At 42.1% G+C, this 144,179-nt stretch overlaps 3 protein-coding genes across 3 annotated transcripts in view; all 3 read left to right on the forward strand.

Moving 5' to 3' along the window:
* Nucleotides 1-12,506, forward strand: part of bgnb (biglycan b) — a 38,892-nt gene extending 26,386 nt beyond the window's left edge. The window contains exons 3-8 of the mRNA XM_084069826.1: nt 4,296-4,408; nt 6,964-7,177; nt 8,681-8,791; nt 9,589-9,682; nt 10,348-10,486; nt 11,964-12,506. Of these exons, the coding sequence (XP_083925952.1) occupies nt 4,296-4,408; nt 6,964-7,177; nt 8,681-8,791; nt 9,589-9,682; nt 10,348-10,486; nt 11,964-12,161 (869 nt within the window). The 3' untranslated portion in view covers nt 12,162-12,506. The remainder of the gene's footprint in view (nt 1-4,295; nt 4,409-6,963; nt 7,178-8,680; nt 8,792-9,588; nt 9,683-10,347; nt 10,487-11,963) is intronic.
* A 13,919-nt stretch (nt 12,507-26,425) lies between these two features.
* Nucleotides 26,426-43,237, forward strand: b4galt3 (UDP-Gal:betaGlcNAc beta 1,4- galactosyltransferase, polypeptide 3; the record flags this gene model as incomplete). Its single annotated transcript, XM_084070043.1, has 6 exons — nt 26,426-26,723; nt 30,496-30,731; nt 32,657-32,847; nt 34,380-34,502; nt 41,751-41,855; nt 42,850-43,237. The coding sequence occupies 6 exons, from the start codon at nt 26,426-26,428 to the stop codon at nt 43,235-43,237; spliced, it is 1,341 nt and encodes a 446-aa protein (XP_083926169.1).
* A 2,022-nt stretch (nt 43,238-45,259) lies between these two features.
* On the forward strand, nt 45,260-116,917 carry LOC311054165 (V-type proton ATPase subunit S1-like; the record flags this gene model as incomplete). Its single annotated transcript, XM_084070044.1, has 8 exons — nt 45,260-45,326; nt 74,033-74,303; nt 103,563-103,600; nt 105,963-106,042; nt 111,928-112,166; nt 112,629-112,679; nt 114,295-114,538; nt 116,681-116,917. The coding sequence occupies 8 exons, from the start codon at nt 45,260-45,262 to the stop codon at nt 116,915-116,917; spliced, it is 1,227 nt and encodes a 408-aa protein (XP_083926170.1).
* Nucleotides 116,918-144,179: the final 27,262 nt, after the last annotated feature.

Raw genomic sequence — 144,179 nt, forward strand, 5'->3', positions numbered from 1 at the left:
AAGGGAAGGGAAGAGGGGGGTGTTTGGGCAGTGGTGGAAAAAGTACTCTAATGTTTTACTTAAGTAAAAGTATCAATACTGCAATGTAGAAGTACTTTGTTACAAGTAAAAGTCCGGAATTAAAAATGTACTTGAGTAAAAGTACCAAAGTATTGGCATCAAAATGTACTTGAAGTACCAAAAGTAAAAGTACTAAAATGTTTGAAAATAGCAGATCTACAAGCTCACAACGCGTCGCATCGCGACGCGTTGTGAGCTTGTAGATCTGCTATTTTCAAATAGCCTATGTATAAAATAGGGCTAAAGTGGTTAATGTATGTTTCAGAATATCATAATTGATATCTGAAAAGTAACTAGTAACTAAAGTTTTCAAATAATTGTAGTGGAGTAAAAGTACAATATTTGCCTATGAGATGTAGTGGAGTAGAGGTAAAAGTATTGGAAATTGGAAATACTCAAGTAAAGTACAAATACCTCAAAATTGTACTTAAGTACAGTACTTAAGTAAATGTACTTAGTTACTTTCCACCACTGTGTTTGGGTTCAGACAGGATTCGATTCTCTGGCGGGCATTTGGTGAAAGCTTTGGTCAAAGCCTGTGGGTGTTTTAAGTGTGATGCAGGCGCACTTAATGTGAGGGTTTGTTTCTTGCATATTAAAGGCTACAGGTGTGGAATGCAAATATTTCTCACCTCAGATGAAAAACATATTTACCTCCAGGTCACTATAGCAACGTGTTGTGAATAACCCTCCTCCTTGTCGAAGCGGTATTAGTGTTTTGCATTTCTGTAAGGTAAGACTACCTTCGTTGACCAGAGTCCCCCAGGGGTCTGTACTGGGCCGCCTCCTTTTTTCCTTTACACCAAAACGTTACCCCCCAAGAATAGGGACACTAGGGCAGGGGTTCTCAAACTTTTTCATGTCAAGGACCCCCAAATTGACACTTATTAGCCCGTGGACCCCCATTTGAAAAGATCCATTTTAAGGACCCCCAGTTTGACATGCATTAGGGCTACGGACCCCCATTTAATGGCATTTCTATCTCTGGGACCCCAATTCATCTTGTAAAATCAATGTTAACTTAACTCTGAGAGTGTACAAATGGAACCAAATGGACCCTAACGGGTCCATTTGGTTCCATTTGTACACTCTCAGAGTTACAGACCCATAAGGGTCCATTTGGTGCCTAATCTATCATTTAGCTGGGGACCCCCTGGAACCCCCTCAAGTACCCCTGGGGGTCCCCGGACCCCACTTTGAGAACCAATGCTCAAGGGTTCATGTGGTTACCCAATTGTAAGACAGAACTGAATCGAAGTCCATTTGAGTCCTGATGGGGATTGAGCCTTAAGATCTCTCACCTCGTGGAAGAAAAAATGCAGGCCATTTTTACGACGTCATTTCAAAGATGACATCTTTGATGTCTGATGAAGGCTATACTGGCCACGTCTGACTATAAGTCTCCATTAGGTCCCTGTGCCACAGCACCACCAGGGACATCGGAACTGAGTCAAAGGGCGATTTGAGCCCTATAACATCAGGGAGAGGTGCTGAAGGGTTTGATCCTGCCTGATGACATGGAGGATGGAAGGGTGTGGGTCAGTGAAAGCAGAGTCATACATCTAAACATAACTCTCAGATAGACAGACAGCTCTGGCTGGAATCCTTTTTGAGTCAGACAGTGGTCGGTCGGTGGCAGAGACGTGGATCCCATGCCATGGGGCGACTAGCTGGCAGGCCAGGCTAGGGTTGAATCATGGTTGTGGTGGTCTCCACGGGGATAGGCCCTGCCCTGCCCCATGATGGGGGTTCACTTTATACCAGGCCTAGTCTGTTTCCTGGCCACATCTTTACACACAGCTCTATGATGTGGTCTTGTTAATGATCAGTGTTTTTTTTTGGTCCAGTGAGTGCGCTGCTGGTTTCATTTTTCCAGACACGTCCCCGGAACGAACGGGGCTTGAGGCAGGTGTACAGCACGCTTAAAGCAATCCCACTGGCACATCAGAGCCTTTGTGTACATTTACACCTTCAGTTGATGCATCATATCCATATGAGTAAAATCGCCAGGGTGGTGTGTTTATTTTTGGAACACGGTTCTTATATGAAGCGATCTAAGATTCCCCAATGAGGATATCAGTACAAAAAGTAAAGCCACGAACCTGCGGAAAAGCGGCCTCTACTTTAATCGCTCAAAATGTTCTTTTTTTTGTTGATATCTGACGTTCATATTGACAGAAAACTCTCCACTCTCTGTTTTCGCCATATGTTCGCCCCCAGAATAAGGACGCCAGGGTTCAAGTGGTTAATTGCATTTAGTATAAACCCCTCTTGATTTTCCCATGCATACGTAGTCCATAGCATTGATGTCATCGGTGATGTGTTAACCCCCAGATGTGTTTTATTGTGTGTTTAGTGTTAGATGTTAAAGCCTAAATGGTTGCATGGGAATAGTGACTTCACCACCTATACATTAACACACATGCACACACAGATGGTGTAACACTGTTTATAGCTCTGTTGGTCCCACGTGTGTCATGGTGTCAGGGTTCCTCCTATGCCCGCATTCTGTTTGATGTGTGATTCTGTTAATGGCGTTTAAGGGACATCGTTTTTGGGACTTCAGTCAAATCCAAACCGTCTGGGGAAACATCTGGTGTCCCCATCTGTTGTGTGAGGCAATTACATGCGTGTGAGTGTGCGTGTGCGTGTGTGCGTGTGTGTGTGTGTGTGTGTGTGTGTGTGTGTGTGCCCATGCATGTCTATGACTCATCAGTATTACCCCATACACAGGTTGGTGTATTGGACCTCCATGGTCGTGTCTTTGGCGTTTTCTATTTAAAACAACAAAGCAGGGAGGCTGAGGGTGCTTGTTTCAACGTTGCGTGTGGCAACGTGTGATTGGTTTTAATCCCTGGTTCTGATGGAGGGTTAAGAATACACAGATGTTTGTTTTCCCCGGTCAAGGAATGACTAAGATGATCCTGACAGCACAGTAACAGTCCCACTGACCCTGAATACCACGGTCGTTATGATGTCCATTCACAATGAAATATGACAGCATTTACTGTAAATAGAAGAAAACAACACAAACATCAAAACGACACAGAGTATACAAACACACAAATAGCTCATTCCCCGCATTCCTAACCCCCCCCCCCCCCCCTCCAAACACACACAAAACTAAAACCAAGGAACTGCGGGGTCACCCGATAGCAAAGTGGTCAGTGCGCATTCCACCAAAACCCCTTGATCTGCCAGTCCCTGGTTTGATTCCATGCCGGCTGGACCATTTGATGAATGTCATTCCCTACTCTCTCCACTATTGCTGTCAATAAAGGCTTAAAAATGCCCCCCCCCCCCCACCCCCTATATATAAAACCAAACACCGAAACTAAGGAACAAACAAAGCAAAACACCAAATGATCAAATACAACAATGATTTGCCAACGTGGCAAAGAAAGTCTAGTGGATGGAATAATGAGGGTTGATCACAGATTGCCCACATCCTCAAGACATACAGTACAAAAACATAACTATCAACCTCCGGGCTATGGTCGATGCTTACACCCCTGCCCGACCACTTCGGTCTGCCACCTCGGGGCGACTGATTGCCTCGTCACTCAAGGGTCCTTCTGGTCGATCGACACGGTCACGACTTTGTTCTGTTCTGGCCCCACAGTGGTGGAATGAACTTCCCACTGATGTCAGGACAGCTGAGTCACTGCCCATCTTTCGCCACAGGCTGAAAACCCACCTCTTCAGGAAACACTACCCTTCCTCTTTGCCTGGCCTACTTGTTGTTAACTAGTTGTACGAACTCTTGTTTTATTGTTGTATCGTTTTATTGGATCTTGCTTAGTCGATACACGTATTTGTTTTAGCTTGTGCTCATTTGATTTTGCTATTTTGTCTCACCTGTTTAAGAAAGTAGGTAGCTGATATATTGCACTTTTACCTTAGCGCTAGGTATACTCTTGGTTTCTTGTTTTTGCAGGAAATGCACTTAAGACTTCTGGTGATTCCCTACCTATGTTGAATGCACTTATTGTAAGTCGCTTTTGATAAAAGCGTCTGCTAAATGACTAATGTAATGTAACTGCACTCAGATCATATTGTCATTGTCACTGTCATTAGTGTAAGTAGTTTGTAAAGTCACATTTTTTTTATGAGATTGCCATGTATTTCTTTTATAAGTGTGAAGGTCTGCCTCGACTATTTTAGTTCTTTCCACCCATGGGAAATTGCTGGATACATTGTATACATTTTTATTGTCATTTTCATTTGGTTTCCAGGTCTGACTGAGGTCCCCAACAACATCCCTGCCGACACCAAGTTCCTGGACCTGCAGAACAACCGCATCACCGAGATCAAAGAGCACGACTTCAAGGGCCTTACTAACCTATACGTAAGACATCTCTCTCCTCTGCTAAAGCCTAATTTATACGTCGTTGTATGAAGAAGTATACACCAGGTTTTAACCACATATCTACCATATACTTCATTGTAAGACAAATATATACTAGAGGTTTGGGCTACAGTGTTGATTTTGACAGCAAATTTTGATTTAGTTTTAGTGACAGTCTTTTGAATAAAATTCCATTTAGTTTTAGTCATATTTTAGTCATCTGAAATGTTTAAATTTTTGTCTAGTTTTAGTCGACTAAATATCATAAGATTATAGTCGACTAAATCTACAGTTGATTTAGTCGACTAAAATGTATTTTGGCGGTACCTTAATGCCGTCGTAATGGCTGATTTTACACTTGGTTGCAATGCTGAAAATAGCCGATCTACAAGCTCACAACGCGTCGCAGCGCAAAGCGTTGTGAGCTTGTAGATCTGCTATTTTCAGAGCGCAACACCCGAGCGCAACCAAGCATAAAATTACTTGTCTTGTCTACTGGATCTCTTCTCCCTGTCTAACATTTAGTCTTTTATTTCGTTTTTATTTGTTGACGAAATTGAAATATATTTAGTCTTAGTCTTAGTTTTAGTCATCATAGCTTAGTTTTTATTTAGTTTTAGTCAGTGAAAAAAGGTAGTCGACAAACATTTTTCGTCATAGTTTTAGTCGACGAAATCAGCACTGGGCTACACGCCGCACGGCCCTCACATCTAGAGTTCGGGCCGCTATGCAGCCCTCACACCTACTGTGTACGTCGTAGGTGTGCCTCAACAACGGCCTGCGTTGTCAGGCAACTGTTTCTATTTGTGTCTGACATCAGTGTATGCTGTCGTCCACCGACCGACCGTGACATCAGTGCATGTTACGTTTGTGACGTCTGCGGTCCACCAACCGACCAGAGGCCCGGCCGTCACATGTGCAAATCTGCGTTGTTAGGGAACGGTTTCTGTTTATGTCTGACATCAGTGTATGTTTCCGCCGGGCCACCCATTAAGTAATTTTATATTTTTTTTTTTTGGATAGAATATACTATATATTAAATTATATACTTCACAGGTGAAGGAATAGTGAAAATAGCCTATATCTACGAACTTCGCAATGCAACGCGCTGAGAGCTTATAGATTGTCTATTTTCGCTATTTTTGATAACCTTCACTTTATAATGGCATGGCCCGAAATAGGGACGCCATGGGTTCAAAGTGGTTAACACCGAGCACAGACTCAGTAGCTAATAGCTATGGTGGACATGCCACATAAACAGCTCAGCCCTGCTTGTGTTGGCCCTGCAGCCAGAGTCAAACATCATTACGCCTATTTCCCGACGGCTCGAGAACTCTCCTCTTTCTGCCCTATTTAATTTATTTCTCTCCCTCTCCCTCTCTTTCTGCCACCCTTCTCTCTGAGGGCTTTAATTGTATTAAGGTCTGTGTGCCTGGAGCCAAAAAAAAAAGGGAATAAGTCAATCCCACATCCTCTCTCTCCTCTGCTCTTACCGGAAAAGGCTTTGCTCACTGCTGACCTGCATTCAAGAACACTGACCAAGAGAAATATTGAGGCTGGCGAGGGGGAAACGTTGACGTTGTACAATAGCATCTCTATTAGAGCCGTTTTACCTCCACCTACCGTCTGTCTCCTCCGCCTGTCAGCACGGCAGGTGGAGACTAATGACCACTGAGTGACGGGTCTGCCTGCTGTCTGTCGGCACTTACTGCATTGGTTCTCAAAGTGGGGTCCGGGGACCCCCAGGGGTACTTGAGGGGATACCAAACTGTCAAACTGGGGGGGTCCTTAAATTACAATGATTGAGAATCACTGCTAGAGCCGTAAGAATCCTCTCTTATGGGGGTCCCTGGCATATCTTTTTCAAATGGTGGTCCGCGGGCTAATAAGTGACAATTTGGGGGTCCTTGACATGAAAATGTTTGAGAACCACTGACTTACTGTATCTGCTCTAGAGAGAGAGAGAGAGAGAGAGAGAGAGAGAGAGAGAGAGAGAGAGAGAGAGAGAGAGAGAGGGAGATCGTGTGAGGGAGAGAGAGAGGGAGAAAGGGAGAGAGGGTATGGGAGAGACGGAGAGAAAGAGAGTGAGCTGAGAGAGAAAGAGAGAGAGAGAGATAAAAAGAGTGAAAAAGAGAGCACGCACGCACACACACGCACGCACGCACGCGCGCACGCGCACACGGACACACGCACACGCACACGCGCACGCACACGCACACGCACACATACACACACACACACACACACACACACACACACACACACACACACACACACACACACACACACACACACACACACACACACACACACACACAGCTCTCGTTGGCTGTGCATGCACATTCTTTCAGATTTTCTTTCTTCTTTTTTACTGCACTTAATTGATTTTTTCCATACTGATCCAGTAAAGTGGGGGTAGGCTCTGTCATCCTATGTCTCCATCCTGTCTCTGTGGGGTTTTTCCTACCCCCCCCCCCCCCCAACATCATTATTGACAAAAACACATATGCATAAACACACGTTTGAACATCACTTCCCCCGTTTCCCTGTTATAGGCCCTGTCACTGGTGAACAACAAGATCTCCAAAGTCCACCCCAGAGCCTTCAGCGCGATGAAGCACGTCCAGAAGTTCTACTTCTCCAGGAACCACCTGACCAGCATCCCCAAGAACCTGCCCCCCTCTCTGGTGGAGCTGAGGATCCACGAGAACAACATCAAGAAGGTGGCCGCCGGAACCTTCTCTGCACTGGGTAGCATGAACTGCATAGGTGAGCAAAAATATTGGCGACTCGAGAAAACTTCTGGTTATTGTCTTTTTTGTTGTTGTTTTGTTTTGTTGTACTCTAGCTCAGTGGTTCTCAAACTTTTTCATGTCAAGGACCCCCAAATTGACACTTATTAGCCCGCGGACCCCCATTTCAAAATATATGCCAGGGACCCCCATAAGAGAAGTTTTTTTACGGCTCTAGCAGTGATTTTCAACCATTTTAATTTCAAGGACCCCCAGTTTGACATGCATTAGGGCTACAGACCCCCATTTAATGGCATTTCTATCACTTGGACCACAATTTATATTGTAAAATCTATGTCAATTTAACTCTGAGAGTGTACAAATGGAACCAAATGGACCCGTTAGGGTCCACTTGGTTCCATTTGTACACTCTCAGAGTTACAGACCCATAAGGGTCCATTTGGTGCCTAATCTATCATTTAGCTGGGGACCCCCTGGAACTCCCTCAAGGACCCCAGTGGGGTCCCCGGACCCCACTTTGAGAACCAGTGCTCTAGCTTTTGTTACTGTATCAAACTGTGGGTGATTTCTGTATACATTAAAATGGCTGCCATTTAAATTTGTATTCTATTTCCCTCTATTTATCCCAGTTAGTCTCATTTAGGTCAAAGCCTCACTATGTAACTTGTTTTAATGAATACAATGTCATTTTGTCCAATCTGTATGGTAGAGTATGTTGATAAAATATAACTTATACAATTGGGGTGGTTGTATTTGGTCTCCCTGCTCTTCTATTGAGACATTTAGATTGTGTCAAAGGACACAGGATCTGACACGAATGTTGACCTGATGGTCAAGATTCACTTTATCCCCTGAGCAAGCAGGCATGCAGGCTCTATTAGCTCAATGGTAAAAAATGTCAGCACTTGTGCAGGAAACCGGGGTTCAAATCCGGGGTAGATGAGGAAAGTTAATAGTTAGTGCTGACATAATAAACTCATCATTTGCAAGAGTCCTGGCAAAGAAAAGCAGCACAAAATACACATAGGCCTACTGTAAATATAACATTATACATTGAATAAATACAGATTGGGCCTCTAATAGTTATATAAAGAAATGCCTCATTGAAGTCAGGGCTAGATTATTTCTAACAATATTACCACTTATGGGTCAAAAACATTTATAGACCTTCATGTCATTTTCCACCTTGGCTTTCATAGCTTGAAAATGGTTTAGTTTTTGCAATTTCATCGTTCTTTGAAGCTCATTTCAGGCCAAAGGGGCAGACTGCTGGAAAGGGTATTGTACTGCAGGGTACAATTTGAAATATAAGATAAGATCAGATCAGATAACATCAGATAAAACTATATTCATCCCTGAGAGGAAATCTGGTCATTACTGGAGCCAGGAAAATATTTTCTTTGCCACAGAACATAAATACACAATTCTCCAAAACAAACTAAACTAATACAGAAAAAAAAAAACATAAAATAGAGTAGGCAAAGTCTCAAATTAAAATGAATCCTTTATTCTCTTCCAGAGATGGGAGGAAATCCCATCACGAACAGTGGTTTTGAGCCTGGGGCCTTCAAGGGACTGAAACTCAACTACCTACGCATATCTGAGGCCAAGCTGACTGGCGTACCCAAAGGTAACTATGAACAGTGGTGGAAAGTAACTAAGTACATACTGTACTTGAGTACAATTTTGAGGTATTTGAGTATTTCCAATTTCCAATACTTTTACTTCTACTCCACTACATCTCAGAGGCAAATATTGTGCTTTTACTCCACTACAATTATTTGAAAACTTTAGTTACTTTGTAGATTTTGATTATTATTACAAAACATACATTACCCACTTCAGACCTATATACTGTACATTTTGGCCATTTGAAAATAGCCGATCTACAAGCTCACAATGCATCGCGGTGCGACGCATTGTGAGCTTGTAGATCTGCTATTTTCAAAAAGATCTTTTATACATTTTTTTACATTTGAAAACCTGTGAAATGGGACATTCTGCATAACGACTACTTTCTACTTTTGGTACTTTAAGTACATTTTGATAGCAATACTGTTGTACTTTTACTCGAGTCAATTTTGAATGCTGGACTTTTTTACTAGTATTTCTACATTGCAGTATTGATACTTTTACAAGAAATGTGAGTACTTTTTCCACCGCAAACACATGTGGAGCGGAGCCTTCACATTATCATCTGCGATGGCGTCTAATTAGAGAGCAAGTTGTTAATTACAGAGTGAGCTTCGATACCATTTTGAAGCAGTCCATTAGATGCCATTTATTTACAGCTGATTAAACAGGAAAAACAGCTTGTGTAATAAGCAGGTGAGAGAGAGAGAGAGACAATGGATTTGGGTCAGGATTGTAACCTTGTTCTCCTCGGAGCCTTACAGTCTAGTTCTGGTGTCTCTCTCTCTCTTCTAGACCTCCCAGACAGTCTCCATGAACTCCATTTGGACCACAACCAGATTCAGGCTGTGGAACTGGAGGATTTGAGTCGTTACAAACACCTGTACAGGTAATTCCACATCTCAAACCTGCACCACGCACAACTGCATTCAAACGCTCCTCCCACCCAGCCTCAGCCTGGCCCTTTAATTGCATTCCTGGAGAGAATTGCCATGTATATTTCCAGCCTACAGTGACACCTAAGGGTTATGCTAAGAACTACAACTCAGTGCCACCAAATAACAGCAGTACTCTTCTAGGCTATGCCAGAGTTTTGGGTCGGATTGATGAGTCCTAGACCACCGATTACTGATGTTTTGAGCAATATTTTGGGGAAAAGTACTACATGTAATCATTTTGAACAACTTGATTTGATTAAAGTTTCTATTTGAGAGCATTTCACTTTTACATAAAAAAATAAAATAAAAATACAATAAACACAAATAACTTTTTACTCAATCTATAATAAGTATGCCCGATATGCATAAGTATGCCCTATTCAAAAACCTTCAAAAATAGACTATCTGCAAGCTCACAACGTGTCACGTTGCAACAAAGTTGCGAGCTTGTAGATCAGCTATTTTGAACATTTTCGGAAAATACAGTTTTTTTTAAATGATGACTGATAAATCAGCCCGAACGATGTATCGGTTTGGCTCTAAAAAGTAGTAGAAATACCCTCTTTCTGTTTCCATAATGAGTCATATTTTCTCATGTTTTGTGTCTGGCTGCCAGGTTGGGTCTGGGCTTCAACCACATCCGTCACATAGAGAACGGCAGCCTGGACTACCTGCCCAGACTGAGAGAGCTGCACCTGGACAACAACCGTCTCACTCGCGTCCCCAAAGGCTTGCCAGATATGAAATACTTACAAGTGAGCTTTCAATGTGCTTTGATATTAATTCGCACCAATGCGTTTGTATAATGTTGGGGGAAAAAACGCATGTTTATAGAGTATGTGTTGTTTATAGTGTTATACACTATACTGTACATTAGGGGTCTTCAACAGGGGGTCCGGGACCCCTAGGGGGTCCTCAGAGTCACTACAGGGGGTCCGCCAAATCTTTGTGTGATATAATTTTGTTTTTTACCTTAACCACTTGAACCCTAGCATCCCTTTTCTGAGGGGAACTTTAGCCAAAAATAGCAGATCTACAAGCTCACAACGCCTCGCGCTGCGAGGCGTTGTGAGCTTGTAGATTGACTATTTTTGGCAAAGAGCCTAAGGGGTATAGTTGTAGAGGGAAAAAAGAGCAGACCAAGTAGTAAACAAAAAAAGTCTAATCTGAAACACAATTTTATACAATATAGAGGGGGTCCCTGCTCTCTCAACTAGGGGGTCCTTGGCATGAAAACGTTGAAGACCCCTGCTGTACATGATTGGCTGAGATTTTAAAGATGGTATTAAGTGAAATTTTGGATATAGAACGAAAATGTTCAATGCTATAGATCAATAACAGGGGTCTCCCCATCTCTACAGCTCTTTAATAAACAGAAAATACATTTTCAGGTGGGTTGCCAATTTCTGCCAATCAGGAGAGGGCGAGAGGCACTCATCAGTTTCAATTTGATAGTGTTCCAGTTCCAGTTCCATTTCTTTGTGTCACATCACTTAACCCCCTACCCCTCTTCTTCTCTCTCCCCAATCTTCTTTCTACGGAATTTAACGTTGCGATGGGAGTGTTGTACAAAAACGAATTTCACCCACTTTTTTACCTTGTAAACCTGTGATGTGACAATAAACCTGATTCTGATTCTGATTCTGATTCTGATCACTTCCAAATTCACTTGTTTATCCTGCATCCTGTATCTCCTGATTGGATAAAATTGGTATCCTGAACTGAAACGTTTCTGTTTAATAAAGAGCTGGAGAGACAGGGGGACTCCTGTTACTGAACAAACACTCAACAGCAATGATTACTATCAGAATAAAGAGTTATTTAACACTTTAAAGGTTTTAAAAGTTTTAACTGAAAAATCCACTCCAGTGATCCATGACAGGATTCTTTCTCTCTGATTTCTAAAGCCTTTTCAACTGCAATGAAAAAAAAAATCTTTGCCTGTGGGTGTCGCTGTTGAGGGATTTTTTAACTGTCAATCATCACCTCTTAATCGACTGTGACATCAAAGTCGAGGGGCCAATCACAGATTACTTTTCAGCCTAATTATTCAGAAAACCCCAGACCACAGAAAATCCACTGAATGTTCAAAATGTTTTTTGGGTCTAATTGAGGTCATAAAACCCCCCAAAAAACATAAAAAAAAGAAAAAGAAAATGAATGTAAATAATTACCCCCCCCCCCCCCCCCCCCCTCACTCACGTTCTGCTACACCCCTCCCGTCCCCTATAGGTGGTGTACCTCCATGCCAACAGCATCAGTCAGGTGGGCGTGGACGACTTCTGTCCCCGGGGCTTCGGGATGAAGAGGACGTTCTACAACGGCATCAGCCTCTTCTCCAACCCGGTCAAATACTGGGAGGTTCAGCCCGCCGCCTTCCGCTGCGTCAGCGACCGGCTGGCCATCCAGTTTGGAAACTACAAGAAGTAGAGGCATATAATAGGCAGGCAGAGAGACAGGGAGAGATGTGTGGGAGGTGGTGCGGCAGAACAGATGTTGAGGAGATAAGGATGGAGCTAATTAGGCTCTATGCACAGCAGCCATATTATATATTACTTCCTTCACAGGTGTTACCAATGATACTGATGAAGGCTCTGTTCCATTTAGTGTAGCCTCGATCTCCAGGCTTTTATTTTTTATTTTTGCTCAAAAATAAGAGCCTGGACCAGCCTGTTGACGTTCCTGGAATAGGAAGTGTTTCATTTCCCCAACCAACCAGAGTGCAGTGGGCGTCGCTCCAAATGTTGTGATGTCAGGGCTCTCAATGCTGCACATTTGTGGGAGGAGGAGGGGTATGGGGGCGGGATGGGGGCTGATGGACAGATCGGTGAACCAATGGGATCTTGCAGATTTTTTTCTCCGGCGATTTTGAACCCGCCCCTCTAGACCAGATCTCAGACACGCTAGGGCAGCCTACATTTAGTGTTTTTCAATTTCCACGACCCCGCAACTCTGAGAGTGTACAAATGGAACCAAATGGACCCTTACGGGTCCATTTGGTTCCATTTGTAAACTCTCAGAGTTACACACCCGTAAGGGGCCATTTGGAACCCCCTTAAGGAAACATGAGGGTCCCTGCCTGGACCCACATGTTAGACCCACTGGTGTAGCAGAGTGTTTCCAGTGAGCCAACATGCACAATATCAGCAACCTGACTCTGTTTGACCAGAATGGAACGGAGCCGTCAGTAGTATCATTGTCAACACCTGTGAATGTCTTCACAATATGGCTGCTGTGCATAGAGCCTATTGAGATGAGGAGGAGGTGGAGGTTTAAAGGTAAAAAGTAAAAAAGTTATTATAAATGAATAGACCTAATTTTATTTTAAATTTTTCAGAGAGAGGGCGAGCGATGGTGAGCGAATTAGCCACTTAAACGCCTATATACTTAGTTAGGCGAAGTCCCCCAGACAGAGCTCTATAATAGGTCCGCTCTTCTTTTCCCCACACCAAATCTCTTTGGGGAAAATAGCCGATCTATGAGGTCACAACACGGCGCGTTGTGGCGCGTCGTGAGCTTGCAGATCGGCTACTTTTGCTGAATGTTTGCCCCAGAATAGGGACTCTCGGGCTCAAGTGGTTAACGGAACGACTAAATGCAAAGAGAATTGAAAACGTATTTTTTACAGAGAACTTGAAGAGACTGGAAAGCCACGTGCCTACTTTTCACACTAAAATATAAAATGTCACCAAAATGCTAAGCAGAATTTATTTGATGTGTTTTTGCCACACTGCGGGCATAGATTGTTTGTGGAGCCTTTTTGAAAGGAATGTATTGTTGTTGTTTTTTTTCCCCCCACAGCCAAAAGTATGGAACAATAAGTATTGAAAACCTGTGAAGCGTCGTTTCATTTCATTCCTTTTTATTATTTACATGATAGCTCTTATTGTGATAATAGTCATTTTAGTTTGTATTATGATTTGGTGAAGATTACATGGTAAACAGTAGAAAATCAATTCATTACATGTTTTGTGTAGTCACATTAACGGTGCTCTTTCTATGGGATTTATTTTTTGTCTTCTGATACTGGAGTCACATTCTGACTTCTTTCTTTTACTCTTGTTTCTTGCTGGTCTGAAGCCATTTGGAGGTTACATTGTGTTATCAAAGTGTACTGTATGTCCATTATGGGTCATTTTCACGCCATGTACAGTCATAGCACAAAATAAAGTTAAAGCCACATACAATTCCAGTGCATCAGTCCAACACGTTTTGTAACTGAATGTCAGAGGAACAAACGGAATAAACACTAATTTATACTCCGTCGTCGACAACGTCTAAATCAGCCTTAAAATGACAAATATCTGTAAAGGTGATGTGATATTTTTGGGTTAAATCAAAAAAGTGTTTTGTTAAAACGTTAAAGTAATAATTGCTATAGTACTTGTTCAGTAACAGGTGTCTCCCCGTCTCTCAACCCCTTTAGGAAGCAGAAAAATATATTTTCGGCTGGGTCACTAATTTCATCCAATCGGGAGAGAGAACCTATTTATCAGATTCAATTTGATAGTGTTCCAGTTCCAATGTTTGTCTGCTCATTGTTTGGTTTCATCACTGCCAATTTTCACTTGTTTTCCCCTGTTTTCCCGTATGAGTTCAGTCTCCTGATAGGATGAAATTGCTATCCCAACCTGAAAATGTATTTTCTGTTTTACGGAAGAGCTGGAGACAGACGGGGGGAGACCGCTATTACTGAACAAACACTCAACACATAGCAATGATTACTATGGGAACATCAACACGTATGTGAATAAAACAATATCACTTACTCCACCTTAAATATTACAAAATGTCTGTCTTTAACCCATTAAGCAACCCATTAAGACCTGGAACTGTGTCATTTTTAGATTTGAGCTAAAAAGCATTATTTTACACTTTGGGCTATTCAAAAATTGCAGATCTACAAGCTCATAGCGCGGCACCGAGTGCCGCGCTACGAGCTTGTAGATCTGCTATTTTTGAAAATTCGTGAAAATGTGTGCAAATCTTTGAATATATATATTTTTAAAGCGAACATTTTTAACTGAAATCTTTGCTACTGGGGGGGTCCCTGGAACAACATATTTTGATGGGGGTCCGCGGCCAAATACATATAATTTTGGGGGTCCTTGACATGAAAAAGATTGAGCACCACTGATATAGAAACATACGTTTTTCAGAAAACTGTTGGGATTTAGGAGACATGTAGAAACGGCTTCAGGTCTCAATGGGTTAACTGTAGGAGACTCTTTTAACGCTATATACCAATCAGAGCCAATACATAATAGCCTCATATTTCCCACCGTTGTCCAGCGTTAAGAGAACAACCAAACCTGTCTGTATTGTGTACAGTAGTGTATGAATATCCTGTGCCTGTATACACTAACTATTATGCTTGTCTGTATTATAATTTAGTAGAGCATCCCTTGAGGGGATACTGGTGTAAAGGTAAGGGGGGAGGGCTTGTCCCATATTATAGAGAACACACACAATAGCTTTGGCCTGAACCACTGAGAGTGCTGTGTGCCCTAAAGTAGGGCCCCAAACAATCCCAGTGTCTGATGCATTTGTTTTGCACAGCTTTTTTTCTTTTATGCTTTATTTGCCTGCAGGGTGGGGGTCAAATGGGAGAGTTAGCCTGTGGTTTACGTTGGTCTCTACGGTATATATGGCCCCTATTACTTTAGCCATGCGTATTCTGCCTTTTATAATGTCCTTGTAATCTGACAAGCTACTTTGCTGCATGTGAATAAAAGACATTTTTAGCCTGCCTACTGCCGCATCGAGACAAGGGGGAGAGAGAGAAAGAGATGTCCTTGGCTTGCAATGTTGTGTGTGTGTGTGTGTGTGTGTGTGTGTGTGTGTGTGTGTGTGTGTGTGTGCGAAATAAAGGAGACGTTCAATTCAAACAGTGAAAACATTTGATGAGTGAATGTCGTGACGCAAACAAAGCAGGATGAGCGGAGGAACGTGGAGAGAAAACATACACACACACACACACACACACACTATTGGAGGTATAGGGGGCATTTCGTGCAAATTTGCATTTGCAATTTTGAAGACCAATCCCATTTTTAGTTGTTTAACCCTATCTTCTACCCTGAGCCAGCCTAGGCTGGCAAAATGAGTCGGAGAAAGGTGGGTCATGGGAGTACCAAGAGGTGCAAGCATAGTCAAAAAGGGGCTGAATCAGGGCCCCTGAGTCCTGAGAGGGTCCTGAGGGCATTCTTGTTGACAAAAGAGGAAACTCTGCCCATAAATCTGGTTCTCTGTCTCTGGTTTACTCTTTTGACCACCTTTGTTGCCATGCTTTCACCTGTCAGGTATTTGTCAAGAATATACAGCCCAAATAGGTCATCTCTTCTTTGCTAGAGATGATTGTGTCATCAACTTTGACCTTGAAATCATTTACATTCATCTTACTGAGGGAATGTTTGGTCCCAAAGAGAATGGATTCAGTTTTCCCAAGGTGTAGTGACAGTTTGTTATCGGTAAGCCAAGTACGGATTTTGGAGAGTTCAGAGCTGAGAGCTTCCTCAACTTGCAACTTGTCCTCACCCGAGATCAGGAGTGCCGAGTCATGACATGCCTTGACATGAAAACCTATGAGAACCACTGCTGTATAGATAGATAGATAGATAGATAGATAGATAGATAGATAGATAGATAGATAGATAGATTATAAGGTAGGCAGAAGAGTAGTCAGGTCAGAGCTAATTTGCTCTGCAGACCATCAAGCATCAAGCTCTCAATGCCCCCTCCCCTCTTATAGGCTGGCCTTTTTTTTTTTTTACAACTTTATTTATGGTATTTTCAATTATTAGGACATATACCCCACTCTCCCCGGTTCCCTCACAGAAAATAAAATTACAACAATAAAACAACATTTATAAATGGGGGAAAATTAAATAAAATACGAGAGCAGTAAATAATTGAAGTTGGAATTGAAAATAAAATGGACAAAAAATAAATGAAATAAAAAAATAAAAATGAGAAAGCCTTAATAAGCTTAAGAACGTTTAGCGCATCCAGACCAGACAATTAGCAATTAACCTGGTAAATATAGGGTACCACACATCCACGTACAGTCAGAAGAAGAGTGACCAGTATTTCTAGAAACCACAACAAACAGGAACAAAATGAAAACAAAAGGACGCCATGATAGGAAAAACACCCATTGAGTCAAAACACAGCATCACTTCCAGACAGTAGCCATAGGAAAGGATAGAGAAAGGGTGAATTCAATAAAAGGGGACCAGGCCTTTATACATTTTCGGCGCGACTTGCATCTGTTGTACCTGACCTTTTCTAATGGTAAGGACAGCACATCCCTGACCCAACTCGTGAACGTTGGTGGTTTATCTGATTTCCAATTGCGGAGAATAAGCCTCCGGGCTATAAGTGAAGCAAATGCTATGAAGTTAGCCTGAGGAGAGGTAATTGGTACATCATCAATGGGAACTCCAAATATAGCTGTTATTGGATTGGGCTCAATTGTTATATGACAAATGGTTGCAAAGGCATTAAAAATATTATTCCAAAACTGAGTCAAGGACGTGCATCCCCAAAACATATGGCCAACAGTGGCTGGCTCCAGATTGCATCTAATACAGGTAGAATATATATCAGGATACATTTTGGACAGTTTTTCTCTCGAGAAATGCAAACGATGGAGTATTTTAAATTGGATCAAGCATGTCTGAGACACAAGGAGGTGGTACTAATACGTCTCAAAGAGCGCTCCCACTCCCAGATATCCTCCTCCAGCTCAATACTGTTCCCAGGCTAGTTTTGTTCTGTCCAAGAGAGGCGGTTTAATCTCCTGTATAGCCTTATATATATTAGATACGCTTCCTTTGGTGTATGGGTCCCAGTCTAGTATGGTGTCTAGTATACTCTTATCTGGCATGGTTGGAAATGGAAAATGTTCCCTAGCAAAACTACGTACTTGGAAGTATCTAAAAAAAGTGAGATTTTGGTAACTCATGGTCCTGTTGAAGGGTTTCGAAAGAGGCAAATGTACCATCTACAAATAAATCACAAAAGAATATCAAGCCATTGGAGTGCCATGTCTTAAAAGCTGTGTCCGTCCGGAAGGGAGGAAAAAGATGATTGTTAGTCAGAGGCATATGGCATAGGCTGGCTTTTTAATGCTGTATTATGTCAACCAATAAGGCTACAGCTGGTCTAGTATAATCTTTCAAGCACACACACACACGCACACGCACACGCACACACACACACACACGCACGCACGCACGCACGCACACACACGCACACACACACGTTTTAGTTTTTTTTACTTTAATTAAAAGATATTATTAAAAATAGTGACACTTGGTGTGTTAAGGGTTAAACTTGACCCATATACCATAGAAGGTAAACATTTATTTTTCATGAACTCAAACTTTATTTTACTCCTGATAGTAAATTGCTAGTTGAGGACAATTAAGTTTCTCTCACTCTCAAACATACATGTAAACATTGAATATTGACAATTTGGGCCACACTTTTCTGCTGGGTCAAATTTGACCCTTAACACAATGGAAGGATTATAAGTAAAAAATGTGAATACTTTCCCCACCACTGGTGTGCACTGTAGTGTGCACTGGCTATTCATTCAATTTGCCCCGCTCCTCACTGCCAGCGCGTCATGACCGTGCCCCCCGCCCCTCTCTCTCTCCCTCTCTCTCTCTCTCTCTCTCTCTCTCTCTCCTCACACCACCATGTCCGTCTCCCAGCACCACCACTGGTCCATGTTGACATCCGATCGGATGGAAACACTGTAGCCGCTGATGGATCAAACACTGCAGCGATGATGGAAACACTGTAGCGAATACGATGCTCTTGCGTGTCAAATCGTCCAGTTCTGCAGCCGCAGCAGAAGCAGCAGCAGCAGAAGAAGCGGTGGTGGTGTTGGTGGTCTCTACTACTGTCTCTTAACGTGGGGATTTCTGCTCGGATGACAGATTAATAGAACGAGGAGAGAGGAGCTACTGTAGAGAGGCTGCAGCCCCCCAAAGCAGCAGCAGCATCAGAAACAAGTGCGTCTGTCTGTCTTATATTCCGAACCATCGAATGTTATTTATTTTTGTGGCAGCTATAACGGCCCAAACCGAAGCCCCGGAGTCTGGATGTGAAAATGTCGCAGAGACTGAGGGACAACATGCTGCCTGTGCTGCTGGTGGTGGTGTTGGTGGTGAGTGAGTGAGTGAGTGGATAGGCTGCTGGTGGCCGTTTTAGAGATCACATTTTGCCCCAGAAAACCTGTCAGCCTGAGCCAAGAGTCCAGGACACGACCATTCTAAGAGAGAAACCAGAGAAGGTCGTCAGCTGAGACGTCCGTTTAGGGAGAGATAATGACACACACACACACACACACACACACACACACACACACACACACACACACACACACACACACACACACACACACACACACACACACACACACACACACACACACACACTTATGCTGCTTCATGTCATTTTGCAGCAGCAATAGCAAGCAACAGCATTTGGAGGGGGCTGATTGTTTATTTCTTACAGCTGTGTTTCTCAAATATGTTCATCATGTCCCCTAGTGGCATGATGAACATGTTCATGTTCCTGCCACTAGGGGCAGATCTTGTTAGATTAAATACATCATTCTGTATTTATAACTGTCTCTGTACTGTAGTGGGGAAAGAGAGAGCGAGAAACCTTATACAGAGCATTCTCTCATTGGACATTCATACATTCCCTATTCTAGGGGTCTTCTTTTCAGGCCAAGGACCCCTTTGCTGAGAGAGAGATGAAGCAAGGAAACAGGGACCCCCACTACATATTGTATAAAATTGATGGGCAGATTTAACATTTTCATAGATTTCTAAGATAGCTTCACAGACTTTGACAGCACTGTCATCAGTGTATGTTGGATTAATGTGTATTTTCAGACATTAATTTTAACCACTTGAACTCTGCTCTTTTTTCCCCTCTACACCAAACCTCTTTGCCCAAAATAGCCGATCTACAAGCTCACAATGCCTCGCAGTGTGAGCTTGTAGATCGGCTATTTTTGGCTAATGTTCCACTCAGAATAGTGATGCTAGGGTTCAAGTGGTTAATGTAAAAAACATGATCCTATCACACAAAGATTTGGCGGACCCCCTGTAGTAACTCTGAGGACCCCCCAGGGGTCCTGATCTGGACCCCCTGTTGAAGACCCCTGCCCTATTCTGTTCCATTCCATGTCATAGGGCTAAAACATTTCACAAATTGTGAAAAATTAGCAGATTTACAAGCTCCGTGAGCTTGATTCAGAAATAGGGCTTAAGTGCTTAAACTGTTCCTAATTTGGCTTGGGAGTTGGGGACCCCCCCCCGGAACCCCCTCAAGGACACCTGTGGGGTCCCTGGACCCTCACGTTGAGAACCAGTGGCCTACACAGTGCCTTGTTGTTAGACATAACGACGCAATTTACAGTAACTTGACCAATAAGGCTATAATGTGAGTTTTTTTGTGATATAAATGCAACTCCATACTGCTGATGTTATGTTATTGAAGGAATCGGTCTTATTACAGTTGCTCTAGCACGGCTGGGGTCCGGGCCAGGGGCCACCAGCCGGGGGTCCAAATGGACCTTTTATGGCAGGGGTCTTCAACGTTTTCAAGGCCAAGGACCCCCTAGCTGAGAGATAGAAATGAAGCAGGGACCCCCTCTATATTGTATAACATTGTGTTTCAGATTCAACTTTTTTTGTTTACTTGGTTTGCTCTTTTTTCCCTCTACAACACCCAACACCTCTTTGCCAAAAATTGCAGATCTACAAGCTCACAACGCCTCGCAGCGCGAGGCGTTGTGAGCTTGTAGATCGGCTATTTTTGGCTAAAGTTCTCCTCATAAAAGGGATGCTAGGGTTCAAGTGGGATGCTGGGATCCAGTGTACAAATGGAACCAAAGGGTACAAGTTGTACCCTCTCAGTTATCTTTATTCATTTTATGTTATTTTTATTTATTTTGACATGGACATCACAATCACATTGGACCAGATGCATTGCTTAAAGTGTATATATAGCACAAGAGAAGTTAAATTAACACTGAGGATTTTCACAGTGTAGAATAGATTGGGTTCTCAGAGATAAAAAATATTAATATCAAATGGGGGGGTCCCGGGCCGTGACCCTAATGCATCAAATTGGTGGTCCTTGAAATTTAAAAAATGTTGAGAATCATGTGCTCTTAGCCCATTAAAACCGGGAAAGCAGGGTGCAGTACGTTAGTCCGACAGCGCATTCCTCCGACAGCGCAGCGCTCCGACGTTTCAATACTAAACCCGAACCAAACCCGCGGTTAGGGTTACTAACCGCACGCGGATGCCACATAGTCGGAGAAAAGGTCTGTCGGATTATCGCATGCCTCCCGGGAAAGCATCTGTGTCATTTTAGATTTTTTGCATTGGCTATTCACAAATAGCAGATATACAAGCTCACAGCGCGTACATGCGTGCTATTTTTGAACATTTGTAGAAAAATGAAAGTGTGAGAACTACTGATTTTAGAATGCATTTGTATAATCGTCCTCTGGTCTTAAAGGGATAGTCCACCCCCAACATGACATTTCAATCAGAAACACTCACGTCAAAGTAGATTTAACCATTTATTGCCACAAATGGAATACACTTAAGCTTGGCGTTAAAGCTCCGCTCTTGGGAGAATATTCACTGAATTTTGTCGAAGCAGCCTGCTAAGCATACATATTCAGGGAATGCTTAAGCAAATCCCCCATAGGGATACAATGTCAACAATAAGCAGTACAGATATATTAGTTTGAATTAACAGATAATGCATGCATAATACCAAGTATTTGAGCCTATGCCAGACTCTAACAAAGCAGATATACATGATAATCACGAGTATTTGAGCCTATGCCAGACTCTCATCAAAAGGTGGAGGCTGGGGTGGAGGAGGAGCTAGCAAAATGCATTGGTTCAGCAACCAAGAAAGACCTAGAGAATTCAAATCGTATTCAAAGGAACCTCTTTGCTAATGCGTGAGCTGTGATTGGATAATGAGTGTGTGACGTAATGACCAGCAGTGCTGTGAATGGGGAATGGTAAGCTGATGTTCACATCAGCTGACTGACAGCTAGTTACAGCTTTGGCGTGCAAGACTTCTGTGTCCTGCATGAACTAACGCTAAGCTTCATTTCCTATCGATTACAATACACACCCCATGGAGCCTTGAATTCATGGAGATTTTTTGGTTTTGATGACCAACGAAGTCTCCGGTAGGAGACTCAAAGAGTCTCCATTGAGTCTCTGTCTGGTCATCACATTATTGCCTCAGCAATGTGACAAAAACAAAAACATATCCATGAATTCAAGGCTTCATGGGGTGTGTAATTGATAGAAAATACGTTATTTCCTGGGTGAACTATCCCTTTAATGGGCTAGCATGGGAGCCCATTACCCAGTAGGTGAGATGGAAAGCAAAGCAAGTCGCACAAAGCTCAGCAGCAGCACCATGGCATGATGGAAATCATAATGTAGGACAGGCAGGAAATGAGAGATGTTGGATTAATTTGATCCGCTAGGCATCTTCGTGGAAAAAATGCCACCGTAGAAAATCAGTCGCGGCACTAAAAATAGAAACAAACAACAACAGCATGACATTTGTGTGTGCGCTGTGTGTCTGTCAGTCTAGTGTAGCGTTATTGACAGGTGTTTAGCCGCCGCTCAGCAGGCAGGCAGCAGCTGGACGGGTTTGTTCAGAGACAAATGGTGCAGTGTTATTCAATCATGTATGTTTTGTTGCAGAGAGCGTGATGCCAGGCAGAGGAAGAGAGATGAAGAACTGTCCATTCCTGCTGGTCCAGGACCTGCTTTAAATCCAACAGCCCCCAGGTACAGTGTTTGTCAAGCTATACGCACGCACGCACGCACGCACGCACGCACGCACGCACGCACGCACGCACGCACGCACGCACGCACACAGTGATGGAAGAAGAGGTACTGACAGGTTTTACTTGAAGGAGTAGTTCACCACAAACATTACTTATTTTCTATCGATTACACACCCCATGAAGTTTTGAATTCATGGAGATTTTTTAGTTTTAGTCGCATTCCTAAGCCAATAATTTGATGACCGGCGGAAAGATGTTAATGTATCGGTAGGAGACTCAAAGGAGTCTCTTTGAGCAGGGGCGCCGATTTATGTCCGCGCTTTTGGGTGCGCAACGCACGCGAAAATGTGCGGTTATTTTGTTTACTTTAATGCGGTTAATTCGCTTAATTTGGTACAAAAAATGTACTCCATGAAGTGAAGATGTCGGAGGTTTTTCTTTTTCTTTTTTTGTGATGAGTTTGTGATGGGTGCTCGTCATTTCCCGCGGGTGCTTTAGCCCCGAGGCACCCACAGTATCGCCGCCCTTGTCTTTGAGTCACCTACCGGAAATACCCGGTCATCAAATTATTGGCTCAGGATGAATGCGTCAAAAACTAAAACATCTCCATGAATTCAAGGCTTCATGGGGTGTGTAATTGATTGAAAATAAGATTTTTTTGGGGTGAACTATTCCTTTAAGTAAAAGTGTCAATACTGCAATGTAGATATACGCTGTTGCGAGTAGAAGTCCCGTATTCAAAATGTACTTGAGTAAAAGTACAAAAGCATCGGCATCAAAATGTACTTGAAGTACCACAAGTAAAAGTAGTCATTGTGCAGAATGTCCTATTTCATTTAACAAGTTCAAAACGTATAGAACATCTTTTGAAAATAGCCGATCTACAAGCTCACAGGTAGATCTGCTATTTTCAAATGGCCAAAATATATATATATATATATATATATATATAGTGCTGAAGTGGTTAGTGTATGTTTTGTAATAATAATCAAAATCTACAAAGTAACTGCTAACTAAAGCTGTCAAATAATTGCAGAGGAGTAAAAGTACAACATTTTCCTCTGAGATGTGGAGTAGAAGTAAAAGTATTGAAAATTGGAAATACTCTACTAAAGTAAGAATACCTAAAAAGTTTACTTAGGTACAGTAATTGTACTTTGTTACTTTCCACCACCACACACACACACACACACACACACACACACACACACACACACACACACACACACACACACACACACACACACACACACACAAAGAGAATGAGCAACAAGCAATAAGCAAGGAGGTTTAAAAAAATAAGCAAGGAGGTTTAAAAAAAGAAGAAAAAACTAAAAAATGTTTTGAATAGCCATTTCTTTGGCTATTCAAAAATAGCAGATCTACAAGCTCATAGCGCGGCACCGAGTGCCGCGCTATGAGCTTGTAGATCTGCTATTTTTGTTAAATCAGTTTCAAAAAACTGTTAGGATTTAGAAAACATTTTTTGAATCGGCCTCAGGTCTTAATGCTTAAATAGTCCGCCCCCAATAAGAAGAAGTGTGCATGTAACTTATCACTTATCATAATGAAGTATAGCTCTGCAGGCTTGGCATCATATATTTTGTATAGGTGTTTGCTTTTAGTTTTTCATACATATTATTGTTGTTCATCACTGTTTACCTGCTGCAGTGCCAGAGGAGGCGAACAGAAACAAGTTTTACTCCGTACCTGTACTCAAGACATACATAACAATAAAGACCCCCAAATTGATATGTTGAAAATAATTGTCAGGGACCCCCATAAGAGAAGATCTTTGTTGTTAGATTAGATATTAGTACAGTATTCCACAACTGTAGGCGAGGAGATATGTGAAGAGAGTGAAAACTATGATTCATTCTAATACATTCTCTTATTGGGCTAACTTTGAGACGGGGAAATAATAGTCAAATTAAACTGATACCCCCTGGAACCCCCTCAAGGACCCCTGGGGGACCCCAGACCCCACTTTGAGAACCACTGCTATACGCAGCAAGACCAAAGTTACCGATATCATTTTCGCCAAAATGTACTGCTTCTACAATTTATTGACGATGCATATAATAAAAAAGATATATATATATGTATTATAGAATAATAGACTCCCAACTAGTTATGACATCCATGCAGAAACCTTGGTCATTTGTTTTCATGTTTTGTTTCTTAGGTCTTGACCACAATGTACAACTTTAGGTAGCAGGTTATTTAGAAAGATTCTAGGTACATTTTTTTACCTGGTATCCTATAGTTTCAATGCACACATTATTATTTTAATAGTAAATGTTTAGACTGCTAGGTGCTTGGTTTACTCGTCGTGATCCTAGTTCATTGAGGCACTACACCAGTGGTTCTCAAACTTTTTCATGTCAAGGACCCCCAAATGGACACTTATTAGCCTGCGGACCCCCATTTGAAAAGATAAGCCAGGGACGTTTTTTACGGCTCTAGCAGTGATTTTCCACCATTTTAATTTCAAGGACCCCACGTTTGACATGCTTTTAGGCTACGGACCCCCATTTACTGGCATTTCTATCTATGGGACCCCAATTTATATTGTAAAATCAATGTTATTTAACTCTGAGAGTGTACAAATGGAACCAAATGGACCCGTTAGGGTCCATTTGGTTCCATTTGTACACTCAGAGTTACAGACCCATAAGGGTCCATTTGGTGCCTAATCTATCATTTAGCTGGGGACCCCTGGGGGTCCCCGGACCCCACTTTGAGAACCAATGCACTACACTGTCTCTGTATTTGATGTATGTGTTTGTTGCAACCTTGCATATTGTAAGTGACTCTGGTTAACTTCTTATATGCCAAAACTGTAGGTCTTTATGCTGTTCGTTCACAGTGTCTCGTGTGTGTGTGTGTGTGTGTGTGTGTGTGTGTGTGTGTGTGTGTGTGTGTGTGTGTGTGTGTGTGTGTGTGTGTGTGTGTGTGTGTGTGTGTGTGTGTGTGTGTGTGTGTGTGTGTGTGTGTGTGTGTGTGTGTGTGTGTGTGTGTGTGTGTGTTTAGGAAGTGATGGCAGTGCTGACCGAGCTACATCACTACTACTTCCCATTCCAACAGATGAACGGGCCCGTCCTCCTCCTCCTCCTCCACCACCCCTGAACCTCCACACAGCACCACCACCACCTTCCCCACCCCCCACCCACCCACCAGTGGTGTAAAGTAACTAAGTACATTTACTTAAGTAACATTTTGAGGTGTTTTTTACTTTACTGGAGTATTTCCAATTGTCTATACTTTTACTTCTACTCCACTACATCTCAGAGGCAAATATTGTACTTTTAGTCCACTACAATTATTTGAAAACTTTAGTCACTTTGTAGATCTAGATATATTACATTATAAAACACACATTAACAACCTTAGCCCTATTTTATACCTAGGCTATTTGAAAACAGCACCTCTACAAGCTCACAACGCGTCGCATCGCGACGCGTTGTGAGCTTGTAGATCTGCTATTTTCAAACATTTTTGTACTTTTACTTTTGGTACTTTAAGTACATTTTGACACCAATACTTTTGTACTTTTTACTAAATTTTGAATTCCAGAGTTTCACTTGTAACAAGAGTTCTTCTACATTGCAGTATTGATACTTTTACTCAAGTAAAAACATCTGATTACTTTTTCCACCACTGACCCCCCACCCCTCCTTCTGCCCTTCCTCCACAGCACCCCCCCCACCCCCCCCCCCCACCCCGGTCTCTCCATCCTTCCAGACCTCTCTCTCTCTCTCTCTCTCTCTCTCCCGCTCTTCTTTTCATCCGTCTCTTCTTGTCTCCGCCCCCCCCTGGCCCCTCCCCCCTCATGGCGTTGAACCTGTGCGGGCGTTCGCTAGACTCTCCCTGCACGCTGGCGCTGCTGGTGGGCTTCCAGTTCGCCTTCGTGCTCTACTTCTCCCTGGGGGGCTTCCGGGGCCTGGTGTCCGTGCTGGTCCACAGCGCCGAGCCCGAGGTGGACTACACGCGGCCCCACGACGTCTACACCAACCTCAGCCGCGTGGGGGCGCTGATGCTGGCTCCGCCTCCGCGCGACGCCGGCGGCACCGGACCGCCCGGCAGCGGACCCCCGCTGAGGCTCTGCCCGATGCCCTCCCCACTGCTGGGTCAGTGTAAGAGAGACAGGGTTCCCACTAGAGATGCGCGAATAGGGTTTATCGTCACCCGAATCCGCATATACAGATGTGCCATTTCAAAACTTCAAATGTCCTGCCATCGGCAAGACAGTAAATTTTCAGGGGATTCCCAGGGCAATAAGAGGGACAAAGAAGGGCATTTAAAATGCTGAATTGTTTTGATGATCACTGCTTTTATGATGCTAATTAATTTGAGCAACTGGTCAAGGACCTCTTCAAATCACCTTTCGCCTCATAATGAGTCTGACACCTTCTTCAACACACATTCTTTTGTTCTCATGTATATGGATGTCTGTTGAAGGGAAAAACGGGGGTGTGTAGTGACAACTTCTTTTCAGGGGCAAAACAGTGCATTTTTAAGGGCAGAAAAGGGAGGAGAAAAAAAGCATTTTCAGGGCATTTTCAGGGAAAGAACAGTAACGTGTGAAGTTTTGAAGTGGCACATCTGTACATGTTCATTATCCACCCGCCATCCAACCGCGGTTGATTATACCACCCTATTTCTAGATCCGCACCAACCACATCAAATTATTATTATTGTCCTCACGTTAGTTTTCAACAATGTTACTCACCACTGTCTGTCGCGATGTAGTGACTGTATACAATCCATATCTATGGTAACAACAAGACGGAGCAAATGAAGCTTCGTTTATTTTACTTTCGCTTTTAACTTGGCAACAAAGCGAAACTTATAACATTTGTTGCAGAGAGCGTGATGCCAGGCAGAGGAAGAGAGATGAAGAACTGTCCATATACCTTATACCATGTCTGCATTTTATAAGCGACTTTTGGGGTAATTTGGCACTTGTTTTGGGCTTGTTTTCATAGACCTTGCTGCTTATTTCTCTCGCAAAATATGGCAACACTGGCTGGAGCCGGTGCAAAGACCCCTTAACGTGCAGTAGGCGGCTAATTTGTGCCTGATGTAAAATTACGTAATATTAAAATACTACAAACGCAAGCACGGCAAGATTTCGTGCTTTTTAAAAGCTATAATAGGCCTATAGATTGATATCATTAATGTAATTCCCACATTTGTTCACCCGTGGTTTATCCAATATTAATCCATTATTATATTTGATTGACCCAAATCCACCTAAACTGCGATTAACTGCGGCAACCGCGGCTAAAACCGCGACCCGCGCATCTCTAGTTCCCACGGTCATGAAATTCCTGGAAATATTTTGAAATTATAAAAACTTTTTTTTCCAGGACTGGAAAAGATTTGAAATGAATCAAATGTTTTGAAAATCTTTGGCTATCGTGTCTGTCGGGTGGAAACCTCATATGTCCAGGATTCAAATTCTAAAATGGCAAAAGTAGCAGATCTACAAGCTGTGTGTATAGTATATAGTGCAGGGGTCTTCATCAAGGGGTCTGGGACCCCTAAGGGGTCCTCAGAGTTACTACAGGGGGGGCCGCCAAATCTGTGTGTGATAGGATTTTTATTTTTTTTACATTGACCACTTGAACCCTGGCATCCCTTTTCTGAGGAGAACCTTAGCCAAAAATAGCAGATCTACAAGCGCGAGGCGTTGGGGGGTGCAAGTGGGAAGCAGATCAAACAAGAGAACAACAAAAAGGCCAAACAAGTTATCTACATATTTACACTAGTACCTGAGATAAGAAATATGACGAAGGTGCCTGAGCATAGCAGCAATACATACTGTGCATGATATACTTATGGATGTTAAGGTGCTTAGAGAGAAAAAAAATCACACCCTGTGTGAAGGTAGCGGCGCCTTTGATACATTTTGTCATCGATATGTGTTTATAATGTGTTTATAGCCATGTGTCACGTGAAGCTTGACCAATCACTTTGTTGACGGGTCTGACCAATCAGAGCGTTGACGGGTCTGACCAGTCAGAGCGTTGACGGGTCTGACCAATCAGAGCGTTGACGGGTCTGACCAATCAGAGCATTGACGGGTCTGACCAATCAGAGCGTTGACGGGTCTGACCAATCAGAGCGTTGACGGGTCTGACCAATCAGAACGTTGACGGGTCTGACCAATCAGAGCGTTGACGGGTCTGACCAATCAGAACGTTGACGGACCTGACCAATCAGAACCTTGGCGGGCCTGACCAATCAGAACGTTGACGGACCTGACCAATCAGAACCTTGGCGAGCCTGACCAATCAGAACGTTGACGCAAAAGCCAGGTATAGAGGGCTAATATCCGCTCTATACCTAAAGGTATAGAGCGGCTAGCGCCGCTAAAAAGAGAAAAGCACAATAAAAAATCAATGCGTTATACATGGGATTAAGGTGCAAAAAGTCAGTGCGTGTCAACCTTATAATCCACATAAGGTGGACTGACCCTGGTATAATCCGCAAGTAGTTCCATGAGGGAGAGCACAAAAAGAAAGTCACTTGTACCTGGTGTAATCCACAGGTGTGTTGCCATGCAAATGAATTGCCATGCAAATGAATAGAAGGTACCGAGGTACGTGTCGCAGTATCTGCGTTGTTTTGAACTGATTTGTAAAACCGTGCACATACACACACAGGACGGAAAGGAGCGCTTCTCTTACCTTGCCATATTAAAAAACTAAATTGCAAACGGTAATACATCCATGGAACGGTACAGTGAATATTGTAAATACAACATTGCCGGCAGTGATACTGATACATGCGGTCCTAGGTGTGTGTTTATCGAGTATTTTACCATGGGACTCAGCCAATCAGAATCAAGGACTGGAACTATCCGTCTTAGAAATACTGTATACAGAAAAGGGCAGAGTGAGTGATTGTATAACTGGGTGTATGTATCGTATACCCCACTGCTGTTGGCCTGACACAGGCCAGATGAATGATTTAGATCAGTGGTTCTCAACCTGTGGCCACATGATTTTGGGGGGGTCCCCAGGTGACAGTGAAGTGACAATTTAAGGACTTTTAAGACCTTTTTAAAACCTGAAAAGAAAAGAAAAGAAAAAAGACCATTACTGCATCAAAAGTAATCAACAAACTATACTAAAAAACTGGTCAAACATTGGCCAAATTGTCAAATTATATAAGAAAGCAAAAAGGTGTTACATACATTTTCACCCCTTTATCCGTATTGTATATGTTGGCTATTCAAAAATAGCAGATATACAAGCTCACAGTGCGGCACAAAAGCTTGTATATCTGCTATTTTTGAACATTTTCGAAACATCTTGAAAGTGTTAGAAGAATTTTGTAGAATTTTTCATTTTTTAACACTTCTCTTCTGGGGGTCCCTGGCACAAAATATTTTCAGATAGGGGGTCCGCAACCAAATGTATATCAATTTAGGGCTCCATGGCATGAAAACCACTGATATAGATGATTCCCTTTCCTTTTCTTAACCCACTAAGACCTGGACATTTTTAGACTTGAGCTAAAAAGCATTATTTTACACTTTGGGCTGTTCAAAAATAGCAGATATACAAGCTCATAGCGCGGCACCGAGTGCCGCGCTATGAGCTTGTAGATCTGCTATTTTTGAAAAAAAGTGAAAATGTGTGCAAATCTTGAATATATATATTTTTAAAGCAAACATTTTTAACTCAAATCGTTGCTTCTGGGGGTCCCTGGAACAAAATATTTTGATGGGGTTCCGCGGCCAAATACATATAATTTTGGGGGTCCTTGACATGAAAAAGATTGAGCACCACTAATATAGAAACATTCGTTTTTCAGAATACTGAGATTTAGGAGACATGTAGAATCGGCTTCAGGTCTCAATGGGTTAACACTCTCCTGTCTCTCCTCCAGTCGGTCCCGTGTCCGTCCACCTCAACTCTCCTCTGTCCCTGGAGGAGATCAGACAGAGGAACCCCCTGGTGTCTCTGGGGGGTCACTACAGCCCGCCGGACTGTGAGCCCCGCCACCACACGGCCATCGTGGTGCCCTACCGCAACCGCTCCACGCACCTCCGCGCCCTCCTCTACCACCTCCACCCCTTCCTGCAGAGACAGCAGATCCACTACAGCATCTACATCGTACAGCAGGTCTCGCTGTGTGTGTGTGTGTGTGTGTGTGTGTGTGTTGATTTCGTCGACTAAAACTATGACGAAAAATGTGGGTCGACTACCTTTTTTCACTGACGAAAACTAAATAAAAACCATAGACTGTATGAATGAGATGGACAAAGCCACTCCCCTGCTTTCTACAGACCGAAAATGAAGCCGATTGTTCCAAGACGCCTGATTATGGATTCCACCAACGCTCCAGGATTTAGACCCGCCTTACCTGTCTGATTGGCTCCCTGGCAGGCATAGTTTTACTGAGGTTAGGGTTAGGGTTAGGGTTAGGTTTAGGCATAGTCTTACTGAGGTTAGGGTTAGGGTTAGGGTTAGGTTTAGGCATAGTCTTACTGAGGTTAGGGTTAGGGTTAGGGTTAGGTTTAGGCATAGTTTTACTGAGGTTAGGGTTAGGGTTAAGGTTAGGTATAGGCATAGTAGCAAAAACGAGAACTGTCAATCACAGCGACTACTGACCAATCACAGCGGGTTTGCCAGGACGCGGCGTGGGTTTCATAATAACGCTTCCAAGACTGTAGGTCCGCCATCTTTCAATATCGCGTCATATCCTGCAGAATGAGACCAGACCATTATTGGTTGTGTAGCTTGTCAATCAAGAGCGGGGGCGGGGAATGAATGCTATTGGTTGTGTAGCTTGTCAATCAAATCATCCCGCCCCTCCTAGAGAATAGCCTACTTTATCGTCAATTTTAAAATAAATGGGACCATAATTTAGCAAAACGCACATCATGATGATTGAAAGGAGACTTTAAACTAGCGACTGGAAGCATATAGAATTTATGACAATTTTTATTACGGTAAGAAAATCTAGTCTAAAGTTTGTCAAAAAAACCATTCACTTGCGTTAAAATAAATTCTTTCTGATACCGCAGGTCGGCGCAGGGTAAAACAGCGCCACTCTGGCCATTCATAAGCTTCTGTGTTGGGCTCATTGTAAATATCCAAGACTTGCACCTTGATAAAAACAAATAAAAACTAAGCTACAGTATGATGACTAAACATATTGACAACTTTTACTTTGACAACTAAAAGACAAGTCATTTTATGTTTGGTTGCGCTCGGGTGTTGCGCTCTGAAAAAAGCAGATCTACAAGCTCACAACGCGTCGCGCTGCGACGCGTTGTGAGCTTGTAGATCGGCTATTTTCAACACGCAACCAGGTGTAAAATCAGCCATTACGAAAAACACATTTTAGTCGACTAAATAAACTGTGGATTTAGTCGACTAAAACTAGACACAAACTAAAACATTAAAGATGACTAAAATATGACTAAAACTAAACAGAATTGTATTCAAAAGACTATGACTAAAACTAAATCTAAATTTGCTGTCAACATCAACACTGGTGTGTGTGTGTGTGTGTGTGTACTGTATGTGTTCTGCATTGTCTGCCTTTATCCGATCGGAACTGGTGTCCGTTTTAGTTTTTTTCATTGTCTTTTTTTTCCATTTTCTCCCAATATACAGTAGTTAAGCCATTAAGATATTAACCCATTAAACCCGGGAACTCCGTGTCATTTTAGATTTCTTTGGCTTTTCAAAAATCTTGAACATTTTTGCAAATCTTTGAATATATATTTTTTAAAGTGAACATTTGTAACTCAAATCTTTGCTTCTGGTGGGGGTCCCTGGAACAAAATATTTTTTTTGAAATTTTATTTTGAAACTGACATTTGTAGAATCCCCAGAAGCAAAGATTTGAGTTAAAAATGTTCGCTTTAAAAATATATACTGTATATATTCAAAGACTTGCAAAAATGTCCAAGATTATTCAAAAGAAATAGCAGATGTACAAGCTCGTAGCGCGGCTATGTGTGGCCACCATGGCCACCTATGCAACTCTTCCATGGTGCGGCGATGTGTAAACCACCTCCCTCTGGCTCTTCTTGCAGTGGGGCAACAGTACTTTCAACCGGGCCAAGCTGCTGAACGTTGGGGTGCGAGAAGCCCTGAGAGACGAGGACTGGAGCTGTATCTTTCTGCATGACGTGGACCTGCTACCAGAGAACGACCACAACACCTACACCTGCCACAAGCAGTTCCCCACACACCTGTCTGTGGCCATGGACAAGTTCAGATACAGGTTAGAGAGAGGTGTGGTGTGTGTGTGTGTGTGTGTGTGTGTGTGTGTGTGTGTGCAGGGACGTGCACAGATAGACTCTAGGTGGTGCTAGAGCACCTGCCCTTTGCCCTCTTGACCAGAAGGGCCCTTTTTTCCCAGTTTACAGCAGGGGTCTTCAACAGGGGGTCCGGGACCCCTAGGGGGTCCTCAGAGTTACTACAGGGGGTCCGCCAAATCTTTATGTAATATGATTTTTCTTTTTACCATAACCACTAGAAACCTAGCATCCCTTTTCTGAGGAGAACTTTAGCCTAAAATAGCAGATCTACAAGCCCACAACGCCTCGCGCTGCGAGGCGTTGTGGGCTTGTAGATCGGCTATTTTTCGGCTATAAGAGGTATAGGTGTAGAGGGAAAAAAGAGCAGACCAAGTAAACAAACTTGAGCACCTGCCCCTCAAAATGTCTGCACGCCTGTGTGTGTGTGTGTGTGTGTGTGTGTGTGTCTGGACGAATGTGGGTTTATTTTCTTAGCTAATATTCTGTTTATTACTTTCTCAATTTAAAGGTAGGGTAAGTGATTTTCTTTGGCTAAAATAAGAGTTAATTAAATAGCTCTAAATTCTGATAGTACTCATTGCTACTGGAGTGTTTGTTCAGTAACAGGTGTCTCTGGGTCTCATCAGCTCTTTATCAAACAGAAAACGCATTTTCAATTCGGGATACCAATTTTATCCAATCAGGATAGAGAACTCAGTCAGGTTACAGTTTAAACAAGTGAAATTGGAAGTGATGACACGAATAAATGAGCACTGAGCAGCACTGAGCTCTATAGCAATGATTCCGGATTCCGAATATAGAGCTTTAACCTTTTAACATAAAGCTTTTTGTTTAAATCAAAAAATATCACTTACCCTACCTTTAATCAAATAATTCTTTGTTTTTTGTTTTCAATTAATCAAAACCAAAAATATAATCAACAAAATCGATTAGTCTTATTAAAGGAGGAGTTCACCCAAAAAATGATTTATTTTCTATCAATTGCACACCCCATGAAGCCTTGAATACATGGATTTATTTTGTTTTTTGTCGCATTCCTAAGCCAATAATTTGATGACCGGCTGTATTTCCGGTAGGAGACCCAAATAATCTACTTTGTGTATCCTATCGGATACATTGGCCGGTAGGAGACAGGAATCAAATTATTAGCTTAGGAATGCGACAAAAACACAAATAAATCCATGGATTCAAGGCTTCATGGGGTGTGCAATTGATAGAAAATAAGTCATTTTTTGGGTGAACTACTCCTTTAACCAATTAAGCCCTATTTTATACTTTGTCGTACAAGGGTGAAGTGCAGCTATAGATCGGCAATATTTGCTTTGTATTTTTTTTAAGGATTTTTTTAATATATGTTTTTTTGATTAAAATTGTTACATTTTTATAATGGAATGTTTAAATTGATTACTTAGTAGATGAACTGTTGCAGCCCTACGTGGGGGGAGCAGGTACAGCAGCCAGGTAGTCATGTGTGCGCTCTTGTGGGTCGTTCCAGGTTGCCGTACCCGCAGTATTTCGGGGGCGTGTCTGCAGTGACCCCAGAGCAGTACATGAAGATGAACGGCTTTCCCAACCACTACTGGGGCTGGGGCGGCGAGGACGATGACATCGCCGCGCGGTAAGGGGGGAAGCCAGGGACCGGGCTGGGGGGCCAGGGGGGCCGCAGGGGGGCCGCCACCCTGTGCATGACCATACTGCATCATGCATGAGTGCGGCTGCAGGCAGGAGGCAGTGTGAGAACTACTCACTGCAGTTCACACTGTGGCAGTCGGTGTCTTGGTTCTTGTTTTATTATAGTAGTACTCAGTGGTGGAAAAAACATTTATTTACTTAAGTAAAAGTATCAATACTGCAATGTAGAAACACAGTAAAAGTCTGGTAATCAAAATTTACTTGATTAAAAGTACAAAAGTATTGGCATCAAAATATACTCATTATGCAGAATGTCCCCGTTTCAAAAGGTATCATTATGTATAAAATGTATTTGAAAATAGCAGATATACAAGCTTGTAAATCGTCTATTTTGAAATAGCCAAAGTTTAAATGAAGTGGTTAATGTATGTTTTGTAATAATAATTCCAATCTACAAACTAACTAACTATAGTAACTAAAGTTTTCAAATAATTGTAGTGGAGTAAAAGTACAATATTTGCCTCTTAGATGTAGTGGAGTAAAAGCATTGAACATTGGAAATGTACTTTGAGTACAGTACTTGAGTAAATGTACTTAGTTACTTCACACTGGTAGTACTGACCGGCTACAGCCCACAGGAAGGCGGAGTTGGACAGTTCAGCCCCGCCCACACCTAGATCGTCACCCAAGAGTTCCGACAGAGATCCTTGATATTGATAAGATAGATAATGACACGCCTCACCAATAGTACAAAATGTCCTACGATTGATCAGTGTTGCCAAATCTTGCACTAGTGTGCTGCTGTCACAGTCACAGGTCTCAAACAAAGATAATTTGAGAATCTGATTTGTCTGGATTTTTTTTCTATTTTGGTGTCAGAATGTTTGGCACATACGTATGTGGCTTGTGAAGAATGAGTCCATTATGTACTTCAGGGACCATGGGGGCAAAGAACTGAGTTAGGGTTAGCCTGTGTTATTGTTCGGCCCCTCAGCCAAAAGTACACCTTGCGTATGTCACTGATCACATGACCTCAATCAATTATCCAGTTCTAGGCATCATAGAAGGGGGGGCTTTCTTCTTATTTCCACACAGCAGCTATAAGGTGTATTAAAGACATAGTTCAATGTTGAAAATGAGTGGTATTCCCCTCCAAGCGAGTTTTGTGTTGAGGGACTATCATTTTTGTTGTTGGAAACTAGTGCTGCAGACCGTCTCCTCGGGCTATGGGATGGACATTACGCTGTCTGGGAGATGGGGTCCAGAAGCTGTGCCCTGTTCTTCAAAGGGATGATTTAGGGCAGACAAAGCGTTTGATCTGCAACCACAACGCAGTGGTCTGAGAGTGAAAGTGTCCCACTTGATTAAACTGGAAGAGATGCTGAAGTGCATTTATATCTGAATGACATTGATCAAAGCTTCTGAAGCAACAAATGAAATAATGGTTTGATCTTTTTTTTTTTTTTTTACACAATCATGCTGTTGTTTGTTTTGCATGGGTGTGGAAGAAGAATGCTTGTGAAACAGCTCTATTCATAAGCATATACGAGAGGAATGCAGCGTACAATATACAACAATGACATCTGCAGGACAGAGGAAGTGAGGAGGCAGAAACTTTAGCCATTGGAATGTGTATTGGAATCAGTCCAACGGATCTAATCCTTGCGTCCTCGCTCTGTTTTGGAATGTGGATTTGGTTTCTCCCATCGTCTCGTGACCTCAGCGTGTGCTGCTTCGTTGTGGTACTATAGGGTGAAGTTGCCTTTAGGGAGCGACATGGAGGCTGAGTTCAAATCAGAATCCCATCTTTTGAATATGATTTTTTTTTTTTTTTTTTTACTCGTAACACACTTTGTGCTACTACTCCTACAGACTTTGTCCAAAACTCACAGAAATCGGTGCACATTATCTCTGGGGTCATGTGATCAAGATGTATATGTTTGATTCCAAATGGCTATGAGCACAGTTTCCCAGGTTTTTTCGGTGGACTATTACTATACCCCTTATTTTACACTTTGGCTATTCAAAAATAGCAGATATACAAGCTCATAGCGCGGCAGCGAGTGCCGCGCTATGAGCTTGTAGATCTGCTATTTTTGAAAAATCGTGAAAAACATTTGTAACTGTCAAATGTAAACAGATTTTGTATTTTCAAAATTGTGCGTTTTTTGGGCGGATTTTGTTAGTTTTTTTTCCGTGTTTTGGTTACTTTATTTTGGTTTTAGGGTTAGAGTTAGGTTATTTAATTCTTATTTTTGCCTGATTTTACCGATTTATTATCAAAAAAAATGTTTTTATTTTTTTTAGAAGTGGGGGGTATGAAATCACGGATCTGTGTGAGTGAGGGTGTCGCGTCGTACGCACAGTGAATGGCCGTGACGCCCCTGCAGTTTCCGGGCCCTGGCTAGGGCAACCCGGTCTGGCGGAAGACCCGTGCTCCTCGGAGCACACTTTTCTATAGTTTAACCTCATTCACCCAGGGGAGGTTCGCTGAGCACGGATGCTCTTTTTTCAGCAGCTTATCTCGAAATAGATCCTTTTTTCAAAGCGACCACGTTGGCATGAAATAGTAGTGTAATGTTACTTCCTTCCTTCACAGGTGTATCCAAGTGGTTGCTAGTTACGGCTCTCTTCCATTCAGGTCAAACAGAGTCAAGGTGCTGCTAATGTGCATGTTGGCTCACTGGAAACGAAAGTCTCTGCTACATTAATCCATTGAGACCTGAAGCCGATTCTCCTAAATCTCAACAGTATTCTGAAAAACGTATGTTCAGTGGTGCTCAATCTTTTTCATGTCAAGGATCCCCAAAATGATATGTATTTGGCCGCTGACCCCAATCAAAATATGTTGTTCCAGGGACCCCCCAGAAGCAAAGATGTGAGTTAAAAATGTTTGCTTTAAAATAATATATATTCAAAGATTTGCACACATTTTCACGATTTTTGAATAGCTAAAGTGTAAAATAATTATTTTTAGCTCAAATGAAAAAGTGACTTAATGGGTTAATCCATCAAGACCGGGAACGCATCTGTGTGTCATTTTTTGTATTTCTTTGGCTATAAAAAAAAATAGCAGATATACAAGCTCATAGGAGCTCGTATATCGCTACGAGCTTGTAGATCTGGAATTTCTTTTTTGAAGAATCGTGAAAATGTGTGCAAATCTTTGAATATAATAACTTTTTTTTAACTCATATCTTTGCTTCTGGGGATTCGACAAATGTCTTCTAAATACTAACCTCTCTTTTTTTAAACTTATGTATAATATCAGTACCCCCAAAATGATATGTATTTGTCCGCGGACCCCCCCCCATCTCAAACTATTTTGTTCCAGGGACCCCTGGAACAAAAGCAAAGATTTGAGCTAAAATGTATAAGGTATATATATATATTCAAAGATTTGCACACATTTACACGATTTGTTTAAACAATAGCAGATCTACAAGCTCATAGCGCGGCACTCGTGCAGCACTATGAGCTTGTATATCTGCTATTTTTGAATAGTCGAAGAAATCTAAAAATGGCACAGATGCGTTCCCGGTCTAAATGGGTTAATGTGGAACAAAGACTTCATCAGTGTCATTGATACTGTAGCACCTGTGAAGCGCGTAACAGTACACTGCTGTATCATGCCAGTATGGCAACTGGGGAAAGTGTCAGTTGCACATGTGGGGTGTCATAGCCTCATCTTTGTGCAGCCTGGCAGGCTGACGAGTATACACGTGTCAGCGTCTAAAGCAGGGGTCTTCAACGTTTTTAGCCCAAGGACCCCCTAGCTGAGAGAGAGATGAAGCAGGGACCCCCCACTATATTGTATAAAATTGTGTTTCAGATTCAACTTTTTTTGTTTACTTGGTCTGCTCTTTTTCCCCCTCTACACCGATAGCTCTTTGCCAAAAATAGCCGATCTACAAGCTCACAACGCCTCGCAGCGCGAGGCGTTGTGAGCTTGTAGATCGGCTATTTTTGGCTAAAGTTCTCCTCAGAAAAGGGATGCTAGGGTTCAAGTGGTTAAGGAAAAAAAAAAAAACATCACACAAAGATTTGGCGGACCCCCTGTAGTAACTCTGAGGACCCCCTAGGGGTCCCGGACCCCTGTTGAAGACCCCTGGTCTAAAGCAGTGGTTCTCAACCTGTGGGTCGGGGGTCCCCAGATGACAGTCTGAAGTGACAATTTAAGGCCTTTTAAGACCTTTTTAATACTAAGAAAGAAAAGGATAAAAAAAGGCTGCATCGAAAGTACTCAACAAACTATACTATAAAAACTCATCAAACATTGGCTAAATTATATAAGAAAGAGGCAGAAATTGTGAAAAATGTAGATCTGCTATTTTCAAAAGATTTGTTTACATTTGAAAACTTGTGAAAATGGGACATTTACTTTTGGTACTTTAAATACATTTTGATACCAATACTTTTTGTACTTTCACTCAAGTAAATTTTGAATTCCGGACTTTTACTTGTAACAGATTGTTTCTACTGTATATAGCAGTATTGATACTTTTACTTAAGTAAAAAAAAATGAGTACATTTTCCACCACTGATCATACTGTAATATCCCATTTCCCATTTCAGCTTTTCATTTTTCCCCTTGATACATACTTTTCTGTTCTCAACTTAGTTGTGCTTGTTTGTTTGCTTTTGGTGTCATAACCTCATCATCTTTCATGCCATCTCCCTTTCCACTGTCATGGGCTCTGTCTTCTGAAGAGGGCTCAGTGAGTAACGACAATGTACTGTTCTGTTAGGGCTGGGCAATATATGGACAACATCAGATATCACTATATTGTGACGATAATATAAGAAGGCGTGAGTGATTAAAACCAGGCAAAGAACACCTTTGCCATGTCATGATCCCAGGCAATATCTAGTCTCATATCACAATATCCATATATCGATATATTGCTCAGCCCTACTGTTTGTATGTACATGTACTGTATGTAGGTAGGTAGGTAGGTAGGTAGGTAGCAGTGTTGATTTTGACAGCAAATATTGATTTCGTTTTAGTCGTAGTCTTTTAAATAAAATTCCATTTAGTTTTATTCATCTGAAATATTTTAGTTTTTGTCTAGTTTTAGTCGACTAAATATCATCAGATTATAGTCGACTAAATCTACAGTTGATTAAGTCGACTATAATGTATTTTGGCGGTGCCTTGATGGCGTCGTAATGGCAGATTTTACACTTGGTTGCATGCTGAAAATAGCAGATCTACAAGCTCACAACACGTCGACGCGTTGTGAGCTTGTAGATCTGCTATTTTCTGAGTGCAACACCCGAGCGCAACCAACCATAAAATGACTTGTCTTTTAGTTCTACTGGATCTCTTCTCCACTAGTCCCTCACTAACATTTTAGTCTAGTTTTTATTTGTTGACGAAATCGTCAATACAGTATATTTAGTCATAATTTTAGTCATCATAGCTTAGTTTTTATTTATTTTTTATTTCGTTTTCGTCAGTGAAAAAAGGTAGTCGACGAACATCTTTTGTCATAGTTTTAATCGACGAAATCAACACTGGTATGTAGGTATGCAAGTATGCACAGTATACTGTACAGCTATGTAGATATGTATTTATGTATTTGTATGTACAGTATGTATGTATATGTACTGTATGTACTATATATACTGTATGTAGGTAAGTATGTATTTATGTATGTACTGTACGCATGTAGGTATGTAATATACCTACGTACTATGTAGCTATGTATGTATGTATGTATGTAGTAGGCTACTAACACTGCAGAGACTGGGCTGGGCTGCCTATGGTTGGAACGTAATGTCCTGTCTGTGCTCTGGTTCCCTCTCTCTCCACTCTCCTGCAGTGTATAAATGCAGGTCTGGTGTGAGAAACCCACCGGACGCAGTACAAACACACACATTTTAACCACACACAGCCTGGCCTCCCTGTTGTGGGCGTGGCAGTATAGGCAAAGATTTCCCCCAAATTCCCAAAAATATTGAAAATAGCAGATCTACAAGTTCGCAACATGTTCATGAGGTGCCGTGAGCTTGTACATTCGCCATTTTTCGCAATTCATCTTACAACGAAGTATATAGGGCGCAGCACATGTAATCAGGTGAAGCAGCACATCCTGTTACGCGAACAGCGTTTTCCTATCGCCTCGCAGTAGTGGGGGGGGCAGGGGCGCCACGGCCATTCACTGTGCGTACGACGCGACACCCTCACTCTCACAGATCTGTGATTTCATACCCCCCACTTTTTGAAAAAATGAAAAATAAAAACATTTTTTTTTATTATAAATCGGTAAAATCAGGCAAAAATAAGAATTAAATAACCTAACCCTAACACCGAAATAAAGTAACCAAAACACGAAAAAAAAAACTAACAAAATCCGCCCAAAAAACACAAAAATTTGAAAATACAACATTTGTTTACATTTGACAGTTACAAATGTTTATCACGATTTTTCAAAAATAGCAGATCTACAAGCTCATAGCGCGGCACTCGGTGCCGCGCTATGAGCTTGTATATCTGCTATTTTTGAAAGTGTAAAATAAGGGGTATAGTAATAGTCCACCGAAAGTCCATCCCTCCCACCTTCTGAGAGCCTGTGACGTCCCTGCGGACAACGGAATGCACGCTTATGAGAAACAACACAAATAAAACCTGGCGAAACAGTTGCGTGCATTAGCGCAAGATGAGGATAAAGGAAACATTCAGTCTAAATGTCCAGTTTGCTAATTCACAACTGGTAACTACTTCTACTACTACTTTTGTATTTGAAACTTTACATTTCTCTAAATATTATGAACTTTCACGACAGCCTAAGTACAAATATCATTTATGAAAAGGCTACTATAGGCTACAGTGAAGTCGGACTGAATGACTGAAACGGCTTTAGTCCTTGGGAAACCACAAACCTACGTAGGCCTACATCTAAATGAGTTGCCATATTTACTTACAAATTCCTTACATTACAAATCCTTATAAGCTATATATTTCTGGGATGCATAGTAGCTGAAACTCCACAAGATATTCCTCTACATTTTCGCTCCTGTTACTATGGCTAGCCCACTCTTTTTGCGCACAGTATTTACGACTTATAATATCTAATATACAAGCATAATTGGTGACATGTTCTGATGTACTGATGATGATGATGACGGGAGTATTTCATTGACTTCCTATTGAGCCAGAGTCCAGATTGTTTCTACTGTTATGGATTGGTTCCCAATAATAACTGATTTAACTGTTCTCTGTGTTGCTCAGAGTGCGTCTGTCTGGCATGAAGATAGTGCGCCCCCCTGTGGCCATTGGGCATTATAAAATGATCAAACATAAAGGAGACCGAGGCAATGAGCAGAACCCACACAGGTAAACACACACGCACGCACGCACGCACGCACGCACGCACGCACGCACGCACGCACGCACGCACACGTGCGCTGGTATTACTATAGTTGTGAGGTCATTGAATGTTTAGGACGGCAATTTTAAAAATGCCATTTGCCTTTTTTTTGGGGCCCGAGTTATACTTTAGTTATGTGTCGCACACCTTAAAAAGCTCACATTGTGTCACAGCGTTGTGAGCTTGCAGATCTGCTATTTTCTCTGTGTAAAAATAGAAATCATTTATCATTAAACAACAATTTATGTTCTAAGCACCAGAAAAAGTGTCCTCACAATGTCTATTTCTCAAATTCTATGTGTGGGGACATTTAGTACACACACACACACACACACACACACACACACACACACACACACACACACACACACACACACACACACACACACACACACACACACACACACACACACACACACACACACACACACACACACACACAACCCCTCTCTTTAACCTGTTAAAAACGGGAAAGTATATGTCATTTTAGATTTTTGTGTCGGCTATTCAAAGACAGCAGATATACAAGCTCACTTTTTTTTTGATCTCCTCATTTAGAAGGCATTTGTAGAATGGACCTCAGGTCTTAATGGGTTTTAACCCATTGAGACCTGAAGCCGATTCTACATGTCTCCTAAATCTCAACAGTATTCTGAAAAACGTATGTTTCTATATCAGTGGTGCTCAATCTTTTTCATGTCAAGGACCCCCAAAATTATATGCATTTGGCCGCGGACCCCCATCAAAATATCTTGTTTCCAGGGACCCCCAGAAGCAAATATTTGAGTTAAAACTGTTCGCTTTAAAAATATATATATTCAAAGATTTGCACACATTTTCACAATTTTTGAATAGCCCAAAGTGTAAAATAATGCTTTTTAGCTCAAATCAAAAAATGACACAGTTCCAGGTCTTAATGGGTTAAAACGTATAATAATATCCCTCCGTTCCGTTGTGAAGGTTCGACCTCCTGAAGAGGACGCGGCTCAACTGGCGTTCGGACGGCTTCAACTCGCTGACGTACGAGCTGCTGTCCAAGGAGCTGCAGCCGCTCTACACCAACCTGACCGTGGACATCGGAGACGACCCCCACCTGCCCCAGAGGAAGCTGCACCCGCTTCACAACAAAGCCCCCCCCTCCTCCCCCACTGCTCCCCCCAAACAGAAGGCGGGGGGGGGAGGAGGAGTTAAGGAAACGCGAGAGAACAAAGCGTCCGTGGCGGCAAACAACGTGAGTATGGTCAGCTCGCCGGTCCGCGGTGAAACAAACGACGTCCTCCGACATCCCGCCACGTCTAGGAGATCGAATCAGACGGCGGTGGAGAAGCCGGGGGGCGTGGTCAAGTAGGGGATGAGACGACGTTATAAAAAAAAACGATGAACAAGCTTTGCGTCTCGTTCCGGGTGCAACTAGTGGCTTTTTCTCTCTGTTCGGCACAGATCTGAAATTCAAAATGGCGGACAGTGGTGTGTATAGCGCAGGAGAATCTTGAGCTTTTTTAATTTTAATGGCCCGCCGGGTTTGATATTCATGAGGCCACGTCGGACCCCCGTTTGATATCTTTTTATTTATTTTTTATCTATGGGACCCCAAACTACACTGTAAAATCCTCAGTGCTTAATTTAACTCTGAGAGTGTACCAAGTGGAACCAAATGGAACCCGTGTTGTACACTCTCAGAGTTAACAGACCCCCGTAAGGGTCCAAGTGGACCTCTGGTGGTGTCCCCGGTGGACCTCATGTTGAGAACCAAGCGGTATAACGGATTCCTGCTGCTTTGCTAACGTAGAGCAGTGCTATAAAGGTTTATGTAGGTTAAGGACAAAACGGTCAAAGAGGGAAGGCCCACTTTTAGCCCACAAAGAATGCCATCTAATCCACGAACACCTTCTGATATAAACTGCTCCTGGAGTCGTGGTCGATCCGCTGATCACGTCACCGTCGCTGTGACGTCGTCACTGTATTTGGACCAGTATACGGTGACACAGACTGGGTCATTATCCCTGTACCGTTCCGGGAACAAACTGAGTAAATAAAACTCTCAAGGGTCGAGTACAGTACAGTACATGAATCTGTCCTGTTTTCCAGACATCGTGTCAAGTCGTACAGTTCTGTCTGGTGTGCCCCCAGACGATCACAGATCTCCCGCTTACTGATAACGTTGTCCGGTTACTATAGGGGCTCTCACGATTTATGACATTTTACACGACGATTAATTGTCACACAAATAATTGCAATTATCGATTTGGATTTTCGTTTTTGTCGTTGAACACTGTTGAGCATATGAGTGAAAATTACTTTTCTGTTTGGCCTTTTTTAGGCTTTGAAGTTGCACAGGTGCAGATATGACAAAGATATGCTAAATAATATGACAAAATATACAAAGAAATGACATGCCATATTTAATAACTTTATACCCCATTAATAGTGGAAATAGCAGATCTACAAGCTCACAACGCATCGCGATGCGATGCGTTGTGAGCTTGTAGATCTGCTATTTCCACAACTTTTTGATTTTTTTTCTTAACTATATGAACATTTTTCAACACGATTTTGACGTTAATGCGAAAAGTAATTGCATTCATCTCAAATAATTGCGATCAGACGATTATGTAATAAATGCGACAGGCCTAACTGGTGACTTTTTAATTCCAGTGAATGGACACGGGGCGGAAAATAACAGCTTCATATGGGATGGTGTCAGGATTGTAGTTTTCAAAGTCGTAGGTTTGTTTGAGCTGATTTGTCTCTGCCGTCAAGTCCCAAGTAGGCCTGTCCCCGACTAAGGATTTGTTTAGTCTAATCTAATTGGCGACTAATTGGCAATAGTCGACTGGCAGTCGACTAATGCAAAAAACAAAACGAAAAAAAAAAAGAAGCTTTTTTTTCTTTCTTTTTTTTGTCCAAAGGGCCAAGTCTACACAGTTTGTTTTGTGTCTCCAGCAGAGTTTCTAGTGTCTCTATCTCTCTCTGGAAGAGGTTGCACATGAACTCTGCAGCCGCACTGAGGCGCTCCAATAAACAATACCAATACAAAGACGAGGAATAAGAAGAATAAAGTGGAAGTTACGTGTGGTTGCAGGTGTAGACTTGGCCAAAAAACTATAAAAACATTTTTGGCCCTTTTTCTTGACTAGATTCGACTAAGAGACACGCAGTCGACTTGGACCCCCCGCGACTAATTAGTCGACTATTCGACTAGTCGAGGTCAGGCCTAGTCCCAAGCCGAATTTTCAATTTCCCGACTTACAGTACGGTATCAGTAGTCCGGAGATCTTCTGGTCGGTCATCTGTCGACGCCCACAGACTTAACTGTGTACAGTACGCAACCAATCAGCTACCAGCCCTCCGCTGCCCTCAGCCAACGCAGATGTGCAGGATTCAAGCCCCGATCCACTCCCAGATACTACTGCTGCTGCTGTCCCGTCCACCGCACCGTGTGGTGGGCGTGTCATCCCTGTGCCTTCTCTCTTATAACGTGCGTTTTATAGACTTGCGACGGTTGCTTTTTAGATGCAGATCTGGGATTAGTTTTGCTTGGTACGTGTGAGGTAGTGTAAGTGATATTTTTGTTTAAAAGAAAAGTGTTTTTTATTTTTGGTTCAAAAGTTTAAAAGCTCTACTCTGATAGGAATCATTACTAGAGAGTATTTTGTTCAGTAACAGGCGTCTCCCCATCTCTCCAGATCTTTAATAAACTGATTTGTTTTTCTTTCGGGTTGGCAATTTACTCCAATCAGGAGAGAGTACCCTCTCTGTGTGGAGTTTGCATGTTCTCCCCGTGTCTCCTAGGGTAGTTAATACCCTCACAAAAACATGTAGTAATCCTGGTCTCTATACCGCCTCCCACATGACAGCCGGGGCGCCTGATGGAGGGGAAGGGAACTGGTTGGAATAACGTGTTCGTGTTAACGTTCCATGCGCTACGTCCAACAGGGGAAACTCCCCCCCTGTCAGGTGACAAGAAGGTCAGTTGGCTCTCATGCGTTGAAGGAGGCATGAGCTCGGCCCTGGGCTCCCTCGGCTGTGGGGGGGAGTGTAGCGCCCAGGATCACTTAGAAAATTGGCAAGGAGAGAGTACCCATTGTTGTGATTATGTTTGCGCATTTCTTTGTGTCATCACTTCTAATTTCACGTGTTTATCGGTTAAACAAAAATAAACTTTATCCAGTCTCCTGGAGTAATGAGTTCTCTCTCCGAATCCGAAATATAGAGCGATTTAACGTGTAAGAAAAAAATGATCACTTACTGCACCTTTTTTATGTTGAAACAAAGAGAAACCAAAGCCGATCCCACATTGGAACAAACGAAAATGATTTGTCCTCGGACTGCCGTTCTATATTTGCGCGCAATCGATCAGCGTCGAACCAACTCCACACGTATGGGACATTTCTAGAGTTTATATTTCTATAGACAAGATTGATTTTATTTGTTTTACCGGTTTCGTTTGAACCGGTCCTTTCATTCCATGTCCTGTGCCTCTCTCTCTCTCTCTTTTTCTGACTTTTAATTTCTAGACAATCAAACCATATGAGAACTGAACTGTGTTTCCAAACAAACCGTGTGCATGTGTGTGTGCGAGTGTGTGTGTGTGAGTGTGCATACACTTGTATTACAATACTTATGACGGCCAAATCTGCCTACGAGTAGTAGAAATTGGAGGAACAGACAAAGTGAGGACTAATAGTTGTCCCAGCCCTCACAAGAGAAATTGTTGTTTTATCGTAACATATTTGGGGAGTTACGCTTATAATTAGTCAAATATTCAGGTTACGGTTAGGCTTAGGCATTTTAGAAGTTAGGTTTAGGGGTTGGGATTGTAATTATGCTTGATTTGTACTCAGTAAAATAGCCGATCTACAAGCTCACAACGCGTTGCTTTGCGTTGTGCGCTTGTAGAGGTAGATCGGCTATTACCTGAGATTAACTCGGGCTTTATGCCGCGTTCGCACTGGCGGCTACAAAAGATACGAAGCTACAACAACGCGACGCGCCATATCCGTCGCAGAGTTGCTGTTGAAGCCAACATGTCTTCTATTGAAGCATGTCGCGCATCTGTCGTTTTAAACCATTAATACCTGGAACGCATCTGTGTCACTTTAGATTTCTTTGGCTATTCAAAAATAGCAGATATACAAGCTCATAGCGCGGCACCGAGTGCCGCGCTATGAGCTTGTAGATCTGCTATTTTTGAAAAATCGTGGAAAAAAAATGTTTTGATTTATTTTCCAAAAACTGTTAGTATTTCGATTTTTTTAAAGAATTGCCTCATGTCTTAATGGGTTAAGATTAAATTGTCTTTGAACTGATCAAACTAGCAATGGAATACATGTTTAGAAGCATCTTCCATAAGCATAAATGAATGGTCTCAGAAATGTCATAAAAGCCAAGGTTAATGCCTCAAATCTGTGATTTCTTCAACTTGCTGGCTGTATTTGGAACAGCAGCGACATTATTGTTCAAGTTTAGAACGATAATACCTAAACGTCGTCATTAAACTTCCAGACATGAGATTGTATTTTGCTTTATTCCATTTAAACAACGTTTTTGCACCTTTTTGTAGCTGCAGTTGAAGCCAGCTCAACTTGCACTGTAGCTTTGTCGCTGGATTCCATTGAAAACGAATGGGTAGCCTGCTGTAGCTTTGTCGCTGCCAGTGTGAACACCGCATTTCTGTGCCATTAACTCATTAAGACCTGAGGCCATTCTTAAAAAAAATCTAAATCCTAAGAGTTTTTTGAAAAAAAAAAGAAAAAAAAGAAAATGTTTTCAAGATTTTTCAAAAATAGCAGATCTACAAGCTCATAGCGCGGCACTCGGTGCCGCGCTATGAGCTTGTAGATCTGCTATTTTTGAATAGCCAAATAAATCTAAAGTGACACAGATGCGTACCAGGTCTTTAATGGGTTAAAATGGCACAAAAACGAGGTAGAAAATGGATTTTTAAAAATTGCAGTCCTAAAATGTTGACGTCCTCACAAGTATACTGTAGTAATACGAACGTGTGTGTATGTGTGTGTGTGTGTGTGGGGGGTTATCATGACTTATCTTTGTCTTTGGCATGATAATAATATGTTGTCTAGTTTGAATATACACTCGTTTCATGAATAGATGTGTTTCTGCTATTATTACTGGTGACGTTTGAGTTTTTAGAAAGACAATATTGCAGACTATTTGCCATTTTGTGTATGAGTGTGTGTTGAAAGTGGCCGTGGTTATGAATTATGATAACACACTGTGTATGGCTGTCATACATGTAATGCAGCTTTTTAACCGCAGGGCCCAGATCTCTCACAAAAGATGGCCTCTTCATGCTGTGTTTTCTCCTTCATTAGTCCGAAACTCTAAGGGTGCAACAGTTCATTGAACTAATCGATTTATTTAATTGAATATAAAAATTTCAGATTTGAATAAAAATCTATTTTCATAAATGGCAATAATGGACATATTACAAGCTCACAACGCATCCTATTGCGACATGTTGTGAGAGTTGTGGAATGGCTATTTTTTCTATTTTCGTGTGACGATTCGTTTGATATATAAAACGAATTTTCTTTTGCAGAAAAATACGTTTCTCAGTTAATCAAAAAAGTAATTGATAGAATAATTGCTGAGAACATAGTAGCAGTGGTGGAAAACGTACTCACTCACATTTTGTACGTAAGTAAAAGTATCAATACTGCAATGTAGAAATACTCTGTTACGTAGAAGTCCAGAACTCAAAATTTACTTTAGTAAAAGTTGAAAAGTATTGGTATCTAAATATACTTCAAGTACCAAAAGTAAAAGTAGTCATTTTGCAAAATGTCCCATTTCACAAGTTCCCAAAATGTTTAAAAAATCTTTTGAAAATAGCAGATCTACAAGCTCACAATGCGTCGCATCGTGACACATTGTGAGCTTGTAGATCTGCTATATTCAAATGACCGAAATGTAGTCTATATAGGGGCTGAAGTGGTTAATGTATGTTTTGTAATAATAATCAAAATCTACAAAGTAACAAAGTAACTAAAGTGTTCAAATAATTGTAGTGGAGTAAAAGTACAACATTTGCCTCTGAGATGTAGTGGAGTAGAAGTAAAAGTATTGAGAATAGGAAATACTACAGTAAAAGTACCTAAAATGTTGACTTAAGTACAGTACTTGAGTAAATGTACTTAGTTACTTTCCACCACTGCATGCATAGTAGATATTTGTAGCCCTACTGAACTCATCTGTCGATGAAGGAAACGCGCAGGCAGGAAGCAAGCAGTTTTGTGAGACTTAATAATCAGATTATTTTGGAATGCTTTTGTATAAGGACATGCATCATCATGGATAAATATGTGTAGATAGAAAGAACGTCATCTCTGTATGTTGATCTGACAGGCACCTGGAGGTCCCCAGTGGTGGTAGAAGTACTCAGAATTGCTGTTAAGTAAAAATAGCAAAAGTACAAAGGTATTGGCATCAAATGATCAAAATATACTTTAAAGTACCAACAAAAGTTTTCAAAATTAGTAGATCTGTGAGCTTGTGGATCGGCTATTTTTCGAATAGACTTAAGTATGTAATAAGCCTTAATTGGTCAATGTATGTTCCGTAATAATGATCTAAAATATACAAGGTAACTACAGTTCTTAAATAATTGTAGTGGAGTAAAATGTAGTAGTGCAATATTTGCCTCTGAGATGCAGTGGAGAAGAAGAATAGTAAGTGTTGAAAAATCAATGAAATCGACTGAAGTAAGGGTACCTCAAAATATTACTTAAGCAGTCATACCTATACGCTTGAGTAAATGAACTTGCTGTAGTTTACTTTCCCACCACTGGAGGTCACTGCAGGTTTAATCTTTCACATATCAACCCAATGTGGAATGTAGTGTTGCGTTGACTCATCATATTAATTATGTTAACATTTTCAGAGCAAATATTTTTTACGGAAGGGAAACGTTTTATTGGGTTTTAGTTTAGGTGGTCGATTCCTGTAGGGATCTCATTCTCAACATAATACTAATAGGCCACGGAATTTGCTGCTGCTATTTGATGAAGTAGTTGATTTTATAACTAAAATGCTTGAAAAAAAAATGAAAAAAACGACAAAAAGACATTGTAATGTTGATTTTGTGTGGTGGTGGGATCATGTGTTATTAGAGTTTATGGATTATAACTAGCAAGTAATGTGTTACATGCTAACTTGAATGTAATTGTATTTATTTAAATTATTTGATGATTCTAGAGGTAAACGAGTCATTGTTTTTTGGGGGTGATTTTTGCAATGCATATTTGAAACCCATTAAGACCTGGAACGCATCTGTGTCATTTTTTTTTATTTGAGCTAAAAAAAAAAGCATTATTTTACACTTTTGCTATTCAAAAATAGCAGATCTACAAGCTCATAGTGCGGCACCGAGTGCCGCGCTACGAGCTTGTAGATCTGCTATTTTTTGAAAAATCAAGAAAATGTGTGCAAATTAATATATTTATATTCTTTTCAAGCGAACATTTTAACTCAAATCTTTGCTTCTGGGGGGTCCCTGGAACAACATATTTTGACATGGGGGGTCGGCGGGCCAAATACATATCATTTTGGGGGGTCCTTGACATGAAAAAGGTTTGAGAACCACTGATGTAGAAGCTTTAGAAGACATGAGTAAGAATCGGCCTCAGGTCTTAATGGGTTAATGTTCTGGGGGCTTCTCTCCGCACTGTAGAATGGATCGTTCTTATCTTGTATACCATTATCGTCTCTGTCGGGTGGCAACCTCATATGTCCGAAAATAAATAAAAATATATAGCAAAAATAGATCTACAGGCTCAAAATGATTCGCGATGTGACACGTTTTGAGCTTGTAGATCTTTTTTTTTTGTGCTACTTTTGTGTGACAATGTAGTATGAAGAATTAGGCCATTAATTTACGAACAAACAAACACTACCCATTTGGTAGCACTTGCTATGCATTCCAGGTGTATAATGCATTATAGACATACTTATAAGGCACTGTAATGCTGATTATTATATTTAAAAAAAAAAAAGTGTTACCAGTTTGGCAGCAATTATGAAGTATTATAACACTTCATACTTATAAGTCATTTTAAAATACCTTATAACAGGGGTCTTTAACGTTTTCAGCCCCCTATTTTATATAAAATTGTGTTTCAGATTTTTTTTTTTCGTTTACTTGATCTGCTCTTTTTTTCGCTCTACACCAAACCTCTTTGCCCAAAAATAGCCGATCTACAAGCTCACAACGCCTCGCAGCACGAGGCGTTGTGAGCTTGTAGATCTGCTATTTTTTGGCTAAAGTTTTCCTCAGAAAAAGGGATGCTAGGGTTCAAGTGGTTAAGGTAAAAACAAGCAATCTTATCACACAAAGATTTGGCGGACCCCCTGTAGTAATTCTGAGGACCCCCTAGGGGTCCCGGACCCCCTGTTGAAGACCCCTGCCTTATAATATGTTATGGTTATGGTTATAAAGCATTATGAGTATTTTTGAGCTCTTATAAATCTGATTATACAGGGTTATGAGCAGATTATAATGCCTTATAAGTATGTCCATGATGCGTTATACACATAGGATGCTGTGTTGTTGTTTGGTTTTATGGAGATGCAAGGTTTCTGCCCGACGACAGTATCCATAACCCTTACGTCAGACATTGTGCCTCAGTCGTGACATAATCCTGTTGTTTAGACTAGAAGCTCGCCCCCGCTACGCGGGGGCTCGCGTCTAGCCCGCGGCCACGCCCACGTAGCGCCCGCGGCCACTTGGCAACTCATATAAGTGTCGTAGCGTCATGAGGGTCAGTGGGGCCGTGGCTCGGTCAGTGAAGACCCTGTAGTGCGGATGATATGTGGCATAGAGGGGCAGATTGTAAATCCCCAGAGGAAACATCCGTGGGCTACCATTGGTGCAGCGATGTGTGCGGTCGCCCTGCGGCCCCCCCTCCTCCACCAATGTGCAGTATTGAGAGCCCTGACGTCACAACAATTGGAGCGATGGGCACTGCACTGTGGTTGGTTAGGGTACACCTAGGGCCCAGGTAGAACCCAGTTAAAGCCTGCATGGGCAAACCCAGGTAGGACCCGCCTTGGTCCCACATAAACATGGGTAGTTGGGGCCCACCTAAGGGCCAGGTAGAAGCTACTTATAGCCTGCATGGGCATGGCAGTTGGGACTGAAGTGGATGCCGCTGACATTGCTGACATGGGGTCCATATGGTTTAGCCCACCTTGAAACCATATGGGAACTACGCTGGCATGCTGGCTGTAATGCAAACGCTGCATCATACCTGCAGTGTGTAGTTTGATGTTGTGTGTGTAGCAGATATACCTGCAGTGTGTAGATCAATGTCCATATGAAAGTCAATGCCCAGCAGTGTTTTTTTTCCCCAGCAGAGTTTCTAGTGTCTCTGTCTCTCTCTGGAAGAGGTTGCACATGAACTCTGCAGCCGCACTGAGGCGCTCCAACACAAACACTCTGACATTAAGCTGCTTCACACAACAAACATCAGCACGACGCTGCTGTTTGTCCAAAAGACACAATATCTCCTCTCCCACCGACGTCATGTGTTCATTTATGGACAGCCGTACAGACTCCTTTTGACACATTTTACCTCGTTTATCCAGCTGTCACTGACTCATCGGGCTGTTCTTTTGCTGCGATCAAGTCAACGATGTGAGAGATTAGCTATCACAGACGGACGGACAGGGGGTGAAACATAGTCTTGCGCCATGCCTTTCGGCCTGGCGGAGACAATAAAAAAAGGAAAGTAAAGGAAATGAGCATTTCTGCAACAAAAGTAGTCAACAAACTATACTATGAAAACATGGGCCACATTGTCAAAGAATGTAAGAAAGAGGCAATCATGTGGAAAATAGCCGATCTACAAGCTTACAAAGCCTCTCAACGTGAGGCGTTTTGAGCTTGTAGATCGGCTATTTTCACAATATGTACTTGTGGAACGGAGTCAAACAGAATGGGGGGGGGGTCCCCAGATCAAGTACGTTTATTTGGGGGGGGGGGGGGGCGGCGGCGTGAAAGGGTTGATAAGCACTGCTGTAATCGGAGCGAAATTATCTGAAATTACTACATGACCATAATGCAGCCTAACATGCGTAGCACGGGGCGGTCCTGCCATTACGTTAGTTACTGTAGTTGCTGTGGAGCTACATAGTTCTGCAGAAGACACACACAAACATACACCATCTACAATGGACAAACTGAGCAGCAATATTGACATTCACCACACGAACGTGCATTGTTGACAAAGTGATTGCACAGCCGCTGCAGGCATGACAACCACGTTAGCGTTAGCGACATGGCAGCTATCACAGCTCCCTGTCCGTCGTCGCTGGGACTGACTGTCATGGCTACAGCAGTAACAGCAAGCTGTCTGCGATGCCATTGTCTGGAGACTGCTCTTAGCGTGACACGACCAATGAGAGTGAGCGCTGTAGTTGTTGCTAAGATACGGTGGCGTCTCTGCCCCATAGCTTGTAGATCTCTCACGCATGATTGGCGTAGGCTGCGTTGCCAGGTGGGACTGTTTATATAAGCGATTTTGGGCTTATTTGGGTGCACTTTTGGGCTCGTTTCCATAGACCACGGCAGCGCTTATTTCTTTCCCGTGACCGATGTGGCAAAAAAAGTGCAAAACGAACCATCCGGAAGTAAATTGCGAGATGAAATATATAGCACTTTTTGATTATTAGAGAAGGAGACACATGTGAAGGTTGAAAATGAAAGGTAGTAGATTATATAGTTTTTCATGAGGGATTTTTGTAGCAAGTTGTGAGAGAATTGGGCCACTCCTGTGGGCGGGGGGCTGATTAGAACCATTGGGGTTTGAAAGGAGACGCTCTCTGTTTGAGTGGAAAGATAGGAAATGCAGGTACAAATTGTAAATTCTACGTCGGTGCCCTCAAGTGGTGAAATAGGGTATAGCACCAGCCACGTAGCTCTATAAGGAGTGAATGAAAACATGTTGGTTGTGTGTCCTGAATGCTAATGGTCATCACAGTCATTCACCGGCTTCCTCAGCCAATCACATCCTGACCCTGTTCTCTGTGAAGGATTCATCAATTTGCATAAACACCCAGGGGTGGAAGAAGTAGGCCTTCTCTGATTTATTTGTTTGTTTTTGTTTTACTTAATAAAAGTAGCAATACCAACATTGTAGAAATACTCTGTTTCAAGTAAAAGCCCTGCATCCTTTTGGTTTTTACTTGAGTAAAAGTAGAAAGGTATTCAAGATATACTTCAAGTGACAAAAGTAAAAGTATTGTCTTCAGTTTAATGTTTCCTTTTTTCAAAAGTGTTCAAAAAATGTGAGCTTGTTGATCTGCTATTTTCGAATAGACAAAGGACAAATGAGGGCTTCTCAAAACTGTACTTACTGTAAGTACATACAGTTGAGTAAATCTACTTAGTTAAAGCCAATACTGCTTCTGATGCCGTTTGGGTTCGGGAAGGCTTTCTGAACTATAGTTCAGAACAGGGGTCTCCAACGTTTCCAGGCCAAGGACCCCCTAGCTGAGAGAGAGATGAAGCAGGGACCCCCACTATATTGTATGAAATTGTGTTTCAGATAAAACTTTTTTTGTTTACTTGGTCTGCTCTTGTTTCCCTCTACACCAAACACCTCTTTGCCAAAAATAGCAGATCTACAAGCTCACAACACTTGTAGAGCGGCTCCTCAGAATAGGGATGCTGGGTTTCAAGTGGTTAAGGTTAGAAAAATGTAAATATCACACAAAGATTTGGCGGACCCCCTGTAGTAACTCTGAGGACCCCCTAGGGGTCCCGGACCCCCTGTTGAAGACCCCTATTTCAGAGAGTCAGGAGAATCCGGAGGTGCACGAGTTCCCATTCAGGAAGATTTCTGAAACCAGTTTTTAAGGAGGTCGACGGATTAATCAAATAGCGAGCGATCTATGTGCTTATACCTGGAGAGTGTTCTACATTTAGACCACTGCCAATCACGAGTATAACCGTGATTGGAAAAATACCCCGTTATCTGCCAGTCACGAGTATAACCGTGAATGAAAAAATGTTCAATTTATCCACACAGAACCAGAGATATAGCCATCCAAAGATTTCTAGCTCCATTCACTCCTTGGTTAACTTATTACTTTAAAATCCTGTATCTCGGCTCCTGTGTTTTTTTGTTTTTAACATTGGCAGTGGGGGAAGTAAAAAAAAAAAAAAAACCTCTGGCAGGGAATTGTTAATAGGCTGGTTTTATATGACTTATGACAGTGGTTCTCAAACTTTTTCATGTCAAGGACCCCCAAATTGACACTTATTAGCCCGCGGACCCCCATTTGAAAAGATAAGCCAGGGACCCCCATAAGAGAAGATTTTTACGGCTCTAGCAGTGATTCTCAACCATTTTAATTTCAAGGACCCCCAGTTTGACATGCATTAGGGCTGCGGACCCCATTTAATGGCATTTCTATCTCTGGTACCCCAATTTTTATTGTAAAATCAATGTTAATATAACTCTGAGAGTGTACAAATGGAACCAAATGGACCCGTTAGGGTCCATTTGGTTCCATTTGTACACTTTCAGAGTTACAGACCCATAGGGGTCCATTTGGTTCCTATCCATCATTTAGCTGGGGACCCCCTGGAACCCCCTCAAGTACCCCTGGGGGTCCCCGGACCCCACTTTGAGAACCAATGACTTATGACATTAAATGTGGGGGATATATTCTACATATCGTTGCTGTCGGGCAGAAACCTCTTATCCATATTTTTTACTTTTGGTGTTTTTTCGTAAATTAACGCCCTACTCGATCATATTACAGCGTCACACAAAAGCAGATCTACAAGCTCCAAACGCAGCGCGAAGCCACGCGTTTTGAGCTTCTAGATCGGGACATAGAGTATGAGGTTTCCACCCGACAGAGACAATACTCTTAAGTCTAAGAACGCAAGTGCTGTCGACAGAATTTTGACATTTTTGACCACATGCTTTTGTTTTAATAGACATTTATGAAGTTGTTAACATAATATTCTGAGGCATAGTGACGATTGCTACTGTATTAAGGGCCTTTGCTTTTTCTATGGTTATCCACCATTATGATCAGAGAGAGAGAGAGAACATGATATAGTGCAGGGGTCTTCAACGTTTTCAGGCCAAGGACCCCCTAGCTGAGAGAGAGATGAAGCAGGGACCCCTACTCTATATTGTATAAAATTGTGTTTCAGATTAAAGTTTTTTTTTTTACTTAGTCTGCTCTTTTTTCCCTCTACACCTATAGCCTCTTTGCCAAAAATAGCCGATCTGCGCTGCGAGGCGTTGAGAGCTTGTAGATCTGCTATTTTCGGCTAATGTTCCCCTCAGAAAAGGGATGCTAGGGTTCAAGTGGTTAATGTAGAAAAAAAAACGAAATCCTATCACACAAAGATTTGGCGGACCCCCTGTAGTAGCTCTGAGGACCCCCTAGGGGTCCCAGACCCCCTGTTGAAGACCCCTGATATAGTGCGATGGTGGTCTCCTCCTCAGCCTTTTCTGGATCAGGGCCCACTTGAGATTGTCAAAGGCATTCTTGTGCCCCCCCCCCCCCCCCCCCCCCATCTGGACCACTTAACCCATTGAGACCTGAAGCCGATTCTACATGTCTCCTAAATCTCAACAGTTTTCTGAAAAACGTATGTTTCTATATCAGTGGTGCTCAATCTTTTTCATGTCAAGGACCCCCAAAATTATATGTATTTGGCCACGGACCCCCATCAAAATATTTTGTTCCAGGGACCCCCGGAAGCAAAGATTTGAGTTAAAAGTTTCACGATTTTTCAAAAATAGCAGATCTACAAGCTCATAGCGCGGCACTCGGTGCCGCGCTATGAGCTTGTATATCTGCTATTTTTGAATAGCCCAAAGTGTAAAATAATGCTTTTTAGCTCAAATCTAAAAATGACACAGTTCCAGGTCTTAATGGGTTAAAATGGTGTTTTGCCAATTAGTTGGGGGCCCATACACTTGCAAATACCCACTGGTGGTCCCCCAAGGCTTGAGAATGGTTGATGTAGTCCAGTGGCTCTCGAAGTCAAACCTTTTCATGTCAAGGACCCCCCCATCTCAAAAATAGTTTGTGCCAGGGACCTCCAGAAACAAAGATTTGAGTAAAAAATGATTTGCCATTAAAAAACATATATATTACGCTCTCCGCTGACAGGTGCACGCCTCCAGCCATATACGTGCAGTGACAATTGTCACCCTCCCCGTCCGGCTTCCCTCACCTGAACGCGGCGCCAATTGTGTGTTCGCAGACCATCGAAAAAAGCCGGGTGCACCGTGGTGGAATCGAACCCCCAGCCTCCGCGGTGGTGGTGGGCAGCTACTTTTCCACTGCACCACCTGAGCGCATAGTGTTCTCACCATGATACTGATAAATACAAAGTACTTATTATACTTAGTAGTATATAGTTACTGCGTTGGTTCAAGCCGGAACACATTCCATTGATTGATTGATCGCTAAAATAAACATGCTCTGAAAATGTGGCCCACCCATGCGTCTGACCACTTAAAGGAGAGTGCCGGTCATTTTAGGTTGTATGTTTGATGTGTCGCTAATCACTCACCAACAGACAAAGGAACGTTGAATATTTCCAGATCTGCCCCTGTTGTCCATTCTGCAGACCCCTTGCAGCGGCATAATGGCGTGTGCCAGATTTTGTGAGAGAAACAAGCAACAAGCGTCATGTCGTTCTGAACGAACGGTAGCTCATGCGGGACATTCGGCGCATGTTTGAGTATCATGAGACTCCACGATGAGTAGTAGTAGAAAAAACAACAACTTTGCATGGGTTAAAATAGACGATTTTCACTCTCACACACGTCTCCCATTATGCCGCTGCAAGGGGTCTGCAGAATGGACAACAGGGGCAGATCTGGAAGTATTCAACGTTCCTTTGTATGCTGGTGAGTGATTAGCGACACATTAAACATACAACCTAAAATGACTGGCACTCTCCTTTAACACGGTAGCCGAATGGGCGGCTGGGTGGCCCATCAATGCTTTCGAGATTTTTTCCAAGTGGGTCCTGGTCCAGAAAAGAGTTGTGAACCACTGGTTTAGTGCAGTGGTTCTCAAACTTTTTCACGTCAAGGACCCCCAAAACGTATTTGGCCGCGGACCCCCATCTCAAATATTTTTGTTCCAGGGACCCCCCCCCAAGAAGCAAAGATTTGAGTTACAAATGTTCGCTTAAAAATATATATACAAATACATATTCAAAGATTTGCACAAAATGTTCACGATTTTTCTAAAATAGCAGATCTACAAGCTCATAGCGCGGCACTCGGTGCCGCGCTATGAGCTTGTATATCTGCTATTTTTGAATAGCCAAAGTATAAAAGCTTAAAATTATTGTGATGCTATATTAACACATTTTGCTGGGACCCCCTGGAACCCCCCCCCAGGACCCCTGGGGGACCCCACTTTGAGAACCAAAGTGCGACTGTGACCCACAGTAGTTTTGTGACAGAGATCAGATTATGTATACCAGAATAAAAAAACGCATTAACCAAAGATATGTCTTTCTGTATCGTTTTTGAATGTCAAAACATGTCAGAGTATATAGGCAGACATTCAGCAAAAACAGAAGATCTACAAGCGCACATACTGTACATGCATACATACTATATACACATTATGAGCTTGTAGATCTGCTATTTTCGACATCTATCTGGTGTAGAGGGGGGGTGGGGGGGAAGGAGGGGACCAAGTATAGACCCCTGGGGAACCCCGGTCAACATATTAGTTTGTGGGTCAAGGACCCCCAGACTAATATGTATTTGGCCAGGGACCCCCATCTGAAAACACTCTGTGCCAGGGACCCCTGTATAAGATTTATGATGTTAAAGGACGACTTCACCGATGTTCAACCTATCTTCATATAATAGGTCCTCACTAATACTCATGATAAAATGGTACAATGTTTTTCTACTCGGTCTGTGTCTCAGAGGAGGGCTGTGGACAGTTCAGAGTCCCGTCTACCAATGACATCATCAATGGGGGATCCAAGCTAATAGAAACTGCAGCCTTTCTATTCCTGGAAAGTTGCAATGCAATAAAAGAAGCCATTGTTCTCGTGTTAATACAAATCTAAATAAAAAATGTGAAATCTTGTTCGAAAAAAAAATCATGCATACCGATGATGTCACTGGTAGACGGGTTTCTGGACTGTCCACAGCCCTCCTATGAGACACAGACCAAGTAGAAAAAAATGGTACCATTTTATCATGAGTATTAGTGAGGACCAATTACATGAAGATAGGTTGAAAATCGGTGAAGTCGTCCTTTAAAATGTTTTAAAAATGTTTAGAAAATAGTGAGTACATTTTTTCAGATGCCGTACATAGCGTCTAAGTGGTTAAACTGACTTTGATGCTAGATTATTTTGCTGGGGACCCCCTAGAACCCCCCCCCCCACCCCCCCCCCCCCCCCCCCTGCCCAACAACATGGTATATAATATCTGCTGGGTTAATGTATACATTATGGTGATTAATCCTACTGCTCCCAACCAAAGTTTAAGTGTTTGTATGCAGAGGTCCGAGCAAATGTTAGATGGTAGATTAGCAGTCATATGTCCCCATTAACACATTAAGACCGGGAACGCATCTGAGTCACTTTAGATTTCTTTGGCTATACAAAAATAGCAGATATACAAGCTTGTAGATCTGCATTATTTTTTAAATCTTGAACATCTGTGCAAATATTTGAATATATATATATGTATATTTTTTTTAAGCGAACATTTTTAACTCAAATCTTTGCTTTTGGGGGGTTCCTGCCTGGAACAACATATTTTGAGATGGGGGTCCGCGGCCAAATACATATCATTTTGGGGGTCCTTGACATGAAAAAGTTTGAAAACCACTCATATAGAAACATACGTTTTTCAGAAAAACTGTTAGGATTTAGAAGACATTTTGTAGAATCCCTCAGAAGCAAATATTTGAGTTACAAATGTTTGCCTTAAAAATATATATCTTCAAAGATTTGCAAAAATGTTCACGATAAAAAAAAAAAATAGCAGATCTACAAGCTCATGAGCTTGTAGATCTGCTATTTTTTTAATAGCTCAAAGAAATCTTCAAATGACACACCGATGCGTTCCCGCTCTTAAAGGGTTAACGCACTATAATCTGCATATCGTCGACGTCGCATAGAAACCCTGTATCTTCATGTTTCAGCTTTTTATGTATTTTTTTTTGTAAATGAATGCCCCTATTTCATCACACAAAAGTAGTGAAAATAGCAGATCTACAAGCTCGCTTGTGCAGGCTCACTTGTGAGCTTGTGGATCGGCTAGTTTCCACTGTTTTAAAATGTTTTTAAAATGATAATAAAAGAGGCAACGGGTTTTGCACATACAAGGTTTTTCCACTTCGACAGTGACAATATTCTGCACTAGCTACCATTACGTCACCCTGTTTGGAATTGCAATCCTAATGTCCTACATGGGCCTAAAGAACAGGATTATGAGCACGCTGACATACTTATGAACAGACAGCGGAGCGAGCCCCGGCTTCCTCCACACACATACAGTACATATACGTGTTCACTCTGTTTCATAATCACGAACGAGTATGAGTCACCAACAGAATGCCAATGACACAGATTCACATTCATAGTCAATACCATGTTATGTAACTGAGAGTCCCTCAACAAGGATCACAGATGAATCGATGCTTAACACATAAGCTGCCATGGACGCAGATTAAATAAAACCGTGGACTGCCAGAATATGTCAGAAGAACGCAGATATGCGTCCTATTGTTTAATTTGGTTAATAGACGATCACGCTGTTTTATTTACATTCCGAGATCAGTTTAGTTTTCCACTCACCTCCGCTTCACCCCGGAAGCAATTTCAGCGATTTCCGTTTTCCGGTTTCCGGTTTTAGCTTGAAAAATGCGCTCTTTAGGCCAAAACACGTTTTTTCACACAGTATAAAAAACGAACGGAGAGCTCCACTTCTATTTTCTTTAGTCTGGGTGACGAACAGTCATCGTCGTCGTGTATCACAACGGTCTGAAGCCCGATCGGTGATTGTCGAAAACGTCACATCCGGTTATGACGTATGGACTGTTTGAGGGGTGTCGAGCGAGTCAGCGAGTGATCGAGGTGTCAATTTGCTGCTCTCTGCTGGTCGATCTGTCGTATCTGTTTAAAACCGCAGCCAGACAAACTTAAATGAATTTAAATAACAAAATAACAACAACAACAAAAAACACGCAAATCGCTGGCAAGGGGGTGAGCACATTATGAATAAACTCTGGCAGTCAATGTGTTAAAAACACTTCAACCCTGGCTGTTCTGGGCGTCAGTGTTGATTTTGACGGCAAATTTTGATTTCGTTTTAGTCATAGTCTTTTGAATAAAATTCCATTTAGTTTTAGTCATATTTTAGTCACCTGAAATGTTTTAGTTTTTGTCTAGTTTCAGTCGACAAAATATAAGATTATAGTCGACTAAATCTACAGTTGATTTAGTCGACTAAAATGTATGTTGGCGGTGCCTTGATGGCGTCGTAATGGCTGATTATACACTTGGTTGCATGCTGAAAATAGCCGATCTACAAGCTCACAACGCGTCGCGCTGCGACGCGTTGTGAGCTTGTAGATCGGCTATTTTCAGAGCGCAACACCCGAACACAACCAAACATAAAATGACTTGTCTTTTAGTTCTATTGGGTCTCTTCTCCACTAGTCCCTCACTAAAATTTTAGTCTAGTTTTTATTTGTTGACGAAATTGGCAATATATTTAGTCTTTGTTTCAGTCATCATAGCTTAGCTTTTATTTAGTTTTCGTCAGTAAAAAAAAAGTAGTCGACGAACATTTTTCGTCATTGTTTTAGTCAACGAAATCAACACTGCTGGTCGTGAACATTTGGCAAAAATAGCAGATTTGCAAAGTGTTCCAAGCTTATGGATTGGCAATTTCCGGCGATGATATTTCGAGGGAAAACAGTAGGGAGCCTAGTGTAGAGCCTAAACCTAACTTTATTCCTAAACTTAACCTCGGTAAAACTATGCCTAAACCAAAACATATTCCTAACCTTAACCTCAGTAAAACGAGTACAAGAATACCGAACCGCTGGGCCGAGTGACCCGTGAAATAAATGGGGGCGTAGAGCAGAACGTTTTTCAGGCCAAGGACCCCTTAGCTGCTGATAGAGAGATGAACAGGGACCCCCACTACATACTGTATAAAATTGTTTTTGCACATTAAACTTTTCCATAGATTTCATTGATAGATTCATAGACTCGTTGGACAGCACTGCCATCAGTGTATTTTCAGACATTTACTCAGTACTTAGTAAACTTGACTTCCAGGACCTGGAAACTATAGGATTCCAGGTCAACAAATGAACCTAGCATCTGTCTAAATAACATGCTATCTAAACTAAATGACATTTTAACCTTTGCACAAGACAGTGTTGATTTTGTCGACTAAAACTGTGACGAAAAATGTTCGTCGACTACCTTTTTTCACTGACGAAAACGAAATAAAAACTCAATGAAAGCTACGATGACTGAAAATATTTTGACAATTTCGTCAACAAATAAAAACTAGACTAAAATGTTAGTGAGGGACTAGTGGAGAAGAGATCCAGTAGAACTAAAAGACAAGTCATTTTATGTTTGGTTGCGCTCGGGTGTTGCGCTCTGAAAATAGCAGATCTACAATTTTCAGTAGATCGGCTATTTTCAGCATGCAACAAAAAGTGTAAAAGGCCCGGCGAAATACATTTTAGTTGACTAAATCAACTGTAGATTTAGTCGACTAGAATCTTATGATATTTAGTCGACGAACCTAGACTATACAGTAAAACATTTCAGATGACTAAAATATGACTGAAACTAAAAGCAATTTGATTCAAAAAGACTATGAGAAAAACTGAATAAAGATTTGCTGTCAAAATCAACACTAGCATAAGACTGCATGGTCGTCAAGGCTATAGGTCAAGTGCTACGGGCTAAGATGGAGTCTTCAGATCACGGCGGAAAAATTGGGTGTGAGTCTGCCGTTCTAACATTAGATTATGTCTCCAAAGAGCACCTGGCTGGGGGTCTTGCTCTGGGGGGGTCTGTGTGATCCTGTCATCTTTATGACAGCGGTGGCGGCATGTAGCCTCCAGTGGACTTACACTCTGGCCTGATGAAATGACAGCCTCCAGTCACCTCTGCTTACTGTACTGTACTGTACTGTACTGTACTGTACTGTACTGTACTGTACTGTACTGTACCTTACTGTACTGCCTGGGACAGATAACTGAGCCCTTCCTCCCTCCCTACCGCTGGCTTTGGTGGACAAAATATTATACTCAAGTAAATACTCAAGTATTCAAAAGAAAAAAAATGATGAAGCACGTTTTCTTTTTAATGTCAATGCATTGCCGTGTTGACATTTTGAACACCCACCCCCGAATAAAAGAACAGAACAACAAAACAAAATAAAAGTTTTCAATAATAGTGAAAATAGCCCGCGTATAGCGACGCACTGTGAGCTTGTAATTTCTTATTATGTTTTAAATAGGGCTTAAGTCGTTAATTGTCTCCGCCAGAGGTGGAGAGTATGTTTTCGTTCTTGTCCTTCCGTGTGTCTGTCCATCTCAGCCAAGCTAACATTGGTCAAGCTTCACGTGACACGTGACAATATGTTGTCACCAATGCTTTTGATTGGCTAGCGAGACGCATGACGAAATAGAAACCTATAAATAGGTGTGTCACTTCAAAAAATCATTTATATTTTTTGAAGTGAGCTTCCATCAGCCAAGCTAACATTGGTCAAGTGACACGTGACAATATGTAATATAAATAGGTAAGACAGGATTAATCAGGAACAGTACTGGCGGAGACCTGTGCTCCGAGGAGCACATTTTCTAGTTGGTAATATATTTTTGTAATAAGTTTGTGCCCAACGAGTCCCTTCCTGGCAATGTGGTGGAGTCAAAAGATTGAAATGTAGCTGCAGTGAAAGTCATGTGCTTGCAAAAAAAAAACTCCAAAATTGCTAGAAGGCTATAGTACTTAAGTACAGTGCTCAAGTAAATGTACTTTTTACTGTTACTGTCCACCAGTGACCCCTGGCAATGCTTCAATGCGGTACACATGCGAGGGGTCATTTACATGTGGATGGTAAGTACACACATACTGTAAGCACAGAATGCAAGTAGCTTTCACACAAAGTCAAGCTTACTGCGGTTTATGAAATATAAACACAGATGGAGAGTGCAACCAAAGGTCAACAGAGTGGACGTGCTGTATTGTGTTGGTGGTGTGGTACAGTATAGTAGTGTCATGTCTCTCTCACACAATGCTGCATTAACTTCTCTACTGCCTATGGCAACTGAGTTAACCCTTTAAGACCGGGAACGCATCCGTGTGTCATTTTTAGATTTAAGTGGCTATTCAAAAATAGCAGATATACAAGCTCATAGTGTGGCACCGAGTGCCACACTATGCAGCATTTTTTCATAACAACTTACCGTGGGTGCCAGCATTCTCCCCATTGACTGCGCTTTGCTGTTTAAAGTTTCCGCGTGCGTTACAAGCAAATCCACGCAAAAAAAAGCATCGATTCATGTTCTGCCATGAGTCTGGCTACAGCCTGGAACCATAACATTCCCCTCGCGGGTTACAACGGGGGGTGGATCGCGCATCGCGCATGACCGGTTTTCCCCACAGGAAACAGATTCGGAGATATAGGCGTTTCAAAGTAGGAAATAGACAGGAAGCGGATGGGGGGAAAAAATGTGTTTCCGGTGAGCGATCTGGCACTTCCTTCGCAGGATTACAATGGATGCTCCCAAAGCTGCTCTAGCCCCGCCCGCGCGGAGAAAAACGAAAAAAACAAAAAGACTGAAATCACGGTTCAGACAGTGTTCGGCACCGAAGCTTCGGAACCGCCACTATGTAAACACACGGTTCAGACCGTGTTTGGCACCCGATGTGTTAAAAACTGTTGGGTTTTTAGATTTTTTTTAAGATAGATTTTTCAAAAAAAAGATTTTTCAAAAATAGCAGATATACAAGCTCATAGCAGATATACAAGCTCATAGCAGATATACAAGCTCATAGCAGATATACAAGCTCATAGCAGATATACAAGCTCATAGCGCGGCAAAAAATATGTTTTATTTTTTTTTTCCTCAAAAAACGTAAGTTTTTTTTAAAGAATCGCCTCAGGTCTTAATGGGTTAAACCCCACAGGATCTGTCTGTCTGTCTGTCTGTCTGTCTGTCTGTCTGTCTGTCTGCTTATCAACATGACAAAAACGATTGAGTTAAACCCCACAGGACCTGTCTGTCTGCCTGTCTATCAACATGAAAAAAACAACAACAATTGAGTTAAAGTGGGGCCTCAGTTTCTTCCAAGTCATGTCGGCATGTTCAACCAATATAACTTTATTGTCAAACAGATGAAAATATGAAGAGGAAAAAAATAATATATGGCCTATTGTGTGAGCTCTCAACATTGCACTTAAAGAAAGAGTTAAAACAGGGAAAAGAGAATAAGAATACAGAGGAAGGCAAGAACACATAGAAAATTCACAAAAATAGCAGCAGGTATATAAAATCACATTCTCGTGCATCATGGATATAAAATGTCACGGATAAATAATTTATACACAAGAGAGCATCAGCAGCACGAACACCAGCCCTGTGTCTTTGTACACGATGAGTGTTTCTGTACATTATGAGAGAGGCCACCAAGATTGAGCAAGGCTCTAGAATTACGTTGCAGTCGGGCAGAAACCATCTCCATATTCTAACTTTTTGTTTTTTCGGAAATAAATGTCCAACTTGAGCATACTACAGTGTCAAACTAAAGTAGCAGAAGCGACGCGTTTTGAGCTGGTAGATCTTCTACTTTTGCTAATTTTTTAATTAAGGTCATTACACCAGGGACGTCACGGGCTCTCAGAAGGTGGGGGGGATGGACTTTCGGTGGACTATGCCCCTGACTTTACACTTTGGCTATTCAAAAATAGCAGATATACAAGCTCATAGCGCGGCACCGAGTGCCGCGCTATGAGCTTGTAGATCTGCTTTATTTTTGAAAGATCGTGAAAAAAACATTTGTAACTGTCAAACACATTTTGTATTTTCAAAATGTTGCGTTTTTTTTGGGCGGATTTTGTTAGTTTTTTTTCGTGTTTTGGTTACTTTATTTCGGTTTTAGGGTTAGGGTTAGGTTATTTAATTCGTATTATTGCCTGATTTTACCGATTTTTTATTTTTTTTTATAAAAAAAAAAAAGTGGGGGGTATGAAATCATGGATCTGTGAGAGTGAGGGTGTCGCGTCGTACGCACAGTGAATGGCCGTGACGTCCCTGCATTACACACCGGCGAATATACGCAAAATTCGGACTCGGTCCGAATAAATAAAAGATGTTTTTTCGCTCCGCAAAACTGATGTGGAAGCTTGCATTGACTTTGTAAGGTTTAAAAAAAAAACGTATTATTTGCATGAAAAAATCTCCCCCGGTGTGTAAGGACCTTACGAATCCTGAAAAGTAACAGTTTTGGATATATGAGGTTTCCATCCGACACAGACGATAAGCAAGTATAGAATCGGAATGGAGTATGAGAAATGTGACAGATTATGTCTTGATCACATGACTACAGAGATAATGTATACCGATTGTCACTCCTGCCGACTTTTGAAGCCAATCTTAGCCAATCACGATGGAATATGAAATATCGGACAGATCCGTCTTGATTACATGACTATAATAATGTGTTCCGATGTGTGTGATATTTGGACATTCTATCATTCTCTCGCAGTCAAGGGATCACTCATAGGTTAGAGAAGAGCGCCCTCTAGCGTATTATTATTAATTTTTTTAGATCGACGTCAATGGCGGTCAACGGTTGCATTTGAAATGACGTAGATCTACGTCAATGGCAGGGAATGTGTTAACACATCGGGTGCCGAACACGGTCTGGACCGTGTTTTCACATAGTAGCGCTCTGGTGCCGAACATGGTCCGAACCGTGTTTGGTGTCTTTTTGTTTTTTTTGTTTTTTCCCATACGGGAGGGGCTGGAGCAGCTTTGGGATCACCCACGGTGAATCTGAGAAGGATGGGCCAGATGCATCATCGTGTCAAAAAACATGGCGCACATCCGCTTCCGCTCTATTTCCTTCTCTAAAACCCCTATAACTCCGAAACTTTTCACTCTGGGGAAAACGACTAATTTTGTGTGCACGATCGCTCCGCCATTGTGACTCGCGTGAGCGATGTTATCGTTCCAGGCGTTAGCCAGTACCATCGGGCAAAATGGAGGCATGCTTTTTTTTCTCATGGAATGCACGTCGTGGAGTCTACAGCTTAAACAGCGCTGCGCAGCTCAACGGTGAGATTTCGGGCACCGAACGTAATCTGTTATTATAAAATGCTGGCACCCGATGTGTTAAATGTGATTTCAGCTTGTGTTGTGAGCATAATGTTACGCGTTAATGCTTCTTTAAAATGTACAGGGACTCAGGGAGTGAGAATTGCAGTTGGTTTTGCAAATAAGGGGTGATCCCATTATGATTCAATCTCACCTGTGTTAGCTTCCTGTTTTTTCTCAGTAGCAGGAAGGTGCATGCAGGGTCCCGCCTAGCTGTGGTCCATAGCGTTAGAAGGAGTTCTCCTTAACGCTATATGTGACTTTTTGGGCATTGCCCACATACCCCCGGGCCCGGTAGCGCAGCTGCAGCCTATTTTCTTTTCTGGCCAAAAAGTGTATTTTACACAGAAGGTGGGGGGCTGAGAGTCTTTCCACTAAGGAGAGTATAGGGTTCCAACACATTAAAACACATTTAGACTCACGTACATGTTTTGGTGAGTAGCGAAAGCGTATTCTTTATTTTTTTTACTAAAGTCGAGAGGCTACCAGGGGTATGTAGCCTGGTAAAGCCCCTCCCTCCGGAAAATCTCATTTCCATTTGATTTCAGGAAGGAGTCTGGCATGAAGGCTTGTATGGGCGTTTCTGTACATTACCAAAAAACCGAGCCTATCAGCGTCGTCGCTCATCGTTCTGTGATTGACAGCGAAAGTTGGCCAATCAGGTGGCGAGTTCGAGTGAGCCCGAATGGGACCGAGTGCAGCCGACAAAAATGGAACGAGCCGCCATTGTTTTCTGTGGGCAGTTAAACTTTTTACTTACTTTACTCTATTTAAAAATAAAAAATTAGAGAACCGGCAGGGGCGGGCAGTGACACGCATGTATCCGAATAAGGCAACCTATTTTGGGCATGGCCGTCTCAAAAGTCCCGTTGCGTCACACGTAGTCTGGAGGTGGTAAAAATGCACTGGCTGAAGTGGGACACTGCTGATTGGCTGAAGGGGTTGTCAGTCAACGGTATTACTCCCGCCCAATTCCAGCCCACAGCCAAAATTGCAGAATGGGCGATCATGCCAGACTCACTCCTGAAATAAATTACAAATGAGATTTCCGGAGGGAGGGTTTACCAGGCTAAGGGGTATGTGGGCAAAGGCCGAAAATTCACATAGCGTTAAGGACAACTCCTTCTAACGCCATGGTCCAGAGCTAGGTCCGGCCTAGGAATATCAGCTAGAACAAAGAAAAGCTACAGTAGGCCCTTTGTGTCCAGAAAGTCGAGGAAAGTCTAAAGGTTAGTACCTAGCAAGGGGATTGTATAAAATGGATGCTTACTCAGCCTTCTGGTCACATGCGTGGTCCATAGTTAACACAGGACGAGTTTCTGGGAGCCTCTGTCACAGTATATAGTTTGGGATTATTTTTGGAGGGATTTGGATATCTTTAATGGATTTAACTTTTAGTTTTACTTCCTATTCATTAACTAAAATATTTTTGCATTGGATATTTCTTTTTAGGATACAGCTAACTGAACTGTTGTGCCTGACTATATTACTCAGATTTCTAGGACACCATTTGTGTCCCAAAAAGTGGTTTGGAATTGGGGAGTTGTTGGGGGTTTTGCGTGAAAATGCATGGCTGTTGTTGAGTCCAGGGCCTGGCTTAACGTTAATACACATTCTGTGAATAGTGCAAGCAGAAGCAGTGAGAATATAAGCTACTTGTTATTATCTAACATGACATACTGTATATCACTATATTAGCATGACGCAGATACGTTGGCTATATAGATCACAGCATTTCCCTGCTTCTTGGGGCAGTAAATGAAAAATGTACCCACCCATGTACAGTCAATCCACTGATGCGTGTTAGACACAAACGCAGAGTGAGAGAGACTGGAGTGTGATTGTGTGTGGGTCCACACAACACTGGGTTACATAAAGCACAACAACTTAATGTTATGCTCAGAGCACCATGTATACAGCACATGCCATCATCAACATGCACATCATAGACATGGGATGGATTAGCCCATTAAGACCTCGAAAGCATCTGTGTAATTTTCGATTTCTATGGCTATACAAAAAATAGCAGATATACAAGCTTGTAGATCTGCTATTTTTTGCAAATTTGTGCAAATCTTTGAATGAATATATATTTTAAAGACAACATTTGGAACTCAAATCTTTGCTTGTGGGGATTCTACAAATGTCTTCTAAATCCTAACAGCTTTTTTTTAGAAAAAAATGTTGCTATAATATCAGTGGTTCTCAAACTTTTTCCATGTCAAGGACCCCCGACATTATATGTATTTGGCCGCGGACCCCCATCTCAAAATATGTTGTTCCATCGACCCCCCCAGAAGCACAGATCGGAGTTACAAATGTTCGCTTTGAAACATATATACTCAAAGATTTGCACAAATCTTCACGATTTCTCAAAAATAGCAGATCTACAAGCTATGAGCTTGTATATCTGCTATTTTTGAATAGCCAAAGAAATCTAAAAACAACACAGATTATTTCCCGGTCTAAATGGGTTAAGCAGAGTTGGAAGAAGTACTCTGATTTTGGACTAAAAGTAGGGTAAAAAGTAGCAGTATCACAGTGCACACAATATCCTACTTAAGATCCTACTTAGTAAAAGTACAAAAGTATTAGCATCAAAATATACTTAAAGTAGCTAAAGTGAAACTACTCATGCAGAATTCCCATTTCAGAATCTGTATACGCTCACAATAGATCTGCTATTTTCAAAAAAAGGTTAGAGATTTTTTTATGAAAAAAAAAGATAAATTGTTAATAATCAAAATTGCCATTCCCACCGGGCACGATAACTATAAAGATAACTATATCGTATATACAGCCTTTGTATTTTGTTATAGTTGGTGTGAACACTGCCATCCACTTGACTTAGAATGATTTTTGAAACTATACTTTTATAGTTAAAGTTATAGTGCTCACTCAGTGTGATTGACCCTTTAATCTACAAAGTAACTAGTAAATAAAGCAGTCAAATAATTGTAGTGCAGTCAAAAAAGTACGACATTTACCTCTGAGAAGTAGTGGAGTACAACTTATAACATTATCAGAATATGCAAACGCTCAAGTAAACTAAAAAGTACCTCAGAATTGTATTGTTGTACAGTAACTTGAATAAAAGGTACTTAGCTACCTTCCACCACTGAATAATATCAAAGATATTCGATCGTCTCTGTCGCTTGGCAACCTCATTATGTACGAAAACTGTTACTTTTCAGGATTAAAATTCAAAAGTAGCAGATCTACAAGCTCAAAGTGCGGCACTTCGCACCGTGTTTTGAGCTTGTGATCAATAATGGAATTAATTTTACAAAAAAATAACACAAAAACGGGACCTGGACCGCTATCGGACAGCACGTCGTGGTTTCGAGTCCCGATCCCGACGGCCTTTGCTGCATGTCGCTCCCCATCTCTCTCCATATTTCCTGTCAGACTACTATCCTATCAATAAAGGCATAAAAGCCACAAAAAAGAAAACACAAAGGACCGACAGCAACGATATATTGAAATGTCAGTTCTCGCCCTGATGAAGACCGTAACAGGTCGAAACACGTTGGCATTTGTTATTGAATACAATTTGTTTTAACTTTACTTCCACTCCGCCACATTTTTTGAGTGCTCGGATCTTCTCTTCCTTTTTTAGTCTACATTCCCGCTCATCCTAGAAGCACCTTCAATACACTTTTAAGACATTTTTATCTACTGTGAGCACCCGGTTCGGTGCGGCCTCGATATATTGATTTAGGGATGTCTGATATTATCCCCCCCCCCCGATATTGTCGGCAGAAAATAGCATAAAAAAACAATCTACTGCAGAAGAATCAGCTTGTTTGTTTTACCGTCTGTTGCGCATCTGTGAGGTCTGAACTGATTTAATATGTTATATTACACGGCTTGGTTGAATGCTCGATTCTGATTGGTCAGTCATCGGTCATTATTTCTGGATGATGACCGATGAGCTCTATAACGGACCGCTGTGTAATCAGAGACTCAGAGCACAACCTGCGCTGCTTGGTTTTATGCTTTATCCAACATGACAGCCATGTAAACAAACAACCAATGTCATTTACAACTAAACGTTGCTCTTGAAGTGAGAAATAGATGATGCAATAACCGAAAAGTGATTCTATTTGATCCACTGCACTTGTTTATCGTGGCACAACAACGGGGGAATACCAAAGCGCTCGCCCCAAAACACAGTCGCCCCGGGGCCAGGGCCGCATTAAGACCCCTCTGGGCCGTGGAACACCACAAAATCAAAGGCCCCCCCACTGGCGTAATTTCACGCACATGCACAAAAGTTTTCGGGTCTAATTCGGTTCTATTTTCTTTAAATGCACAAAAATTAAATACACAATTCTCACAGGGCCCTGCAGGCTGCGGGCCGTGGAACACAAGTTCCACTAACTTCCACGGTTAATGCGGCCCTGCCTGGGGCAAATACGGCGGTATTACAGGCAAATCGGCGGTATATAGAATGGGGGGCGAGTGTGTTTTGGGGGCGAGTTTTCCGGTTACCTTATGGAATACTGTCATTTGTTTTCCGAGGCGAACTTGTCCGCCCAGCCCAATACTTATGGAATACTTTCATTGCTGTAAGCAAGGAAATACTTCGTTTTGTTGTTACTTTATGTATTTATTAAGTAGCCATGTAATAAGCGGGATAATGCATGGGGAGGTGGTCATTATTGACATTTAAAGCCCTTCAGGGTGGTTATGCACCGAGGCGGATAATCACCCTGTCGGGCTTCAAATTTCAATAATGACCACCTCCCCATTATCCCTTGCATATTTCGCTAAGCATCGTGTACACATACAACCACTTCCACTTCACTAACAATATCACTGTATTATATTAGATATTATACTGATATTATAGCTATTTTATTTTATTAGATATGTGATGATGTTACCTGACAATTAGTTTACTTTTGGTTTAACCCATTAAGACCTGGAACGCATCTGTGTCACTTTAGATTTCTTTGGCTATTCAAAAATAGCAGATCTACAAGCTCATAGCGCGGCCCCGAGTGCCGCGCTATGAGCTTGTAGATCTGCTATTTTTGAAAAATCTTTAAAACATTTTTTAAAGATTTTTTCCCCAAAAACGGAAAATAAGAGTCAAAGCCTAATTGAAATGTATTTAGATCCGGAGACAGACCCCTCCTGGCGGACGTGCATGGGGGCCAAACACTGAGGAGGAGGAGGAGGAGGAGGAGGAGATGGGATCAGCTGTCGGGTCATCATCAGCGCGCGGACAGACCCTGGCTCCCATCTCCAGCCTCCTCATCTGCCTCCTGTCATCAGTATTATATTTGCAGCCTCGGTGGACAATTTCCTCGGCCGGAGGCCCTTTTCAGCGTTCAGCAACAACACACATAGATCAAGTGAATTAATTCTGCTATTCTGGCGACGTAACTGGATGGAGATCTAGGTCACGCTGTCATGGCTCTGTTTTTCCTGTTTGTTTTTTTGGTTTGTTTTTACCTACCTACACACACACACACACACACACACACACACACACACACACTTGACGGCCCCTGTATGAAATAACATCATTCTCAACCTTTTTTTGTATTACTTCAAGGACCCCTCCCCCGCGGTTTCATATGCATTAGGCCGCCGACCCCCATTTGATGGACCCCCATTTGATGACATGTTTTAATCTCTGGATGGGTCCCCGATTGACACTGTAAAATCCTCAGGGTTTATTGAACTCTGCAGAGTGTACAAACGGAACCAAATGGATCCATTTGGTTCCATTTGTGTACACTCTCAGAGTTATACAGACCCGTAAAGGGGTCCATTATTTGTACACCCTGATGGTCCCCGGACCCAACGTTGAGAAACAAGAGATCTAGGTCACGCAGTCACGGCTCTCTCCCCCCCCCCCCCCCCCCACACACACACCCTGCCCCACCCCCCATCCCAACCCCCACACACACACACACACACACACACTCTTGCCGGTCGTGTATAAAATAATGTCAACATCTTCACTGAATCTGACCTTGACATTCGCAGGTGATTTTCCACAGAGGTTTGTGTGTGCGTGTGTGTGTGCGCGCGTGCGTGTGTGTACTCGCACGCACGTCCGCTATATGTGTGTCAGCACGCACGCGCGTCTGCGTGTGAGATGAGTGTGCGTGCATGCATGCGGTGGTGGTGTTGGTGTTGGTGTTGGTGTTGGTGTTGATGGTGGTGTTTGGAGGGCTACGTAATGATGTGAAAAAAAAAAAAGAATGGGCCGCTGTCTATACTTAGGGTTTGCCTGCAGCTATGTGTGTGTGAAAGAGAGAGAGAGAGAGAGAGAGAGAGAGAGAGAGAGAGAGAGAGAGAGAGAGAGAGAGAGAGAGAGAGAGAGAGAGAGAGAGAGAGAGAGAGAGAGAGAGAGAGAGAGAGAGAGAGAGAGAGAGAGAGAGAGAGAGAGAGAGAGAGAGAGAGAGAGAGAGAGAGAGGGAGAGAGAGAGGGAGAGAGATAAAGAGAGAGCGAGGGAGAGAGAGATGGAAGATAGAGAGCACAGGAGTGTATATGTGGGAGGGCGAGCATTGAGAGAGAAAGGAGGGAGGGGGAGAGATAGAGAGAGAGATAGAGGAAGATGGAGGGAGGGAGCGAGAGAGAGAGGGAGAGGGAGGGAGGTGCAGTGTGTGTGACGCACGCTGATCCGCTCTGCGGCTCCGTGATTGGCCGACGGCCGCCGCCACTCAACGGGGACCACTGGGAGCCTGGGAGTGTGTTTTTTTTTTCTCCTCTGGCTGCTAGCAGAAGCAGATTATGAAGCGCAGCCCCAGCAGCAGCAGTCTCCTCTCATTGTCTCCATGGCCGCACACGCATTCCTCCTCTGCTCCCTCCTAGCCCTGCTGTCCGCTCTCAGCCGGCCCGGACTCTCCCTCTCCTCCACCACCTCCACCTTCACCTCCTCCTCCTCTTCCTCCCTCTCCATCTCCTCCTCCTCGGCCGAAGAAGACGAGGAAGGGCTGCCCGGACTCACCTATGATGACGAATACGAAGTGCCTGAGATTATAAGCAGAAGGTATGAGGAACAACGCATATCTCTCTTTTTTTCTCTCTCTCTCTCTCCTCTTCTTCTATATGCCTGTGAAACAGAGGAGGGGGGGGGCGGGGGGGGTGATGGGGAGGGGATGCAAAGAGGGTGGGGGGGTGGGGGGTGTCAGAAGCACGCAGGGATGCTGATGTGCTCCACCGGCTGGCTGGCTGGCTCTGTCTGTCGTTGGTTTCGTTCGTTGGTTCGTTCTCTCTCTCCTCCCTCTCTCTCTCCTTTTTTTTTGGGGTGTATTCTTTTGTCTACCCCGGCTGGCTCTACCTATTTACTCCTATATGGGTGGATCGCAAAGCCGCAGACACAGACACACACACACACACACACACACACACGCGCACACACACACACACACACACACACACACACACACACACACACACACACACACACACACACACACACACACACACACACACACACACACACACACCCCCAGCAGCAGCAGCAGCAGCAGAACAACACAGTGTTGGCGTAGCAGAAAAAAAAAGAAGAAAAAAAAAAAGCTGCCGCTGCCTGCAAAGCCTAGTGTTTGTGTCTCAGCCCCTCGTAAGCCTGCATCAGACGCTCTGGGCGCTCATCGATCACGCATTGGGGCTTGTTTTGTCTCTGTGTTGTACGGTACAGCGTTGGTCTGGCAGACAGACAGACAGACAGACAGACAGACAGACAGGCAGGAGGGGAGCTACATAAGGCTGGGGACACTGGAGGCCTGTATGGGAGAGGGGAAGGAGACACTGGCAGTGTTAACTCTGTCGACTAAAACTATGACTATTAAATACCTTTTTTCCACTGTCGAAAACTAAATACAAACTAAGCCACGGTGACTAAATGTATTGACAATTTCGTCAACACTTGACTAAATTGTTAGGGAGGGACGAGTGGAGGTAGAGATCCAGCAGAACTAGAAGACAAGTCATTTTTATGTTTGGTTTGCGCTCGGGGTGTTGCGCTCTGAAAGCAGCAGATCTACAAGCTCACGACTGCGATGCGTTTGTGAGCTTGAATGCTGAAAATCTGCTATTTTCAGCATTCAACGCAACGTGTAAAATCAGCCATTATTACGACGACATCAAGGCCCGCCAAAACACATTTTTTTTGTCGACAAAATCTACCGTAGATTTATTAGACTAGAATCGTATGATATTTTTGTCGAACCAAAACTAGACCTGAAACTAAAACATTTCAGATGACTAAAATATGACTTTGTTCAAACGGCTTTATGACTAAAACTGAATCGAAATCAACACAGAAAAGAGGGGAGCAGCAGCAGCAACAATGGGAGGAGGTAAACAAGGATGGGACATGCAGAGAGGAGAAGAGGGGAGATCAGGGGAAGAGAGCAGGAGGAGGAGGAGGAGGAGAAGAGAGGATGCATCAGGGATGGTCTACTGGGGTCTGTTTACTGATGCAGTCAGAGAGAGAGAGAGAGGGGTAGAGAGAGAGAGAGGTAGGAGAAGGGAATTCTACCCGGCCATGTCTGCATAATGCACATGCAGTCTCCTGCAGGTCAAATCTGGATGAAATATTCAGCGCCCCAAAAAACCCAGGGGCACACACACACACACACACATACACACACACACACACACACACACACACACACGCACACACACACACACACACACCACTGTCGGAGGGGAGGGAGAGAGAGAGATAAGCAGCCAGCAAGGCCCCTCTTTGTGTTGAGGGGGCTAATGCCTGCTTGGCTGCGGACACAGACACCGATATTACATGTGGTGCCAAAACAATGAGAGAGAGAGAGAGGCACGGGACACAGCAGCAGCACTGTGAGAGAGAGAGAGGGAACAATCTGTGACATTTCAACAGCATAAACGCCATTTAACCCATTAAGACCTGGAACTGTGACATTTTTAGATTTGAGCTAAAAAGCTTTATTTTACACTTTGGGCTATTCAAAAATAGCAGATATACAAGCTCGTAGCGCGGCACCGAGTGCCGCGCTACGAGCTTGTAGATCTGCCATTTTTGAAAAATCGTGAAAGTGTGTGCAAATCTTTGAATATATATGTTTTTAAAGCGAACATTTTTAACTCAAAACAATTGCTTCTGGGGGGTCCCTGGAACAAAATATTTTGATGGGGGTCCGCAGCCAAATACATATGATTTTGGGGGTCCTTGACATGAAAAAGATTGAGCACCACTGATATAGAAACATAGGTTTTTCAGAAAACTGTTGGGATTTAGGAGACATGTAGAATCGGCTTCAGGTCTTAAAGGGTTAAATGCTACAGTATATTACAGTATATACAGTGTGCCTCATGACCACCATTATAATGCTGGTGTACATTATTTTCCTTGCCAGTAGACGTTGATGTGAAAACCTCCATTTTTTAGGGGTTTGGTTGCTGAAAGACAGGTGATGAAACATCTGCACCTTTTGTGAGATTGTGGTGCCGCGATTTTTTTGGACTTGAAACGGCGAAGATACACTCGGCGATGTTGAAATCTTCTTTAACCCATTGAAACCGGGAGAAGCAGCATCTGTGTCATTTTTAGATTTTTTAGCTAAAATGCATTATTTTACACTTTGGCTATTCATAGCGTGCCACAGCGTATGAGCTTTTTCTGCAAATCTTTGCAAATCTCTGCAAATCTTTGAATACAGATGTGCCACTTCAAAACTTCACATGTCCTGCCATCGCCAAGACAGTACATTTTCAGGGGATTCCCAGGGCAATAAGAGGGACAAAGAAGGGCATTTAAAATGGTGAATTATTTTGATGATCACTGCTTTTATGATGCTAATTAATTTGAGCAACTGGTCAAATCACCTTTTGCCTCATAATGAGTCTGACACCACCTTCAACACACATTCTTTTGTTCTCATGTATATGGATGTCTGTTGAAGGGAAAAATGGGGGGGTGTAGTGACAACTTCTTTTCAGGGGCAAAACAGTGCATTTTAAGGGCAGAAAAGGGAGGGAAAAAAATGCATTTTCAGGGCACTATCAGGGAAAGAACAGTAACGTGTGAAGTTTTGAAGTGGCACATCTGTACATGTTTTTGTAAGTTTGTAACATTTGCTTCTGGGGGTCCCCGGAACAAAATATTTTGAGGTGGGGGTCCGCGGCCAAATACATTTTGGGGTCCTTGACATGAAAAAGTTTGAGAACCACTGGCATAGTAACATACGTTTTTTCTAAAAACTGTTGGGATTTAGAGGACATTTTGGAGAATCTGCCTCGGATCTTAACAGCTTTTAAACCCTAGCTGGCCGATCTATACAAGCTCGACTGAGCTTTTTTTTCAGCAAAGTATATTTGGTATACAGCGGGGAAAAAGGAGGGTGCCTATAGTATACTGTACATCCCTGGGGGGACTCCAGTCAACTAAGTCATATAGGGCTTAACGTGGTTAATGATGGGAAAGACAAAATCACAGATGTCTTACTTGTTTGCATGACAAGAGCATCTTTATCAGCCTGTACACATTTTCGAGAGTTGACGTGAATACTTTGGATGGAATCTGCCACCGTTCCTTATCCAAAACTCTCGTAGGGTGTCGTTCTTTCATTTCCAGCTCGATCTGGTGTGCAGAACGCTGATAGATCTATCTGATCTTCCTCTCTGCTAACATTTCATCATGACCGCCAGTGCAGCAGGGAAGCTACACACTGATGCCTTCGGAGGATTTTCAGTGGTGTAACCCCTTAAAACCCAATATACTTAGGGGTCCCGCAGGGCTCTATGCTCGGTTCCGCTAATCCCCCCCCTCCTCTACACCAAGGGCCATATTTTCGCCGGTGTCGTACCCATCATCCCTAAACTTCTTTGCCATTTTTTAAATATTTTTAAAAACATTTTCAAATAGTTCAACTAGCCGATCTAAATCGACACGTTGTGAGCTTGTAGATTGGCTAATTGAACTATTTGAAAATGTTTTTAAAAATAGTAAAAAACAGAAAGAACTTTAGGGATTATGGGTGAGTCACTGGCGAAAATAGGGCCCCATATCTCTTTGCCGGAAATAGCCGATCTGCAAGCTCACGACGCAGCTTGTAGATCGGCTATTTTCGCTGAATGTTCGCCACCCACCCCAGAACAGGGACGGACGCTATATAGGCTTTGTGTGGTTTAACCCATTAATACCTGGAACGCATCTGTGTCACTTTAGGTTTCTTTGGCTATTCAAAAATAGCAGATCTACAAGCTCATAGCGCGGCACCGAGTGCCGCGCTATGAACTTGTAGATCTGCTATTTTTGAAAAATCGTGAAAATATTTTTTTATATATTTTTCCGAAAAACTGTTAGGATTTAGAAAATGTTTAGAAGCGGCCTCAGGTCTTAATGGGTTAAATATTGGTCTTAGTTCCCTTGATCAAACTCTGCCACGTAACTCCGTGCGTAACAGTTTCCGGTCCCCAGGGGTCCACACTGATCCAGTCTCAGTTCTGACACTCTCTCTCCCCCCCCCCCCCCCCCCCCCCCCCCTCTCTCTCTCTCTCTCTCTCTGAAGATACGGTTATGTAAGCGCTTGTCTTTCATTTCGAGAGCCTTTTCATTCCAGATTCCTGGTACCGTGTGGAGTGCTCTGTCACGTCAGATAGAAACACAAAGGAGAAAGGTGCCATTAGATAGACGCCACTGCCTGCCTGCCTGCCCACAGCGAGGAGAGTGTTTTTTTTAGCTATATAGTGTAGCAAAGGTATTGAGTCACAACATATAGTACTACAGTATCTGTGACAAATATCTGGTCAGAGATTGCATGCGTGCCCCTTTCCTCTGCGTCCTCAGGACCAATAAGGCTATAAGCCAGAAACCCACACACATCAAATCCAATAATACTAATTTGATAGGGCCACGGCGCTGTGCTACGCATTCCGTTTCTCCTTGGCTGAACGACCCCGTTGATCAGAAATACCTTTGATAAGAAATTGACCTAAAAATAAGATTTTAAAATAGTTATGCCTTCCTAATGGAGGGTGACCGCTATAAGAAAGGCCTCGGATGTAAAGATGCGTTCGTAATTTAAAAAAACCTTTGATACGAAATTGACCTAAAAATAAGATTTTGAAATAGTTATGCCTTTCTAATAGAAGGTGACCGCTATAAGAAAGAACCTTGGATTTAAAGATACGTTTATTTAAAAAAAGAAACACGTCATGTTTACTCAGTAAAATTGTAGTGAAGCGCGGTAAAAATCCTCAATGTCAATTTTATCAATTGTTCCATGATTGATAGTTGATGGACACTTACAGGCCTATAACTCATGTGAGCGTACAAATTAACTCTCTTAGTTGCTATTGAGTTGAAGAATACCCTATAATATACTGTTCTCTGCTGTACTTCTTCTTTGTAAGGACACGTTATTGTAGAATGTAAAAAAATTCTAACACTTTCCTGTGGAAAATCACCATACTGACCCATTTATAGAAACATTTTAGGTCAAAACTAGATTTTTTTTTTTTATTATTGTACTTATTAGGACCACGCAATCAACATGTCTATAGCTCAAATAAAGACAGATCAAATTAGGAAATGATGTTGGCATTGACCTGACCTATAGTCATACAGTCAGCTGCCCCCATACACAGATTAAGACCTGGTTAAGTACCGGATATATAGAATATATATATATTGAAAGATTTGCACAAATTGTCAAGATTTTTCCAAAAATAGCAGATCTACAAGCTCGTAGCGCGGCACTCGGTGCCGCGCTACGAGCTTGTAGATCTGCTATTTTTTAATAGCCTAAGAAATCTTAAGATGCTTTCAGATTACGGGGGATAGTCCAGACGTTCCAGGAATATGACCGCTGGCCTAAAGACCTGGTTAAGCTGGTTGTTAATTTTAGACGTCTTTAAGGGGCTTGAAGACATTTGGTTTGTATTCGCTAAAGCTGCACACTGTTGGAAATTCTTGTTTTTACACTTTATATCAACATGTTCCTTGGCAGTAACTTGAGCAGTGATGAAATGTACAACAAAAATTGACTGGATTTTCTGTAAGCCTAAGTATATATATATATACTCCATCGTGCGGTAAGTTAACAGCTTGTATTGTAGGCTCACGGCGGGGGTCGCATCCACAACGCTTTGTGAGCTTGGAGATTTATTGGGAGATTTTTTTTGTTTTGTTTAAACGAATAAGTATAATATCTCCATTGACTTCCAGTGTAGAATTCTACTTTTAAAATGTTAAAGGTAGGGTAAGTGATTTTGTTTGGTTAAAATAAGTTGTTGTTAAGTAGCTCTATATTCTGATAGTACTCATTGCTATAGAGTGTTTGTTCAGTAAAAGGAGTCTCATTTCAAATTTTATCCAATCAGGATAGAAAACTCAATCAGGATATAGATTAAACAAGTGAAATTGGAAGTGATGACACTAAGAAATGAGCAGACAAAATTGGAACTGGAACACTATAAAAATGAAGCTTAAAAATGTGTACTTTCTCCTGATTGGCTGAGACTTTGACACCGACCAGAAAATGTATTTTCTGTTTATTAAAGAGCTGGAGAGACGGGGAGACTCCTGTTACTGAACAAACACTCTATAGCAATGATTACTATCAGAACATAGTGATTTAACCTTTTAACAAAATACTTTTTGTTTTAACCAAAAGATATCACTTACCCTACCTTTAAATGTTACAAAAAGTATAAAACACTTGACCTGCAGCCCATGACTTGCACGCACACACACACACAGTTTATCAAATGTAGGGAGTTGATTGTTTTCCTCAAATTGGATTAGAAGCAGCATTTCTGAAACCCAGAGGTTTTGACAAACAGAACTGGGATGGTAAAGAGCACATCGCTATGCAGGGTCAGTACACAAACTACAGTACTGTATATACTGTATGCTGACATAATGCAGATAGCCATTCATTCCCCCACACTGTGGATTCATTATACTGTTGCTGGAATCAGGCCTGATGCTGCTGCTGGGGGGGGGGTCATATACAGTAAGTGGTAGATTATGTTGGTAAAGAGCAGCACAGATACTTGATCCATGCAGGGACACTCTGGCTTCTGACCTCATGGTCAAATTGAACATGGTGTTGCCATTGACCTGACCTATAGTCATACAGTCAGCTGCCCCATACACAGATTAAGACCTGGTTAAGTACCGGATGTATAAAATATATATATATTCAAAGATTTGCACAAATTGTCAAGATTTTTCAAAAATAGCAGATATACACGCTCATAGCGCGGCACCGAGTGCCACGCTACAAGCTTGTGGATATGCTATTTTTTTTTAAATCTTAAGATGCTATATATTTTAGATTTTTTGGGAAAATCTTTGATTATATATTCTTTTAAAGCGAACATTTTTAACTCAAACCTTTGCTTCTGGCAAACACCTTTTCAGATGGGGGTATTTTCAACTTTTTAATGTTCTTTTCATAAAGTAACGCCCTACTTCACCATCATACAAGAGTGTTGCACAAAAGTAGTGAAAATAAGCAGACCTACAAGCTCACAACGCGTCGCAGCTTGTAGATCTACCATTTTCACTGTTTGTAAACATTTAAAGGATTCTTTTTTTACATTAACCACTTGAACCCTAGCTTCCCTATTCTGAGGGGAACATTAGCCGAAAATAGCAGATCTACAAGCTGTTGTGAGCTTGTAGATCTACTATTTTCAGCAAAGATGTTTTTGAGTGGTGCTAACCACTCCTATATCAAAAGCACCAAATCAAAGGCACCACTCTCTTCACACAGGGTGTGATTTTTTTTTGGGGGGGGGGGGGGGGGGGGGTTAAGTGATTAACTGTCTGAAAATACATAATGAATCCAACACAACACTACACAACGATAATGTTGTCAAACAAGTCTATGAAATCTATGAAGCGTTTTAATCAGCAACACAATTGTATGCAATATTTAGTGGGGAGGGGGTCCCTGCTTCATCTCTTTCTCAGCTAAGGGGGGTCCTTGGTCCTGAAAAACCTTGCAGACCCCCTGATCTAATAATAAGCTATAACACCTGCGGTGTGGGACTGTTTTTTTCTAGTTTTTTTTACTGCTGAGCTGTGGGAAAACCGCTCCGAAACTACATTTACCAGATCACTAACTCTTTCACCGTGAAAGACCCCTAAATTACATTTTTAGCTATGGCCGTAAAAAAGAAGAAAGTAATGCAGATTGTTAAACTAACTCTCTACTTTGAGATAGTAGTTCATAACCGCATCCCACGACGACGACGACTCTGTGAAATATTATCTGCAGCTATGGCTTCTGGAATTTAATATGGGGCTATGATGCAAAGAGAAATATCGCATCACTATTGCGAGGCTGGATATTAATGGCCCTCTGTGGTCCACGGTTGTAGGCCCCCCCCTGCAACTTATCTGGTGGGCGAGAGATGTGGGCGGACATGTAAACATGGATAAATGTGTCGCCCGGATCGCTGTTGATATTAAAGCACTAAATCATTGATTATCAGACTTTTTTTTTTTCTTTTTTCAAGGACCGCGCGGCTCGGTTTGAGACGTTTAGACCGGGAACGCATCTGTGTGTCACTTTAGATTTCTTTGGGCTATTCAAAAATAGCAGATCTACAAGCTCGTAGCGCGGCACGCGCTACGAGCTTGTAGATCTGCTATTTTAGGTGTGCAAATCTTTGAATATATGTATTTCTAAAGGGAACATTTTTGACTCAAATCTTTGCTTCTGGGGGATCCCTGGAACAAAATATTTTCAGATGGCGGTCCGCAGCCAAATACGTGTAATTTTGGGGGTCCTTGACATGAAAAGGTTTGAGAACCACAAACATACGTTTTTCAGAAAACTGTTAAGATTTAGAAGACATTTGTAGATGCGTTCCCCGGATTGAATGAGTTCATATGCAGTCCCCAATCTACACTGTAAAATCCTCAGTGTGCCATTTAACTCTGAGAGTTTACAAATGGAACCAAATGGACCCGTAACACGCTCAGAGTTAAGACTCCCATTCCACTCCCATTTCCCTTTACAAGGGGGGGGAACCACAACTTTCCAGGAACCCCGAAGCTATTTTGTGGGTTCTGGAAAGTTCTGGTTCCCCCCTTTTGTAGTGGAAAAGGGGCTTTTTCCTAATTATCCATAATTTAGCTGGGGACCCCCTCCAAGGACCCCTGGGGGTCTACAAGCTCTACAAGCCCTGGGGATCTACAAGCTCACAACGCATCGCACTGCAACGCGTTGTGAGCTTGTAGATCTGCTATTTTCACTATAAAAAGCATGATGATAATCCGTAATCAAGGCAAAAGGCTTGAGGTCATATTGCCCAGCCCCAGATGAGAGCATAGTGGGCCGGCAGAGGCAGAGAAGAAGACCTTGTTTACAAGTTAGGAGAGAGCAGACAGCCACGCCTTCTTCTCTCTGCACAGCAAAACCCTCAGCCAACCACGCCTTCTTCTCTCTGCACAGCAAAACCCTCAGACAACCACGCCTTCTTCTCTCTGCACAGCAAAACCCTCAGACAACCACGCCTTCTTCTCTCTGCACAGCAAAACCCTCAGACCAACCACGCCTTCTTCTCTCTGCACAGCAGAACCCTCAGTGTTCATTTGATTCCGAGAGAGAGTGTAGAAAATGAAAGGGTGCATTCTCACTGGGCGAGAGTCTAATCAACACCGAGGACTGTGCTGTGTGCTCAGCATCACACTGCACAGAGAGAGAGAGAGAGAGAGAGAGAGAGAGAGAGAGAGAGAGAGAGAGAGACACACACACACAGAGAGAGAGACAGATAGAGACAGAGAGAGAGAGAGGAACATTTATGTATAGGTACATTAATTCATAGGTAAATTTCCATCCGATATCAATTATAAATGTTATTATACGTATAATAACATATAATGTGGAAGCTTCAATATTTCATTTTTGTGTGCAACATTCTTTGCGTTTTGACTTCACACCTGTGTGTGTGTGTGTGTGTGTGTGTGTGTGTGTGTGTGTGTGTGTGTGTGTGTGTGTGTGTGTGTGTGTGTGTGTGTGTGTGTGTGTGTGTGTGTGTGTGTGTGTGTGTGTGTGTAAAGTATGTATGTATGTACGTGCATGTTTCCGTGCACGTTTTTTCATCATTTGTGCATAACACCCACTTGTGTTGGTGCTCATGTGATGTGCACACCTGTGTGTGTGTGTGTGTGTGTGTGTGTGTGTGTGTGTGTGTGTGTGTGTGTGTGTGTGTGTGTGTGTGTGTGTGTGTGTGTGTGTGTGTGTGTGTGTGTGTGTGTGTGTGTGTGTGTGTGTGTGTGTGTGCGTGCGTGCGTGCGTGTACTTGTATTAATATACTTGTGAGGACCAAATGTCCGCACCAGTATAGTCAAATTTGAGAAATAGACATTGTGAGGAAAATCCTATTAGAAAAAGATTCAGGTTGGGAATAGGATTAGGCATTTATAGGTTTAGGTGTTAGGATTATAGTTTTCCCTATTTCAAACTTTGTTTAATGGCAATGTCATCTACAGGCTTTTAGATCTCCTATTTTCAATTTTATGCCCTAAAATGTTTATGTCCTCGCAAGTACAGTAATGCACAATCTGTGCATGGCTTGGGTTATATAACCCAGTAAGACCTGAGGTTCTCATTCTATAAAACGTCTTCTAAATCCTTTTTCTGTTACTCTAACAGTGGTTTGGACCACCCAAAAGTATATGAATGATTTGGCCGCGGACCCCCATCTCAAAATATTTTGTCCCAGGGACCCCCTCAGAAGCAAAGATTTTAGTTAAAAATGTTAAAAATATATATATTCAAAAATGTGCACACATATTCACGATTTTTCAAAAATAGCAGATCTACAAGCTCATAGCGCGGCACTCGGTGCCGTGCTATGAGCTTGTATATCTGCTATTTTTGCCCCAAGTATAAAATAAGGGTTTACACAGATGCGTTCCCGGTTCGAGTGGGATAAAGGGTCTGGTTCAGCACCCAGGCAACCGTGTGACAGGCTGCTCAGCCAATGGCGGGACGGGGAGCGCAGCGGGGCCTGGGTTGCTGACCTCGCTGAAACTGGCACAGGAACAAACGACGGGCCGGGGCTGGGCTGTAGTTAGTGCTCACACGCGCGCGCAGCCGCACACACACACACACACGCGCACACACACACACACACACACACACACACACACACACACACACACACACACACACACACACACACACACACACACACACACACACACACGCACACGCACACACACACGCGTAGTCTTATACACAAGCCATGGTCTCAGCTGGCCTCTTTCAGCCAGCTGAGACCTGGGTATACTGTAGGTGCAGAGGAGGGGAGAGATGCTGTATGCATGAGAGACATGTGTGGATTATGGAACAAACATACATGAACATTATAGTGACCTTTGGGGATATTACTGGCTGATATTGGATGTTGTTATTTAACCAGTTAAAACCTAGATACTATAGTTTCTTCTTTGCTTTTGACCCCCTTTTTTCCCCAATTAACCTATTAAGACCTGGAACTGTGTCATTTTTTAATTTGAGCTAAAAAGCATTATTTTACACTTTGGCTATTCAAAAATAGCAGATCTACAAGCTCATAGCGCGGCACCGAGTGCCGCGCTACGAGCTTGTAGATCTGCTATTTTTGAAAAATCGTGAAAATGTGTGCAAATCTTTGAATATATATTTTTTTAAAGCGAACATTTTTAACTCAAATCTTTGCTTCTGGGGGGTCCCTGGAACAACATATTTTGATGGGGGTCCGCAGCCAAATACATATCATTTTGGGGGTCCTTGACATGAAAAAGATTGAGCACCACTGATATAGAAACATACTTTTTTCAGAAAACAGTTGAGATTTAGGAGACATGTAGAATCGGCTTCAGGTCTCAATGGGTTAATGCGGGCCCACACACATTTCTGAGTGTTGTTGTCACTGCTGTCATATCCTACTGGTTCATCTGCCAGTGAGGAGGCCCCACCGGGAGGACATAGAGCATTCGTCTTTACTCCTCCCGCTCAACACTCCTTGCTGAGGAGGAGTACGTGTCGTGCGGTGACACATATCGCCCCCCACGCCCAGCTATCCCTCCCCCCAAACACGAGCCATCAACCGCGGTGGATTCGAACCCCGCCTAGACTCCGCCACGGTGGTGAGCTGGTACTTTACCACAGCTGCGCCACCCATGCACACCGCAAACCCTACGGAGTCCCCCAGGGTTCTATCCTAGAGCCCCTACCTTTTTTTGCCACTCTACACGAAATCTTTTCGCTGAATGTTCACCCCCGAATAAGGACCCCAGCAGAGTTCATGTGATCAAGTTAGTTTAACATCCAGACTGGGTTGCATTTTGACCACTTTCAACCTGGTATCCCTATTTTTGGCATGTCATTATGGGTGAAAATTAGGGATGTCCGATATTATCGCCCTGCCGATATTATCGGCAGATAACAGCTTTAAGTACATTTTGATACCAATACTTTTGGTACATTTACTCCAATAAATTTTGTATTCCGGACTTTTACTTGCAACACACAGTACATCTACATTGCAGTATTGATACTTTTACTTAAGTAAAAAATGTGAGTACTTTTTCCACCATTGAAAACTAATGGCCAGAGGGGTGAGGTTTCAAAAGCAGAGGCATTGAGTCTATTGAGCTAAACCCAACGCTGCATGATGGTGTGTCACAGACCGCTGTACGATAGTATAATTAATCGTAAGCTACGGGGCTACTTCACAGGAAATCAAATTAATGTGAATTAACGCTCAGTCGACTAAACACGGGAGAGGCTAATTAAAGAGATAATGACGGCTAGATGACGATGTCTGGGGACGCTTGTTCCTAGACGTGCCAACGCCAGTGTGTCGAGTGATACAGACGGCGCACGGCCCTAAAGTACATGAAGGTGCTTTAACCTATGAGCCAGCCAGTGTGTGTGTGTGTGTGTCTGTACTTGTACTACTATACGTCTGAGGGCCAAAATGTCCCCACAAGTATAGTAGAATTTGAAAACTAGACATTGTGAGGGCCATTTTCCTGGAGAAAGATGTTAGGGTTAGGCATTTAGGGCTGTGTTTGATTTGAGTTATTTAATTAGATTTATTTGATTTGCACAACAGGATTACCTATACATAGTATACTACTTCTTTCATAGAAAAGATGAAAGATAGGTTGTGATAGATATTGTTGTGCCGGTGGTGAGGTAATTAAGAAACCCTAGGGGGGGGCTTATAAGAGAACCTCACTGTTTACATGAAATACAATTTGAATGTATTAGTATTTAAAAACGAAAAATCGAAAAAAAAAACAGCCTTCAAAACGGGTCTGTATTAACCAATGGCGTCGCTTTGTCCATTCATTTTTACGGTCTATGGCAGGGGTCTTCAACGGGGGGACCCCGGGACCCCTTGGGGGGGCCCTCGGAGATACTGCAGGGGGGCCTACATTTGGGGGCCATTACATTTTTGGGGGCCATTACATTTTTTATGTAAAAAACAGGGGGGCTGTTTTTTACATTAATCACTCGAACCCTAGCATCCAGCAGCATGAGAACTTTAGCCAAAAATAGCAGATCTACAAGCTCACAACGCCTCGCGCTGCGAGGCGCGAGGCGTTGTTAGCAGATCTACAAGCTCACAACGCCTCGCGCTGCGAGGCGTTGTGAGCTTGTAGATCTGCTATTTTTGGCAAAGAGGTTTAAGTGCAGAGGGAAAAAAGCAAACCAAAAAAATAGAAAAAAGTTTAATCTGAAACACAATTTTATACAATAAAGAGGGGGGTCCCTGCTTCGTCTCTCTCTCAGCTATAGGGGGTCCTTGGCCTGGAAAACGTTGAGGACCCCTGGTCTATATGGTTATAGCACAGACGTGTCCAGCATGCGTGTGTGTGACTGAGTCAGCGTGACAGAGACGCAGCGGTGCCTTTGGCAGCTGGCAGTTATGACTGAGACATCACCGGTGTGACAGCCAGTCTGTCAGTTAGCGCCTTATGACCACTTAACACATTAAAGTACCAAAAGTAGACAGTACTCATCCATTTCACAGGTTTTCAAAATGTATGAAAATCTTTTGAAAATAGCAGATCTACAAGCTCACAATGCGTCGCATCGATGTATATAGGGCTGAAGTGGGTAGTGTATGTTTTGTAATAATAATCAAAATCTACAAAGTAACTAGTAACTAAAGTTTTCAAATAATTGCAGTGGAGTAAACGTATAATATTTGCCTCTGAGATGTAGTGGAGTAGAAGTAAAAGTACTGAAAATTGGAAATAGCCTACTCCATTAAAGTAAGTAAGTAAGTTTCCATTGAGGTCCTATGTATTACATTCATAAAAAACTAAATAATACATGTCATCATCAAACATAAACACTATATGCACAAAGGAGAAAAAAGGAAAAACGACGGGAGTGAATGACACCTTCTTTCGATACTTTGTCGTATAACAACAAAGTATACAGGGGTTTAACCCTTTGAGACCGGGAACGCATCTGTGTCATTTTAAGATTTCTTTGGCTATATAAAAATAGCAGATATACAAGCTCATAGCGCGGCACGTTAAGTGATAAAGAAAATGTCCCCCTCCTCTATTCTTCTTAACAAATTGAACCCGGCCGATGAAATATAAAGTAGGCCCTTCCTCCAGGGCAGGGGCGTCACGGCCATTCACTGTGCGTATAGTCTCGCGTGGCCAGACTGTTGCCTCCCACAATTTACAAATGTTTCCGACATACAGTCTGGGACTCGGAAGCTCTGATCATGTGTAAGGGGAAAGCGGATGCCCCTCCCCTACCCACATCCGTTTCAGCATTGTGCAGTGGCGCAAAGGAGTCCGACTGGAATCAACGAATCTCATAAATATCGTTTATGTCTACTAGTGTCTTCTTTCACAGTTTTTTCGGCGTTAATTCCATGATACCTTTCTCAGTTTTCTGTGATAAACAATCCTCGCACAAATAACATGAATCTACCGCTCCTATGACTATGCTTCCGCCTCGGTTCTGTTTCCACTAGGACTACAGGTCCGCGGGCACCGCGTCGTGATTGGTCGAATGTCTTTCCGGTCTGAACAGCTTCCGTTACACAGCTTTCGGGAAGTGGAGTTCCAGACTCTATATAGCATTCAGAGATTGTGGAATAGTAGTCTGGTGACGCGAGACTACTGTGCGTACGACGCGACACCCTCACTCTCACAGATCCGTGATTTCATACCCCCCACTTTTTGAAAAAATAAAAACATTTTTTTTGATAATAAATCGGTAAAAACTGGCAAAAATAAGAATTAAATAACCTAACCCTAACCCTAAAACCGAAATAAAGTAACCAAAACACAAAAAAAAAAAAAACTAACAAAATCCGCCCAAAAAACGCAAAATTTTGAAAATACAAAATTTGTTTACATTTGACAGTTACAAATGTTTTTCACGATTTTTCAAAAAATAGCAGATCTACAAGCTCATAGCGCGGCACTCGGTGCCGCGCTATGAGCTTGTATATCTGCTATTTTTGAATAGCCAAAGTGTAAAATAAGGGGTATATAGTAATAGTCCATCGAAAGTCCATCCCCCCCACCTTCTGAGAGCCCGTGACGTCCCTGCTCCAGGCCCCCCCCCCCCCGCCTGTCTAGGTGATCTGAGGGTCTGAGCCACTGTCAAAGTCAAAGTCAAAGCCTGAGCTGGTATTGACATTGAATGACTGGATCCTTGATGAGAAATTAATGAACTCCACTGTTGCTATGATGGATTAGAGCAACATGGAGCTTGGCTGTCCCTTTACACAATCTATGGAATGTGGGATACATTAAGATCTGGTCGCTGTGAGAACATGTTATTTCCTATTGACTTTAAAGATATAGCGCAAAGGGATATTTTTTTGGTTAAAACAAAATGGATTTTTAGGGATAGTTCATCCAATCTATTGATTAGTCATCCCATGGAGACTTGAATTCATGGATCTTTTTGTTGTTTTTGTCGCATTCCTAAGCCAATAATTTCATGACCAGCGGACTGGTATAGGCAGCGGTTCCGGTAGGGGTAGGGGCCCAATTCCGGTAGGAATTGGGCCCCTTCCTTTCGTTCTTCACAGGTGTTACCAATGATTCTAATTAAGGCTCTGTTCCATTTAGTGTGGCATAGTGGTTGTCTTATTTTCAAGGACCCCCATAACTCTGAGAGTGTACAAATGGAACCAAATGGACCCTTACGGGTCCATTTGGTTCCATTTGTACACTCTCAGAGTTACACACCCACCATAAGGGGCCATTTGGGAACCAAAATGGAGTGTTTCTAGTGAGCCAACATGCACGATATCAGCACCCTGACCAGAATGGAACAGAGCCTTCATTAGTATCATTGGTAACACCTGTGAAGGAAGTAGGAAGAGGCCCAATTTCTTTCCAATATGGCTGCTGTGCATAGAGCCTATTATTGGCTTAGGAATGCAACAAAAACAAAAAAAATATCCATGAATTCAAGTCTCCATGGGGAGAATAATCGATAGAAAAAAAGTCACCCTTTACCCTTTAAGCTCAATATTCTGATAGTAATCATGGCTATCAGGCTCTATAGCGTTTGTATATTGGTGTGTGCCAATAACATGGAAATGTGAGTACTTTGTCCTCCATTTATTTGAAATTTTGGATGTGTTGCCGGGATTTTTTTCAATTCCTAATTTTTGATATGTAAACTGGATTTTGGGTCTAGCACTCCACTGAGAAAACCCATTGTTGACGTGCAACCCCTTTTTCTCATTTAATCATTGATATAGAGTGTTTGTTCAGGAACAGCGGTCTCCCTGTCTCTCCAGCTCTTTAGTATAGAGAAAATACATTTTCAGTTGAGGCTGCACAATATTAGGAAAGTGATATGCGAATACGTTGTTGAATATTGCCATGACGACATGATAAGTAAACAGTTATTGAAGTACACAATTTGAACGTCTTTCTGCCTTTGGTTTGCTGCTAACATAGAACCAGTGATGGATGAAGAACAAAAGTTTCTGCATCAGAATATACTTAAAGTAACAAAAGCAAAATTAGTCATTGTGCAGAATGTCCCATTTCACAAGTTCAAAATGTATAAAAGATCTTTTGAATATAGTCGATCTACAAGCTCACAATGCGTCGCATCACAACACATTGTGAGCTTGTAGATCTGCCCATTTTCAAATGGCATATATATACACACGGCTGAAGTGGTTAGTGTGTTTTGTAATGATAATCAAAATCTACAAAGTAACTAGTAACTAAAGTTTTCAAGTTTTCATTGTAAAAATACAATATTTGCCCCTGAGATGTATTGGAGTAGAAGTTAAAAGTATTGAAAATTGGAAATACTCAAGTAAAGTAAAAAGAAAAACTCAAAATTGTATTTAAGTACAGTACTTGAGTACATGTACAGTACTTAGATACTTTACACCACTGCATAGAACCACACACTAAAAAAGAAGAAGAAATCAATGGATTACTGTTTATTTCCATTCCAGCAACATGGTTTTACTCTAAACATTGCACCATTGCTATTGACAATGAATATGCACACACCACCAACTTAGCAATAAAGTTTTTCCACTGTTCCCCTTAAAACATTTTATTCTAATCCAAACAAAAACATCCTTTATACCTAGATTGTTGAAATGCTACACTATATGTGTATCACTTTTACAATATGTATTGTGCATGTTGATATTGCGATGATGAACAATTTTCGATATATTGTGCATCATCAACTTCAATTTTATAGTGTTCCAGTTCCATTTTCTTTTTTGCTCATTTCTTTGTGTCATCACTTCCAATTTCACTTGTTTTTCCTATCCTGTATGAGTTGTCACTCTTGATTGGATAAAATTGGAGTATTTTGTGTTTACTACAGAGCTGCAGAGACAGGGAGACACCTGTTACTGAACAATCACTCAATAATTAGCGATTCTTACTATCAGAATATAGAGCAATTTAACACTCATTTTAACAAATAAGTAATAATAACTAATAATCTACGCCTATTTTGGGTATTTCATCATTAAAAAGTTTCTAAAACTTTCAAAAGCCTAGCAGTAGCTAAGGTGTTTGATTGGTCATACTTTTGGTATGTTGGGTGTACGGTTGGGATTTTAACAATTCCGATTCCTTAACGGTTCCCTGTATCGATTCATATAGGGGGTTTCAAAACAACTGGTCTTACAGGTCCATTTGGTTCCATTCGCACACTCTCAGTGCTGGACCTTGAAATAAAACAATTTTGAGAACCACCGGTATTGTAATTGTAATAGCAGACATGAACTCCACACATACCAGCTCTGACAGTGTGATAAACGGGTTCTGGAAACGGGTTCTAAATGTGATGGAACCGATTCTGGTTCCTCAATGTTGGATCTGGTTCCTCAGTTTCCGCATTCCGAACCCTAGTCGTGTGTGTGTGATGATTTGAGAATGCGAACGCAGCAGTAAGATTTGTGAACCGTTATTGATAAAACTGTGATAAAAAAACACCCTAAGGACTACTAACCATTGAGTGTCCCGAGTAGACCTCTAGACCTACTGTATTGCACAGAGCTGCTACAGTACCTTTAAATGCTTTTTCAATGCGTAAAGGCTTTTTTTTGTAAACTATTTAAATAGTTTTGAGAAAAATGTCCTAAAGTGACTGCAAAAGAATTGCTGCTATTTGTCTCAAAAAGCTTTGTATACCTGTACATAAAACATGTATATAACGATGCAATGTGACATAGCTCTGTTTAACCCATTAAGACCTGGAACTGTGTCCTTTTTTGATTTGAGCTAAAAAGCATTATTTTACACTTTGGGCTATTCAAAAATAGCAGATATACAAGCTCATAGCGCGGCACCGAGTGCCGCACTACGAGCTTGTAGATCTGCTATTTTTGAAAAATCGTGAAAATTGCTTCTGGGGGTCCCTGGAACAAAATATTTTGATGGGGGTCCGTGGCCAAATACATATAATGTTGGGGGTCCTTGACATGAAAAAGATTGAGCACCACTGATATAGAAACATAGGTTTTTCAGAATACTGTTGACATTTAGGTGACATGTAGAATCGGCTTCAGGTCTCAATGGGTTAACACAATGCTGTACCAATGCTGTATATGCTTCCCCCATTTCCTTAAACTGTTTTAATTATATTTTGACACTTGCTTTGGCAATGTAAACGTACGTTTTCTCATGCCAATAAAGCTCCATTGAGTTGAATTGACAGGCAGGGACGGGGACGCGGGGGGAGACAGATACGGCAGGGGGGAGGGGCAGGGGCCGGGCCACTTGTTTTGAAACACAAATGGCATGTAATCATAATTGCCCTTGTTTATCAGTGCAGGCCATGGCCCATCGCCGTGTATCACACAGTGAAGCTTTAACCTTGAAGCACTACATTTGATTAATTGGTCAATTGCATGAAAAAAAAATGGATTAGAAACTAGTGTACAATGCACTGCGGGTCGCATTAACCCATTAAGACCGGGAACGCATCTGTGTCATTTTTAAGATTTCTTTGGCTATTCAAAAATAGCAGATCTACAAGCTCATAGCGCGGCACCGAGTGCCGCGCTACGAGCTTGTAGATCTGCTATTTATTTTAAATCGTTAAAATGTGTGCAAATCTTATAGTATATATATATATTTTAAAGCGAACATTTGTAACTCCAATCTTTGCTTCTGGGGGTCCCTTGAACATGGGTACAAATCCCTGGTACAAATGTTCTCTTTAAAAAAATAGATATTCAAACATTTCCACAAATGTTGACGATTTAAAAAGAAAATAGTGGATCCACAAGCTCATAGCGCGGCACTTGGTGCCGCGCTATGAGCTTGTATATCTGCTATTTTTGAATAGCCAAAGAAATCTAGAAAATGACAGATATGCGTTACCGGTCTTAAAGGGTTAAACAAGACCTTAGAACGGCAACCGTTAATTGAACTGATCAATTTAGTTGATTATAATACAAAAAAAAAATCAATCATTTAATTTTAATTTAAAAACTAGGCCAGTGCCCTTACTCAGGAACGATGCAAGTTGGATATCGCCTCTGTTGGGGGGGAAAACCTCATTATGTCCAAAACATTACAGGATTCAAATTCAGAAATAGCAAAAGTATAGATCTACAAGCTTGCAGATCTGCTACTTTTGATGCTTTTGTGTGACGCTGTAGTATGATCAGGTAGGGCGTTAATTTACAAAAAAAACAGAAAAAGTTAGAATATGGAGATTCTGCCCGACAACAACGATATGCAAGCCCCACCCATTTATGCAATACCCGTTGTACTTCAATGTCAGAGTATCCGTTGTACCTTTATCAGATTACCCAGTGCAGCACCCACTACCATACGACTGCTCGACTAAATATGGATCCATGGGATCTACAAGCTCACGACAATGCTTGTAGTTTGCCTATTTGTACTATGTTTAGCATGACACCACTGTGTGCAACAAACAGTTTTAAACGTATGTTGTTATATCAGTGGTTCTCAAACGTTTTCATGTAAAGGGACCCCCCAAAGTTATGTTTTTGGCCGCCGATCCCCATCAAAATATGTTGTTCCAGGGACCCCCAGAAGCAAAAATTTGAGTTAAAATGTTGTTTAAAAGAATTATATGTATTCAAAGATTTGCACAAAATATTCAAGATTTTTCAAAAAAAAAATCTACAAGCTCATAGAGCGGCATTCTGTGCTTGTAGATCTGCTATTTTTGAACATCCAAAGCATGAAATAATGGTTACAGCTCAAAACAAAGTAATCAATAGAGCAATAATTGAGTATGCAGCAGCCCCTATACTGACGATTTTGTGTCCGATGACGTCAACCCTAATATTTAGCCTTCCAGTGACTTCTCAGGAGCTCCTTGAGATCGTGTGGCACCATCATGACATCATGACTTAACCCATTAAGACCTGGAACTGTGTCATTTTTTGATTTGAGCTAAAAAGCATTATTTTACACTTTGGACTATTCAAAAATAGCAGATATACAAGCTCATAGCGCGGCACCGAGTGCCGCGCTATGAGCTTGTAGATCTGCTATTTTTGAAAATTTGTGAAAATGTGTGAAAATCTTTGAATATATATATTTTTAAAGCGAACATTTTTACTCAAATCTTTGCCTCTGGGGTCCCTGGAACAAAATATCTTGATGGGGGTCCGCGGCCAAATACATATAATTTTGGGGGTCCTTGACATGAAAAAGATGGAACACCACTGATGCAGAAACATACGTTTTTCAGAATACTGTTGAGATTTAGGAGACATGTAGAATCGGCTTCAGGTCTCTATCGGTTAAGCTCTTCATCTCATTCTGGACGCGCGCGTCTCTTGGTCGCCCCACTGCCCTCCACCTGGCAGCCTCCCCTCCCCCACTAATCCCAATCCATCTGCCAAGTTGGCTGGCACTGAACTGCACAACATGGCCCAGGTGCACACTGTACTGTGTATACAGCACCAGACTGGTACATGATAGAACTGCTCCAGACTGCTGCTGGCACTCTGTATGTTATATCTGGCGATTTATTTGACACTTTGGCTATTCAAAAATAGCAGATCTACAAGCTCATAGCGCGGCACTCGAGCTTGTAGATCTGCTATTTTTTGCAAATCTTTAAATATATATTGTTTTAAAGCGAACATTTTTTAACTCAAATCTTTGCTTCTGGGGGGTCCCTGGAACAAAATATTTTGAGATGGGGGTCCGCGGCCAAATACATATAAGTTTGGGGGTCCTTCACATGAAAAAGTTTGAGCACCACTGATATAGAAACATACGTTTTTTTCAGAAAACTGTTAGGATTTAGAAGACATTAGTAAGAATCGGCCTCAGGTCTTAATGGGTTAACCCCCAAAAATTGTAATTAGTATTGCTGCCTACCAGAACCGTTTGCTGCTGATTCCATACTCATAATACTATTTTGTTGCTGTCGGGCAGAAACCTCTTATATCCATATTTTATTCGTTTTTTTGTAAATTAATGCCCTATTTGATCGTACTACAGCAGTAGTTTTCAACCTTTTTCATCCCAATGACCCCGAAATGTATATACATTTGGCTACGGACCCCCATATGAAAATGTTTTGTGCCAGGGACCCCCATTTCATTTTAGAAATGCAAACTTCGAAAAAAAATCTTCATACAGTTTCAAGATTTTTCGAAAAATGTTCAAAAATAGCAGATCTACAAGCTCTGCACGAAATGACGCGCAGCAGAGCTTGTATATCTGCTATTTTTGAATAGACAAATTATACAATATGGATAAAGGGGTGAAAATGTATTAACACCTTTTGCTTGGGGGACCCCCTGGAACCCCTTCAAGGTGGTCCCCGCGGACCACTGGTTGAGAACCACTGTACCACAGCATCACACAAAAGCATCAAAATTCGCAGATCTGCAAGCTTGATCTGAGCTTGTCGATCTGCTATTTTCGCTATTTTTGAATTTGAATCCTGAAAAGTATAATAATAACAGTATAATTGGACATTCTATGAGGTTTCCAGTCGACGGAGACGATATAATATCAGCAAATACATTTGTGTCCTGACAGGTGGCTGTGTGGGAGAGGTTGGTTTGTAAGTCAAACATAATAGAAGTCTGCACACACTGTTACTTTGCAAAAAGCTCCCAGTCAAGGCTTTATTTGTAATTATAATCTACAAATATTTTTTTATCTTTTTATCCACTGTTGGTCCTGCACCTGCCGTCCATAGCGGATGTGCCAGTCTTTTTTTCTTTTTCTATGGTTTGTAAGTAAGCCTTGCCGAGCCATGAAGCCCATAGGGCAGGAGCCTATCTCCGGTATCTAAGACTAAATATATTGACAATTTCGTCAACTAATACAAGCTAGACTAAAATGTTGGAGAGAGTATGGGCTAGAGAGACTAGTGGAGAAGAGATCCAGTAGAACTAAAAGACAAGTCATTTTATGTTTGGTTGCGCTCGGGTGCTGCACTCTGAAAATAGCAGATCTACAAGCTCACAACGTGTCGCGCTGCGACACGTTGTGGGCTTGTAGATCTGCTATTTTCAGCATGCAACCAAATGTAAAATCAGCCATTACGACGCCATCAAGGCACCCCCAAAATACATTTTAGTCTTCTAAATCAACTGTAGATTTAGTCGACTATAATCTTATGATATTTGGTCGACTAAAACTAGACAAAAACTAAAACATTTCAGATGACTAAAATATGACTAAAACTAAATGGAATTTTATTCAAAAGACTATGACTAAAACTACATCAAGATTTGCTGTCAAAATCAACACTGCATTGAGGTCCAATTATTATGGTCTTTGGTATATGACCCGGGCGACCTCCCAATCTCAGGGCGGACACTCTGACCACATGGCCACTGAGACGTTGATTTGACACCAGACTAGTTTTGTTGTATGAACATTTTAACTCATACTTAAGGTTAGTTAACATTGGGGAGTGTTGTACATTGCACATGCATATTGTATGATAAGCTTTAGTGGTTATACCTGTCACAGTTATCGGTAGTGCAGTGTGTTATTCGTGTTTATTTTATTTTTATTTTTTTGTTTCACGTATCAGTTAAAAGTTTTTCAAATTGATTAGAAATATTTGAACTTTTTGACCAAATATAGGTCAAAACATCTGTAATCAATGATCTAGGATCCTCCCAAATCAGTATCAGCAAAAGACCAAAACATCTGACATCATCGGTCGGACTAGATGACTATTTCTAAGCATTCGATGTATTAGGTGCATTACCATGTTTTACCTTGTGTCCTTGCTTATTGTAAGTCGCTCTGGATTAAGAGCGTGGAGCTAAATGCCTAAACTGTAAACTGTAAACTAGTGATGGACCAACAACACCCATTTCTTACCTTGTTGTTCCCACACCCACCGCCCGGTCCCACAGGTCTTAGTTTTGTTCAGCCCTGTCCTACTCTATAAGCTTATTATAACAGGCTGCGGTGGTCAAACCAACCCAGATCTCCAAGGACGCGAGACACGCCCCCCTCCCCCCCCTCCTCCCCTCCCCCCTGCCGTAGAGCAAATGCTGAACCATCACAACAAGGAAGACGGGCCGGTATAGCTCCGCTCACTAAGCCCATTGGCAGAGATTTACGTCTGTGATTAGACAGTTAAATGGATGGGGCTAGGATTAGCCACCAGGAGTCCAAGGCCACTCAGGGTTTAGTCAGGATGAGAACAGGACGAAGGACAGACACATGATGGAAGAGAATGGGCAGCGGGTCCTCCAATTCCTGGTGCATGTCGGTCACCCCCCCGCTATCAAGGCCTTTGGCCTGGCCTGGCCTGGCCTGGCCTTGTCAGGCAAGGCAAGGCAAGACACTGCACAGTAGAGCAGAGCATGGCACAGAAAGGTACAGAAAGGCACGGGAAAACGTTCTAGTTTGTACAGCACATTTCACACACAAAGGCAAATCAAAGTGCTTTACATAAGGCATACTGTGAATAATTTTTGCATGATCTGTCCACTACTGTTGTAGATTCTGTACGTAATCTTTTTAAGGTGATGAAAGTAATTAAGTATAAAAGGGAAACCATTTCTTGAAATATTTAATTTTCATTCTCATTTTTTTCACAAAAGTACACACACAACACCCCCCAGATCCCTCCCCCCTCCCTACATACAGACCCACATACATTAAGGACAGCACAGACAAAACATAATCACAAAAGAAAAGAAAAGGAACAACAAGAAGAGACAAATCTACTGTACAGACATTAAGTAGCTTCAAGAAATAATAGATCTAGAGTGAGATAGCTGTAGATAACAACCTATAACGTCTCTGATACAGGTAGGGACAACGTTTCCATATCATCCAAAATACTTACTTACTTATCCTCTTCGTCCCGGTTGGGGCATAAGGCCGCAATCGTACACTGTCTGCCACTTAACCCTGTCTCGTGCTTTGGCCTGCCCTTTGTCCCAGGAAAGACACATCTCCATCATCACTGTTCTTTGGTCTGCCCCTTTCATTGGGCATCCTCAATACATGACCGAGCCACCCATTAAGACCTGAGGCGATTCTTTAAAAAAATCTAAATTCTAACAGTTTTTCAAAAAAAAAAAAAAAAAAAATGTTTTTCAAAATGTTTCAAAAATAGCAGATCTACAAGTTCATAGTGCGGCACTCGGTGCCGCGCTATGAGCTTGTAGATCTGCTATTTTTGAATATCCAAATAAATCTAAAGGGACACAGATGCGTTCCAGGTCTTGATGGTTAACCTGCGTCTCTTTATCTCAAGGGACATACATATGCAAGCTGCCTGTCTTCTTGCAAGGTTCCTCATTTGAGATTTTTTTCGGCCAAAAGATGTTGCAGATTCTACGTAAGGAGAGCTATTGTGGAAGACGTCAACCTATCTCATATCCTGTTTTGTTACTCTCCAGCACTCAGAGCCATAGTATAGCAGGACAGCCTTAACAGTGCTCTTGTAGAGCCATGAGCTTTGTTATGAGGCTATACTGTTTGGACTTCCAGATGTTGCGAAGTTGGCTGAAAGCACCTCTCGCTTTGTTGAGACGCGTCTTGATGTCTTTTTGCGTCCCACTTTCACTGCTTATATGAGGCTTCCAAGGTATGTCAAATCTTCAACACATTCCAGCGCCTCTCCATCGATGGTGATTGGAGGTGCTGTTGAAGTATTGATGCAGATCACCTTGGGTGTTTTTCTGGTTGACGTACAGACCAGTTCGCTTTGCATAATTGGTTTGGCCGGTCAGACTTTCCCTGGAGGTGGCTATACGAGTGGATGACATATGTCTGCCCAGGTCATCTGCAAAGTCAAGGTCAAAGTCATCTGCAAAGTCAAACCTATTTTCTCAGAAGAGTAATCTTCTCAAGAGGATCACAACTGTTCACTTCTGAGAACCATCTCGCAATGACGAGGGCGGGAATCAAGACGTCCACGTTCTTTGCGATACATCTCCCAGCAACTCTAGGGAAACCATTTCTGATCCGCTTTACTGCATTAGCATATAGTTTGTGGGTTTGGTATTTTACGGGGTAGACGAGATTAAAACCTGATTTAGACGAAAGTCGTACACGAAGGTATACATGAAAATAGCTGATCTACAAGCGTGACACCGTCATAGGACAACGATAATCTAGCATGACAGTCCCTATGCTGTGAAACCCAAATTGTACATTCTGTCCCTATCGAAACGTGCTGCAAACAAAAGTATGCCTGTGCTGCTGCTCTTCTACTGTACAGGGTACCTGTACTCAAAGTACCAAAAGTACTAAAATGTTTGAAAATAGCAGATCCACAAGCACACAACGCGTCGCGGTGCGACACGTTGCATGCTTGTAGATCGGCTATTTTCAAATCGCCTCGTTATAAAATAGGGCCAAAGGGGTTCATGTGTAATTTATATCTGCAAAGTAACTAGTAACTAAAGTTTTAGAATAATTGTAGTGGAGTAAAAATGCAATATTTGCCCCAGAGATGTAGTGTAGTGGAGTAGAAGTATAAGTAGTGAAAATGGGAAATAATTTTACTTAAGTACAGTCATCGAGTGCATGTACTTAGTTACTTTACACCACGGCTGTACATACTGCAGACAATGAACCTCAGAGAATATGCGCTAGACATTCCATTTACGGTGCGCAGCAGTTTTTAAAGAACCTGTTCAGTGCTTCTCTGCAGCCTGTGAGTGCCAGTCCTCAGCGTGCCATGCAGGCTTGTCACAATTGGTTGCTGTCGTGTCGGGTAGAAACCTCATATGTCCAAAACAAGGGGCTAGCATTCGGCTTGTAAATTGAGGCTATATACAGTAGGAAGTGTGACAGTTCATATGAATGGCCTGTTGTTTCGCCGCTGTTTCACCCCTGCTGGTTGCGGAAGCAATTAGGCTCTATTCAAGTGGATGGGTTTTTGGCCAAACTTTACACTTGATTTTATTACCTTAATTGTCATAAATAGTATGCTTGCAGTCGCTAGTTTAAAGTCTTTTTTCAATCACCATGATATGCGTTTTGGTCAACTATGGTCCCATTTATATTAAAATGAATGATAAAGTAGGGTATGTTTCTACGGCCCGCCCTCGCTTCGTTTCAGCCAATAGCATTCATTTCCGTTTGCATTTCGGCCCGGGTATCAACCGGATATAGAAAGATAGGGGAATTGAAATTGCTGCAAAATAGGCTTAGTTTACGATCTGTAGAAACCAATGGCCTCAGGTCTTAATGGTCCATATTTTTTAAATGGTCTATGGCAGGGGTCTTCAACGTTTTCAGGCCAAGGACCCCCTAGCTGAGAGAGAGATGAAGCAGGGACCCCCTACTCTATATTGTATAAAATTGTGTTTCAGATGAATGTTTTTTTTTACTTGGTCTGCTCTTTTTTCCCTCTACACCTATAGCCTCTTTGCCAAAAATAGCAGATCTAAAAGCTCTCTCTGAGAGCTTGTAGATCTGGGCACCCGACCCGCGCGCGTGCGCAGGTTAGGGTTGTGTTATTTAATTCTTATTTTTGCCTGATTTTATCGATTTATTATCAAAAAATATATAATAAAAAAATAAAAAATAAAATATTTCCAAAACTTTTTTTTTTTTTGCAAAATCGATTGGGTGGGCCAGCTTTCTATGTGGGTGGGCCGCCCACGGCCCACCCAGGCCCACGGCCCACCCAGGCCCACCCATGGCTGCACCCCTGCCGTCATACGACAGATAATCTAGCATGACAGTCCCTATAACCATGCTGTGAGACCCAAATTGTACACTCTGTCCCTATCGAAACGTGCTGCAAAAAAAAATATGACTGTGACTGTGCTGCTGCTCTTCTACTGTACATCTGGTGGTGGAAGAAGTACTCAGATATTTTACTTAAGTAAAAGTAGCAATACCAACTTATAAAAGATACTCTGTTACTTGTAAAAGGTCTGTGTATTTCCACAATTATTATTTTCAATGTAGTATATTAAATATAGCCTGTTTTGGCCATAGTACATTATTTATTTGATTATTGGTACAAGTCATTGTCAGTCATTTAAGTTATTTGTCATATTATCTGCCCTGTGCATTTTTTGTTTAACAGGCCTAAAAGGCTAACAGAAATGTAATTTATATATATATAAAAAAAAACGTTTTTACTGTATTTATCCTTTTTCAAAATGCTACAGCAGCAATCTGTAACTTTCCTCTTCTACCCCGGATTTGAACTTGGTTTCCTGCGCAAGCGCTGACATTTTTACCATCATTGAGCTAATAGAGCCTGCCTGCTTGCTCAGGGGATCAATTGAATCTTGACCATCAGGTTAAAAGTCGTGTCAGATGTGTCTAGGTGAGACACGATCTAAATCAGGGGTCTTCAACGTTTTCAGGCCAAGGACCCCCTAGCTGAGAGAGAGATGAAGCAGGGACCCCCTACTCTATATTGTATAAAATTGTGTTTTAGATTAAAGTTGTTTTTTTTTACTTAGTCTGCTATTTTTCCCCTCTACACCTATAGCCTCTTTACCAAAAATAGCCGATCTACAAGCTCTCAACGCCTCGCAGAGCGAGGCGTTGAGAGCTTGTAGATCTGCTATTTTTGGCTAATGTTCCCCTTAGAAAAGGAATTCTAGGGTTCAAGTGGTTAATGTAAAAAAACTAAATCATATCACACAAAGATTTGGCGGACCCCCTATAGTAGCTCTGAGGACCCCCTAGGGGTCCTGGACCCCCTGTTGAAGCAGGGCAGGGAGACACAATACAAACCACTCCAGTTGTATAAGTTATATTGTATTAACATACTCGTACAGATTGGACCAAATAACGTTTTTATTCATAAAAGATAGCTACATAGTGCTGCTGTAAGGACTTACAAACATGTCATTTCTTATCTATATCACTGGTTCTCAAAGTGGGGTCCGAGGACCCCCAGGGGTACTTGAGGGGGTTCCAGGGGGTCCCCAGCTAAATGATGGACAGGGACCAAATGGACCCTTATGGGTCTGTAACTCTGAGAGTGTACAAATGGAACCAAATGGACCCTAACGGGTCCATTTGGTTCCATTTGTACACTCTCAGAGTTACATTAACATTGATTTTACAATATGAATTGGGGTCCCAGAGACATACATGCCATTAAATGGGGGTCCGTAGCCCTAATGCATGTCAAACTGGGGGTCCTTGAAATTAAAATGGTTGAAATCACTGCTAGAGAGCTGTAAAAATCTTCTCTTATGGGGGTCCCTGGCTTATCTTTTCAAATGGGGGTCCGCGGTCTAATAAGTGTCTATTTGGGGGTCCTTGGCACGAAAAAGTTTGAGATCGTAATTATTTTGTACGACAGTTAATCAATTCAACTAAAATAAGTGTGTCTTTGTGTTTTTGTTTCCACAGCAAAGAGAACCCCAGACGGGCGACGAGAATCACAGCAAGTAAGTGGCAACACGTTTCAGATGATTCGCTGTGACGCAAGTAGAGGCCTGATTCAATCAAACCTGCCATGATAATTGCAATGCTGGCCCGCTCGCCTTGACAGCTTTGACAAACGCATCTCATTGTTATTATGCTCCACACGTAGGCTAAGCCACCATTTATACGTCGTCGTAGGACGGAGTCGCGCGTGCCGAAAATAGCCCAGCTTGTAGATCTGCTACATTTTCGCTGTGTGCTTCTTTATTTGTTTGTTTAGACGGGACATATTAAAGAACAATACATATCAATGTAATGTACATGTACACTAGATTTAGCAAAGCTAATTTACATCCACGGTCCCCACAAGAAAACACATAAAAACAGGCAGACGATAGAGTACATGATTACATTACATTACACAGGTAAAACAAAGCAAAATACATACATACAAAAAAAGAGGTACGAAACAGGTACAAAAGGTGCAAAGTATATCTATTTGAGGCTAAGACTAAAACACATTTTTACTTGGCTCATAAATTATTGCGCTAAGAAAATAGCAGCGTTTTAGAGCGAAATATATATTTGTATACTTAAGTAAATTGTGTATAAAGCAGTGGTGGAAAAAGTGCTCACATTTTTTACTTAAGTAAAAGTATCAATACTGCAATGTAAAAAATACTCTGTAGCAGATCTACAAGTTCACAACGCGTCTCTTTGCGACTCGTTGTGAGCTTGTAGATCTGCTATTTTCAAATAGCCAAAGTATATACTGTATATTGTATATAAGTGGTTTTGTAATAATTCTATTATCTACATGATCTATAATCTACAAAGTAACTAGTAACTAAAGTTATCAATTAATTGTAGTGGAGTAAAAGTACAATATTTGCCTCTGAGATGTAGTGGAGTAGAAGTAAAATTCTGAAAATGGGAAATACTCCAGTAAAGTAAAAAAAAATCCTCAAAAGTTTACTTAAGTAAATGTACTTAGTTACTTTACACCCCTGGTATAAAGTGCAGTATTACTTTCAAGTTGTACGGGATACGTTGTCAAATAAAGTGCAGGACTGTCGTCCTCGATGTCAGCCAATGCTCTGCTACTTTGTAATACAAGCAGGAAGTAAACTATGTTGTCTCTGAGATCCCAATTATCTCAGAGACATTTCTTAACCCTTTAAGGCCGGGAAGGGAACGCATGTGTGTCATTTTAAGATTTCTCTGGCTATTAAAAAATAGCAGATATACAAGCTCATAGCGCAGCACCGAGTGCCGCGCTATGAGCTTGTATATCTGCTATTTTTTGGAAAAGTCGTGAAAATGTGTGCAAATCTTTAGTTTGAATATATAAATACTTTTTTAAAGCGAAAGTTTTTAACTCCAATCTTTGCTTCTGGGGATTTTACAAATGTCTTCTAAATCTAAAAGTACTTTTTTCCTAAAAAAAATGTTTGATTTTTTTTTTTTACTTATGTTGCTATATTATCAGTGGTTTTCAAAATGTTTTCATGTCAAGGACCCTCAGAAAATAATATTTATTTGACCGCGGACCCCCTCCCATCTAAAAATATTTTGTTGTTCCAGGGACCCCCAGGAGCAAAGATTTGAGTTAATAATGTATATAAAAGATTTGCACACATTTTCAGGATTTTTCTGAAAATAGCAGATCTACAAGCTCATAGCGCGGCACTCGGCGCCGCGCGATGAGCTTGTAGATCTGCTATTTTTATATAGCCAAAGAAATCTTAAAATGACACAGATGCGTTCCCGGTCTTAAAGGGTTAACTTTTTGTCACAACAATTTTGTCACAACAATATTAATTTTGATTCCCCCCAAAAAAAGGCTGATATGATTTAATTATACAGTAAATCCCTTGTTGCTATAATATGATAATGACAGTATGTCTCATACCTAAAATTAAAGTGCTGATGAGTCATTGGGGTGACGCAAAACTACAGAAATAGAGAAGAGGCTCTGTTGTGTTATATGCAGGTGTTTGTGGCCTGTTTTTGTCTTTGCGTGTGCGCGTGCGTGCGTGCGTGCGTGCGTGCGTACGTGCGTGCGTGTGTGTGTGTGTGTGTGTGTGTGAATATATTAGCGCCAGAGAGCACTGCAGCAGTGTGTTTACGTACGATGTGTGTTCACAGATATAGGCTAAGCTATCACGGTGCATTGTCTCTCTCTGTGTGTGTGTGTGTGTGTGTGTGTGTGTGTGTGTGTGTGTGTGTGTGTGTGTGTGTGTGTGTGTGTGTGTGTGTGTGTGTGTGTGTGTGTGTGTGTGTGTGTGTGTGTGTGTGTGTGTGTGTGTGTGTGTGTGTGTGTGTGTGTGTGTGTGTGTGTGTGTGTGTGTGTGTGTGTGTGTGCGTGCGTGCGTGTGTTTTCAGCTCGAGATGGGGTGGGTTTAGAAACTGAAGAGGTTATTTTGACGCCTGAAGATGAAAACCCACTCAGGAGAATACTGCAGGTAGACTATCGCTCTCTTTTCCCCATCTTCTTACCCCTTTCTCCCCCCTCCCTCCCCCAACACACACACACACACACACACACACACACACACAGGGGCGTCACGGCCATTCACTGTGCGTACGACGCGACACCCTCACTCTCACAGATTTCATACCCCCCACTTAAAAAAAACATTTTTTTTTATAATAAATCGGTAAAATCAGGCAAAAATAAGAATTAAATAACCTAACCCTAACCCTAAAACCAAAATAAAGTAACCAAAACACGGGAAAAAAAACTAACAAAATCCGCCCAAAAAAAAAAAAAAAAGAAAATACAAAATTTGTTTACATTTGACAGTTGCAAATGTTTTTCACGATTTTTCAAAAATAGCAGATCTACAAGCTCATAGCGCGGCACTCGGTGCCGCGCTATGAGCTTGTATATCTGCTATTTTTGAATAGCCAAAGTGTAAAATAAGGGGTATAGTAATAGTCCACCGAAAGTCCATCCCCCCCACCTTCTGAGAGCCCGTGACGTCCCTGCACACACACACACACACACGCGCGCGTGCGTGCTCGCGCACCACGGGATACAAACTCAGCCATTCCATGACCTTGTACATGGGCATATTGTAGGGTTCACACACTGAACAGAGGTAAAACTTCTTGCCACACATACACATGTAGGTCCATTGTTATTGAAGAGTCATTGGAACCATATGTTACCAGCTCCTATAATTACCGTGGGCCCAGTGGTGGAGTTTTTTCTTTTTTTTTTTTACTTTGACTACACAATTTAGAAATAGGCTATACTCCATGGGTCTTCAACAGGGGGTCTGGGACCCCTAGGGGGTCCTCGGAGTTACTACGATGGGGCCCGACACATCTTTGTGTGATACATCTATCATACAAGCTGCGACGCGTTGTTTATGCTTATTTTTATGTTCATTAAAGAATCCCCATTAGAGACACATGAATGATTATCTAGTCTTCCTGGGGTCCTGAACAAAGCAAATACAGTACAAAAATGTACAACTAAGAATACAAAATAAAGTAAAAAAACAAACAATAAAATTAGAATTAAAATGAATACAAAAAGACAAATCAACATTATAAAATCAAACCCAACAGTCCAGTCAAATTAAACAAATACACTAGTAACAGTTACATACTTGGCTATAGATATCTCTTGATATGTTTTTTTAAAGTAATTTTGTTATGGATTGTAGATAAGATGTTTTTGGGCAGAGAATTCCAGAGTTCTATTGACCTATATATATATATCAGTGAGTTCGAGAAAATTCGTTTTTGGTGCTGTTTTTATTTCTATGTTACCAGAAGCAGCTCCTCTGGTGTTGGTCTTGTTGTGGGCTTGTAGATCTGCTATTTTCGGCAAAGAGGTTTGGTGTAGAGGGGGAAAAAAAGAACAGACCAAGTACAGAGCCAAAGGTCAATTTGGACATTGACATGTTAGCTACAGTAGATCAGATTCATGGTTTATGATTATTTATGAACCATTTGCTTGAATCATTGCTACTGTCCTACCACAGTACCTGTGATGTAGTCATAGTCAGTTTATATACCTTGTGTATAAATATTGCTGTACTAAGTTATCCCTAATAGACTCATAACAGCAGTCCCGGTTCAGTTTCCCATAGCTTTGTTTTATATAGTGCAGCGGCTAACTGCAGAATATAGCAAGAATCGTTCACTTTGTGATGCAAGCATGAAATTTGGTACATTTACTCTTCAAACCCCACTCTTTTCAAAAATACCGCTGGCCACGCAAAATTCCAAAATGGCGGCCCACAAATCCAAGATGTCCGTCCAAAAGTTAGGGTTTTCCTTTATAACTCGAAATGTATTGATTTTAAGCACCATAAATGTATTAAAGGTGAATATAAATGTGGGCATTGCGGATATTTTGGTACCAAGTACATGTATGTATCTATTACGGTTCTTGAGATACAGCATATAGGTACTTTTACAGACTCGGGAGAGCAATACATTTGTAACACTGATTGTTGTTAAGTGAATATGGCAAAATGAAAATGTTATTTTCATAACCTGTTTTCAGTAGGGCTGTAACATAAAATTCTAAATCAAAAACTAAAACAACTTAACAACTCTTAACAACTATGAAACTTTCTTTTTGGCGTGCACATGTTTTTGGTCTATGCGTTCAAATGGGGCCATTGCAGTACAGAATTTAGACATTGATAAAATCTTACAAATGCAATAGAGTGAATGTCAGCACACAACCAGGGCACACTGGTGACTGCTGTGTAACTCAGCATGGGGTTCAGTGTCGGCTGATCTAGATATACTAATGTTTTATTAGCCTTGTAGTTGTAGTATAGTTTAGTTTAGTGTCCCAAATGCTGTCTGACTGCCCCATATCCATTAGCTAGTAAACCATAGTTGGTAGTTAGTAGATATAGTTAGATAGCCGCACCTGATTCGACAGGGTGTGCCAGCGCGGGAGAGCCGAGCCAAAGGTAACGGGGCTTAAGTTACCCGGATGGTGTACAGATCACACAGGACTTAAATGGCATTGGATGAATGATCGGGCTAGGTGTAGGTTCACCGATAATAACTGAACCTAGTTGTAAGGCACTGGAAGACAATCCATCCTTCTTCTATGAGCCAATCAAGAAAAACAAAGCTGACTTCTTCAGACAGGATTCCTCTTCTGCTGAACCCTCAAAGCAGAAGCTTCTCAAGGAGGACTGTCAGCTGTTCTCAAAGCTTTTCATTTCCTGTCAGAGCCGAGAGTGTGACCTGCAGGAGTTCTTTCAGCATGAGAACCAGTCCTTTCCTGCTGCGTTGAGCAAGGGTGGAAGACTGTACTCTTGCCAGAAGTCTCAGCTGACCTCTATCCTTGAGACTTATGTCCCACCAGTTGACAAAGAACCTGAGGCAGATGTTCTCATTGTATATGGGTCAGCTTTGGTCCATGCCCTGCCACCAAAAAGATCCAAGACATTTGAGGACTATGCAGCTCTTGACTTCCTACCAGTGATATACATGTACAGCAGCAAGTACACAATGACACATCTGGTCTTTGATGTGTACAGCCCATCGAGTCTTAAAGCTGAAACCAGGTCCAAACGTGGCCATGGAGGAAGACGCAAGGTGACAAATAAGAACACTATGCCATCTAACTGGCATAACTTCCTGAGGCACAAGTTGTATCACTTTCTTGCCGACAAGGTTGCACAAATGTTCGTTCCAAATATTGTGATTGTCACAAAGGGACCTGCTGTCCTCAGCACGCATGAAACTGGTCTTGATGGACTAGATAAATGCTCTCATGAGGAAGCTGATAGCTGCATCTTTGTGCACGCCAAACATGCTGCAGAACATGGTAGCCAATCCATCCTGATCAAGGCAAATGACACAGATGTTCTCATCTTAGCACTAAGTGTCTTCGCTGCTCTTCAAGAGGCTGGACTACAGCAGATGTGGGTTGCATTTGGACAAGGTCAGAGCCTGCGCTGGATCAGTGTGCATGACTTATTATTTCATTTTGTTGGCCAGGAGAAGGTCAAAGGCATGCTATTCTTTCATGCCTTTACAGGATGTGACACCGTGTCAGCCTTCCGCAACAAAGGCAAGAAAACTGCTTGGCAGACATGGGACATATGCCCAGAGGTCTCGCCTGTATTCTCCAAACTGGGTATTTACCCTCCCACAGTGGAGGATTGTGACCTTCAGATTCTGGAGAGGTTTGTCATCCTAATGTATGACAGATCCAGCACAGCTGCTACTGTGGATGAGGCCAGGTTTGACATGTTTGCCAGAAAGCAGAGGCCTTATGAGTCAATCCCACCAACCAGAGCAGCTTTGCTCCAACACACCAGGCGTGCTGCCTACCAGGCTGGTTGTGTGTGGGCCCAGGCAACCCAGTGTCAGCCAGGAGCAGAGGACCCTGCAGACTGGGGATGGCAGAAGGTTGGTGAGGAATGGCAGGTCTTCTGGACAGCCAACTCTCCAATAGCCAAGACGTGCGAACAGCTTACCAAATGTGGCTGTAAATGTGGCTGTCGTGGCAGGTACAAGTGCTATAAACTGCGTCTCATGTGTACAGCTCTGTGCAGTTGCAACTGTGAGGTGTAACTCAAACCTCTTTTTTATGCTCTCCCGATTCCGTAAAAGAACCTATAAGCTGTATCTCAAGAACCGCAATAATATAGACATGCACTAGGTACAAAAATATCCACTTTTATCAACGTCTAAATTCTGTACTGCAATGGCCCCATTGGATTCATAGACCAAAAAACATGCACGCCAAAAAAAAAGTATCATAGTTGCTAAGATATGATTACTTCAAGTTAACGGCAGCCATCTTGGACGCGGATGAAAATAACACCAAATATCACCATATTCACTTATTAACAATCAATGTTACACATTTCTTACTCTCCTGAGTCTGTAAAAGTACCTATATGCTGTATCTCAAGAACCGTAATAGATACAGACATGTACCTGGTACCAAAATATCCGCAATGCCCAAATCTATATTCAACTTTAATACATTTATGGTGCTTAAAACCAATACATTTCGAGTTATAAAGGAAAACCCTAACTTTTGGACAGACATCTTGGATTTGTGGGCCGCCATTTTGGAATTTTGCGTGGCCAGCGGTATTTTTGAAAAGAGTGGGGTTTGAAGAGTAAATGTACCAAATTTCATGCTTGCATCACAAAGTGAACGATTTTTCTCTTAGCAGCTCCACTAATAGGCTCAGCAGCAGATTTGAACACTAAAGGTGTTATATGTTGTTTCCAGTTCAAATCTGCCGTCAAGCCAATAAAACAAAGCTATATGGGAAACTATATGGGTATACAGTATATACCACCTTCTGGAAAACCAGTAGGACTACTGTTATGCACAGAGCCTATTCTCTTTAAAGTAAATCTATGATCGCCCTCTAGAGGACACTCAGAGAATGTCACACAGCTGCTCTTTATGCTGCTGTCTGTACCAGGCATCAGCAGTGTTGTCATGTCTGCTTATTATAAGCGACTTTGGGTGTTTTATTTTCTGCAAAGTTGCTTGTAAATATTGGTAGTTGCTGTTTTTTTGGGCCTGTTACTAAAGTGTAGTTGCTTGTTTTGTATTTGGCCATGGACCCGGAAAAAAGAAGATAGATATACTGTAGATCATTTATTTTCAAATAGCCTATAGGGTGAAAGTGGTTAAACTGATTTTTATGCATTTGTTTTACTCATTTCACTGGGGATCCGCTGGAACCCCCCCTCAAAGGACCCCCGGGGGTCCCCGGACCCCACTTTGAGAACCGCTGTTCTAAAGACATTAACGCTATGGGCTTCTGATTTCCAACTGAATCCTATGCCTGGGTCAATGAATACAAAGTGTGAAACAAGGTTAAGCCAGTGGTTTTCAACCAGTGGTCCGGGGACCACCAGTGGTCCTTGAGGGAGTACCAGGGGGTCCCCAGCAAAATGTGTTAATAGCGTCACAATCATTTTTAACCACTTAGCTTTGGCTGTTCAAAAATAGCAGATCTACAAGCTTGTAGATCTGCTATTTTTGAAAAACCTTGAAAAAGTGTGCATATATCTTTGAATATTTATATTTTTTAAAGCGAAAAGTAACTGATATCTTTGCTTCTGGAGGGGTCCCTGGCACAAAACATTTTCAAATGGGGGTCCGCGGCCAAACGTATATCAGTTTAGGGGTCCAATTGGTATGAAAAAGGTTGAAAACCACTGGGTAAAGCTATAGCCTGGGCTTGCTGTATAGTAGCCTATAGGGTTCGCTTTAGCCCAGAGCTTAGAAATACAAGTGTGCAAAAGCCCCTCTTGAGAGCTTTTTTCTTGTATTCTGGTGAGGTTTCACTGTTGTACTCAATCCTCTGTACATCTCTCTCTGCAGCCGTTTGGTTGGCACCAGACCAGCATGCCCCACAGCAAGAGGAAGCTGCTCCAGTCGTTGATGGGGCCCTACGGCCCGCTCAGCGTATCCTACAATGGGAAGACCTGCATTCTGTTCAAGGCCAAGCGCCTGGCTATCCGCTACAGAAACCACACCTTCATCGACCTGACCGAGAGGGTCTTCAGCCCCAATTCCCCCGTGGACACCAAGGGCTCCATCTGCACCAAGGAGAAAGCTACGTGAGTCCGTCCGAGTTTGTTTTTTTGATTGAATGCTTTTTATTGACGCATGCAACAAAAAACTACTACACAACAATATAGAAAATATACAAATTCATCTCAATTAAAAGCAAAGGAGCTTTTTATTGGCATGAGAAAACATTGCCAAAGCAAGTGCTAATTTTAAAAATAAACTGGGTAAAGTATGTACAGTTGGAGGTGGTACAGCATCGTGTAAACAGCTATGTCACAGAGTGTACAAATGGAACCAAATGGACCCGTTAGCGTCCATTTGGTTCCGTTTGTACACTCTCAGAGTTACAGACGCACAAGGGTCAATTTGGTTCCTAACTGTTAATTTGTCAGGGGACCCCCTGGAACCCCCTCAAGGACCACTGGTTGAGAACCACTGGGTTAAAGGCATTACTCACTTAAATATAATAATAACACATTTGACTATAATGTTGTTTTGTCGTTTCACAGGCTTTCTTTAATGTTTGGCGATGTTGAAGATTTGCGAGGACTAGTCATCAGGTACAAACATCTGTCTTATCATCTCTGTAATCCACACACACCATCATATCTATCAGACCTCTTTCGACGTCACACACCGAAAACAGCAGATCTACAAGCTCACAACGCATCACATCCATGATGCATTGTAGAGCTTGTAGATCAGCTATTTTCAAAGTATAAGTTGTGCTTTTGGGGGGGGTGCTGATGGCCAAGTGGTTAAGGCGCCCACCACATAGGCTTTGGTGCCTGACAGCACGTTCCCGGGTTCAATTCCCGATTTGGCTGCATGTCATTCCCTGTCTCTCTCCCTGTTTCCTGTCTCTATACAGCCTGATCTCACAGAATTTAGTATACATTGCACAGACCCAGTGCACCTCATTCCGTGCATAGCCGCCTAGAAAACCCAGAAAATCCATGCATATGTACGCCGAGTCCCACGGTGCGCGTAAGCAGTTGCAACCCGGAAAAAAGCGGAAGCAGAGCAGTCCCCACAAGAACATTTACGATTCTGTGCCTATCGGTACATAACTCAAATGGCGCTGAGTAGTCTCAAGGGAACGTCGCAACGTTCGGGACGGCAACTCGCTCGCTTGGTCCCTTACGTGGCTCCAGTTCCCTTGAGACTGCGTGCCTCCGAAATGCTTTAGTCACAATGGGGGAGATGTGAGGCGGCTATGCACGGATTTTCCAGTTGTCTATGCACGGAATGACACCTCCATGCAATGTATACTAAGATGTGTGAGATCGGGTTGCTCTCTAATAAAGGCAGAGGCAGAAAAGTCCCCAAAAATATGTTATATAAAAACTGGCCTAAAATGTTTTAATCTCGTCGAAAAATCAGTTGTCTGAACTACTGTAGGCTTAAAGGGATAGTTCACCCCCAAAATTACTTTTTTCCACCCCATGGAGACTTGAATTCATGGATTTTTCTTTGTTTTTGTCGCATTCTAAAGCCAATAATTTGATGCCCGGCAGCGGTTCCGAAATTATTGGCTTAGGAATGCGACAAAAAAAACCCAAAAATATCCATGAATTCAAGTGTCCATGGGGTGACTAATCGATAGAAAAAAAGTTGAAGTTTTAGGTGAACTATCCCTTTAACTCTATATCCTCTGTCAGGTGGTGGAAAAAGTACCCAAATATTTTACTTAAGTAAAAGCATCAATACTGCAATGTAGAAATACTCTGTTACAAGTATAAGTCCAGAATTCAAAATTTACTTCAGTAAAAGTACAAAAGTATTGGCATCAAAATGTACTTAAAGTACCAAAATTAAAAGTTCTAAAATATCTGAAAATAGCTGATCTACAAGCTCACAACGCGTCGCGATGCGACGCGTTGTGAGCTTGTAGATCAGCTATTTTCAAATAGTCTATGTATAAAATAAAGCTAAAGTGGTTAATGTATGTTTTGTAATATCATAATTTATATCTGAAAAGTAACTAGTAACTTAAGTTTTCAAATAATCGTAGTGGAGTAAAAGTACAATATTTGCCTCTGAGATGGTAGTGGAGTACAAGTAAAAGTACTGAAAATTGGAAATACTCCAGTAAAATAAAAAATACCTCAAAATTGTTACTCGAGTAAATGTACTTAGTTACTTTACACCACTGCCTCTGTACCCACCATATAGGCTCCAGATGTCCAACACCTTCTACGAGGCGGCGGGTCAGAACTGGTTCACCTTGGACAGCGTTCACATCCACTACAACTGGACCCAGGAGGCCACGTTCAACGCCAGCGAGGTCTACGCCCCCGCCACCTCCTCGTACCACTGTCAGCACGTCAGCAGCCTGCACAAATACGACACCCTTCTGGTGCCCAGCGCCCACACCGACACGTCTGCTAACTGGCACATCACCTTCACTGACTTCCAGGTACATTACCGGGGGTTGCATTGCTCATGGGACGGCCTAACACGCTGTGCAAGAACATACATAGGTTTAACCCATTGAGACCTGAAGCCGATTCTACATGTCTCCTAAATCTCAACAGTATTCTGAAAAACGTATGTTTCTATATCAGTGGTGCTCAATCTTTTTCATGTCAAGGACCCCCAAAATGATATGTATTTGGCCGCCGACCTCCATCAAAATATGTTGTTCCAGGGACCCCCCAGAAGCAAAGATTTGAGTTAAAAATGTTTGCTTTAAAAATATATATATATTCAAAGATTTGCACACATTTTCACGATTTTTCAAAAATAGCAGATCTACAAGCTCATAGCGCGGCACTCGGTGCCGCGCTATGAGCTTGTATATCTGCTATTTTTGAATAGCCCAAAGTGTAAAATAATGCTTTTTTGCTCAAATCTAAAAATTACACAGTTCCAGGTCTTAATGGGTTAAAGGATCTACACCATGAATTTATAATAATATTTAATATCATATTGTTTATGTCCCTCAAACGTTTTTCAAACGGTTTGAGCCTAAATCAAGCCTCAGATATACTCATTCCAACTAACTTCTCTCTGGCTTATAAAGCACTTTCACCTGCAATACCACATTGTCCTGTTTGGCACGCGGCGCTTTTGAGCCAGTTTGTATGCATGTTATCTCCTGGTTCTGTGTGGAAAAAGTAAAAAAAAAAAAAAAAAAAAAGTCACGTCAGGGTACAAATCAGTTTGGCCTGTTTTGAGACCAATTTACAGAAAACCCCAGATTTGCTGTGAAAGCCTGAGTGTTCAAACTGGGGTATTTTTGGGGATAGAAGAGAAGTAGGGGAGACCAAAAACACACAAAAAAGAAGATAAAGTTAAAATTCATGGTGTAGTCCCTTTAAAACAACGTTAAATTCACACCTCAACAAAGTTAACAAAGGCTGCCGACCGCCGGTTGTCACACCAGCAATGAATTAACATAGGATTAACATAGGAATGAGCCTAGATGCATATCAATTGTCCATTGTGTGACCTGTAGTGTAGGTGTTAAGTGACGTGCGCGTGACGTCATTAAAATAGAGTGCAACCACATACCAAATCAGCAATGCAACACTGTACATTACTGTATATCAGTTTATCACTGGGCCACCCATTTTTGCGTCTCGGACCAATTTGAATGGGTTTGCGAGGAAATATCCCTTTATTTTTCGTTTGCTACATTTAGTTTTTGATTATTATTGATTCAAAACATTTTAAAAAACATTCTCAATTTCTTTCCCACAATCTTTCATAAGTTTAAAGGGAGACAGTAGTTCACCCCAAAAGAATATGTTTTGAATGGGGTGACTAATCGATAGAAAAAGGTCATTTTGGGGGTAAACTATCCCTTTAAAACAAATCCAAACATTTCTCAAAATATATATATTTTTGAGTGGTGCCGCAGCCACTCAAAAACACTTGACCTTGTGTGTGTCTGTCCAGTCCAGTCCGTCCGTCCGTCCGTCCGTCCGTCCGTATGTTTGAGCACGGCCTCAACAGCTGCAGCTGATTACAACATTGGTTCTCAAAGTGGGGTCCGGGGACCCCCAGGGGTACTTGAGGGGGTTCCAGGGGGTCCCCAGCTAAATGATGGGTAGGAACCAAATGGACCCTTATGGGTCTGTAACTCTGAGAGCGTACAAATGGAACCAAATGGACCCGTTAGGGAACCAAATGGACCCTAACGGGTCCATTTGGTTCCATTTGTACACTCTCAGAGTTAAATTTAACATTGATTTTACAATATAAATTGGGGTCCCAGGCATATAAATGCCATTAAATGGGGGTCCGTAGCCCAATGCATGTCAAACTGGAGGTCCTTGAAATTAAAATGGTTGAGAATCACTGCTAGAGCTGTAAAAATCTTCTCTTATGGGGGGTCCCTGGCATATCTTTTCAAATGGGGGTCTGCGGGCTAATAAGTGTCAATTTGGGGGTCCTTGACATGAAAAAGTTTGAGAACCACTGGATTACAACACAAAGATGCAACCAGTTACACTAAGTAACTCATCACAGTAATGAAAATAGCTGAACTAGATCCCATTGTGCTCTTCAGTTCAGGCTAACCACGTCTTTCCCTCTCCTCTCCTCTCCTCTACAGATCCAGGCCTTCAACGTGCAGTCCGACAAGTTTGCGTCGCCCAGCGACTGCGCCACGTTCCTGACCCCGGCCATCCTGATGGGCCTGGTGACCTCCCTGATCCTCCTGCTGGTGCTGGCGTACGCCCTGCACATGGTGGTCCACCTCAAGCACATTGACCGCTACGAGGAACACAAAGCCACCGTCTACTTCCCCCGCAGTCCAGAGGCCGAACTGCCGGACAAGAACAGCCTGTGAAGGAAGGAGGGGAGGGTAGAGAGACGGAGGAGACAGACGGTGGGGAGAGAGAGGGAGAGAGAGAGAGAGAGAAAGCAAAAGGGGAACCGAGGGGCCAAAGTGGAATGGAAGAGGAAAAAAAAGTATCCTCGACAGATACGTGTTCACGAAATGACATCGAATAAACATTTTTGCCTGTTCATATGAAACCATCTATTAAGTGTTATCTACTAAAAACGAGGACTGTGCTTGGATACTTTTTCTTATCTCTTCATCGGCCTGCATCTTTAGCATCCATGTTTTTGTACACGGCTACTGGATGTTTCGTCCTCTTACCCTCAGAGGCGGTTCGTGATCCTTGTGTCAAAGGTCAATAAGGGCGGCCCTGGGGGCCCTGAAGGGGCAACGACGGCATATTCAAGCCTTTTTTTTTACCCCCGCCAGGTGTTAGAAAAACCTCAACAAAGCTATAGCCACTGTAGCTAATACCGCTAAACATCTGATGTTTCCTGGTTAGACTTCTGTGTTACATGGCTCATGAGTGTCATATTTACAAAGCTTCTTTCCAACACACACACACATCACACACACACACCTTTCCAGCTTTCACTACAGTGTATTTCTTCCGATATCCGCTGCAAGGAATATATATTTAAAAACAGCCAATTTTTTATAAGCTGAAGTAGCCGTATTAGCTGCATGCTCTGATAAGTTGATCTACCTGGGCTATCACAGTGTCTCCTAATATCGTTTGGTATCGTGGGGACTTGCATGAGTTGCAGCTTGAAATAATAAGATCTGGCATAAAGTAGTCGAGGGCTTTAGCAAAGGGAAAAAGCTTTTTGAGCGTCAACGGAATGTTCTAGCACCTGGCTGGAGTGAAAGGACCAGCGCTATTGGCCCTTCAGAGCCCCCTGGGGACCTCTCACCCTAAAAAAAAACTTGGACAAGACTGCTGCTTGGGACTTAACTGTGAAAACGGCCTTTTACAGACCAGCCAGACAAGGGGGAACGTGGTGGGAGGAGGGTGGGGTTCTCCAAAACTAGCACAACACTCGTTAGCGTCGTAAAAAAGCGCTAACAAACAAACTCTAAAAGACTAAAACAAGGACCTATGCTGCACAAGACGGCCCGTTATGAGGGCGAGGAGGAAAGGAAAGGAGGGTAATAATAAATGCGGGTCTGAAAGGATGACATGACTCTGAGAGTCGGAACGTTTAAGGACGTTTGGGGGAGGACGTGGTCCTCCCCCTCCACATCACTGGGTTTTGACTGCCAAAGTGAAGCTGTACAAAAGGAGTTGCCATGACACATGGTGAATGAAAGACGGGAGCGCGTGTGACGAGGTCGAGCGTGAAAGCTAGACATTACAGCAATGTAAAAAAAAAAAAAACGAAAAACACATCCATGTACAGACGTGTCATTCTTGCGGAGGTCTTCTTTTTTATATTACAATGTAATCATGAAATACTATTAGATACAGGACGACTATGCTAATCCTCATAACCAAAAGGATATACAAAAGCTGTAGATAACATTAAGATCTCTATATGATCATAGCTGTTTACTATCTTCAGATATTGCACAAACTAATAAACATAGGAACAAAGTAAGACATTGTGCTATGAGGATTGGTGAAAGTATCAAATGCATATGATGATTTTCTACAAAAAGTATTAACATATTACACTGTCTGTCTTATATTTGTCTTGAACTGGGCCAGACAATGTTGTCCAGTTCTTAACTGTAAATTACAGTACAAACTCCTACCATAGAAGGACAATTACTATGGAATGCCGTCCGCCCTCCGGAACATATAGAGGTCATTATTATCCCAGAAATCACACTAGCAGCAGTTACAGCATCAGTAAGTCACCATTACTGGTAAAAAAAATAATAAAAAAAAACACTCAGCATGACAGTAAATAGATATCTTAACATTCGATATGGCAGTTCTGTCAATCTGTAGCAGTGTGAAATGTGTTCTTTGGTCATAAATGTATCCTACAAACTATGAAATGAGTGGAGGCGGTCTGTCCATGGACCAACTGTTGTAGATTGAACAATAAATGGTATTCAGAGGAAATGGTGTATTGACATTATCACTTGTGTTGTAATATGGTCGTGCTTTTTGGAATGTTTTGATTGAACTGGTTATTTTATTCTTTGTTTATCATACAGAAATTTTCATCATGTATAATCTTCTTTTTGAACAGCTTTTTCCATAGATCCAATAGGAACCTCTCCCTCCCAGATGAGGTTCCACTGCGTCGGGTGGTGCCGGCAGGTGACGACACCGGCGAAAACTGGCCACTAAGCATGATTCTTACCTTTTTCCGCACGTCATATCCAAAAAGTAAAGGTCAGCCCCCCCTGCTCTCAGATGTTTTAAATTTAGCAGCCAAGAAATGTTTACAGACGGGTTGTAAACAAGTGTTTAAATAGCCTTTTTAGTCAGCCTGTGGCCAGTCATCCCCCGTCCACATGCGCTGTATTGCTCCCGTAAGATTGCATTGGGAAAACAAGTCACAGGCTGCGATTTAAACGCTTGTTTCAACCCGTCTGTAAAACATTTTTTGGAAAAAGTTAACAATCATGCACATTGGAAAATTTTCGCCGCTGTTGTCACCTGCCGGCCCCCCGACGCAGTGGGACCTCATCCCGCAGCTATACAGCGGAGGGAGAGGTTCCAAATGGGGATACTTTTTCCACTGCCCCCCAAGTAAGTCATCGTCAATTCCCCCCGTGTGTAGAGCAGTCACTGCCAGTGCCAGTGCCAACCCCCCTTTGATCTTGGGGAGGGTGTAGAGCTGTGCGGTTCCCATCCTTTCCCCCCCCTTTACATCTGATAAAACTGAGACCACCCCCACATGTACACACACGTACAGTACGACAAAGAGCAAAAATAACTCTACTAGCTCACAACGCGTCGCAATGTGACAAGTTGCAAGCTTGTAGATCTGCATTTTTTAACTCCTATTTTAGCAATGTTATTCACAATGATGTTACATGAGGCAACCAACCATGTCTTTTGTGCAACATGATTTTTTTGGACCAACACCTCACGGCCCCCCTGTGATCTTTGGTGCCCCTCAAGGGGGACCCCGGGTTGGGAAACATGCCTCATCCGATACACATGGAGTCGCCAGCCGCTTCTTTTTTTGTTTTTTTCAAGTAAAAGTCCGGAATTCAAACCCACAACAAGAGCGGCTATTTTGAAATAACCATGGTTGAAGTGGTCAATGTATGTTTCACAAAGTAACTAGTAATTAAAGTATTCAAATAATTGTAGTGGAGTAAAAGTACAATATTTGCCTCTGATATGTAGTGAGTGGAGTAGACGTAAAAGTAGAAATACTCAAGTAAAGTACAAATACCTCAAAATTGTACTTAAGTACAGTACTTGAGTACATGTACTTAGTTACTTTCCACTACTGCGATACACATGGAGTCGCCAGCCGCTGCTTTTCACCCCACAGTTTCACCAGGTGAGCGCAACGCAACCTGGATATTCACCCTCTCTCCCTCCAGTTCCTCTCCCCTCTGAGGTGCCCCGAACCAGTGGGAGATCCTAGTGCAGTTGGGATTGTCATGCATTCTTTTTATCATGTGTTAAATGATGTAACCATACCTCTCTCAGTGCCCAGGTCTTCGTCCAGCTCTCCGCCTGCTCTGTGTGTCATGCCCTGGGCACCATCTGCTCCCCCCACACCCCTCTCCTTTCACCCACGATGCCAGCACCCCACGCTGGGACCGTTTAACTGTCGGCACCCGTCCAGTCACACAGCTCCACGCTCCATGGCCAACTGGAACAAAGGAGTTGTCCATCACAACAACACTGCTATTATTATTACCACAGTATCTACCACGGTATCTACAGTATGTATGTGGGCGGTAGTGGCTCAGGGGTAGAATGGCTGGTAGAGTGGCCGGATGGAAGCCGTGAGGTCAGGGACGTGCACAGATAGACTCTAGGTGGTGCTAGAGCATCTGCCCTTTGCCCTCTTGGCCAGAAGTGCCCTGTTTACAGCAGGGGTCTTCAACAGGGGGTCCGGGACCCCTAGGGGGTCCTCAGAGTTACTACAGGGGGTCCGCCAAATCTTTATGTGATATGATTTTTCTTTTTACCATAACCACTCAAAAACCTAGCATCCCTTTTCTGAGGAGAACTTTAGCCAAAAATAGCCGATCTACAAGCCCACAACGCCTCGCGCTGCGAGGCGTTGTGGGCTTGTAGATCGGCTATTTTTGGCAAATAGGTATAGGTGTAGAGGGAAAAAAGAGCAGACCAAGTAAAAAAAAAAAAGTATAATTTACTTGAGCACCTGCCCCTCAAAATGTCTGTGCACGCCACTGCGTGAGGTTTCCAGTTCGATCCCGGGCTCCTCCAGAAGAGTTAGTGTCGAAGTGTCCTTGAGCAAGACGCTGAACCCCAAATTGCTCCCGATGAGCAGGTTGGTGCCTTGCATGGTTTCCTTTGCCATGAATGTGTGTGTGTGAATGGGTAATGCACAATCTATGTAAAGTGCTTTGGATAAATGCACCATTTATGTACCAGCTCCTCTGTGTCTCAGAGTCAAACCTTACTTATTCCACCCTAGTGGTGAAAGAAGAATCAGATTTTAGCAATTCCACAGCGTAGAAATACATTGTTATAAGTAAAAGTCCTGTATTAAGAATGTTACTTGAGTAAAAGTATAACAGTTCTGGCATCAACATACTTAAAGTATCATTAGGCTGAATGTGCCATTTCACTCTTTTTTTTTTGTCTTCAAAATGTGTTTAAAATCTTACAAGTCGCAGTGTGACGCCTTGTGAGTTTGTAGATCGGCTATTTTTGAATAGATGAAGTATAAAATAGAGGTTAATGTACGGTATGTTTTGTAATAATCTAAATCTGCAATGTAAAAAAGTAGGAGTATTCGCTTCTGAGATGTAATGGTGTAGAAGTATAAAGTATTGACTCAAGTAAAATAAAAGTAGGCTACCAAAAAATGATGGTACAGTAGGCCTACTAGTAGGAGTAAATGTACTTAGTTACTTTCCACCACTGACAGTGCCAACTCTGTGTCCCATCCCTCAGGTTCTTGTATCACTTGATATAATAATCTTTTCCAGGTTGGGAGCTGCTAAATGTCTAAATTGTTAATAGAAGCTTTCTGTCGTCTCTCTGTATTCCACAGAGCTGGAATCTTATAACAGGGTAAGTGGTGTAATGTACTGTAGGGGTTGGCAATAATTGACAGTTGAAGCCTACATAAAGTTGGATACTATATTTATGTAACAGTTCTGTTGGGTTGTTGTCATTTAAATTTTCAACCGATCTTCATACATTGGAACTCACTTATGCTCATTATAAGATGCATCGTTTCTGTCTGCTCTCAGAGGACGTCTGTGGACAGTTCAAATACCTGCCTACCTGCAGTGATGGAAGAAGTACTCAGATATTTTACCTAAGTAAAAATAGCAATACCACAATATACTCTGTTACAAGTAAAAGGCCTGTGTTCAAAATGTTACGTGTGTAACAGCCGGAATGTAGACGCCATCCGGGAGCAGTATGGGTTGGCGCCCCAGCCTTCCGTGAGGAAGAAGCCCAACAAATCCACGGTGAGGCCTTTAGGAGGGCCATTCAAGCAAGCCGGAAGTGGAGCCTGCAGTACCCCCCACGGCCCAAGAAACCATCACGCCAGAAGGAAATGTTTGGATCGGGGAGGTGCAACGGATCTGGTACAGCGCTCAGGTCCTGCAGACCTGGTGAGACGAAGGAGGAGCCTGGCCAGGAAGCCACCCACAGAGCCTTGTCCCTCCACGTGCCAGAGCCTCCCCGAGTCCCGGCAGAGTAGTTCCGGAGAAGCGGACTGAGTGGCCCTGTCTTTCCCTAAGAGGACTGACCTTGGGTAGCTACTGGGACGTATGTCGGGGCTTGATCAACCCCGGCTGGGTCACCTGGGCGAGGGTGTATGTTGTTGCAAGACCCGAAACAACCGATGACCCCAGGCTACAACACTGATGATACGTCCCAGGTGCATCCATGTGATGTTTTCTTTATAAAAGTACAAAAGCATTGGCATCAAAATATACTTTAAGTACCAAAAGTAAAAGAAAAATGTTTGAAAATAGCAGATCTACAAGCTCACAACGTGACGTGATGCGAGGCGTTGTGAGCTTGTAGATCGGTTATTTTCAAATCGCCTATGTATAAAATAGGGCTAAAGTGGTTAATGTATGTTTTATAATATAATAATTTATATCTGCAAAGTAACTAGTAACTAAAGTTTTCAAATAATTGTAGTGGAGTAAGTACAATATTTGCCTCTGAGATGTATTGGAGTAGAAGTAAAAGTATTGCACATTGGAAATACTAAATACTAAATAAAAAGTTACTCAAAATTGGACTTCAGTACAGTACAGTACTTAAGTAGCCTACATGTACTAATAGTTACTTTCCACCACTGCCTACCAGTGACAGACCTTTTATTTTATTTTTGATTAATGGCTTAAGCATGCTATAACTCTCCAGGAAGAGAAATGCTGTTTTTATAAGCTTGGAATCCTCATTGATGATGTCATTGGTAGGCAGGTTTCTGAACTGTCCACAGCCTACCAATCAGACACAGAGTGAGCACAGACAGATAATGCCATATTATAATGAGCATTAGTGCAGGTTGAAAAGCTATAACTACAGCAGTTGACTCACATTTGTATGGGTAAAACAATACACAAAATATATAAATATAATAATTATTTTGTTATTGTGTTTTAAGATGTTCATATGCGTGTGAGAGTCTAGCTTTACCAGCCTTCCTCCATAAGATGAGGTTCCCTCCTGGCATGCTATTGGGCATGGGGTTTGTAGCTCTTTATTTAATTTAGCCTGGCATGGCCAGACTAATATCACTGCGTTTTATTACATACTGTATGTTTTTGCACTGTCAGATTCGTCTGGTTTCCAGGCTATACTTAATTAGCTATGAAACTACCACAGGCAGCCCTCTCTCTCTTAATAGTTCCCCCAGCTGTAGAGAAAACTAAGAATTAGACATTTTAGTTTAACAGGAATATAACATATAAGACCCCAAAGTGTGTACACTGCTGCATGCAATGGTGGAAAGTAATTTACTTAAGTACAATTTTGAGGTATCTGTACTTTTACTTCACTTGTAACAGATTATTTCAATATGGCAGTATTGGTACTTTTACTTAGAAGTGAAGAATTTGAGTTTTTGAATTTGATTTGAATGCAAGCATGCATTGTATGGTTTGCAACCATACAATGCATGCTTGCATTATGCCTGCATGTACACGCTACGGCCAGTAGATGTCAGCACAGCGATGCACATTGTGCTATCTTTGCTGAGCTATACTAGCTGATCCTCACATTCTCCCAAAACAAAGTCGGTGTCAGCGTAAATAATGTAAGATTCCTGATTCTTCACCAAGACTATGTACGTTCATTAACTGGAAGTAGAAGTACATTCCAATAGAGCAATTATTTGTTTACTAACATTGAGACTGGATGCACAGGTGATTGTTTCATGCTATCAATTCTCAACCTGTTGTTTTGGGTGAGACGCGAGCGAGACCTGACAGAAAGGGTTTCATTTGGAGCCAGTATGACGTTTGGAGCCAGTATGACGTTTGGAGCCAGTGTGACGTCGTCTGCTAAGGGCGGAAAAACCGTCATCAAACCGCGCCCTTGTCACCTGTGTTTGTGGTGCGTTCGTTTGTCAACAGAAGACTGACCTTACAGTAGGTACACAAACAAACAGTGGTGGAAAAAGTACTCAGAATCAGGTTTATTGTCACATATCACATGGTTTACAAAGTAAAAAAGTGGGTGAACTTCGTTTTCGTACATCGTTACATAACGTTATTTGTTATTTCCATAGAAAGAAGAGGGGGGAGGCGGGGCAAGTGGGAAGGGAGATCAAACAAGAGAACAGAAAAACCAAACAAGTTATCTACATATTAACACTATAGTACTTAATTACATTTTGTACTGAAGTTAAAGTATCAATACGGCAATGTAGAAATACTCTGTTAGAAGTAAAAGTCCGGAATTAAAAATGTACTTGAGTAAAAGTACAAAAGTATTAGCATTTTTTTACTTAAAGTGCCAAAAGTTAGAAGTACTCATTATGCAGAATGTCCTGTTTCACAAGCTATCATACTAAAATGAAAAAATCGTCTAAAATGTATGAAATCTTTTGAAAATAGCAGATCTACAAGGGTGCCCACTCTTTCCAGGTCTGGTGCCCACTCTGTTTTGGTGCCCACATTTTCCCTAGTGCCCACTCTTCCCAGGTCTGGTGCCCACTCTGTTTTGGTGCCCACATTTCCCTAGTGCCCACTCTTCCAAGATGCCCAGTTTTCCCTAGGTCCCAGAATACTTTGGTGACCACCCTTCCTGTTACCCTCCAGATTAAGTACCCTGCTAAATAGCCTAGCCCAGGGGTCTTCAACAGGGGGTCCGGGACCCCAAGGGGGTCCTCAGAGTTACTACAGGGGGTCCGCCAAATCTTTGTGTGATATGATATATTTTTTACCTTAACCACTTGAACCCTAGCATTCCTTTTTCTGAGGAGAACTTTAGCCGAACTTAAGCCAAAAATAGCCGATCTACAAGCTCACAACGCCTCGCAGCGCGAGGCATTGTGAGCTTGTAGATCGGCTATTTTTGGCAAAGAGGTATAGGTGTAGAAGGAAAAAAGAGCAGACCCAAGTAAACAAAAAAAGTTTAATCTGAAACACAATTTGACACAATATAGAGGGGGTCCCTGCTTCATCTCTCTCTCAGCTAGGGGGTCCTTGGCCTGAAAACGTTGAAGACCCCTGGCCTAGCCAACTTGTGTCAAAAAAGCTATGTCTACTGTTCAGTTTCTTTGTTGTTGGAATCTATCTGGGTGGATGTTGAATACAGTATCTAAGAACACTGTAAAACACGGAATTGTGAAAAGAATAAATAATAATAATAATAATAATAATAATAATTATTATTATTTATATATATATATATATATATATATATATAGAATTATTGTTATTTATTCTTAATTTTTTTTTATTTTTGCATTCAGCATTATACATTTTAGACATTTAGCTAAAGCACTTTTTATACAGAACGTTGTAAGTTGACTTCTGCCTTTTTTATTCGCATGCCTTGATGTTGCCTGTGTGTTTTGAACCTACACTAAAATGTGTCACTTCCAAGAGTGGCCTCTAGATGTCAGCGTGCGCTTGTGTCAAAGTCCCACAATCCTTGACGTTGTCTACACTGTGCGCCTCACATTAAAAGAATAAGTGTGCATAAAATGAACTGTGCATAATCTGGCCTATATAATATCCAGCCCATTATCACATAAAAAGCCAACTGAAACCAAACATTACAAAGCAATGATTACTTCCATTGAGAATGATAACTAATTGGCTGTTTAAAGATGCTGATTCCAGCACCACGGACAGTGCACATGGATAATAACGCCATCGACATTGAAAAAGCTCTGCAGCAATTCGAGAGTTTTAGTTCTGAATGTCTTTCTTGCTTATAAGAGCATGAAAACTTATCAACAGAGGGGGGCCTTTTGATGCACCCGGCGCTTCGGGCAAAGAAAAGACAAAGACTTTTATGTGAGCAAAAACTTTCCTCTAACTAACTAACATAATTCGGTTTCCACCCCCCTTCACAGAGACACGAACAGAGGAGCGGAGGAATGTTTAGTGTTTGCTTTTTAACCCATTAAGCCCGGGAAAGCATCTGTCATTTATTTAGATTTCTTTGGGCTATTCAAAAATAGCAGATATACAAGCTCATAGCGCGGCACCGAGTGCCGCGCTATGAGCTTGTAGATCTGCTATTTTTGAAAAATCGTGAAAATGTGTGCAAATCTTTGACTATACATTTATTCATTTTTTAAATATTTTTTGGGCCTTTTTCTGCCTTATTGAAAGTAGGCTGACAGGAAATGGGGAGAAAGATGAGGGGGTGACACACAGCAAATGTCGTCGGGACCGGTAGTCGAACCCGCGACACAATGTCAAGCTGGTTTACCAGCATATGTGGTATGCGCCTGGACCGCTAGGCCAGCGGGCGCCCAAACTATACATCTTTTAAAGCGAACATTTGTAGGCCTAAGTCAAATCTTTGCTTCTGGGGATTCTAATGTCTTCTAAATCCTAACAGATATTTAAAAAAACAACTATTTTGCTATATATCAATCAGTATGCTCAAACTTTTTCATGTCAAGGACCCCCAAAATTATGTATTATTATGTATTTGGCCGCGAACCCCATCTGAAAATATTTCGCTCCAGGGACCCCCAGAAGCAAAGATTTGAGTTTCAAAAACATATATATTCAAAGATTTGCCCAAAACGTCACGATCACGTCCAAAAATATAGCAGATCTACACGCTCGTAGTTATGAGCTTGTAGATCTGCTATTTTTTGAATAGCCCCAAAGTATAAAACAACGGTTATATAGCTAAAACAATGACACATATGCGTTCCCGGATAGAACGGCTTAATCTTTCCACCACTCAGAACTCCAGAGCGGAGAAGGATCCTCTGAGTGCTCAAAGCCGGCGGATTCGGACTTTGCGGCCACAGCCTGTGCGGAGACAGATAGGCCCGCCTGTTTTATATGTAAAGCTGCCAGCCAGAGAAAGCACATGGCCCAGAGGGTATTCCACACGAGGCTTTTGTTGCAGCCAAAAACTCATGGCGGAGGACCCTGTGTCTAAGCGGCTTTGCATTCTGGGAGCAGAAGAGATGGGGAGGGGACGCAGCAGAGGCTTGTGGGTAAAATTGGACCCGTCCTCTGGAATCCCATGGTCGTTGACTTTGCGCGGTACTGGTACACACAGCTGGCGGGGGTTCCGGATGGCAATGCAAAATATCATAGTGGTGGAAAGTAACAAAGTACATTTACTTAAGTGCTGTGCTTAAGTGCAATTTTCAGGTACTGCTACTTAACTGGAGTAGTTCCAATTTTCTATATTTTTACTTCTACTCCACTAGTTTACTACTTACTAGTTACTAGTTTGTAGTTGTTACTATTTTGATTATTATTACAAAACATTAACCACTTCAGACCTATATACATTTAGGCCATTTGAAAATAGCAGATGTACAAGCTCACAATGCGTTGCATCGCGACGCATTGTGTCGCGAAAGTTGAGTTCTATACATTTAAAAAATTGAATTCTGCATAATGAGTACTTTAACTTTTGGTACTTTTAAGTACATTTTGATGCCAATACTTTTATTCAAGAACATTTTGAATTCCAGACTTTTACTTGTAACAGAGTATTTCTGCATTGCAGTATTGATACTTTTACTTAAGTAAAAAATGTGAGTACCTTTTCCCACCACTGCAAAATACCGTCTCTGTCGGGTGTTAATACTTTGTATTGGTTAAATACTCAAACCCCACAGACAGACTTAACTACTTTCACTTTAAAGGTAGGGTAAGTTTATTTGGTTAAATTAAGTGTTAACTAGCTCTATATTCTGATAGTACTCATTGCTATAGACTGTTTGTTCAGTAACAGGAGTCATGTCTCTCCATCTTTTTATTAAACAGAAAGTGCATTTTCAGGTCAGGATACCAATTTTATCCGATTAGGATAGAGAATTCTAGCCTGGTAAAGACCCTCCTTCCGGAAAAATCTCATTTCCATTTGATTTCAGGAAGGAGTCTGGCCTGAAGGCTTGTCTGGGCGTTTCTAGCCCGTTCACCAAATGGACGAGCCTATCGGCGTCGTCGCTCATCGTTCTGTGATTGACAACGACAGTTGGCCAATCAGGTGGCGAGTTCGAGTGAGCCCGAATGGAGCCGAGTGCAGCCTGAGTGCAGCCGACAAAAGACGAACGGCAGACATTGTTTTTTGTGCGTTGTCTTCACTTCTTACTTTCGGTTTTAAAACGCTCTCAGACTTCTTTTTTGAGGCACGGAATTTACTTTTAAGATATCGTTTGGATAGAATTTAGTTGTTTAACTTCATATATGTGGTCAATTAATCATGACAGAGCCTATTTAAAAACAAAAATAATCAAGAGAACCGGCAGGGGCGGGCAGTGACACGCATGTATCCGAATAAGGCAACCTATTTTGGGCATGGCCGTCTCAAAAGTCCCGTTGCGTCACATTAGTCTGGGGGTGGTAAAAATGCACTGCTTATTGGCTGAAGGGGAACACTGCTGATTGGCTGACGGTATATCAGTCAACGGTATTACTCCCGCCCAACTCCAGCCCACAGCCAAAATTTCAGAATGGGCGATCGTGCCAAACTCACTCCTGAAATAAATGACAAAAGTGTTTTCCGGAGGGAGGGTTTACCAGGCTAAGAGAATTCAGTCAGGATACAGATTAAACAAGTTGAATTGGAAGTGATGACACAAAGAAATGAGCAGATACAAAATTGGAACTGGAACACTATAAAAATGAAGCTGATAAACGGGTACTCTCTCCTGATTGGCACCTAGAGATTTTGTCACCTGCCTGAAAATGTATTTTCTGTTTATTTAAAGTGCTGGAAAGAGGAAACGAGGGAGGCCAAAAACAACCTGGCGAAGAAGAACTGTGATCTCAGAGCTGAAGATGGCACGCCTAACATGGGGCGAGGCACAACATGCTGCACAGGATAGGACCAGATGGAAGCAGATAGTCGCAGCCTTATGTTCCACAGGGAACCAAGAGGATTAAGTAAGTAAAGTGCTGGAGAGACAGGGAGACCCCCTGTGACTGAACAAACACTCTATAGCAGGGGTCTTCAACGTTTTCAGGCCAAGGACCCCTTAGCCGAGAGAGAGAGATGAAGCAGGGACCCCCTACTCTATATTGTATAAAATTGTGTTTCAGATCAAACTTTTTTTTTTAACTTGGTCTGCACTTTTTTTCCCTCTACATCTAAACCTCTTTGCCAAAAATAGCCGATCTACAAGCTCACAACGCCGCGAGACGTTGTGAGCTTGTAGATCTGCTATTTTTGGCTAAAGTTCACCTCAGAAAAGGGATGCTAGGGTTCAAGTGGTTAATGTAAAAAAAATCCTATCACACTAAGATTTGGAGGCCCCCCTGTAGTAACTCTGAGGACCCCCTAGGGGTCCCGGACCCCCTGTTGAAGACCCCTGCTCTATAGCAATGATTACTATCAGAATATAGTGCTTTTACCTTTTAACAAAAAAAGAAAAAACGTTTTGTTTTAACCCGAAAATATCACTTACCCACCTTTAACTTTCAACATGTTTTGTAATTAGCAGAGATGGCAATTCTCACTACTTTGCACGAAAATCGTGTACGACAAAGTAGGGCATTAACATAAAAAAACATAAAAAGTTTAAATATGAAGATTCAAGGTTTCTGCCTGATAGCAACCATATGAAAGAGTTGCTCCTGCTGCAATATCGTGGCCTTGCTAAACTAATGGCCTAAGTCATTTTTTGAGGAAAATATTTTTGCCTAAATCAGCTCCTCATGACACTGGCCACCTCTGGTAAAATCGCCCATATCCTACATGGACAAAGTCAGGTATAGAGCAGGATCCGCTCTATACCTAAAGGTATAGAGCGGCTAGCGCCGCTAAAAATACCTCAGAATTGTACTTAAATACAGTACATGAGTACACGTACTTAGTTACTTTACACAGCTGTTAATGACAGATAAATATTGTCAGCGGTGAGGCCTGCTCTCTCTTTCTCCCTGTGTCTTTGTGTTTCTCGCCCTCACAATTGGCTCCTCTGAGGCTGTGAGTATGTTGTTGAGTGAGCAGTGGTAAACAAATAGTCCAGAGAGATAATATTATAACCGCGGCTTTTCAATGGGTGGGATTATTCTGCTTTCCAGTCACTGCTTTGGCCCCGATGGGACACTTTGTGATTTGAGGGCACGTTTGTTAAATCAGCTCGTGAAAAATCAACACAGCCAGCCCAAGACAATACAAAAAAAAAAAGCTTGTGAGTTCCAATTTCCACGCTCTATCTCGATCTATCCCCATAAAATGCTGCTGGATGGCCTCATTTTTGCCTGTTTGGGATTTTTCATTGCAAATTAGTTTGTTATCAACAAACCGTCCTGGGTTTACAGAGTGCAGCAGAGGAGCTCTGGTTCTGTTTATGGCAACTGTGAAACACATCCGTCAATCTGCAGAACGCAGTGTTTATTGGTTGTCTTATAAATATTTGTGGAGTGTTTTTTAACCCTTTAAGGCCGGGAAGGGAACGCATGTGTGTCATTTTAAGATTTCTTTGGCTATTCAAAAATAGCAGATATGCGAGCTTGTAGATCTGCTATTTTTAGCGGTGCCAACCGCTCTAAGCTTGACTTTGTCCGTATGTCCGTCCGTCCGTATCAGCACGGGATGATGAGCACAGGATTTTACACAGCTATAACTCCAGATTGCAGCATGCCACCAAGTCCAAATATGGTATGTGGACTTAGACCACCAATAGGGACGAGCATGACTTGCTGAAGTTAGCAAAGAGGGGTCCAGGGACCCCCCGCGTATGTTATGTCCGTCCGCCCGTTTAGGGCACGGGATTTTAAACAGCTATAACTCCAGTTTGAAGCCTGCCACCAAGTCCAAATTTGGTATGTGGACTTACACCACCAATAGGGACGAGCATGAATCGCTGAAGTTATCAAAGCGGGGTCCAGGGACCCCCCGCGTATGCTATGTCAGTCCGCCCGTTTAGGGCACGGGATTTTAAACAGCTATAACTCCAGTTTGAAGCCTGCCACCAAGTCCAAATTTGGTATGTGGACTTACACCACCAATAGGGACGAGCATGAATTGCTGAAGTTATCAAAGCGGGGTCCAGGGACCCCCCGCGTATGCTATGTCAGTCCGCCCGTTTAGGGCACGGGATTTTAAACAGCTATAACTCCAGTTTGAAGCCTGCCACCAAGTCCAAATTTGGTATGTGGACTTACACCACCAATAGCGAGGCGCATGACTTGCTGACGTTATCAAAGAGGGGTCCAGGGACCCCCAGCGCCCGTATGAGCACGGGATGAGCACGGGATTTTAAACAGCTATAACTCCAGTTTGCAGCATGCCACCAAGTCCACATTTGGTATGTGGACTTAGACCACCAATAGGGACCAGCATGAATTGCTGAAGCCCCGCCCCCTCTGTCTTCCCATTGGCTGGCCTTCAAACAGCCATAACTCAAGTTCGCAGCATGCTACGGAGTACAAATTTTGTACATGGACTAAAACCAGCAATAGGGACGAACTGTAATTACTTAAGCCCCGCCCCCTCTGTCTGCCCATTGGCTGGGCTTTAAACAGCCATCATTCCAGTTTGCAGCATGCTACCAAGTACAAATTTGGTAAGTCGACTCAGACCACCAATAGGGACGAACTGAAATGAGTTACGCCCCGCCCCAAAGGCACCGCTTCCTTCACACAGGGTGTGATTTTTAGAAAAATATTGAAAATTTTTGCAAATCATTTTTAACTCAAATCTTTGCTTCTGGGGGTCCCTGGAACAAAATATTTTTAGATTGGAGGGGGTCCACGGACAAATACATATTATTTTGGGGGTCCTTGACATGAAAAAAGTTTGAAAACCATTGATAATATAGCAACATAAGTAAAAACAAAAAACAAAAAAAACTGTTAGGATTTAGAAGACATTTGTAAAATCCCCAGAAGCAAAGATTTGAGTTAAAAACTTTCGCTTTAAAAGCTTGTATGAGCTTGTGTATCTGCTATTTTTATAGAGCCAAATAAATCTTAAAATGACACAGATGCGTTCCCGGTCTTAAAGGGTTAAGGTTTGTGGAAGCGTTCTCGATCATTGCAAGACATTTTCATTGCGACCATGAAAACCTTTGGCTGATGCGTGCTTGTACTTCAAAAACCTCAAGAAAAAGGTAGCATCGTATCTCCCAACGTTTTTTTCAACATGATTGACGTGAACTGCTGCTGCACTGTGCTTGGTGCGGCACTAACCGAGGGTAAAGCAGACGGTTCAGAGTCGGTTTCACCCAAGTCGTAATTTCCTGTTTAACGCAGGAAGACATGGCTGGCTCTGCCTCTCTCCGGGCAAAACCCGCTCACCTTTGAAGAATGACTAGAAAAATATACATTTTAATAAGGTGCACCCAGGCACAGCCGACGACACGCCACCACCACCGGTGAAAGATAAAAAAAGCCGTTTTTTGAAATTAGCTGATGATGACAGGAGGGGAGAGCGAAATGAAGGAATGGCAGACAGGTGGGGGTGGGGTGGGTAGACATGTTAAACAGCAAGGTGCTGTTGTTTTTAATTGGAGTTGGTGGAGAATTCCAAAAAAGGAATGAATGAGATGCTTTGGGCCAAACGATTACGAGCATGTTGTGAATGTGGAACACTGCTGCAGCATTTCTAATCTGCTGCACATTAGCCTGGCATGGCCAGACTAATGTCACTGTGTAGATATTAGTCTGGAATCTCTGTGTGGAACCTGCATTTCCGAGGGGCAAATTAACCCATTGAGACCTGAAGCCGATTCTACATGTCTCCTAAATCTCAACGGTTTTCTGAAAAACGTATGTTTCTATATCAGTGGTGCTTAATCTTTTTCATGTCAAGGACCCCCGAAATTATATGTATTTGTCCGCGGACCCCCATCTGAAAACATTTTGCGAAGGGGACCTCCATACAAGATTTGTGTTGTAAAAATGGTTAAAAACATTTTCCAGATTTTTCAGATTTCTTTCTAGATTAAAAAAAAAAAGTCCGATCTACAATCCCACAGTGTGTCGCGACGCGTTGTGAGCTCCTAGATCTGCTATTTTCAAATAGCCAAATAGTAGCTTCTTTTGAAATTGTTTTCGTAGACCTGTCCACCGCTTGTTTCCCTCGCAAAATCTGGCAACGCTGCGAACAATGTGTCATCGGATTTTGAAAGGTTGGAAGTCACTGCTAAGTGCTTGAATATCAGAGTGCTCCTCCTTCCTCTCTCTGTCTTTCTCTCTATTCTTTCTCTCATCTCGTTTCCTTGCTCCTCCTTTCTCATCCTATTTTGGGATAGGGTGCCTTTAATTATGCATGTTATAGTGCTTTTTAGAATTGCTATCTGTTTCAGAAGTGTGTGTGTGTGTGTGTGTGTGTGTGTGTATGTGTGTGTGTGTGTGTGTGTGTGTGTGTGTGTGTGTGTGTGTGTGTGTGTGTGTGTGTGTGTGTGTGTGTGTGTGTGTGTGTGTGTGTGTGTGTGTGTGTGTGTGTGTGTGTGCTTTTGTTTTGGTCACTGATGTTATTTGTCGCTCAGTCAGGACAGGGCTTGTGTTTCAGTGTGTTTACCTGGCTCATATATTGCCTGTGTATGAACATAACTGCGTACAGAATAGATCAACAGCAGCAAGCCATAGCATCCATAGATCTGCTATTTTTGTCTAATGTTCCACTCAGAATAGGGATGCTGGGGTTCAAGTGGTTCATGTAAAAAAAACATGATCCTATCACACAAAGATTTGGCGGCCCCCCCTGTAGTAACTCTCTGGGGACCCCCTAGGGGTCCCGGACCCCCTGTTGAAGACCCCTGCTGTAGAGATTAAACAACGCTGATGTGTGGTCAGGGCTGTCAGCCCTGGATCTCGCAGCAGGAATCACTTTTAACCCTTTAAGACCGGGAACACATCTGTGTCATTTTAAGATTTCTTTGGCTGTTCAAAAATAGCAGATCTACAAGCTCATAGCGCGGCACCGAGTGCCGCGCTATGAGCTTGTAGATCTGCTATTTCTTTTGGAAAAATCGTGAAAACGTGTGCAAATCTTTAGTTTGAATATATTTATACGTTTTTAAAGCGAAGGTTTTTACCTCAAATCTTTGCTTCTGGGGATTTTACAAATGTCTTCTAAATCCTAAAGTACTTTTTTCTCTTAGATTTTTTTTTACTTATGTTGCTATATTATCAATGGTTTTCAAACTTGTCAAGGACCCCCAAAATAATGGTTATTTGACCATGGACCCCCTCCCATCTAAAAATATTTTGTTCCAGGGACCCCCAGAAGCAAAGATTTGTGTTAAAAATGTATAAAGATTTGCACAAATTTTCAGGATTTTTCTAAAAAATAGCAGATCTACAAGCTCATAGCGCGGCACTCGGTGCCGCGCTATGAGCTTGTAGATCTGCTATTTTTGAATAGCCCAAAGACATCTTAAAATGACACAGATGCGTTCCCTTCCCGGCCTTAAAGGGTTAAAGCTGTTTCTATAAAAGCACAGTAAACCACAGCCTCCTGTGGCGTATTGCTTTATTATTATTATGGCCCCTAACAAATCTGTTTCTCTACTTCTCTCATCCCGTGCTCCCATGTCGTCCTCTCCCATTTACTCTTCTGTCTATCTTCATCAGCCTTCCTTCCTCTCTCTCTTTTTTTACCCCTCACGTTCCCCCCTTCATTGTTCGCTCCGTTGCTTCCATTCTTTTCCCCAACCTCTTCTTCCTGTTCTTTCTGTCTGCTCACCTGTGTGTGTAAAGTAACTAAGTACATTTACTCAAGTAACTGTACTTAAGTACAATTTTGAGGTACTTTTACTTTACTGGTTTCCAATTGTCTATACTTTTACTTCTACTCTACTCATCTCAGAGGCACATATTGTATTTTTACTCCACACTACATCTCAGAGGCAAATGTTGTACTTTTAACTCCACTCCAATTATTTGAAAACTTTAGTCACTAGTTACTTTGCAGATATAAACTATTACATTATAAAACACACATTAACCACTTTAGCCCTATTTTATACCTAGGCTATTTGAAAATAGCTGATCTACAAGCCCACAACGCGTCGCATCACAATGCGTTGTGAGCATTTTAGTTAGCCTGGCGTAGCTAGACTATATCACTGCGTGGATATGAGTCTGGTGCTTCCATGAGGACGTTTTGTTTCCCAAGGGGCGGGATCAAAACAATGTCCCTCGACGCAATTGGTTAGACCTACAACCAACTATCAATTACAGTCGCCCATATTCGAATACTGGGCCCTGATTGGTGCCCCACGTCTTCTGGAACAGGAAATGGATTCTCTATGGAGCGGTGCCAGACCCAAATCGCAGAGTGCAAATTTTTTTGCACTTGCAGATTCGTCTGGTCCCAGGCTACATTTTAGTAGCCTACTTTTACTTTTGGTACTTTAAGTACATTTTGATGCCAATACTTTTGTGCTCTTACTCAAGTAAATTTTGAATTCTGGACTTTTACTTGTGACAGAGTACTTACTACATTGCAGTATTGATACTTTTACTTAAGTAAAACATCTGAGTGCTTTTTCCACCACTGCTTACCAACCCCCCCCCCGTCCCCCCTCCCTCTCCCCCCCCCCCCTTGTCCTTGCTTTCACTCCATTGTCACTGCAATCTTTTCCCTTCTCTTTCTCTTCTATGCTTCTTTTACTCATTCCATTGCCTGCCTCCCCGCCCGCCCGCCCAGGCTCTCTCTCTCTCTCTCTCTCCGCTGCTTTGATATATGACCTAATTACTTGGTTAAGCCATTAAGACCGGGAACGCATCCGTGTGTCATTTTAAGATGTTTTTTGGCTATTTTTGAAAAATCGTGAAAATGTGTGCAAATATTTTGTAAAGCGAACAAATCTATGCTTCTGGGGGGGTCCCTGGAACAAAATATTTTGAGATGGGGGTCCACGGCCAAATGCATATAATCTTTGGTGGTCCTTGACATGAAAAAGTTTGAGAGATATTATAGCAACATAATTATTATTATTTTATTTCAACTGTTAGGATTTAGAAGACATTTGTAGAATTCCCCAGAAGCAAATATTCAAATGTTCGCTTCAAAGAAAAAAAATATATATTGAAAGATTTGCACACATTTTCACGATTTTTCAAAAAATAGCAGATATACAAGCTCATAGTGCGGCACTCGGTGCCGCGCTATGAGCTTGTATATCTGCTATTTTTGAATAGCCCCAAAGAAATCTAAAAATGACACACAGATGCGTTCCCGGTCATTAAAGGGTTAATCGCGGTTCTCGTGGCAGTGATGACAAAGTCTTGGAAGGTTCGTCTTGGCTCTCTAACACACTCGGAGGCTCTCATCACCATCATCATCATCATCATCATCATCATCATCATTCCTCTCTGACGTCTTGCCAGGACTGGCCAGGATTTTTCTGTCTGCTTTGATTTGATTTGCAGTTAATGAGGAATTTTAAAGCCACAACAACTCAAGAGGACTCAGTATTGTATGACAAACAACCCAGAGGATAGCACTTTAAAAGCACCACTTTCTTTAGTCCAAAGTGGTACTCCATGCTGGCATTAAAACAAACATCAAATATATCACAGACAGACAGACCGGCATAAAGCATACAATTTTCAATTCAATTAAATTCAAAGGGCTTTATTGGCATGAGAAAACATACGTTTACATTGCCAAAGCAGAAAGCACAATACAACAATACAGCAATACAATCAAAACAAAAAATATGTACATTTGAAAGTCAGAATCTTCAATAGATCAATTTCTATGTACCAAGATCACTGGGTGCAGGTCTAGTGCAGGAATATACACAATGATTAGTCTTTAGGGTGGTTGTGTTCCGTTTGATATCCTTCTCCTACGTATCACAGCAACTCACGAATCTTACTGCTGTGTTTGCACATTGTTGTACTTCGCCCAGCAGATATGGGAGTTTTTTGTCATTGGTCATGTTTTCAAAATCTCTGTGTGTGGTTGTAATCTGTGGGAAGTATGTGTCTCTGATGTCTTGGTACAATGCACAGACGGTTACGAAGTGTAGCTCGGTTTCCACTTCATTTTGTGTGCATACAGCATGTCTTTATCAAAATGCATCAATACAGTGAATATTTACATAATAAAACCACCAACAGATGTACTGTAGGTGGCCAGTGACTTCGACCAGTTTCACTTTCAAAACCTTTGCATCATGCATGTCACACAAACAGAATGCGATGCGTTTTGTTGATATAACAAGTTTGTTCATATTTATAGAGCATTGGTTCTCAAAGTGGGGTCCGGGGACCCCCAGGGGTCCTTGGGGGGGGGGTACCAGGGGGTCCCCAGCAAAATGTGTTAATATAGCGTCACAATAATTCTAACCTTTTATACTTTGGCAATTCAAAAATAGCAGATCTACAGGCTCATAGCGCGGCACCGAGTGCCGCGCTATGAGCTTGTAGATCTGCTATTTTTGAAAAATCGTGAAAATATGTGCAAAACTTTTGAATATATATATTTTCATGCGAACATTTATAACTCAAATCTTTGCTTCTGGGGGGTCCCTGGAACAAAATATTTGAGATGGGGAGTCCGCGGCCAAATACATATCATTTTGGGGGTCCTTGGCATGAAAAAGTTTGAGAACCACTGATATAGAGTCCTAGCCACAAATCCACCATTTAACTTCAACAAGCCACATTATCAAAACCATTGGTGTTGTGTGCTGGATTCGAACCAACATCATCTCGGGTCACGCGCTCCATGCAGGAGGTGTGGAAGGAAAATGGTCAAAGTCACTGGCCACCTACTGTACTACAGTAAGTCAGTAGTACACTGCCATACACCATTAACCCTTTAAGACCTGAAGCCGATTCTACCTGTCTCCTAAATCTCAACAGTTTTCTGAAAAACATATGTTTCTATATCAGTGGTGCTCAATATTTTTCATGTCAAGGACCCCCAAAATTATATGTATTTGGCCGCGGACCCCCATCGAAATATTTAGTTCCAGGGACCCCCCAGAAGCAAATATTTGAGTTAAAAATGTTCGCTTTAAAAATATATATATTCAAAGATTTGCACACATTTTCACGATTTTTCAAAAATTGCAGATCTACAAGCTCGTAGCGCGGCACTCGGTGCCGCGCTATGAGCTTGTAGATCTGAGCTTGTAGACACTGAATAGCCCAATGTGTAAAATAATGCTTTTTAGCTCTAATCAAAAAATGACAGGTCTTAATGGGTTCAAAGCCAATATTCGAACAAACGAGCAGAAAGACTCTTTCTTATCTAGTTAGTTCAACTTTGCCATAAAAAACTGTTTGACTTGTGTTTCAAAGCTTGCCTTTTGTCTAACTTTGTTTAATCTTTAGACTCAGGTTGATAATGAAATGATCCCAGAAGAAAACACTTTTTTTTGGGGGGGGAAATGCACCAATATGCAACTACTGTAAGACATAACGCTTCAGAGACGTTTCTACAAGTGCAGTACTCACACACTCATAAACAGATCAATATTAGGCCAGTTCTTTGTGTCCGATGCCAATCCTAATTTTGTCCCAGACCACAGATTGCTGATGTTTTGACCAATATCTTGTCAAAAACTGCAACATTTTTAAGGTTTCTATTTGAGAACACTTGACTTGAAATGTAACTTACTTGTTTTTAAACCACTAAAAGCCCTATTAAAACTTTTCAAAAACACAATGTCTTGTTAGCTTGTAGATCTGCTATTAAAAATAAAATAACAATTATTTTTGCCAATAATGATATGCCAAAAAATTGGGATGCCAGGGATACCAAAAATGGAGTCACAAATTCGGCTGCATAATTACAGCCTTCTTCGTCTTCTTCTTTCGGCTGATTCCCATCGGGGTCGCCACAGCGGATCATCTGTTTCCGTCTGTTTCTGCTCTGTGCATCCTCTCTCTCTGAATCCATAAACCTCCTCTTTGGCCTTCCTCTCCTCCTTTTGTCTGGCAGCTCCATCTTCAGCATCCTTGTCCCAACGTACCCCTCATCCCTCCTCTGCAACCTGTCCAAACCATCTCAACCTCACCTCTCTCTGTCTTATCCCCGAAACCTTCTAACCTGAGCTGATTAATGTAGTCGTATCTGATCCTGTCCATCCTTGTCACTCCTAATGAGAGTCGTAGCATCCTCCTCTGCCTCTTCGTCAGTGCCACCGTTTCCAAGCCGTACAGCGTGGCTGGCCTCACTTACCATCTTATACATCTTCTCTCTCTCTCTCTCTCTTGCTGTATACCCTTCTGTCACAAATCACTCCTGACACCTTCCTCCATCCATTCCACCCTGCCTGCACTCTCTTCCCCTCTTCTACACGCTCCCCATTACTTTGGGCATAATTGCAGCTGATGTGCATAAACTGACGTCGTCAAAAAAGTTTAATAGTGGTCTATATATATATATATATATATATATATATATATATATATATATATATATATATATATATAATATATATATATATATATCGGTCAGGCTCTAATCAATATAGCAGTTCAGTAAACTGGGCATGTGGTGCATGAGATTATCTGACGGGCACACTGAGGGTGAGTGAATGAGCTTTGGGGTATGTTTTATCAGCCAGTAGGGGGAGCAACAAGCAAGTCCAGACACTGCCTATACATGGGAATATTAGTCGGATCGGCGGTTCTGGCCTATATCCGAAAGAGTTTGAAGTCGGTTGTCTCATATATGTGCATGACCATATTTGGGCATAGCAGTCAAATCTTCAGTTCTGGACAACGGGATCTCCATAATATTCCCATTAGTGGTGCGCGGATGAGCTCTCACATCACCCAAACCTGCGTGTACTGTACACATTCATTATCCACCCGTTATCCAACCGCAATAATTATATTATCCAATTTATATATCTGCACCAACCGCATTTTCTGTATGTCAAATTATCATTATTATTTTCTGGTATTCCCCGTTAGTTTTCTTAGTTGTGCGATCACAGAAATGCATTGATTTAGCCTATGAAGTGTCCGTTCGTCTTTTTTCTTTTCTTTTTTTTTAATCGTTGCTGCTCTGCGCTGAACTTACGGAGGAGAAATGGAAGGACCCCACCGGTGCAGTGTTGCCATGTCTGCTTAGTGCTTACCATAAGCGACTTTGCTTCCTTGTTTTCATATACCTGGCTGCTTATTTCTCTTGCTGGCAACACTGGGCACAATGCAAGTCTAGTAGGTGGCTAATTTGTGCCTGATGAAAAATGACGCTACGTTACAAATTATACAAAATAACACACTCACACGGACACAAGCACGCAGAGATTTCGCTATTTTATGGATAGATGTATTAGATGTCATTAATGTATTTCCCGCATCATTTCACCCACGGTTTATCCAATATGAATTAATAATTATATTATCGCCCACGGATAAAACCGCGATCCGCGCACCTCTAATTCCCATATATGGGCGTATCGGTCGGATAGGTCTTCATCAGGTCTGAATCATACTACTATTGTTATTGCTACTTCTTATATCTCTCTCTGTCTCTCCTCTGTCTCTCCCTCTCTCCCTCTTCTTTCCCCCCGTCGAGGCAGAAGGCCCCCACCCTAGAGCCTAGGGTCTGCCTGATGTTTCTTTCTTTTTCTTTTTCGTTGCCACTGTCGCAAAATTGCTTGCTCAGGGTGGGACTGGCGGGTCTCTGCTCTACATGTAAAGTGTCTTGAGACAACATGTTGTGATTTGACATTTTAATAAAATTGAATTGAATCATACACGCAGTAGGCATGTTGAATACTCAAGCAGTGGGCAGAGTCACAATCATACAAAATGCAAAACAGCTGCTAGTAAAAAATACATGTTGTCAATGTTGATGTCTGGTACCTACCCACCTGAATGTCTGAGCATAAAAATGAAATAGAAAACAAGAGTTTGAAAAGCAGCTACTTAGACCCGTGTCTCCTTTCTTGTGTTGCAGTGAGACCAGCGCCACGTCATATTATGGCACAGAGTGACACCGGCCCTGAAAAGGTAAACCTATCTTGCTACCATAATTGACGGCCACAGTCATGGAGTGTACACGAGTGTATGTGCTCAATGGCCAAGCAGACACATGGCCCAACTAACTCCACATTTTCCCCCAAAATTCCTCAATATTCTGCCTGTCAAACCAGCTGCTTCGCATCCCATCACTGTACTTGCAGGATGTACAATTAATATCAAACGCATTATGCTCCAATACTTATGCAAATCACTTCGCCAACTCAAAATTCACGTCCGGGTGTTTCTTTTCACCAGCCAATCATCATGCACCTTCGTTGCCGAGCCCCAACAGCGCACCTCCCCCACACAGCACAAAGAACGACACAACAGATCTACAAGCTAACAACGCCTTGCGCGTCTACGTGTTGTTGCCTTGCAAATCCACAAGTGACCACCCTTTCACGTTGCCACGTCCGTTGCCACGTCGCACTGACGTACGCTAAACAAGCGCTGCCGTGCGCACTATGCGAACGAGCCCAAAGGCGCGCAAAAATAAGCCGACCATTGCTTAGACACAAAGTCAGACCTGGCAACGCAGCCTACGCCAATCATGTGTGAGAGATCTACAAGCTATGGGGTAGAGACGCCGTGTGCCATGCACCGTATCTTAGCAACAACGAAAGCGATCACTCTCATTGGTCCTGTCACGCTAAGAGCAGTTTCCAGACAATGGCATCTCAGAGAGCTTGCTGTAGTGTTTACATATATCTATGGCTGCAGCCATCAGTCAGTCGCAGCGACGCGTTATTATGAATCCCACGCCGCGTCCTGGATTTAGACCCGCCTTACGTGTCTGATTGGCTCCCCGGCAGGCATAGTTTTACTGAGGTTAGGGTTAGGGTTAGGGTTAGGTTTAGGCATAGTCTTACTGAGGTTAGGGTTAGGGTTAGGGTTAGGTTTAGGCATAGTTTTACTGAGGTTAGGGTTAGGGTTGAGGTTAGGTATAGGCATAGTAGCAAAAACGAGAACTGTCAATCACAGCGACTACTGACCAATCACAGCGCCCGCTCAGCGGGTTTGCCACGACGCGGTGTGGGAATCATAATAACGCCGCAGCGACGACGGACAGGGCGCTGTGATAGTTGCCATGTAGCTAACGCTAACGTGGTTGTCATACCTGCAGCGGCTGTGCAATCACTTTGTCAACAATATTCGTGTGGTGAATGTTATTATTGCTGCTCCGTTAGTCCATTGTAGATGATGTATGTTGTGGTATGTAACGTAATGGCAGGACCGCCCCGTGCAACGCACGTTTAGGCTGCATTATGTTGTAATTTCAGATAATTTCGGTCCGATTAGGGCAGTGGCTATCCCCCGCCCCCCCCCCCCCCCTACATCATATTTGAACTGGGGACCCCCCCATTTTGTTTGACTCCGTTCCACAAGTCAATATTGTGAAAATAGCAGATCTACAAGCTCACAACCCTCACGTTGAGAGGCGTTGTGAGCTTGCAGATCGGCTATTTTCAACATGTTTGCCTCTTTCTTATATTATTTGACAATGTGCCCAATGTTTTATAGTTTGCTGACTACTTTTGTTGCAGTAATGGTCTTTTCCTTTACTTTAGCTTTTTCATTGTCTCCGCCAGGCCGAAAGGCATGGCGCCAGAGTATGTTTTACCCCCTGTCCGTCCGTCTGTGGATAGCTAATCTCCCGCATCGTTGGCTTGCTCGCAGCGAAACTGTGCACACACTCCCTGGATGCCAATTCAGAACCTCTGCCCCCATTTCAATACACGCCGTCTCCGTTTGTAGGTGTGTGTGTGTGCGCGCGCACACGGAAATTACTTCAACGCGCGCGTGTGTGTGTGTGTGTGTGTGTGTGTGTGTGTGTGTGTGTGTGTGTGTGTGTGTGTGTGTGTGTGTGTGTGTGTGTGTGTGTGTGTGTGTGTGTGTGTGTGTGTGTGTGTGTGTGTGTGTGTGTGTGTGTGTGTGTGTGCAGTACTGTGCGTCTTCTGTTTATTAAAAGACGCATCCAACTCACCATCCGTGTGTCCACATGCACTGTTGTGCAAACACACAAAAACAGCCGCCATCTCCACACACATTCCTTGTGTGTGTGTGTGTGTGTGTGTGTGTGTGTGTGTGTGTGTGTGTGTGTGTGTACGCGCGCAACAACACACAAACGGCCGCCATTTTGACCAGATTGTACAGGGTCAACATTTCCGTATAACACCCGCCACCGAAAAGATGTATGATGACTCATTGTATTATTATTTGATTATTAGATAATGATTATACATGCCCCATGATTCTTATAAGAGCATATATCTTAATCAAATATTATAATCATATGATATAATTAATCATCATAACTTATTAATACTCATAATAAAATAACAATATTAAATAACAATATATTGCCCATTTCCCCCCAGCCATTTCGCCATTTAGATATGTATATATATAGAGAGAGAGAGATAGATAGAGATAGAGATAGAGATAGAGAGATAGATATATAGATAGATAGATAGATAGATAGATAGATATCCAGTAAAGTGCAGTACTTGAGCACATGTAGTTATTTACTCACCTCTGTAATTTAATTCATGACTCCCAGGATCCATTC

This window comes from Gymnoscopelus microlampas, assembly GCF_963454915.1.
Source record: "Gymnoscopelus microlampas genome assembly, chromosome: 10".
In the NCBI taxonomy this organism is placed as follows: Eukaryota; Metazoa; Chordata; class Actinopteri; order Myctophiformes; family Myctophidae; genus Gymnoscopelus; species Gymnoscopelus microlampas.